We start from the raw sequence: 137,874 nt of genomic DNA on the forward strand, positions 1-137,874 counted from the left end.
TTGGTCTTATCTCGGTAAGTATGTCTCCTCCCCCCACAAAGGGAAGAGATTTTCTCGAGTGTTTTATATTCAAGATATTATCATAACCAATACGTCAGCTGTCCTACCTGGAAAACGCTGAACACCAATGAGAGAAGTGAATACCATGTGTACCTTTCGTCCTGAGCACTGTGCTATGCACTTGCTATTTCTCATTGCTTTTTCATCTTTGTGACATTCCCAGGAGGCAAGTATTGGTATCCTCATCTTACAGATGAAGTAATTCGTTGCGAAGATAAGTAAGTGGCCCAATCCCACAGCAGATTAGTGGGGCAGGACCGGATTTGAACCCTGGTCTCTCTGGCTCTGGATCTCAGGCTCGTTGCTCAGCTCCCTTGTCATTATAAAATGACACCATCAAAGGATATGGTAACCTTCTTGTGGAGGGGCCCCTTCGAGCTCATACAAACACTGAAATCCCACTGGATCTCCCTGTTTTCACTTTCAGGTGACAGAGGGGGATGCACTTGTAAAGCCAAGTTCAAATAGGTGACCGTGGCTCTTTTCATGCCCAGCCCAGTCCGCTGCTCTTCAGCATCCATAGCCCTGGTCCCAGGTCATGCCCTGGATGACAAAGTGAAATGACAAGGTATCCAGTGCAGGTAGACCTAAACTGGGCTCCTTGCCCCAAGCTGCCCAGGTCATGGAAGTTCAGAGGGCCTCATTAGTCACACACAGCCCACTCTGCTGTGACGGTAGCAGCCCCCTCCAGGTCAATACCAGGGTCTCCTTTGAAAAATCCACCCTTGGCCATCCCCCACCCTTCCTTTCTTCCCTCTGTCTTCCCCACCCCTCTCTCATCACCCTCATGCATGTCTGCACCTTGTTGCCCTAATAAGTGTGTGGGAATGTATGAATGAATGGCCCAACTCCCTGCTCATCGACAAGCTCACCAACAAGCTCATCGAAGACAAGCTGACCATTTGCCCCTCTTCATTATCCCACAGAGAGCAGAGCCTTGCCTTGGGGTGGGTCCTCAGGAAACTTGGGGCAAAAAGTCATGGCAGAGAGGTCAAGTTCCAAGACAGAGCAGTCATGTGACCTCAGCCAGTCAGTCAATCACTTCTCTTTCTGCTCTTGTTGTTCAATGACACGATGGTCCTCCCCTTGTTCTGACAGCCTCCAGCTACTAGGGGTAAATGGGAGAACGTCCAGTAACAGCAACACCACTTGGATGGGCAAGGAAGCAAGGACTACTATCAAACCCAAGGCCAACTACAGCCACCCTCCAAGGGCAGACCCCTAGATGCTGATAACAATAGCTGCCATTTACTGAGTCCCATAATGTGCCAGGGACCATCCTAAGTGCTTACATACTACATCTGGTTTCATCCTCCCTACAATCCAGGAGGAAACTGAGACTCAGAGACATTATGTCCTTTGCCAAGGACACACAGCTAACAAGTGGAGGTGCCAGGATTCAAACCTGGAGCTGGGCTGACTCAAGACAGCACACCTTACTGCTTATGCATGTTCATCTACTGGTGAGCTATTCATTCATTGGCACCTTGCCCACCTTCGAAGTGCCAGGCATCATGTTGGAAGGTGACAAAGATCCAGCATGCAAGTACAATGTCCCGCATGAAAGGTGAGGGACACAGGAGTCAGAGGCAGCTCCAGGCTCAGCCATCAGGCAAGGTGTCCTGAGCAAGGCTTGGCCTGGTGGGGCCTGGGCCACAGAGCAAGGGCAGGGAGAGTGCATATGGCTGAAGAGGAATTGGGAATACATATTTTAAACAAAGATCCATTTCTTAACTGCAGAACTTAGAGCTTTTGACAGGCCCTGCATCTCTAAAAAAGAGGAAGTGGAAAGCAGGGTTTCTGTGACTTATTTGCCCACAAAACTGTCTTTTCAAGACATGCCAATCAATGTCTGGGGAACACCAAGGCTTGGAAACATTGCTCAGGTGTTAGACTCTTGTTCTGAAATATAATTCATGGGTTATCAAATCTGGAACACCCTCAGAGATAACCTAGTCTGCCCCTCATTTTATGGATGGGGAAACTGAGGCTGGGCAGGGTAGAGGTGGCCAGGGCAACAAAGGGCCTCCACAGCCCAGCCCTCAGGGTCCCCATTTCCCACACAGCCCTGGAGGCCCTCAGCTGTGCCAAGGATCTGGGTATCCGTGTAGGCCTCTCCCCTCAAACTCTGAGCTCCTATGCTCCAAACAGAGAGGAGATTCCCGAAAGTTCAGCTCAGAGTGAGAGATTCAGGGCAGATGCCAGGAAGGGCTTTCTAGCAGCAGGGTCTGGATGACAGGAACAAGCAGTCTCCTTCTCGAAGGTCTTCTGAGAAGAAGCAGAGGCCAGGGGCCCTGGGGCTGCACTAGGCACTGGCCCAGCTTCCTTGTGGCCACAGAGGGTGGGGTGGGGCAGGGAAGGAAGACTCAGGTCCCAGGAGCTGCCTTCCTGATTTGGGTCGGGACCCTCAGCTTGGACCAGAAACAGGGGTGAGCGAGAGCCTCTGTGGGGATAAGCCCTGGAATGCTGCTGTCCTTGGTCCCCTGCAAGTGCTCAGGCCCTCCGCCTCTGGGAAGCCAGTCCTGCTTGTGCCAGCCACACCTATTTTTTCCTCCTTGGAACCCTGATGTTGACTCAACTCAGAAAAGATTCCCTGAGGTCAGATGGTCCCTGGGGGGAGGGGGAGGAGGCAATACCAGGAAGGCAGGCATGACTCCATCCTTAGGGGTCTCCAAGTGGGAAGTAGAGACTGGCCTGGACACCAGGCTGTGTGAGGAATGGGGCAGGGGGTGGGGGCAGGTACAAGGCCATGTCCCCCTCCACCAGAAAGCAACAGAGAAAGATAATTCCATCTGAGGATGTGCCCAGGAGTGCACCCCTGAAGAGAGGGCCTCTGAACTGGGCTATGAGTAGTGGTGGGGAGCACAGAGAAAGTGCAAAGCCTTGCAGGGTGGGTGGAGGAAGGGACTGGCCACCGCTTGCACCTGGGGTCTAGTGGGGGGCATGCTGAGTGGTCAGAGGAGGGGCTTGGGAGGTAAACTGTGGGTGTCAGTGCATTCCCACCTATCACTAGCTGGCTGAACTCAGGCCTGTCACTGAACCCCCTGTGCCTCAGTTTTCTTCCTAGAAGGACACTAGTAATAGCACCCATTATTGCTGAGAGGACAGAAACTCTCAGAGCTGGGCTGACCCATGGAAGGCTCTGGCAGTGTGGGCTTTTGCTGTAGAGGGGGTACAGTCGGGGTAGGGGTAGGCCCAGCCCTGAGGAGCTTATCCCGCACCACCTGGTCTGCTGCTGGGATTTGACAGGCATCTTATAAACTCCTGAAGGCAAGTCCTCAGTGGCCACTCAGTAAACACTTGTGCACTTGAGCTGATGTGAGCACTGTCCCCACCTCCTAGCTATATACTACATACCAAACTACATACCAAACATGATACTACATACCAAACATGATACTACATACCAAACACTGAGCTAGGTACTTGTGTGTGTGTGTGTGTGTGTGTGTGTATTCTTAATTAATTCTCCCATCCACTTGAGGATGTAGTGATATATAATATATTATCAGCATTTTACACATGCAAAAACCAAGTCACAAAAAAAAAAAAACAAGTCCTAAGAAGTTAACAGCGTAAATTGCCCAAGGCCACGTGGATGCTAATGGCAGGACTTTCTGACTCCAAGTCCAGTGCTCTTTCTACCGCCCTCCAAACCACAGCCTGTCCAAAGGCAGGGGGAGCCTAGAAAATGTTCAAGGCAACTCTCACACTCCCCATACACTCACCCAGACTAAGCTTCTGTCCCTGTCACTAACATACCCGTGACCCCTGACCTGTGCCCTGAGCCCTCCCTCAGCCCAATGCACAGCCCCTCCCCTGCCACATCCCCCGACTCTCCACACACCCCAGTGTGACTGCAATTCTGGCCTCCAGCTCTGGGGTCCAGAGCGATGGCCCCTGCCCTCTCCCCAGGGATTCAGGGCTCTGCAGGGGGACATCACAGCCTCAGGGCTCCCAACACCCAGTGAGGAAAAGCAAGGCCCAGAGAGCTCAGAAAGTAAACACTTCTGGATCCTCACCCCTGCTTCAGAATCAGCCAGTCTCTGGTGCGATCCAGGCTTCAGTTTTTTGTTTTTTTTTAAACTTCACACATGATTCTAAAGTTCAGCAAGAATTAGAACCAATCCTCTAGATACCTGCTTAGTTGCTGGTGAGAAAGGCAGACTCGCAGGCCCCATCCCTGCGAAGAATGGGAACCAGTGCTCTGCATACCTTTATGCTGAAAAGTGCAGCCCCACCAACCCCAGCACATACCAGCAGGTAGCGATGACGCCCCCAGGGCCCTGGAGGTGGAGAGTGAGTGTCTGAAGCACTGAGAGAAGGCCCCAGGCCTGAGGAAATGGGGGAGTGACAGCTTAGAGCAGGCAGGTGCCTCCAGGTAGTAAAGCGCTTACCCAGTGTCCCCTCATCTGGTCCCCAGTCAGGGAGAGAATCTCATGCCCACCTGGGGAAACTGAGGCTGGGACAGAGGCTCAACTTGACCAGCACCACCCCTCACCCTTGCACAGTCCCTGCTCCACAGAAGAGCAGATTTCCCCATCTCAGCTCCGTGTGTTCTGGGAGACAGGCAGGGAGGCACGGGGGTCACTGCCCAGGTGACAGATAAGCGACTGAGACCCAGGGCAGGGAACCAAGGGCGGAGCCCTCCACAAAGCAGACCCAGTGCCCCAGGAGGAAGACTGGGGGAGCTAAGGGGTTAAGGGTCACTGCTGACAGAAGCAGCTCTGCCAGTTGGGGTCCTCAGTGGGCTTTACATCTGACTGCCAGGGGCCGTCATTCCCTGTCAGGGCCACCTGAGCAGTAAGGCCCCCAGCACAACGGACCCCAAGGCGGGGGCGGGGGGGTCCCAGGAAAAGCCTGCAGCTCCTGAAAGGCTCCCCTAAGCAAGGAAGCCTGGCTCTCTACCCTCACACTCCCACCGTGGGCCCCTCTCTGCTGGGAAGAGAGGGCAGGCCACGGAGTCCACAGGCTGCCACACCTCAGTGAGGGTGGGCAGACTGGATGGGGGTGTGGCTGTTCTGCCAAGGGCAGAGGCCAGGGTGTCTTCATCCAGCACCCCTCCCCCCAAACTCCCAGCTCTCCAGGGATGGCTGGGGCCTTTGCCCTCTCTGCTGGAGGAAGCTGGGGCCCCCAGGGCCTGAGATGGGATGGAAAGGATCACATTGGCCAGCTTGGGGGTGGTCGCAGCAAAGGTCCCCCCTTCTCCCCTCCCTGTGCCCACAGCTCTAGGCATCTGGCAGCCCTTCCCCACACCCCTGAAGGCTGACCTGCCTCATCCAGCACCTCTCAGCAGAAAGCCCAAGCCCAGCACTGAGGAAACAGGAGGAGAGAGAGACAGAGGGAGGAGAAGAGAGAGGCCCCCCCACTCTGTCCAGCGTAGCTTCTCTGCAGACCGAGAGTGCCCACTGCCACCCCCACCCCCATCCTGGCACAGCTGGGCCAAGGAGGGTGAGGGAGAAGGCGGGGAGCCGGAGAGGGGCGCTGTGGGACCCCACGCCCAGGCTTCTTACCCTGGGCCCTTTCCCTCCACAGCCACCCCTCCCGCCCCAGGGGGTCTCAGGCCAAATCACAGACACCACGGGGAGCAGGGAAGTCCTTCCCTCGAAGAGGAGGAACCAAGGGATGGAAGGACAAGTGGGGACCCACCGGGATCGAGAGATGCCAGGCAGGCAGACAGCGGGCAGGCAGCAGCGAGTGTCGGAGACTGCTGCAGGCAGCTGGACGCGACCGGCTGGATGCGCGTCCCTCCGTCCCTCTGTCCATCCAGGGCGGCTCCTCTCTGGGCGGTTCTGAGGCCGGGCGGGCGCTGTTAAAAAGCTTTTTATGTGTGTGTGTGTTAATCACATGATTGCCGTTCACCTGTATTTCGAACAAAGACAGCTCACTGTTTCAAGGCCCCGAACAAGAGTCTGGGCACAGGGAAGAGAAGGGAGGCGGGGGGAGGAGGGTTGGCAGCGCCGGGGGTGGCGTCGAGGAAAACTGGGGGGAGATTGTCCAAGGCCGGCAAGCGAGAGAAAGAGAAAACCCTTATCAAACTCCTAATTCACTGGGCTCCGAGGCCCCAGACACACTGGCCCGATTGTCTGGCTGGTTGTGTGTGCGAGCATGTGTGTGTGTGTGTGTTCCAATGTCCGCTCCCCCCACCCCCAACATGCCTCTGCCTCGTGTGACTACCTCATTGTGTCCCATTACCCACCCCCTCCACCCCCTTGGCCTTTCCCAAGCACGAGGCCTTTCCTAGACCCCTTCTGCAGCCCCACTCCAGACAGACTCCCTTGGGGTGGGCCTAGGGCCTTGCCCGGCTCAGAAGTGTATGTGGTCATCAGCGTGGCCCAGGCTCCATCTGCCCCTCGGTGCCCAGCCGCACCTCTGCCTCCACACCCACCCTCTGAGAGGAGAGAGGGGCGATGACCTCTGGGGAGAGACTTGGGAAAGGGGAGAGGAAACAGAGCCTTGGGTGACTGGCAGGAGAGAAAAAGGAGAGAGGTCAGCCCACTGGGGAGATGGCTGAGGACAGGAGTGGGCAGAAAGGAGGGAGTGGGAGGCAGGGAGTTGCCTACCCTTTCGAGGTAGGGGAGTGCGGGACATCGTGCAACCTGGACTGAGACCCCCCCACACCAAGAGAGCATAAGCCCAGTGCAGAGGGAGTTGGGGCCCCTACTTGAAGGGACCCCCAGCCCAGCCCCATGGCCAGCCTCCTAGGAACTTCAATCCTGCCTCTCTACCTTGAGCCAGCCCAGCCCTCATTTGTGCTCCGTGTCTGAGAAGGGCCCAGGTGTGGAGCTGGGGCCTCTGCCCTGGGTGGGGGCTATCCAGCTGCCTCTGCCTCACCAGGTATGGACCTGAGTGCTCTCTCTCTGGCCATATGAGCTGAGCGGAGGGCAGCCTGCATTGGGGTGGGAGGCAGGTGAGGCAGGCTGAGCAGCAGCAGCCTCCCTCTGGCCACAGTAGGCACTCCCTCCATAAGAGGTCTTAAACCAGCAACGCAGGCCAGCCGCCCTTAGATGGCCAGGGAACCTTCACTGGTGTTCTCCTCATCCAGCCCCAATTCTTTGCCACCTGCCCATCCCACCGGCTTGAGGCACAGGCTGGGGGTCCCAGTTGGGCCCAATTTCCCTCTAAGCAACAGGTTCTGAGCTTGCCCACCTGCACCCGTTGGCCTTCCTGGCCCAAGCACCCCCACTCCTACACCTCCCTTACCAAGCCCAGGCCCCAGGAGGGGCCTGGGACAGCAGCACCCAGAGCTGGGGTGGGGGGGCCTGGCGGAGGAGCCCTGAGTGTTGGGGATGAAGGACAGCGCTGGAGGCTCCACCTTCTGCCCTTCCCTCCCTCCCTCCCCTCCCCCTCTCCCCCTCCTTCCTTCCCAGCCTTCGGCGGCAGCTCAGTGCTCAGTCAGTCTCGGGCTGTCCGGCCAGGGTGGCTGGTGGTGAGGATTCAGGCTCCGTCCCGGCGAGGCCGTGGCCTGAGGCTCTGGGCCCCCCAGCCCCTCCCTCCCAGCCCCCCGGCGTCACCCCCCAGCCCCGAGCTGGACCGCACACCTTGGGACACGGTTTTCCACTTCCTAAGGACGAGCCCCAGACTGGAGGAGCGGTCCGAGGAGGTGAGTGCGCAGCCCGCTCCTCCGCTCCTGCCTTCCTGGGGCCGGGCCTGGGACCCTGCGGTGGGGCGTGGGTGGAGAGAGACCCCTGCCTCTGCCCCCCACCCAGCTCCTCCACACTCCATCAGGGGCAGGCAGAAGGGAAGACGGAAAGGTGAGAGAAAAGGTGGGAAATCCCAGGAGCCAGGATTAGAGCAAAATAAAGAGTCCGTTTTTCTTCCTTTCCATCAACAAACCTCCACCCAAAAAGAGGTTTAAAAAAACCCAAACCCACCCACACCAAGAGACGGTTGGGACCAGGTGGTGGGAAGACAGCGGAGGCGGGCGCTAGGAGGCCGAGCCCCGGTCTGGCATGTGCGCGGGCCCCAGGGGCTCTGGCGAGTTCGGGGGGAGCCGGGCGGGCGTCACCTGGGGCCGTGCCCGCGTCGCGTCCCGGGCTGCCGTCGGGGCTGCGCGCACGGCCGCTCCACCGCGCCCTCCTTCCCGTCCAGGTGGGCGTTGGACTCTTCGCCAGGACCCCGGCGGCGGGCCCCGGGGAGGCGGCCGAGGCGGCGGCGGCCGGGGGCGACATGGCAGAGGAGCAGGACCTCTCCGAGGTGGAGCTGAGCCCCGTGGGCTCCGAGGAGCCCCGCTGCCTGTCCCCAGGGAGCGCGCCCTCGCTGGGGCCCGACGGCGGCGGCGGCGGCGGATCGGGCCTGCGAGCCAGCCCGGGGCCAGGCGAGCTGGGCAAGGTCAAGAAGGAGCAGCAGGACGGCGAGGCGGACGATGACAAGTTCCCCGTGTGCATCCGCGAGGCCGTCAGCCAGGTGCTGAGCGGCTACGACTGGACGCTGGTGCCCATGCCCGTGCGCGTCAACGGCGCCAGCAAGAGCAAGCCGCACGTCAAGCGGCCCATGAACGCCTTCATGGTGTGGGCGCAGGCGGCGCGCAGGAAGCTGGCCGACCAGTACCCGCACCTGCACAACGCGGAGCTCAGCAAGACGCTGGGCAAGCTCTGGAGGTGAGCGCCCCCAACGCGCCCCCGGGAGCTCCCGCGGGCCCCCTAGCTGCGGGGGGACTCAGGCGAGACGGGCCTCTCTCGCGCGGGCGGCCACCGCTCTGATGGGCCTGGAAGACCAGGGGTGGGCATCCGGCCCGCCCTTCCCCCACGAGTACCCCCTTGAGGTTGCGCTGGCTTAGAGCTCCGGCGGCCTAGGCGAGGCTCCCCACCCGGGGCAGCGGGCCGGAGGGCGCCCCCTCGTGGTTGGAATTCTGTCGGTGGCAGGCGAAGGGCCTGAGCTTCTTCCTGGGGGAGTGAAGGCGGGCGGGCAAGAGGGAGGGGAGGTCTTCACTGATGGCACAGGGAAGTGGCACATTCACGGGTGCCACTGCCACCAGTTCCAGTGGTCAGGGGGATGCCCCAGAAATGCTCGGGAAAGAACTGAAGGCCTAGCCGGAGAGGCAGGGAAACTGAGGCAGCCGGCTGGAGAAGGGGCGGGAGGGGGGGCAGTTTGAGGAAAACAAGGAATTCAGACAGGAGTCTTTGAAAGATTGAGGGATGGAGAACCGCCAAAGACAAATCTCTGACTGCAGGATCCTGTCCTGTCCCAGCTACCTTCTTGGTGCCTTCCTTATCCTCCCCTCCTTCGAGGAGTTGGAGGGGGGCCTCTTCATTCTCTAGGGAAGGGGACACCCAGAAAGAAGTCTCCCCTCCCACCCTGTCCCAGAGCGGCCAGGCCTGCCTCTCTCGCCCTCCCTGCTCCAGTCCCAGCGCCATCTTCTTTTCCAGGGCCCCACCCAGCGTTGAGCAACCTCCTGCCCCACCAGCCCAAGAGCTGGAGCAGAGAGCCCTGGCCAGGAGGAAACCTTGGCCCCTTCCAACCCAGGACGCCTCAGAGTCCCTGGTTCCCTGGGTCCAGCCCAAACTTCTGGGGAAAAACATGCCGGCCAAGCAGGAAGTCTGCACCCCTCAGCTCAGGTGTGGGGTTCAGCCTGGCCCCTTGAGATATGTTGAACAGGGCAACAGCCCCCTACCTCAGGGGTCTTGGGCAGCTCAGCAAAAGAACGGGGGCTCCAGGAGATACGAGCCTGCAGAGGCCACCTGATTCCCCACTAGACTGTCCAAGAGACAAGCCCAGAAAGGTACAGGGACTGTAAAGGCCACGTCACAGCTGATGGCAGAGTGGGGCCAGAACCTGGGTCTCCTGACTCTTCGTCTAGTAGTCTTCCCCCACACTGTCCTTGATGACAGGTACGGATCACCCCTTTGTTCTAAGGTGCAGTCAGGAGGTTGGGAGGTCAGAGAAGGAGAGAGCAGAAGTGAGGTACACCTCAGTTTCAGAAAGTCAGGTTTTCTCAGAGGAGCCTGGCCTCCTCCTGCTGCCGCTCTGCCCTTGCCTGCCCCAGCATAATGGAGATTGGGTCTAGAAGGCCAAAGGCTTAGGGTAGTAAGAAAAGCAGGAAGGCCCCCCAAGAGTCCAAGTGGAATTCACATTCAGCCCCATGGCCCCATCCTTGGCCATGTGTTTGCTGACAGCCTGGTGCCCCTTCACCTTCCCATCTCAGGGCTCAGCGCTCTGCTCATCCTGGGCAAGCAGGCCCTGGGCTTAGTGGCCAGCCTGCTGTGTAGACTCAGAGGCTCCAGCTCTGCTCAAGAGCAGGGGTCAAAGCTAGCTCCTCTGTTCAAGGTCCACCTGCCCCGGGGTAGGGCTCAGCCCAGGCCAGTACTCTTGGTGCTGTGGTATGGAAGAGAGCAAATGAGAGACAGACAACCAGGGTGGAGACAGGCAGATGGAACAGGCCCTGGGGGTCATGAACAGACCACAGCACCAGCTCAGTGACAGCATCAAAGCAAGGACGGACCTCCACTTCTCCCTCACCCCATTGTGAAGGATTTAAGACTGGACCCTCCAGTGTCCCTGTCCCTGTTCCCCCAGGCCAGAACCCTGGGCTCCCTCAGGAGGACTTGTTTCTGGCTACCACTGATTGGCCCCAAGGGCCCATCTATTGTAGGATTGGAAAGCAGGCACTGCTTGCTGAGGACCCAACCCCAGGAATAGGAGGGCAGCAGGACAATGACAACTATTAAAGGCTATGCCCATAGTGGGTGGGATCCTGGAACCCTGGATCCTGGGTAGGGGCCCTTCGAGTCCTCTGGATATGGGCTGGGCTGGCCAGTCTCTCCAGGGACTCCTGAAATCCCTTCCAGGCCACCAGGAAGGGGGGTGCATTAGACAGGCAGAACTAGAAAACAGGGCCCAAAAAACCCAAAAAGAGAAAGACATGCAGACAGACTGCTTGGGGTGCTGTAAGTAGGTTAGGGTCAGACACACCTGCGTCCGGGTCCTGGCCCCCCAAGTGTGTGGGCTCTGATGGTCAGGCTAACCTTTGGGGCCTGCCTGGGAAAGGACTGTTACATGCTGGTCACATGCTGACGGTTGTATACTGGTGGACCTGCCTGGAGAGAGTAATTGGAGCCCAGAGACTAGAAAGGGGGTCACCAACTGGGGTCTCTCCTGACCCCCCAGTCCACAGGCCCCTTCCCCAACAGGAAGAGCAGTGGTGCCCCACCTTGGGAGACCCCCTAGGTGGGGTTTCCAGTTTGCAGGGGGAACCAGTACTTTCTCCCGGACCTCATTCCAAAGCTTAGAGACCTAGAAGCCAGAGGCCAGGTGGAGTACAAATAAGGAGCAGGTTTGCAGTTAGAGCCCCGGGTGACGTGGGGTGGGGGGCTGTAGGGGGTGCAATGCTGAGTGAGGCTGGTGCTGGGATCAAGATTAGATGTGAGATGATTTATTACGTGATGGGGCAGGATGGGTCTGGGATTAGGAGAGAGTGAACAGAGCTGAGGTTAGAGTGATGTTGGGATCAGCTTGGAGGCTCGTTAGCCAGCTGTTAGCCACTGAGAGACAGTTGAAGCACTGGGCTGGGGTGGAGGGTGGGAGGGCCTGGAGTCAGAATTCTGTCCAGGTTAGGGTACTGCAGGGAACTAGCCTGGGAGGTGACAGTGGGTGCTGTGTTGGAGTCTTCCCTATGTTCTGGCCTGTGCCCCCATTCTGAGGCTCCCCTCCCCCCCGCCCCCCCCCCCCCCCCCGTTTTCTTGCTGATTCATGCCCAGTTGCCAGTGGGACAGAAGGCACCAGGAAGGTTTGGGTAGGAGAGGAAGCCCAGTGTCCCCAGCTATTCCAGAGCCTCTGTGCTGGGGCCCTTGGCTGCGGGCTGAGCCTGCTCTGGGCTCTCTGGCACCTCTCTCCCTGCCCCCAACACACACACACAAACACACACACACACACACCTTCAGGGCCTGCCCTGCCCACTCCGCCTCCCTGAGGCCTGGCTGGGGGGAGTTGGGGTGCAATGGCTGGGGGAGGAAGGCTGCAGCCCACTCCCTGACCCCAGAGGCGCTGGTCTGGGATCTTCATCCCATCACTCAGCTAGAGGGACCCTTGGAGAGACCTTCGTTGGGGCTGGGTTCTGGCAGCCTGGGGGGAGGGGGCAGCCGGGGGAGGCTAAGCTGCATAAGAATGCCACTGCCGGCTAGGAGGTGCCTGGTATGACCACCCCCTCCCATCCTGGGCAGGAGGGCTAGGCCTTCTGCTGACTGGGGGGGGGGAAGAGGGCACCCACTGGGGAGGGGTGGGCAGCTGGAGAGAGAGGCCCTTTGGGCAGAGGGACAGAGCCACGCCCACAGAGTCCCTTCCATCTAGGATTCTATGAGTCTGTTCTTTGCCCTCAGAACCTCTGCAAGGTACCCCATCCTGCCCCCCCAACCCTGGGGCAGCCAAACTTTAACCATCACCCCCCTCCACCATCCTTCAGCCTTGGCCCGAGGCTGGAGTTTGGTGGGCAGGGGCACTGCCTTCAGGGCTGTCCTCCATGGCTGGTCTCAGACTGGGGAGAGGGTCTGGGAAGAAAGTCTAGCTTCTTTTACTCTCTGTCACGTCTTGGACGAGGAGATAGGATCTCCCCCAGGAGATGCCATGACCCACATAAAGAAGGGGACTCCTATCCAGCCCCTTCGGCCACATCACCCTGGAATTCACAAAATGAGCATTCCAGAGTTGAGAGGGCCCATCCCAGGTGCTCCTGTTCAAGCCCCCTAGCAGTATTAGAACAGTACCTGTTTCTCAAGGTGCCCACCCTCCATCCCCAGGCCCCATGCAAAGTGCTTCACACACAGCACCTTGGCCAATCCCACACCCAGTGAAGTAAGCATTATCATCCTCATTTGATAAGCAAAGAAACTAAGGCTCATAGAAGTGATTTGCCCATAGTCACACAACTAGCCAGTAGCAGGGACTAGGCTCTTCCCCCTCACTACTCTGTTTCTTGATTTGCATACCTCCAGCCCCAAGGAGCTCACCCCCTAAGGAGGCAGCCAGCTCTACCTGCAGACAGCTTTGATGATGAAAAAGTTTTTTCTTTCCTTGAACTGAAGCTCTGTGTCCCTCAAAAGCTCTATTGCTGGGGTGCCTGCTGGCTCAGTTGGTTAAGCATCTGACCCTTGGTTTTGGCTCAGGTTGTGAGCTTCTCACGGCTCCTGGAGTTAAGCCTCACCCATGGGCTCCTCACTCAGGGCAGTCTGCTCGTCCTTCCCCACCCCCACCTCACTTTCATGTTTTCTCTTTCTCCGATAAATGAATAAATCTTAAAACAAACAAACAAACAAACAAAAAACACAGAAGCTCTATCCCTACTTCTAACTCCATCATCAGGGCTGCCAGGAATATTAGGCTGATCCCTCTCACACTCAGCCCCTGAGAGTTTAGGGACAGAGATCCCAGTCTTCTGAGCCTGTAGTTCCTTGGGCCTCAAGTCTTTTAGTTTGTAAATCAAAGAGCAAGCCTCTGCCCTGGTCCCCGCCTGCCCTCTGGGCTCCCCATCCTGGGACCTCATTTGTTTGAGGGCAGATACTCACAGCAGCCCTTCTGCTGTCTCCCCCCAACTGTGCCACCCCAGGCTGCTGAATGAGAGTGACAAGCGCCCCTTCATTGAGGAGGCTGAGCGGCTCCGGATGCAGCACAAGAAGGACCACCCGGACTACAAGTACCAGCCCCGGAGGCGGAAGAATGGGAAGGCGGCCCAGGGGGAGTCAGAGTGTCCTGGAGGGGAGGCCGAGCAGGGCGGGGCTGCCGCCATCCAGGCCCACTACAAGAGCGCCCACCTGGACCACCGGCATCCCGGCGAAGGCTCCCCCATGTCAGACGGGAACCCTGAGCACCCCTCAGGTGAGCGAGCACTGGGCTGATGACCAGCTGTGGTGGGGAGAGCCTGGGCACTGAGGAAAGGCAAGGGCTGGCTGCCATGAGTCTCGTACCCACAACCTCCCTGGGCAAGGTGCTAGAGAGGCTCACCAGGCTGCGCCGGGGGCCCCAGCTGGGGTGCTGCGGCCCAGAGGGAGCTCAGTGGGGACTCAAGCACCAAAGGAAGTGGCTGGGCAAGATGGCTCTGGCTGATGGAAGAGAGCACTGCTGCTGAGTGAAGAGGCCAGTTAGAGAGGCCGTGGGGGCCAAGGGGTGTGAGGCAACAGGAAAAGCAGAGACAGGATGATTTTGAGAAATGGGAGATGAGATGGAGGAGAGATCATTGCCTCTTTCCGGCCTCCCAGTCTGATGGGGTAGGCACAGCATGTGATGTTGAGCACGTGCCATGGAGGGGCCAGACTTAGGGCATCTTGTTGCATTTTCATTAATGAAAATAGCAGCTAACATTAATTGAGCACCTACTGTGCACCAGGTGCCCTGCTAATTGCCTTATGTATATTAACTCATTCAATCACTCTGAATGAAGAAGCAGCCACCCTGCCTGGGCTCAGACTTTAGCTGTGTGGCAGATGAGAAAATGGACACAGCTGAGTCGGAGCCCAGGCAGCCGGACTCTGGGGCCTCACTTGTTTGTACAAAGCACTAAATGCCATAGAGAAAGAAAAAAAAAGGGAGAGAGAGAAAAAAGAAAAAAGAAATAAATGCCATAAAGAGGGCCAGGCACACAGGAAGTCTCTATAAGCACAGCTCTGCCCTCCAAAGACACACCCCAAGTCCTCCTTTGTGCCAGACCTGGGAGCAGATACCAAGGGCAGCAATAAGAGAAGCTCCCTGGTCCTGGGAGTCCACCATCTAGTGGGAGGAGCAGAGATGAAAACAAGTGAATGCAGAAGAAACATCAGTGAAAAAAAAAAAAAAAAGAAGAAACATGAGTGCATGAAGCCTGCACCTTCCAGAAGGAGGCCATGTCTGAGCCGCTTGGTATCATCTCTGTTCTGGTAATAATGAAACAGGTTAGAGAAGACAGGCATGTTCCCAGAATCACACAGGAAGTGACAGAGCCAGGAATCAAATCCAAGAGAGTCTGTGCAAACCTGAAGCACTTGGCCAGTGCAGGACCTGGCATTGCTTCTGCTCTGATGGGGGAGATATAGGCTGGCCCCCAAGGAGCCTCGGGTCTCATAGGCCATGGACACGTTGTCTCCGATGGGGTCCCTAGTCCAGCCATCTCTCCCATACACATGTAGGCCTTACCTTGAGAGATTCGCAGACACACGCACATGACCCTGGACCACATTCCACACAGCCACCTCAGGATATAACTGTGGGCATGGACTTTTTCTCAGCCTTCAATGCCCAGCTCAGTGACCCCTCTTCAGTAAGAACCTGGAGCAGGGTGGGTGGCTTCCTTCTCCAGCCTCCTGAGCCTTCTGCGCATCCTGTCACTTCTGACACTGCCCTCCAGTCCTGTGTGCATCTCTGGATCCTCCCTTGAGCCTCTGAGCTTGTAAGGATAGGATCTACTTTATTTATGCTTGTAGGCCTTGCACCTGGCACAGTGCCCCCTAAGCATTTGCTGCATGAATACGTGAATGAGAAAAGAGAGGAACAGGGGTGGAGCAAGTCAGCTATCTAGGTGTCCTGATCAAGCAAGGAAAGGCAGCTGGAGGGATGAGGGGCAGCACAGCTAAGCATGTGGCCAGTGGGGCGGAGCCAGAGGAAAGGCCTCCTGGAGTGAGGGGCACTTGAGCCGCCTTTGGGAGGACTGATGGGGCTGGAGGGGACACATGGCTGTGTGGGGGCCAGAGGTGGGGGTGGAGGGAGGAGGCACAGACAAGCTAGCAAAAGTGAAGCAGTCAGTGGTGGTGAGGGCTGGTGAGGTCAGCAGCAAGAGCAACTGGCAGCAACTTCGTAAGCTAAAGAGGCGAGCGAAGACCTGTGGGCTAGACCTGTCAGGGAAGATAGCTAAGAGACAGTGGGAGCAGGTGGGGGAAGCCGACTGCAGCTGATATGAGGACCAACTTCCCAGGGAAGCTTTTCCAAAATGCAGCAAGCCCCTCCCAGAGGTGGGTGACAGAGGGAGTCCTGCTCTGAGTGGGCAGTAGGATACACACCTCAGAATGGGAAATTTCAAAAAAAATAATAATAATGGGAAATTTCAGAAACAACTGGAGACCAGCCCTAGCCCATTACAGAAGGAGGTGCCAACTTGGGCTGCCCAAACCCGTAAAACTTACAAGGTCACGCAGTGATCCGTCGCCAGCCTCCTGGAGGCATATTTTCTGACGGAGAACCATCAGAATCCAGGAGTCTCTGACCTTGCTTCCCACTTTCTTTCTGTCTCCCTTGCACCCAGGCCAGAGCCATGGCCCACCTACCCCTCCGACCACCCCAAAGACAGAGCTGCAGTCTGGCAAGGCAGACCCCAAGCGGGATGGGCGCTCCCTGGGGGAGGGCGGGAAACCTCACATCGACTTCGGCAACGTGGACATCGGTGAGATCAGCCACGAGGTAATGTCCAACATGGAGACCTTTGATGTGGCCGAGTTGGACCAGTACCTGCCACCCAATGGGCACCCGGGCCACGTGGGCAGCTACTCGGCAGCTGGCTATGGGCTGGGCAGCGCCCTGGCCGTGGCCAGTGGACACTCCGCCTGGATCTCCAAGCCACCAGGTGTGGCTCTGTCCACGGTCTCACCACCCGGCGTGGATGCCAAAGCCCAGGTGAAGACGGAGACCGCAGGGCCCCAGGGCCCCCCACACTACACCGACCAGCCCTCCACCTCGCAGATCGCCTACACCTCCCTCAGCCTGCCCCACTACGGCTCCGCCTTTCCCTCCATCTCCCGCCCCCAGTTTGACTACTCTGACCATCAGCCCTCAGGACCCTATTATGGCCATTCAGGCCAGGCCTCTGGCCTCTATTCGGCCTTCTCCTACATGGGGCCCTCGCAGCGGCCGCTCTACACGGCCATCTCTGACCCTAGCCCCTCAGGGCCCCAGTCCCACAGCCCCACACACTGGGAGCAGCCAGTATATACGACGCTGTCCCGGCCTTAAAGGGGGCCCTGTCATCACCAGCCTGCCCGGCCCCTCTGGGTAGCACGCCCCTTCCCCCAGCCCTTGCGCCCTGTTCCTCACCCATCTCAGGCCTGGTGGTGGCTGTGGAGGAGGCTGCAGAGGCTGAGGGAAGGCTGTCTGTCTGGCTCACTGCCTTTGATGACTCCCCCCGTCCTATCCAGGCTCCAACCCAGGCCAAGCCCTGGGCTACTAGGCTGGGCAGAGGAGAAGGAGGTTGATTGTCGCCCCTAGAACTGAACGATGAGGGGCTGCACCTTCCCCCCAGGAATGACCCTCATCCCAGGACCTGAAAAAGACCCACTCACCCTCCTCGGAGAGTGGGGGAGGCATCCAGGGTCGGATGGGAATCGGAGGCCCTGCCACACCGTGTGCCCATGTTTGCTCTCTCATGGAGAATGAGGGGTCTAATGTAACCCGTGCCACTTGTGCCACGTGCCTAAGATCAAAGCCAGTCAGAGACCTGCGTCAGTGCCTACAGTGCGCTCTGTCCACCCCTCAGGGGCCGAGGACAGCTCTGAATAGCCCAGGGTGGGGTGGTCTCAGAGGGAGGTCTCCTCATCCCCACAGGGCCCCCTCCCCTTCTGAACACAGGGAAGAATTGGCACAGAGGCGTCCAGATCCAATTCTGTGCCAAGAACCTCATTCTTTGTCTAACGGAGAAAGAGTGCCCTGGTCCTACTTCACTACAACCTCCCAGACCTTGAGGCACATCCCGGATGAGGAGGCAGGGGCTCCAGGAAAGGATTCAGAGACAATTCACAGAGCCTTCCTCCCAGGCTCCTTGCCAACTCCCTCTCCCCTCGCCAGGCTCTGTAGTCCCTGCTCTGTCAGCCCCAACTCCTTGGGCTTCCCAGAGCATGACAGCTGCTCAGGCCCCAGCCCTCAGCTCCAGGAGGTGGCCCAGGGCCTGGCACCCAGGTTGCTGGCAGCAGGCTGAAGACACTGAACTCCTGACATGTACATTCTGCCCTGGCCTTTTGCCCTTTGCCTCCCAGTGGTATTTGAATAAAGTATGTAGCTCTATCTGCCCCTATTTTCCTGTTCTGCAGCCCCACAGTCTACATGTAACTCATTACTGCCCCCTGTTATTTATCTCAGTAGATCCCCCTCCCCTCTCTCCCCTCCTAGGTATTCCAGCCCCTATTAACTCTGCATTAAGCATTCCACATAATAAAGTTAAAGGTTCCGGTTACCTGCTTGGTGGGCCTGACCTGGCCTGTCTCTTGGTCTCTTATCCCTCTACTTGTGCTTCCTCAAATGCTTTCTGGAAGTAGCTAGGACTGGAATGCAAAGGACAGCTAACCCAAAGGTCTCCTGTCTCCCCTGAGAAGCTGGGGGCCGTGCAGTGTGCTGGGAAAACTGGCATCCCAGTGAGGTCAGTGGGTACTCAAGGCTGAGGCCTCAGCTGGGAGCTCTGTCCCAGCCCAGCTGGGCCCATTCTGCTGGCAGGCCATGTGCTGTTCTAGCTGGAGCTCAGCAAAAGCACCTTCCAAGGAGCTCCTTTCATTTGCCCAACAGAGAGGTGGGGCTTGAAAGCATTCAAGGGACAGGTATTTGAAAGAGGTGGGTCAAGCCTGACATCTGGCTATCTGCAGCCAGCAGGCCTGTCCTCGAGGATGTGTCGATGGGCATTCTCTCGCAGTGCCCCCTCCCCCACCAACACACACACACACACACACACACACACACACACACACACACCGTGGTCTGCTCCAGGATCTAGCCAAGTCTTCATGGCAGCTGCCTGTGTCTGGGTGTAAACCCAGGATAGCAGACATGCAACCTAATCCTTCAGTGCTCATTCCCAAAGAGTTCTCCCCTCAGCAGAATTCCAACCTGTGCTTGGGGACAGGAGCCACTCCTCAGAGACAAGGGAAACTTCTTCACCACCATGTTCCACTGATGGGTGGGCTCTGGTGGTTTCGTCTTCCTTAGACCCGGCTCCTAACAACAGTAACAGCTCCCATGCACGGAGTGCTCCCTGACTAAATGCTCTGCCAAGCATTTTAGGTCATTTAGGCCTAGAAGAGAGTAGGGCCACTCGTTATCCCTATTTTCCAAACGGGCAGCTGAGACTTTGAGAGGTTAATGCTGAGAAGTGCTGGTGCCAGAATCTGAAGCCAGCTGACTCCAAAGCTTGTGCTCTTAACCACCATCTCTTTCACCCTGCCCATGGCTTACAGGCCCCACTTCTGCTTGTCATTGGGAGTGATGCTTCTTTCGCTACTCCAGGCCAGCATCCCCAGCAACCTTATCCATTTTTTCCATATGGGGGCTCCAGTCCCTCAACTCCCAGTAAGGATGTGGAGTGAGGCAGTGAGTGCCAAGAACTAGCCCCGTCCCCCAGGCTGGCCACACTCCCATCTGAAAGGTGTGTCATGTGGGCTCTTCTGGCAACTTCAGCCACAACCACTGGTTCCCATGACGCTCAGTGGTAACTACAAAACCCTGCTCTTGCAGACATATCTGCTGCTGAGTCAGATCACCCCAAACTATATACAAGCTGTTTTCTGGTGTTTTCTTTCATTGTGTTGTGGATAAAGGCAGGATTTTACAGATTTGCATCTTGTTGGATTTGAGCATTTACCCACCTAAATTCAGTCTTGGAATTCTGAATCCAACTTATTATTATTAGCACTCCTTCTGAGCTTTATATACCTGCAAATTTGAGTATCTTCATTTAAATCACTAATAAAAAAAAAAAAAGGCTGCAGAGACAGTCCTGTATCTACCACTAAATACTTCTCCATCATCAATTCTATTATCCACACTCTTAGGGAAAGACTGTCCAATCAATTCTGAATCTAACTATCACAAGTACAAACTTCCCCATCAAAGCTGTATGGAAAAAGACTCCCTGATGACTTGCTAAGATCAAGATTTGCTGTATCTGTGGCATTCCTCCATCCCCCAGACCAGTAACCTTTCAGAAAAGGTAATTTGGTTCATGTAGCAATATTCTTAGGAACTCTGCTAACTCCTGGATTTATCACCTATGTGTTCTCAAATATGCATCAACCTATTCTAGAATTTTGTTAGGGATCCATGGGTGCTCATAACTTTTACAACCCACCCTTTCCCTCCTATTGAAAAGCAGGCTGTTTGTTTATCCATTTTCAGGTGTTCACCGCTTCTGTTCTCAGCAGGGCTGTGGACACAGGGCCAGCAGGGCAGAAGGGAGGGGCAACATTGAGATGAAACCACCACCTCCAGGACCCTGCCTCTCAAGAGATAAAGATGGACTAGGAAGTCACTGGGGATATGGAGGAGGAGGAGGCAAAATGGCCCCAGAGGACGAATGACCTTGGAGAAGTCGGAAGACCTGGCTTGTGTTCACCCTTAGACCTAAGGTTCTGGATGTGCTTGGGCCTCAGTAAGGCAGTGGCTCCATGTGCGGAGGGATGGGGCGGGATGTTTCTGGAGAGAACTGAAGAGGTTATGCCCAGGCCTGGCCAGCTGAGCAGCAAGGGACCAACTCCATGAAAGAGAAGGAGGAGACAGGAGAAAAGCCACCCTTTTTCCCATCTCCCCTACACCCTATCCCCTAAGGGTTAACCCCCTACTCCCTCTCTCAGCCCCTTCTCTCTTCCCCCGCCCAAACCCCATCTCCCTTTAATCACATCTGATACTGAGCGGCCCAGCAGGAACAAAGAGACCATTTAGAGAATCGGGGCCGAGAAAGTGACCCCGCACTCCGGGGCGGCCGCCTGGACGCCAGCACAAAGGCGGCATTTCAGAGCTGGAATTTCAGCACCCTACTTGATTAAAGGACTCCACAGGCTTGGAGGAGGGAGGAAGGGGGTGCAGAGTCCACTGCTCCCTGGATTAACCCTTCTCCAGAGAGACATACACTCCTGGGGGCGCTCGTCACTCCCACTCTCCACAGTGCACCCACCCCGGAGGCCCTGCCTCTTGCAGAGATCAGGCAAGCCCACTCCTCTTCTTCTTGGAAGGGGAACCGGCAGCAGAATGGAGGTCAAGACTAGAATATTCAGGGAGCCAGCTTCCCCTCTATCTCTGTCGGTGTCAGTATACACCCAATCTCTATCCCCTCAAGGGAGGAAGGAAGCAATGGGATTGGTCTTACTGCAGGTTGGGTAAGGCAAGGTGAAGACAGCAGGACCCAGAACCTAGGGCAGAGGAAGGCAAGCACCAGTCTCAACTTCATGTCACACCTGGAATCTAGGAGCCTTGCTTCCCTGCCTGCCATCATCCCAGTCAAGGCCTTGGAGGAACACGGGCCCTACACAGAAGGGAAAGGACATCTTGCAGAGGTGGAGGAAGGGCAGGGGATGGGCGTGGCAGACCAGAAGGCCATGTAGGAAAGCGGCCTGAGGAGTGGACAGAGTGGGGACCAGGGTGGGCAGGTGTTCAGTCCTTGCTCCAGCGGCTGCCTTGCCCAGCAGGGCTCTGCCTGGGGAGGGCGGGAGATCACTGCATCCCCAAGCTTCCTGCTGGGGCACTAGCTCCTGAAAGGGGATCCGAGCCCACGATAAGAGGCTCGAGGCAGGTCCTCAGGAAACAATGGGTGGCTTGATGAGACCTGCTCTGTGATACTCCTGAGAAGGGAGAAGCCCCTGCAGCCAGTCCCCACTGGAAAGGAAATTGGGGGTTTCCGTGGCAACCAGCTCCCTGGGCACAAAGGCTTGTCTGTCTGCTAGGAAGGCAGCTGAGGTGTCTCCCTGCAGCAGCCTTTGCACTGGTGAACAGGGAGATGGAGGGAGGGATGCGGGGGATCCACAAGGAGTAAGGCCCCTAGTGCTCCCTAGCGCTCACAGTCATAGGACCACAGGAATGGGTGCACCTGCCAGGCAGCAGGGCAGTAACCAGGAAAGAGCAAGTGGGCATCACAGAGAGGTGGAGGCAAAGTGGGGTGAAAGGTTGAACAGTTTATTATTTACAAGTATAAAGAATGTGAAAATAGAAACTAGGATGAGGCACAGTCAGGAAGATGATTCCAGCTCAGTCGGTGATGATGAGCTCGTCTACCCCCCAGTCTTCATAGCTCCCATCTGGCAGGTAGCGACGAATGATGATGGGGATCTTTCGGGCCCTGTGGCAGGGAGAAGTCACAAGTATATGAGGGTTGGTGACCACAGCTCTACAGCAGACAGGACAGACTGTGTGCAGAATGCAAGGAAAGAGAAGTCTAAGCAGCATCCTTTGGGACTATGAGTGTACTTTGTAGAAGAGAAATTACAATAAAAAAGAAAGTTCCTGAGTGGCTCAATGAGTTAAGCGTCTGTCTTTGGCTCAGGTTATGATCCCAGGGTCCTAGGATTGAGCCCCACGTAGGGCTCCCTGCTCAGTGGAGAGTCTGCTCCTCCCTCTCCCTCTCCATGCTCTCTCTCCTTCTAATAAACAAACAAACAAATAAATAAATAGGGAGGAAGGGTGGGAAGAAAGGAAGGGAGGGAGGGAGAAAGGGAGGGAGGGAGGGAGGGAAGAACGGAAGTTCCTGCATCCCTGAGTGTGGGAAAATGGGTCTGGAAAGGCTCTGCCATCCTATGGCTGAAGGGAGAAAGAGGAAGCATGAAAGGATACTGGTAAAGCCAAGTGCAGCAGGAAGAGGGAGATTTTCACAGGAGAGGATCATGTCTCATTAAAGCCTGTCCCTCTTTGCCTGTCCCCTCCTGCCCCTCTTTGCCTGTCCCCTCCTGCCCCTCTTCCTCATGGGCTGATTCCTGAACTAAGGACCTACAGGAACAAGAATCACATCTTCCCAGCCAGGGATGTGCAGGTGGGGATGTGCAGCAGAGAACCCAAGGGATGCCTCCCAGGGCTGTGAAGCAGTGAACCATAGTCAGGGCGACTTACTTGAGCTCTTTCATGGCGATGAGCAAGGGATCTGTCTCCCCCTCCAGCTCCACCATCACAGGGGCACACATCCTGTAGGTACAGGGACACATGTTGGGAAAGAATGGCCCAGCAGGAAGGCAGGGGGCTCACTTCACAAACAGGATCAGATCAGCACCCCAGCCCTTGGAGAAAGGTCACCTTAGAGGTGGGCAGGCCAGTGTGGGGGTGGGAAGGGGCTCAAAGGCATTGCCACAGTGACTACAACCAGGCGGGGGCCAGGAGACTGGATTTAAATTCTGCCTCCAGAGACCCTGAATTTCTCTCCCAATCTCAGTATCCTCACTCAAAGATGGGAAACAAAAAGCACTGACTTGCATACAATGACACTAAAACACTACTGGCTAACTTAGTACCATATGCTGTTCTCAACTCTTTACATAGATGATCTCATTTGAGGTAATTGCTCTAATTTTCATTACAGGAAACTAAGGTAGAGAGACATCAGTGATTTGCCCAAGCTCACACAGCCAGTAAGCAGCAGAGCCAAGATTGGAATCCCACATGCTCCTACCCACTATGCTGGAACATTTCCCATTAGTAAGCTAAAGATCCATAAACTTAAGAAAGGTTCTGTGGGGCAGCCCGGGTGGCTCAGCGGTTTAGCTCCGCCTTCAGCCCAGGGCCTGATCCTGGAGTCCTCGTATCGAGTCCCATGTCAGGCTCCCTGCATGGAGCCTGCTTCTCCCTCCGCCTGTGTCTCTGCCTGCCTCTCTCTCTCTCTCCCTCTCTGTGTCATGAATAAATCAATAAAATCTTAAAAAAAAAAAAAAGAAAAGAAAAGAAAAAGAAAGAAAGGTTCTGTGAACAGGACACGTAGGCTTTCATCACTGGCCCATATGACATTCTTCTCGTCAGCTCCCTTGCCAAGGGCCTTCCAGACTCCCGAGCGGCACCCACAGCAGAGTATTCCAGCACAAAGGAACAGCCATGCAAAGGCTAGCTCAAACCCAACTCCTCAGGCCTGCCTCAGGGCCCAGGCAGCTCATTTTCCTTCTTTATCCAGGCAACACCCCTCAGGGTCCCGCTCTTCCAGCCTCCACACAGGCCCTGCCAATAGGTGCTCACCTCCTTACAGCCCCTCCATGACACCCCACAACCATCAGACAGAACCCAGTCTGCTCACCTTTCTAGTAGCTACTTGCTTGTACTTATCCCACTTTTCCGCCATACCAAACTCCCATGGTTCCCTGGACACACCCTGCTGGCTCCCCTCTGCATCCTCTTATAAACTCTTCCTCACTCTACAAACCTGGGAGAGGCTCAAATTTCCCTACTCTGGCAATTATCTGCTCTGGAAATCCCTGGCAATGCTCAGCATGCTGATGTAGTTCACATAAGCTACTCAATCCCACTGTACTGTAGCTGCTTATTTGAAGTCTTCTGCTTTAGACCATGAGCATCTGGTGACCTGGGACCACATGCCCAAACATAACGCTCAGCCCACAGCAGAGGCTCTCAAAATTAACGGGAGAAACACCAATTCTAGGCCAACCTCCTCTAGGAAGCCACCATTCATGACTTCAGCACAAGTTCACATTAATGGATCCCAAAACCAACAATCATCAGAATTACCAGGGAACCATGCTAAAAATATAGGCTCTCAGGTCCTGCTCCAGACCCTCAGAATAGAAATTCTAGTGAAGAAGCCTGATAACCTGCATTTGCAAAGCTTACCAGGTGATTCTAATCATAGCTAGTCTGAGAGCCACCAGATCACCCAATATAATTAACTAATTTTATTATTTTGATTTGTTACTCCTAAAAGCCTGAAAATTTCCCAGAGGCAGAGACCAAATGTTTAACTTTCCCTATATCCCCTCTCAAGTATTTAAATTTTCCCCAAATTAAAAGCTTTACAGAATGTAGGGAAATGTTTTTCCTGATCTGAATACACCTTTCTTTCGAGACAACACATTTCTTTTTACACATTTCTTTCAAGACAACAAAAATTCGAGTTCATCCATCCAGCCTTGTGCATATAATGTGTGAATTATGAGTGTGCCCTTAGGTATTTTGTTTTGCACCAGGGACCCCCCCCCCCAAACTTGGCCGTGATCCTCAGGAAATGGCTGTGGTAAACATCTGCCGCCAGGTGGTGCTAAATGAACCAGAGTGAGATTTCAAAAAAATCCAAAAAATGTCTGTTCAGTCTGGTATTTGGTGACAAGATACATCCCTGGCTTACAGCAAGCGGGGAACTACCAGACAGCACCCTGACCCTTAACTGGAAGGAGCACAATAGCCCCAACTAAGTTGAACCAAGCTTTTCTCCCAAAGCAAAGGACGCTGGGACTTGGTAGTGTACTGAATGTCTGCCTCCCAACTTTTAAGTGTCCCACAAGGTCCACCAAATACATGCTGATCTTCTGAAGTTGTCACTCAAGGCACTGGTGACATCTTTCCAGCCTTGTGCCCGCAGCTACTTCCATTCCCCTACCACAATCCATGCTTGCCTACCTTTCCTTGAACTGTCTCTGGCACCTGAGATACCCTCAAAATCACCTGGGGCTCTCTGGGTGGCTCAGCGGTTTGGCGCCTGCCTTCAGCCCAGGGCGTGATCCTGGAGACCCGGGATCGAGTCCCACATCGGGCTCCCTGCATGGAGCCTGCTTCTCCCTCTGCCTGTGTCTCTGCCTCTGTGTGTGTGTGTGTGTGTGTGTGTGTGTGTGTGTGTGTGTCTCATGAATAAATAAATAAAATCTTTAAAAATAAATCTTAAAAAAAAAAACAAAAAACACCTGCCTTTCCTCATCTTCTCTTGAGGCTCTTCCAGTCACCCCTATAATGACTCCATTCTCTCCTTCCTTGTGCCTTTCGTAAAGCACGGTGCCCATCTGCCATGGGTTCTGGTTATTTGTGAGACCCCAGCAGATGGCAAACACCTGGACGCCTGGGGCCATCTGTAATCAGCTTCACCTCCCCAACAGGTGCAAGCACAGTACCTCACTCAATGCTAAAAGACTTTAAGCTTGCATACAATCATTCTACTTGTTTGAAAAATAATTTGTAAGTTATTCTTTCTGCTGGATCACTTTTAGCCTGGACAAGAGCTGCTCACTGGAATGTTCTGCGATAATGGAAATGTCCTCTATCTGCACTCTCCGTTATGGAGTCCCTAGCCACATGTGACTACTGAGCACCTGAAATGTGGCTATTAGGCTGAAAAACTGAACTTTTAGTTTCATTTAATTTTAATTAAATGGCCACATGTAGCTACTGGCTACCATAATTGATGGTACAGATCCAGAGGATCCTGACTCAGTGATTATCAGAATTATCATAGTGAGTGCAGCTCTAATTCTATCCAGACCAGCCAGGAGTACAAATCAGGCTAGAGAGAGGTCTACTACTTTGAAGGTGAGAAACAGCGTTGCCAACCCATAAAACCCTGTTCAAAGTGGATACAGTGGTCATCTTTAACCCTCTAGGACTAGAGGGGATAAAGCCCAATGCTGTTTGAAAACACAGAAGGGAACACAGATTAGAAACTCCTCCGGCATGCAGGACTCCACAAAGCTGACCCCAGCTTTTCTTTCTAGCCAATTTTCCACTATTCCCTACTTGAAGCACCCATCCCTCCAGACACCCACTATTTCCCACACTAGCTTATAAGATGTTTGGGTTGGAGGTTCAGGTTCATTTCCTCAGCCTATGTTTCCCTGGGGAAGACATTCTATTAGAGTAACCAGTAACACATCTGCCCTCTCTCTGTCCCCTGACTCACTCCTCCTTAGGAAGGAGGAATAACTCCCAAGAGGGAAGTCTGGGAGAAAAAGCAGCTATCTATAATCCAGTGTTCAAAGTCCCTGCTTTCCCAAAGCCACCTGCCTACAAGAGAGGGTGTTTTCAGGTCTGTTCAACCCACAACCTTGGCAGGCAGGCTTGCCCCTGCAGACACAGCCTCTGGATGCCTGCACTGCCTATGGTGACAGGATGAATACACAACCATCGGATATTTTGATCTCCACCTGTCTACTGGCTAGTTCCTGAATCTCATTATTGTTTACCTGGCTCCAACTTGTAAGAGAAGAAAGGCTGCTCTGTTCCTTCGCATATCTAGCCTGGCCTCTGCATGGAGGGCCCCCCCACAGTCCACCTGGGGTCAAGAACCACCTTAAGCCAGACAGCTGATGCCACAGCACCCCAGATTAACCAGTCCACAAGGATCTACAGTTCCATCAATTCACACTTTTTTTTTCTTTGTTTTGTTTCACTAACCTGACAGGCACTCAAGTTCTGTATTTTTATGTTTCTACTATACTGTTACTTGGCTTCTCACATGCAAGTTCTATTTCTCCCATTGGCTCACAAACTCCCTGAGGGCAGGACTCTAGTATAGTGCCAGATACACAGACACAGCCAACAGCCTAGTTTAGCATATGTGAGCAGGGATAGTGTTTTCAGGTGCCCACTGCATCAACAGCTCGGAAGCTCCCTATGGCCTGACCGATGGAAAAGATCATGAAGGGGCATACACTCACGCGATCTGAAGGGCACGGGTGCCGAGTACGCGGGCTCGCTCATACTTGGTCATATATGGTGTGGTGATTCGCTTCTGGTTGGCCTGTGGTCGCTCTCCAGAGGGAAGGATCTCAACGTTCTCCTGGCCCTCCTGGGCACCAAGACAGAAAAAAAGGAAAGCTTCAGGGAGTATATTCTGGGTTGAGCGGGGGGAGGATGATAATGACAATGATGACAATCACTGCTAACATTATCACTTATTATGTGCCAGGGCTTGTGCCACTGCAGTTAGTGTTGCCTCCTTGGTTAGTCTTCATTACCAATAACATTATGTGGTAGGGGTTACAGTGCCTATTTTAGACGCTCAGAGGTGAGCTAACTTGGCCAAAGTCTCAGACTTTGAGTCTAGTGAAAGAGAAGAAACACGATTGGGATTCCAGAGCCAGCTGCCTCATCCAGAAGAGAGAAGCAGTCTGTAGATGTGGTCCCAGAACATTAGCTGTGTGCAAAGAAGTCCTTGAGCACAGATAAAAAAAATCTCTCTAAACAGGAGGCAAGGAGTAAGCACTCTAAAAGTACTTACTCCTTGCCTTTCAGACAGGGAAACTGAATTAATAGGTCAAGTAGCTAAAAAGTCAAAGTAAAGGCAGGAATACAAATATTCACATGCATTCAACAATTACTTGTTAAGCATCTGTCATGTGTCAAAAATCATCATAACGGGTAATAAGATAGCAAGCTAACTATTTCTGTTCTCAAAGAATTCAGTCGGGAAAGGAGACAAGAGTAAACAAAACAGCAGATATAGATATCTCTGTGTGTCTCTCATGAATAAATAAATAAAATCTTTAAAAAATAATAATAATAATAGTAATAGATAGATAGATAGATAGATTAGATAGATAGATAAATAGATAGATGATAGGATGGTCATGGAAGCCTCACTGAGGGGACACTTGGACAAAGGCCTGAAGGAAGTGAGCATTAGGTCATGTGTGTATCTGCAGGAAAAGTATTCCTGTAAGAGGGAACAGGGTGATTACAGATCCTGAGCAGGAATCGACCTGGTATGACAGGGACAGCAAGAAGAGATGAGGTCACAGAGAAAGCAGGTGGCCAGAGCTTGGAGGACCTTGTACTGCTTACTTTTTGGCATTTACTGTGTATGAGATGGGAAGCCACTTGGATGAGGGTTCTGAATAGAAGAGAGATACAATTTGACTTAAGTTTTAAACGTATCCTTACGTATGCTCTGTTGAGAATATTCTGCAGGGGGCAAGGGCAGAAAGCAGACCCTGAAGGAAGATCAGTAGTAATCAATCAGGTAGGCAGGTAAGACAGACAACTCTGGCAGCAGAATGGCAAGTCAAGCAGAGTGGTGGGAGATTGAAGGCAGGAAAACAAGTAACACATTTCGGTAACAAAGTGAGTGAAAAGCGGTGAAGACCTAAACCAGGCTGAAGCACTAAGAATGGAGAAACAGGGCTGGACCATGTATAGGAGGCAGAATCAACAGAAGAGGGGTAGACCAGGAGGATGGGGAGGGGGTTTCTGACTAGTGAATAGGTACCTGAGTGTGCCATGCAGAAAGAGAAAATCCAAAGGGGGGTTTTGGCTTCCAAGCTTAAAAAAATTGAGGAATCACTCCCTTTCTGGGAGCCATAAAGCACTTCTTTCTCCATCAGTCACAGGATAAAAAGCCTTACATCATGCATGAAGTTAGCAACCCATCCACCTGATTACACAAGCTGGAAACCTGGGGGTTGCCTATGTCATCTCCCACTTTCTTAGCTCCACACCGAATCCACCAAAATATCTCTTTCATTCATCTTCTCATCACCTACATTACCAGCACCCAAGTCCAAACCACAAGTCTCTCGCCTGGATGGAGAGACCCTAAGGGTCTCTATCTTTTACTCCTGCTCCTCCCCAACTCACTCATCACTCTGGGGCCAGAATGCCCTTTCTAAAGTATAAACTGGATTGTGCCACTCCCTGCCTCAACACTTGTTGGTGGCTTCCAGTTGCCTTTAGGATAGAAAATCCTGCTTGATGTGGGCTCTTACCTCTCCAGCTTTATCACAGGTCACACTCCCCCTGGCTCCTTACATTTACCCTGTCCAGAGGGCACCCAGTACATAATAAACATTCAATACATGCTTGCTGAATGAATAGTGCTATGTCCCCCATCAGGAAACCAATTGCCCCAAGAGCCACAGGCTATGGCCTACCCTGTAGGACTTTTCCACTATCCAGGACAGGAACACTGCTCACTCTAACTGGGGGCGCTTGCGGCAGGGGCCCTGACCAAGCAGGAGGCAGATACATTCAGGCAATTATCACCACTGGATTACCTGGCAGCTTGGGGTGCAAAGGAGGGAGCCCACAGCTAAATACTGACCTCTTCAGCATTCTCCAAGTCACCTAGCCCTTCATCCTCCTCCACATCATCAAAGTCATCACCATCAAAACTGTACAAGAAGAAGAGATCAGTTAGCTGAAGCATCACTTACTAGACTCAAAGAAAGCAGAGATCTATGTCTCATCCAATATGGAGAAAGGGCTCAATAAATAACTACTCAATGAGTGAATCAAACTTCTGTTCCATTTTACTCCTTCATCCTTACCCCATTAGCCCCCAAATTTTGCTAGGACTCATTCGTTCATCATCACTGTTTCCCTCTCACTGGATCACTCCCATCAATGTACAAACATGTACTTATTTCCCCGTCTTAAAAAACAAAATTTACTTCTCTTTTACCTCCCACAGAGCCCTAGTTCCATGCTCCTCTCGGGAGCAAAATTCATGAGAGCTGCCCATCTTCCCTATCTCTGATTCCTCGCTTCCCATTCTGTCATAATCTCACTCCAGGAAGACCATCACCTCCACAGTTCCAGCAAAACCACCCTTCTCAAGTTCGTTAGTGACTGCGATGTTGCTAAATCCAGTGGACAATTCTTGTTCTCATTTAATTTGATCAGTTGGCACCCTTGACCAGTCCCCCACCCGGCCGCTCAATACACTCTCCTCACGTGCCTGCAAGGCCGCCTTTTTATTGGGGCTCCTCCACCTCCCTGGCTGTTCCATCTTGGTCTCCTCTCCTGGTTTCCCCTCTTTTCTCTCAAGTGCTCAAAGCGGGGATGCTCTAACACTCGGTCCCCAGCCATCTCTTCCCTACAGACATTTCCCTGGTGATCTCACCGGATTCTTAGTTTTGACTAATATACTTATGCTGATGACTCCATTATTTTTATCTTCAAAAGTGATTCTCCTTGGGCAGCCCTGGTGGCTCAGCGGTTTAGCGCCACCTGCAGCCCAGGGCGTGATCCTGGAGACCCGCGATCAAGTCCCACGTCAGGCTTCCGGTGTGAAGCCTGCTTCTCCCTCTGCCTGTGTCTCTGCCCCTCTCTCCCTCTGTCTCTATGAATAAATAAAATCTTTTTTTAAAAAAAGTGATTCTCCTCTGACCCCACACATTAGCTTCGAAACCAATCCAGAATTCAAAACCACCTGTTACTCGTCTACTAGTGTCGCCCCAGTCCAAGCCACTAGGTTCTCTCACCGGGATTACAGCATCGCCTCCAGACCTTTACCATCTCCAGGTCTCGCTAGACTGTCCCCTAGGTTACTCCTATCGCCTACTCTCACACGACCCTGTACTATCTGCTCTGGGCTTGTCCCCTCCTCTAGAAAGGGCGCCCCGGTGAGCAGGGGCTATACCTAATTCACCTCATACTCCCATTACGAGACACAGAGCGGCTCGCTGGAAGTCTGCTGAGCACTGCTCCTCTCTGGACCGCCGCTGGGCCTTGGCTCCGGGCTCCCCGCCCTTCCCCCCCGTCCAGCCCCGCGGGCCCCTCAGACACTGCCCCTCGAGCCCGGCTCCGCAGCCTCCGCCGACGCAGGCTCCCGCTTCACCCGGCCCTCCCGCAGCTCGCGCACTCACTTGTCCTCGTTGTCTGACATGACGCCCACACCGACACGACCGGCACCTGCACCCAACACCCGCGCGGAGACCCGCAAACAGCTCACCGGCGCCCCGCGCGGCGCCCCGCGTATTCTGCGCCTGCGCCGTGACCCAGAGGCAAGCACTTCCGGGGGACCGGCCGGAGCCGTCACTGTGCGCACGCGCCGAGGGGTGTGTGCCAGTTACCATGGTAGCCAGAGCCGCGGGTGGCAGCTCTGCTAGCGGAGGTCCGCGAGTTTGTGCCGGGCCCAGGCGCCGGGCCGCGGCGGAGCCGTGGTTACAGTCCCCCGAGCCTGGCCGCTCTCTGTGGCGGGGGCACCAGCTGGGGGCTTTCTTCACGGTGAGGTCTCAATTTTGGCGTATCCCTCAACGGGCACTGACCGGACCGCGGCTATCCCGACGCCCCCTTCCTCCAGAGAGGGCTTCCCTGCCGCAGGCGCCGGGCCAGGATGAAGTCTCCGTTCGTGGCGGGGCGGGGGCGGGGGGTCCGCCTGTGTATCTGTTCGGGGTGGAAGGATCAGGCACTGCCGCGACATTGACGGCGACGTCACACTCTCCTGTGGCTCCACCCCCGCTCCAGACTGGGGGGCGTTCGGGGGCGGGGCGATGCGGGAGCGGAGATTAGACCTGGGAGACAAGGGGTTGCGCCCTTGCGTTATTCCCTCTCCAGAGCCCTCCCATGGCTTCCCAGGAAAGGATAGAGGCAGTGACCAAAGGAGCAGGGTTCTGGCGCTGCCCCAAGCCGGCCACTTACACCCCAGGGACCTGCGAGCTGCTCAGAGGTCAGTGTGTCGAGAGTGGTAGTGACAGTTACCCCCTGTAGGCCGGTTCTCCCCTACAGGACCTGTGGCTTAGCAACGGCTATCGTCCTTTTACAGAGAAGAGGCGTGGGGTTCACAAAGGTTCAGGGATCCTACAACTTGCAAGTGGCCCAAAGTCAAAGAAATTAGAATTTTAAAGTGATGGACTCCTGTGCCTTCCTTAGATCACACTTTCAATTTCCCCAGGGACGCTCTATCTCCTCCCCACCTGCCACCACCAGGGTCGAACCAAGGGTTCCACACTTTCACACCACCACATACCTTTTCCTTCAATGCACAACACAACCTGTACTCAGACATTTAGTTGTCTCTCGTTGGATTAATCTTCCTCAACCCCTCTAGATCATGAACTCCACCAGGGCAGGAATTGTGCCTGTCTGGGTTCACAACTGTAGCTCCAGCCCCTGCCACATGCTTAATAAATGCTTAGTAAATGCTTAATAAATGAATGAATGGAGAGTATTCATTCATTCACTCAACAACGAAAGTTTTAAACCTACGTAATGTGCTTTAGACATTGTTCTAAGTGCTGGGGATATAACAGTTTTTAAAAACGGGGAAACAGCAAAAATTCCTGCCATCTCATGGAGCTAACTAATATTCTGGTAGAAAGGGGACAATAAATAAGCAAAATATATAAAATGTTGATAGTAGTAAGTGCTCCAGAAAAAAACAGTGAAGCAGGAAAGGGAGAGAAGGAGTACTCAGGTACATAATGGGGCTATGAGGTGATACAGTTTTACACTGGAATAGGGTGAGATGAAGGGCTCTGCCTGCTGCCCAGGAGGCCTCATAAAGGTACTTTATCTTTGCAGTGATGATGAAGGAATCCAAACTGACTAACTTCCAACAGCGCCACATCATGGACACCATGAAAAGTAAGAGGTGGTTCACAGAGGCTTCCTGGGCTGAGGGACTCAGGACCCTACTTTTTTTTTTTTAAGATTTGTATTTATTTATTCATGAGAGACACAGAGAGGCAGAGACATAGGCAGAGGGAGAAGCAGGTTCCCTGTGGGGAGCCCGATGCAGGACTTGATCCCAGGACCCTGGAATCACAACCTGAGCCCAAGGCAGACATTCAACCACTGAGCTACCCAGGTGCCCCAGAACCACACTTTTAATGCTCTTCCATGTTAAGGGGTAGACGACCTAATTTTTAAAAACCAAAGAAGGGGTGCTTGGGGTGGCTCAGTTGGCTGAGCATCCGACTCTTGGTTTCAGCTCAGGTCATGATCTTATGGGCTGTGAGATCAAGCCCATGAGAGCTCGTGCTCAACAGGGAGTCAGCTTAAAAGATTCTCTCCCCCCTACCCCTTCTTCTGTGTGTGTGGGCTCTCTCATTCTCTCTCTCTAGAAATAAATAAATCTTTTTTAAAAATTAAAAGGCAAAAAAAAATTGAATAGCATTTCTCACCCTTGCTCCTGGAGAATTGACCTTTTAGGCCTTTTGCTTCTTCCCATGGCATGGGTCCTAGCACAACAACAAGTCTCTTACAGTCTGTCTCTGGCCAACCTTCCAAGAGATCACAGCCTGATTGAGAGATCCTGCCCAGCCAAAATAGTCTCCATGTGGTCATGTCTGCAATCTGTCCCTCCCTGTTACACGCATACCACGTGAGCTCTCCAGGGGAAAAGACTCTGTATGTGTGTGGGTCTTGCTCATAGTTTTATTGTCACAGTTTAGCTAGCAGAAGCAAGACAATTGGCAGAATTCCAGCACAGGAAGATTTTGCAGATGCTTTCCAGCTCACCCTGACCACCCACTATATTAGTTATTTTGAAGGAAAACCAAAAAGTAGAAGTTCATGGGCACAATAGCAAGGTGCTAAGATCTTGAAAACTACCATGCTCCCTGAGATTTAACTGAGTTGGTATCTAATGGATCATAACAGAGACCTGTGAAACGGCCTTGGAGAGAGAGAATGTCAGAATCTTCTCTAGTGAGTCCACCACAAGTGATTGCCTTATTTGCAGAAGGATGTATTAGAGAGGGCACCTGAGCAGCCACAGAAGCAAAGAGAAGGGAGAGCCAAAGAGGCAAATATCAGCATGGCATGTCCAGCAGTGGCCAGGGGCAGGCTGGGCCATCCCAGTAGGGAGTCAGATCTTCCTCACTGCAGACAAGGACAACTCAGCTGTCAGAGCCTGGCGCCTTAGCACATCCAAATCCCATCACTCCATTTTTGCACTCTGCAACCCATAGTGCCCCCTGCAGCATGACTACAAAAAGAAGGTGCTAGAAATTCCACTTAAATTTCTGGAGACCAAGGATTATGTCTGCCATGTTCACCACAGTAGCCCCAGTGCCCAGTGCTGGATATTTACTGAAGGACTGATTTCATTAGTGGAGAAGCCAAGGTAAGTAACTGGTTTGGCTGACAGTTTTATTCTCCTGAGTGTTCTTTTGATTGATTGATTGATTGATTGATTGATTTTTAAAGATTTATTTTAGAGAGAATGAGGGTGGGCAGAGGGAGAGGGAGAGAATCTCAAGCAGACTCCAAGCTCAGCACAGAGCCTGACATGGGGCTCAAACCACGATCCTGAGATCACAACCTAAGCCAAAACCAAGAGTCAGATGCTTAACCAATTGTGCCAACCCAGGCCTCCACTTCATCATCTTTTTTAAAAAACTTGCCTCCAAGTGTTGGTGTTGAGTCAGCTTTCTTCTATAACCCCCTCCTTTTCTCCTCTTAACCAAATTTACTTTTTGTTTTGAGGCATCATTCGAATTCTGTTGCAAGCCACAAATGCCTCTCCATCTGAACTCCTGGAATTACTTGGGCCCTAATCATCTGCCAAGGATGGGCCATAGAGGGAGGTAGCACTCGGCACTGGACAGGCAGAAACAGAGAGTAGAGGGAGCAGGAGGGACATTCTAGGAGGCACAGCATCTCTTCAGGGAAGAATAGGAAAGCCTTGGTGTGGCTCTAGGTAGAGGCTGTGGGAAGGGGAGGGTTAGTGGGAAGTAATGGCAAGCAGCCAAAGGATCATGTAACTTCCCTGCTCAAAATCCTCTGATGGCTTCCCACCTCAAAGGAAAAGCCAGTCTTTCCAAAGGCCTACAAGGCTGTCTACTTCTCTTGCTGTGCCTGACCTCTGACCTCTACACACACTATACCCCTGCGTTGTTCAGTCCATTGCTGGCACCCTAGCTTCCTGGCTGTTGCTCAGACACCCCAGGCACATTATCACCTCATAACCTTTGCTCTAGCTGTTCCTTCTGCCTGGAATGCTCTTCCCCAAAGTCTCTGCACCACCATTTTTGGTGAGGTCCTTCCCTGCCTACCCTATTTAAAATTGTAAATCCTGCTCTGACATACTCCATTCCATCCCTGTACTGTCACAATCTAACTATGTAATTTACTTAATCATCATCCACACCCCTCCAACCCCAAATGTAAGTGCAACGAGGGCAGGACTTTGTATTACTTACCACTTTACCCCCAGTGTCCTGGGCCTGGCACAGAGCAGATGCTCAGTATGTATTTGCTGGGTGGATGACAGAAGGTTGGACACACAGAACAGATACATGGGAGCCAGATCAAAACAACAGGTGGGGCCTGCTCTGAGATGGGCTTTGGGGCAAATGAGAGGAGGGATCAGCCAACCAGATAGGAGGAGCTGGTCTGGAGGAGGAGCCCCAGATCCAGGCCAAGCTGGTCTGGAGGAGGAGCCCCAGATCCAGGCCAAGACAGTGGGCGTGGTTGGTAGGCAGGACTGGTGTATACCATCCAAACCATCCCTTCCCACCTATGTACCAAGCAGGTTTTAGGAATCCATCTATAGAAATAAAAGCACCAGTATAGAGGCTTGATGCACAAGAATGTTTATTGCAGCATTGTTTGAAGTAGTAAAAAAGGGAAGGGGAAAAAAGGCTGAATTTCTGAAATTAGGAGACTAGTTGAATAAAATAAATAATGTATCCATTCTAAGAACTAGTATATAGCTTTAAAAAATAAGTTATATATAAATGGAGTGATCTGGAAGGTTGTCCATGATAAATTGTTAAGAGTCTATTACTGAATATAATAGAGTATGATCCAGTGTTTGAAACACGAATGTCATATACACCCATGTATCTTTGTACATGTTTGTATTAACATTAAAAACTATGGAACAAGACCACCAAATCCTAACAATTGCTCATTGTGAGTGGGGGTGGGGGATGGGAGGAGAGAAGGGAAGACTCTATACTGTTTGACTTGTTTTAACAGGCAGGTATCACTCTTATAAATTAAAAAAAAAAAAAAAACAGGTAGGTGCCCCTCACCCAAACCTTCCTTCCCTAGGAGGAGACACTCTGCCCCTACAGTGCAGCCCGACATCCAGCCAGAGGGTCTTGCCTTCCAAACAGACAGCCTCAACCATCTACCTGCCTCCCATCCTGGCGGCCCGGCCCCACCTCCGGCCTGCCAGCATGTGCCAAGCCAATGGGGCCTACAGCCGGGAGCCATTCAAGCCTCAAGCCCCCCGTAAGTGAGAGGGCCTAGAGAGCCCCTCTTCCACCTCCTTCCCCAAGGGGCCAGGGGTGGGGCAAGCAGCCCACAGGGCAGGTGAGCAGGTGTCTAATCAAATTCTCATGCTGTTTATACTAATGTGCTTGAACCTTGGCACTTGCTAGCTTGGGGGTGTTCAGGTTGCAGGAAAAAACAGGTGATCCTTTTGTATTTTTTTAGAACTCTCAAATGATTAACTGGAGTCAACCAGTCCCTGATGAATGTTTGGCTGTCAGGTCTCACAGCCACTACTCTCTTAAGGTCACAAGCCCCCCCAGTCCAGAGCTCCTCTGCATGCCAGGCTACTTCACGGAGCCTCTGTCCCCCTTCCTACTTGGCGTCCGATAGAACTCTTGGCACAGACCTGCCGACAGCCCCATGCAGCCTCTATACCCAGAGGCAAGCAGTTTTCTTAGCCTCACTCTGTACCAGAGCAGTGTGTGGGTTCTGGCATTCGTTCTTCTAGCCCTTCCCCTTCCTGTCTTGACACAAGCTCGGAGGCTCCTAGGGCCAGAAGTGCCCGGTTTGCAGAAGCCCCCTCCGGGTTGCCCAGGGACCCTGGTGCAAGCATGCCCAAATAAGAACTCAGACCATGAATGGGGTGCCCTGCCTGCCTTCATTAGGTCATTTCTGGGCCCTACAGGAGATCTGGAGAAAGAGAAACGAAGACTCCAAAATATTTTTGCCACTGGGAAGGACTTAGAGGAACGGAAAAGGAAGCCCCCTCCTGTACAACAGAAGGACCCAGCCCCAGAGCTGGACCGCTTTGAAGAATGTAAGCCACTGATAGGCCACTCCTGCTGGAATAGGGGGTGTGGAGGGGTCCATAACCCGCGGCCAGAATGAGAAACACTGTCTGACCACAGAACTGCTTCCTCTCCCCCACCCCTCCCAGGTACCTGCTGGCCCCCCACTGCCCTGTACACTGATGGCCCTTCTCCCCCTGTCTAGTGGTAAAGGAAATCCAGGAGAGGAAGGAATTCCTGGCTGGCATGGAGGCACTGGGACAGGGCAGACAGTACCGAGGGATCATCCTTGCGGAGATCTCCCAGGTAGGAGAAGCAGCCAGGAAGGGGTGGGGGTGGGTCCACCATACGTGCGCAGCAGCAAATGTGAGTGGACAGGGCAGCTGCAGCCCAGGTCTGGCCCAGGTCTGGGAGTCCTCTCACATCAGCAGTGGCTCCTCAAGTTCCCACCCTGCTAGCCAGTTTCCCTGATGCCTTTTGCAGAAACTACGGGAAATGGAAGACATTGACCACAAGAGGAATGAGGACCTTAGAAGGCTCTTGCTACCCCCTGATCTGTCTCCAGAGACAGGGGCAGAGTAGCCCATCCTAGATCACTGGAGCCCACCCCCTGGCCAGCCCACCTACCCTGGCCTTCAGCCACATCAAATGGCCGTGAAACACTGCCCTGGCCTAGGGGCCCCTGGGCACACACAGCACCCTAGGAAATGGACCGATCCCAGAGAATGAGCTGGTTCTCCTCAAGACTCTGCCCAGGGAGCCTGGGTGAGTTGAGCTGCTGAGACCCACAATCACTGACATACGTGCACACGCGCGCACACACACACACACACACACACACACACACACTAATGGTCTTTTCTCAGGGAAAGAGTCCATACACAGTGAAGGCAAGGCCCATGTCTGAGAGCATCCACTGGGCCTCTTCCCCCCACTCCCTACCCCACACCCACTGGATGTCCCACACATTTAGTTTGCAGAACTTCAGAATGAATGATTCCTTTCTTCCTACCTGCCTTAGGACCTACTTATTTGACTTCTTACAGCCTTAGGCAAATGTTTAACCACTGTGATTAATTGGCCAGTAAGACACATTTAACGTAGGTCATAATATACACCGTTTTGTTTTCAGAAGGATAGGCTTATTTGTTCAAGGAGTTAGAATTTTCAAGCACAGATGCTTTTCAACTGTTTGCATATCTCAAGTGGAAGTGAGAACCAACACTTCTTTAACACCCCTTGGCCAGGCACTGTGTCAGGTGCTGAATTTCACTCGGTTCATTCTCTCAATAAAACCCTGCGAACACGGTTTGCTATTCCTGTGTGAAATCTAAGGCTCCCCAAGACACTGTAACCAAGGTCATTCAACTGGCAAATAGCCCATTCAGGGTTAGGAGTTAGTTCTCGGGCTTTCCACTAAACCCACAGCCCACAGAAACACAAGGGTGGGAGAAAGCTGGACCAAAGGAGCCAGGCTTGAGCTCTGATCCCAGCCTGTGCTCTGTGAGCCTGATCAGCTCCAAACCTCAGCTCTGACTGCTCATCAGTGAGGCTCCGCCTCACAGGGCTATGGAGGAGGCCTCTGACCACAAGAGCAGCCCCCAGGCCTGGCGCACAATACGTCGTCGTCTCCATGTCTTCTGACAACCACAAGCTCTCCACTCTCCAGTACTCTGTCAATTTCCTGTCCCCATACCTCAAAATATTTTGGGAAATTCAACCAACACTCCTACTTGGAGGGATTCATATAACCCCACAGGCCACATGACCCAAGTTTTGAGCTGTAGAACAAATGTGGCCCAATAGCCTCAAACTTACCCATCTGATAAGTAGAAGGGGCCAGATAAAGGCTGGCTCATGAACATTCCCACAGGAAGCCCCCAGGACCCGAGGGCAGAGTGTGTAACATGGTAAGGACAGCTATCAAGTCCATGTCAAAGGCTCCCTCACGTAGCTCCGAGGCAACAGACTAGAGAACCCCAGGACAAATGTGGTCCATCTGTGACAACACAGCCTACCCTTGATTTAAAGTCAGATTAGTTGCCAACATTTACAAATCACACAGGCACACAATGTGGATTTCTAGCTTCTTTTGAAAAATGGAAAAGTGTGGCAACACTAGGCCCGCATCCCCACAGGCTACAGTTGACTTTAAGTAAGGAAGAACTTCCCCCTTTGGTTGGGGCATAGACACCCCAGTCCCCACTACCTGAGTCTCTAGACACCAAGACAGCCTGCCAGAGCCACCCTCAGGTTACACACAGCCTGGTCAGGTATGTGACCAGCCCAACCCCCGAAAGCCTTTGGAGTTCGTGACCAGCAACAGTCAAGAGGCATGTTTGGGAGGAGACTGCCAGGGGCTGCGCAGCTGTGGGAGCTGCATCTCCCTGCAGAGGAAGGGCCAACGCCCTTGGCAGTGGACAGCCCCACGTGCCCCTCCCCGGGGACCAGAGATGCCCGGCCATGGGGCATGGTGGAGGCAGGAAAGAAGGCCGACCTGGCTGAGGGCAAAGCGCCCCAGGCTCTGGGGCACTGGCAACTGAGGTTGTCTCCATTTATTGTTGGGGAGGAAAATCCTCACAAGTTAATACAGTGCGTACTTTCCCCAGAGGTGAGCTGAGGGAGGGGGCCTTAGAGCACCCCAGAGATAGCTTATAGCAACAGTGCTTTGACTGAGGGCTGCTAGATGCATTCCCTGGGGGAAAGGCAGTTGTCCCCATCGGCTCTTCCTCTCCCATGGCCATCACAGTGGGACAAGTGGCCATCAGTCCTTCGGGAGAACAAGTCAGGAGAGAACGGACAACAGTCAAGTGTGAGACGACAGACTGGTGACAACCACGCTCAGGACCGGGCCCGCTACCCCCCAGCCCTGGGGTGGCGGGGGAAAGTCAAGACTACAATGTGTTAAGGAACCAGGATTAGCACCTCTGTGAAGCACAGCTCCCTTGGCTGATGACCGGGCACTAGAACTGCCACTGGGCCTGTCTCCCAGAGGCCCTCTCCAGGGACTTGGCTCTAGGGTACCCCTGGCCACCCAGCATGGCCCCCAGCCCCAAGTCCTAGGAGGTGAGTTCTCTGAGGGAACAGGGGGAGATAACAGAAGCACCTCCTAAAACTTGGAGGGACAGAGGGAGAAGGGCTTTGTCCATTGGGCCCATTCATGTCTGAGGACACAGTGATAAGCTCAAACCTAATTAGACTTTCATAAATAGAGCTCCTGAGTGAGGAGAAACAGATTGAGGGCCACCTGCACTGGAAAGGAAGATGGGGGCTCAGAGCCAGGGCTGGGGCAGGAACATGCCAGTGCAGCCAAGCCCTGCTTGCCAGCTGGCTAAGCCCTGGAGGCAGGAGACCCAGGCCAGAGATCCACCATGGGCAGACCATGTGGATGGAAGGACCTTCAGGCCACAACTCTGACAGCTAAGAATCCCATCTGGACACAGTACAGAAGGGAAGAGGGACCGAGGGGCTGCCTGTCACTGCAGGTGCTGGGGTGCGCCAGGCAGCTGCGCTCAGCCACTGCCACTCCCCGGACCTAGGACCCTGCTTGCTCCTCAGGTCAGTCCTGGCATCTGGAATCATCAGAACCAGACGAGGGCAGGGCGGAGCCACAGCTGCCTGTGGTACAGAGAAGAGGGAAGAAAACTCTTTGGCCCAGACCAGCCAGAGGGCTCCTGAGGAGGGAGAGGCTGTCACGCAGAGGCCCCCTCCCCTGACATCGTCGTTCCCTAGGACTGATCCTGATGGGAAGTAGGGTGTCCTCCCCGCAGAGCACAGCGCAGGGGCCGCATGCGCCAGGATAGGTGGAAGTCCCACTGGCCACCCCGGCGGTTAGCTCTTGTCCCCCGGGGGCTTGCTCTTGGTATCCCGCTTGTGTGCTAGCAGCTTCAGCACCTTCATGGTCTTGAACTTCCCCTTCTTCCTGCCCTCGGGTTCAGCCTCCTTCTGGAACTCTGCATAAGGGAAAGCGAAGTATGTTGGGACGGGACGGGCTGGGGGCAGCGATGAAGGCCCAGCTCTGCTCCTCCAGCCCATGTGGAGTCCTGGGCACATCACTTCACCTTAGCGAGCCCACCAGATGGGGACCGTGCCCCTGTCCCAGTGTTCTGGCAAGGATCCAGAAATAAACAAACGTGAAGGCAATCTGGAACTCTGAAGCCTAGCACAGGTTTATCATGAAAAGGCCCAGCTCTCCCCTAGGCTGGTGCGCTCAGCTCTGAGGGCTACAACACAAACACTGCCAGAGCTAGAAGGACGTCAAAAATCATCTGCCTCACATCCTCAGTTTTATAGACGAGGAAGATGGGGGCCTCTGAAATGGACTAACACCAACTGAGCTCTCTGCAGGTGCTGGCCCCGGGCTAAGCACCTTCTGTGCTCTCCAAGCTGCAGGCAAGGAAGGTGAAGCCTGCAGGGCTGAAATGGCTGAAATCACTGGCTCCAAGTCACCCAGTTAGTAAGTTCCAGAGCTGGGACTGGAACCCAAGCAGCCTGACTAGAGTCCAGACCTAACCACAACGCCACAAAGTGAGTCACTGGTGGAACCAAGATTAAACCCAGGTCTCCTCTCAGGCCAGTGCTCTTTTAACTGTTTCAGGTACCATCTTATCTCTCTACAGGGACTATTATTGTTTGAGCCCACGAACCTCTCTCTCTTTTTTTTTAAGATGTATTTATTTATTTGAGAGAGACTACACAGGTGCAAGTCCTCGAGTGGAGGGAGGACAGAGGGAGAGAATCCCCAAGTAGACTCCTTGCTGAGCACAGAGCCAGCCAGACACAGGGCTTAATGACCCTGAGATCACAACCAGAGCTGAAACCAAGGGTCAGAGCCCCCTAGGCACCCCTAGCCCATAAATTTCTCCAAGATCAGCCGTAGATGTCAAGAAGGAACTCCGGGCTTCATGCAGCCACCCTGGGAAAGTGCTCTTTGCCCACTGCAGCCCTCACTGCAGCCCACCCTCTGAGTCCAGGCCACAAGCCTCCTGCTCTAGGCTGGCCTGCCTCGCCACACATGGCCCTCCCGGCAAGAGAGAGGCTAAGAGTTTGCACACATGATCCCTGTAGCGCCCGCTCTGACCCTCTATTCAACCTGCCCCCTGCCCTCTGGTCTGGATGGACCAGAGCCCTGGAAGGGGCCTCACCTTTCCTCCTGATCATGGCTTCCAACATCTTGTCTTCCTCCTCCTCCCTGAAATGAGAAAGGGAAGCCGAGTGTCCTTCCAGCCTGAGCCCCTCCAAGTTGAGGGAGGGTGTGCTGGGATTGCTGGCAGTGAGGGCAGGGCTGGCCTGGCCTGCTCTGGGCCCCTCCTGCAGAGAATAACCCCCCACTCCAAGGGGGAGCCCCTCCCCAGCCCCATCACCTCTGCCGGTCCTCATCCAGGCAGTTGACGATGGCGTTGCGCTGCTCGATAAGGGTCACGAGCTCCTGCATCAGCACCTTCTCTCGGCCCCGGTCCTCCTCTGTCCAGTCCTTTTCTGTCCGGGGAGAAAAGTTGGGGAACTGAATGGTGGGAAACCCTCCTGCCTTCCCAGGAAGCCAGGACCTAAGTGCTGAAAAGTCGGGGAACTGAATGGTGGGAAACCCTCCTGCCTTCCCAGGAAGCCAGGACCTAAGTGCTGAGATGGCTGTGACCACCCCCATGCTGGATCCTGTTAGGACAGGAAGGAGGGGCCTACCCGGTAGGGATTATAAGTTTTGGGGGGAAATGAAGATTGTTAAGGAAGAGACCAAGGGGGATCCCTGGGTAGCTCAGCGGTTTAGCGCCTGCCTTTGGCCCAGGGCGTGATCCTGGAGTCCTGGGATCCAGTCCCACATCAGGCTTCCTGCATGGAACCTGCTTCTCCTTCTTGTGTCTCTGCTTCTCTCTCTCTCTCTCTCTCTCTCTCTCTCTATCTCTCATGAATAAATAAAGTCTTTTTAAAAAAAAAAAAAAAAAGGAAGAGACCAAGGCTACTGGGCTGCCTACCAAAAAAACCTTGAGGCTCCGGGAGGGTGAGTACAACACATGCTCTGAGAACAGAGACCAGCTCTTGCCAAAGGGTCTCCTGCTTCTTTTTTTTTTTTTTAAAGATTTTATTTATTTATTCATGAGAGACACAGAGAGAGAGGCAGAGACATAGGCAGAGGGAGAAGCAGGCTCCATGCAGGAAGCCCGATGTGGGACTCAATCCTGGGACTCCAGGATCATGCCCTGGGCCAAAGGCAAGCGCTTAACTGCTGAGCCAGCCAGGCGTCCCGGGTCTCCTGCTTCTGATCATTCATTCACTCAACAAATGTTCACTAGGTGGTTTCTGCGAGGAGGCAGGATTCAGGCTGGGCCTACTGAGAGCTCCAAAGGTGGGCTGAACAGAGTGGGGCAGGGCTGGGGAGGCAACAGGAGACTCCAGGGGTCCTATGCAGTAGAAACAATGCAACCCAAGTGGCATATTGGGATCTTAATATAATGCCATGCAGGAGGGCAGATTAGAGGGGACAGAACCCCTGGGGGTGGTGAGCCCAGCCAGGAGGTCCCTGTGGCATCATATACCTTCTGCCCCACCAGCCTCCTCTCGAGAACTCAAGCTACCCCACAGGACCACCCAGGAGGGCCCACCTGCCCCTTAGTTTCCCTCTCATCCAGCCCGCAGGTTCCCAGGGGAAGGATGCCCATACGTAGCCTTCCCTCTACAACATCTGCCACCACAGGCCTCCCTGTCTTGAAATAAACATCCTGAGGCCCCCCCACCCCAGTCATGTTCCAATGTCCTTACACCTCACCTTGCCAATGCTCAGGAGCAGGTGGTTCAGCATAGTTCTGGGGACAGCATGGGAGTCACCATCCCAATTCAAATCCCTCTGCTACTTCCCAAATGTGGGGCCTGGGGAGGTCATGTCCCTAAACTACATGTGGGGAAACGGAGGCTCAGGGAAGCTAGGTCCTTGACCAGGGTCACACAGCAAGGGCAGAGCCAGTATTTGAAGCTGGGTAGCCTGACGTCCCCAAGCTACAGCCCTTATGGTATTGTATGGGTCCCTAACCGACCTGGGGCCTTATAAATCAGTCTCATACTGCAAAAGCAACATCCAGGACAGGATGGCAAGCCCAGGACATGCTGCCATCGCATAGAAGCCTGGAGAAGCAACCCAATCAGCCCAGGGCCAGGCTGGCCACGGTGCACAGGACTGCACCCGCTCCAGCCACAGGGCGTCGCTGTGGCTCCCTCTGTGTGGGGCCGGGCCCCAGCCTCCAGGAGATGTGAGAATGACTCATAGATGGCAGTAGAGTGGCTTCTAGACACTTCTGCCTCTGGGTCTTACCCAGCCTCCCAAGTTCCCTAGTCAGTGGAGAGTCAGGGCCACTGTCCCAGCAGCAGGAGGGGCTGTGTGCACAGGGCCAGGCCAAGTCGGAGACAGGGATTAGCAGCCCAGCTCCACCACCAATGGGCAAGACTCAACCTCTGGTTTTCCATTTCCTCATCGGTGAAATGGGAACGAGAAGCCCACTGCCTGGGACATAGGAAGTGGTCAAGAGCCCTGGCTCCTGTGGTCTCAACTACATGTCAGAGCCACAGGCCCCAACCCAACCACATATAACCATCAACCATCAGCCCCTCGAGGGGCACAGCGTGTTTCCACATCCACTCTTTCCTGTCCCAGGAACACCCTACAAGGTAGGTACCCTCATCTTGTCTTATACTTGAAGCCACTAACACTCAGGGAGGCTAAGAAACCTGCTTAGCCTCCCTCCCCGCCCCATCCCCTGCCTCCAGCATGTTAGCAATGGAACACAGCACAACACAGGACTATGTGACTCCACACCCAATCCCTCCTGCTGCCCCTCTGGCCATTCTGGGCCCATTGTGCCCCCCACCGCCAGAGTCCTTCTGGGCCACAGTGTGCAGGGGATCCTCCCACCTCCCCTCCCACCATGGCTGTCACCACTCATGGCCATGAGCCCAGAGGTGCCTCTGGACAGGCATGTGCTGTCATCTCCTCATCTGGGTCAGCCCTGGGCCCTGGAGCCTGAAGGATCTCCCCAGCAGGCACCTGTCTATCCACAAGTTCCAGAAGAGGGAGCAGCCAAAATAGGCCAGTCTGCTCCTGTGCTGGGGCTCTCTGAAAGCCTATCATCCCTGATGCCAAATGAGCCCACACCGGCCATGCTGTCCCTTCTCCTGCCATCACTCGAGCCTATTTATCACCTATGACCCAGAGAGCACCTCCTGGCCCTCTCCTCCTCTGGCCCTGTTCCCAGAGGCTACTGTGTATCCCCATCAGGGCTCTGTCTACGCCCCAGCCTGGAGGGTAAGAACTGGGCCCACTCGGCAATGTCACCAGGCCCCTAGGCAGGTGCCAGAGGACTACGTGTGGCTACACTCACCTGGCTTGTTGAGAAGGCACCGGAGCTCGTACTCTACATCTGCCTGGCGCTGCTCCAGGTTCTGCTGCTTGAAACTAGAGGGTGGGAAGAGGCAACTATGAACCCTGCCCCTCATGTAGCTGCCCTGCCCTGTGCTGTCAGTGATGCAGGAAGACAGGGAAGATTCTCCATTCCAAACACTATGGATTCTGGGAAGGAGGGGGCCGAGGGGGTGAGGACTCACACATAGATGAGCTCAGACTCCCGCCGCACCAGCAGATGTTTCTCATGGATGAGCTTGAACCAGTCCACCAACATGTCATCCTCACGGCCCTCTGGAAGCCAGATGCCTATTGAGGCCAGGGCTGACAGCACTCCTGGCCCTCAGCGGAGACACCAAGACTCATCCCCAGGGAGGGAGGCTCCCACCACCCCTCAGTCCCACCCACCAGGCCCCACAGCAGTTCCCGCACCATTCACTCCGCCGCGAAGCTTCTCTTCCAGCAGGACCCCGCGGTGTTCCAGGGCATCCAGCTGGCGCTCAATAGTGTCCATCTCTCCGTGGATGTCCTCCTCGGGGATGTACTGGTCAGCCTGGACCTGCCCGGCAATGCCCCAGTCACCCGAAGGACAGTCCACCCGTATCTCTAGCCAGCACTGGCCCCACAGACCCAGGGCCTGGGCTCTGTCTCACACCCCAGTGTGGCCATAGGACTGTGAGGAAGGGTCACCGTGGACAGGGCCACAACCCTTCAATGCCCCTGGCTCTGGCACCAAAAGGCACCCTCCCCCCACCCCAGGGAGGCTCAACCTCCCGCCTCTCTGCCGCTGCAGAAACTATATCACAATGTTAAGAGGGTGACTGTAGTGGAGAGATAAACTTGAGAACACTCTGTTTAACTAGAAGTGTATCATGTGAGTGCTTTGATCCTTGAACTATTATTAGTAACAAGTTAAATGCACCACCCGTTGTGCCTGCTTGGGAACAGCTGGTCTGCTTAAAATCTCCCTGGCTGCAAGTTAAACCTTCCAGTTGGGCCACCCAAATGCCCCTCTCCACATCCCCGAAGGCAGCTGCCCAGACAGCCAATCTTCTCAAAAGTCCCACGGATGCCTGAGTCCCATGGGATGGGATGCCTGAGGCGGCCAAGGGAGGGGGCCTGAGTGGCCGGGAGCTGCCAACCAGTACCTTGCGCTTGATGAGCGGGAAGCCGTGTCCTGGGGCGGGTGGCCTGGCTGGCTTGGATCCCTTGGTGGCCTTCTTTGTGATCGGGGATGCTGTGGGTGATGCCTTCCGGTTAAAAGGATTCTCCTTGCAGGAAGACTAAAGGCAGGGAGAATGGCAGAGGGTAAGTCTGGGGAAGGGGGCAGTAAGACCCGCCCTGGCAGCCTGACAACGTGGGACTGAGGCCTGGAGGCCAGGAGGAAATGGCCCAGGCAGAGAGAGAAGCCCAGTCCCACTGGGGCATTCAACAAACACTTCCATTTGCAAGCACTTCCCACATACGGTTGCTGCACTGGATACCTTTATACTCTTGTTCTCTCTGCCTCTCTGCAAAACAGGTATTGTAATGCTCATTTTATCGCTGAGTACACTCAAGTGCAGGGAGCTTAACTGGCTCAGGTCATGCACTTCCCAAGGGCCCAAGCTAGGGCCAGGGCAGCCATCTAGCACCGGGAGCAACAGTCAGGACGTGGAGTTGAGGGCCAGATGGCTTCGCTTGTTCACTCAGGTCTCACAACCGTGCCTTTCTAGCAGGGACTCGGGCCCAGAGAGGGAAATGAAACTCCTTGCCCAGCGTCACCCAGCCAGGACATGTGCAAGCAGGAATCCTACCCTCCATCTGGAAGGAAGAAAAGAGTAGCTTCCTACCTCCCAGTCCAGGAAAGACCCCTACCCCTGCTGCACCCCCCTGCATGCACCCACAGCCCTGGGTCTGTCTGACTCTCTGCAGAGACCCCTGCCCCCCTGAGGCCAGCACAGCCAGAAGCCCCAGCACTGGGACAGGGCCTCGCCTGCCACGTAGGCAATGCCAGTGTCTTCCAACTGTTCTCCCTAGTGCATTGGACACAGAGGCATCATGATGGGCCCATGGAAAGCTCTCACTTGAGGCCTGTAGTGCTCCCAGGAACATTTACCCAACTTTCTCCCCGCAGCCAAGGGAGACTAGAAGGAGCCTGCTCACCCCGCCCGCACCAGGCTGTGGAGAGATTCTTTCACGGGGGGAGTCACCCTGGGATTTCTGAAGCAGGAAAAGTACCAGGGCTTGAGTCCAGGCATGGCAGGGTGACAGCATTTGATTCTCACAGAGCAGCACCCCAGGGGGCCCAGCTGGGTCAAACAACGCAAGGCCCCCAAGTCTCCCAAGAGTTCCCAGCCTTTCGGCACAGGCTTAGCCAAGCCAAACTGTCACACATGAAGATGTTTAAATGGAGCTGCCTGAAGGCAGGGGTGGGTTTGGGGGGAGGGGAGTGTCCAAAATTGACGTCAGGGATGCCTGGCTGGCTCAGCAGTTGAGTGTCTGGCCTCAGTTCAGGGTGTAATCCCGGGATCCTGGGATTGAGTCCTGTATCGGGCTCCCTGCATGGAGTCTGCTTCTTCCTCTGCCTGTGTCTGCCTGTCTCTGTGTCTCTTGTGAATAAGTAAATAAATCTTAAAAATAAAAAAAAAAAGTTGACCTCATCCCCCACCTGCCACCACCAGGGAACCCTGAGCCTCCTCAGGGCAGTCTGAGGCCTACAGAAGGGGCAAGGCCTTTGCAAGGTCACACAGCCGGCGGGTAGTAGAGCTGGACAGGAGGCTGCTGCCCAGGCCAGGGCAGATGAAGCGTCTGAAAGGTACACAGGTAGGAGCTGGGCCAATAGCTCAGCCCTCTCCCCAGACTTATCCTCTGTCAGGTCCATCAGGCCATGACCACAGCCTCCCCACCTGAGCCATCCTGCCACCCTCCACCTGGAACTGCGTGAACCTTGGGCCCTCAGACGGCTGCGGAGTGTGCGCAGGGGTGAACAATCAGAACCTGGTGCCCCAAAAGGACTGTGGCTACAAGAGAGGCGCCCTCAGGAACCAGATACCCGGAGGAACGTGCTGACCCCTGCCAACCCCCAATTCCCAGCATGGGACTGAGAAACAGTTACACAAATAGTCACAAAGGTCACCTGGAGAACGAGCTCCCTGAGATGGGTGCCCCATGTCTCCTCTGCCCCCAAGAGGAGACGGAGTGCAAGGCGGGCCTGGGAGGAGGCCCCTAGCATAAACACGGCCTCATGAACAGGAAGGTGGAGAGAAGGATGTGGAGATGGATGGTAGCTGGGGGAGTGGGTCCCGGGTGGGCAGGTACACGGGCGAGGCAAGAAGACAGGTGCCCAGACGCATCACTATATGAAGGCGAATAGATGGATGGGAGGATGGACAGATGAACCTGTGCCACCATGGATGGAGTCGTGCACGGGCAGACGGACACAGCCACATCAGTAAAGAAGTCAGAGGCCAGCCCACCTGCACGTCCCTGTCCAGAGACCAGAACCCACCCTTCCCACTAGACAGGACAGCAGCTCCTAGCAAGCGGGAAGACTCACCTTCACTTGGAGCTGCGGGGATGAGGTTCCAGGGGAAGGCGCGGGGCTCTTGTCTCCAACCAGTAAGAGAGGGGTGGGGGCAGCGCTGCCACAGGGCTTGGGGGGCTGGGGGCCGGGGCTGCCCCTCGAACCCGGGGCGAGGCCGGGGCCAGCCTGAGGTATCTGGTCTGTGCCGGGCTGCACCAGCTCCCCAGATGAGGACAGGGAGGAGTTGGCGGAGAGGCTGGCAGAGGTCCCAGGAGTGCCGGGGGCGTGGACCGTGGGCTCCGAGGAGCTCTTGGGCACCGCCGGGGGTTCCAGAAGCTCCCCGGAGGGGGTCTGGCTGGAGCTCTCAGACGACAGGCTCTCCACACTGAGGGCCGGCGACGGGGTTGCAGAGGGTGGCTCCGAGTGTGACAGGCGTGAGGCATGCAGAGCTGGGCAAACGAACAAGCACGTGAGCGCCACGCGAGAGGCATAGCCTCACCTAACACCCTTCACTCACCACAGGGCAGCGGGTGGCCCTGGAACCCCGCGTGCTTCCACGTCAGCATAAGGCCAGGGCCCAGAGGCCAGCAAAAGCCCAGCAGGACCAATCTCTGCCCTCATCCCGCACGGGTTGACACATCCCCCGCAGGGCACATCTGTAATCCGGGGCCCTCTGCCTCTCACTTCCTCCCACAGTGGCCACTGCCTCCACCTCCCCTCCCATGTCTGCTCTGACCCCAAGCGAGGCCCAGGGGGGAGGCGAGTCCGCCAGGGGAGGGAAAGGGAGGGAAGGGCCGACAGAGTCAAGGCCGGCCTCTCTCCCCGGCAGCCCTTGCAGTGGCCGGCCCTGGGCCACTTCAGTTCTCGTGTGGGTGCTGGATACTATGCTTCGAAGTGTCACCAGCTGTGTTTTCCAGATGAGGCAGCGGATTCCGAGGGAAGGCACTTGCCAGGCAAGGGCTGGGGCTGACACAGCTGCGTGTGACCCGGTACTCAGTGTCCCCCAGCTGCCCACCACCTGGAGCTAGAGGCTCCCAGGGTCCTGGCAGGGGCCGGAGTGGGAAGCCCAGGCCACCTGAGCACCTGCCCCCAGGCATCGCTCATGTGCCCTCAGCCTCCCTATCCGAGGGGCTCCCGCTGAGGTCTTGGAGGGGGCCGTTCCCCAGTCACGATGGAAGGTGACCACGCCTGAGGCCTGAGAAACCCGCGAGATGGTGACAGACAAAAACCACAATGAGGGGCTCAGTCAGTCGAGCATCTGACCTTTGATTTCAGCTCAGGTCATGATCTCAGGGGTCATGAGTCTGCTTGAGATTCTCTTTCCTGCTCTCCACTCCTCCTCTCACCTCACTTTCTGTCTCTCTCTGTCTCACTCTCTCAAATAGGTAAAACAATCTTAAAAAAGAAAAACAGGGACGTCTGAGTGGCTCAGTGGTTGAGTGTCTGCCTTTGGCTCAGGTCATGATCCCGGGGTCCTGGGAATGAGTCCCATATCGGGCCCCCTGCATGGAGCCTGCTTCTCCTTCTGCCTATGTCTCTGCCTCTCTCTCTGTCTCTCATGAATAAATAAATACAAATAAAAAAAAGAAAGACAGACAACAGCAACTACAATGAGCCTGGATGAGAGGGTGTGGCGGGCAGAGGAAGGCCCAGCGCCCAGAGACTGGCCTGCACTGCCATCTTCCAGATGGGGACACTGAACACAGATGCAGTGAAGGAGCTGCTCAAGGTCACACGCAGCCAGGTCAGAGCCCAAGGCGCCCGGCGATGGGAGGGGAGTAACAAGACGGGCAGGACTCAAGCTAACCCTGGCCACACGCTCTCCATGAGCTGGGGGTGCCCCTCCGTGGGGCACACATTTAATCTTCACAACACCTTACCATGAGGCGGGTTACCGCGAGTTAGGAGTATAGAGTATGGAGCCTCGGGCCTCCAGCCTCCTGTCTATCAACTCCTGCCTCTACTGCTTAAGCGCTATGAGGCCTTGGGCAAATCACGTACCCTCTCTGTGCCTGTTTCCTCACATCTGTAAGGTGATGCCCACCCCACTGATACACTCTGCAATTAGATGAGAGGACACGCATGGCCCCTAGCCTGGCGGGGATCCCACTGCACCACACTCCCTTCCCCAGCCCTGCACCAACCCCAGCACCCGAGCCCAGAGTTCTGTCAGGAGAGCTCCCAGAGACGGCACTCACCCAGTGGGGACGCACTGGGTGCTCGGGGGGCAGGACGCTTCTTTGTCTTGGGGCTGCTGGTGGGGGTGATCCCATACCAGGGGTGCAGGGACTTGGGTGTGGATTCCACGGAGGGGACCAGGGCAGGGCCAGTGGCCAGGCTGGGTGCAGCTGGGGGCTCCTCTTCCTCCTCCTCCTCGAAAGGGTTGTAGGGCTTGGGCTCCAGGCCAGCTGGCACCTGGCTCTGCTGGCCCACCTCCTCCGTGCCTCCATTCTCCACCCGCCTGCTGTCCCGGCTCGGAGGTCCCGGGCTGCTGCTCGGGGGGAGGGGGGCTGGCTTCTTCTTTGGCTCTGCCTGCACCAGTGTGATCCATGGGGGGTCTTTCCTGGGGGCTGGCGTCCTGGAGGGAGGTGGGAAGAGGCAGAAACCACTGGTGGCAAGGGGGGCAACATCGTCCTCCCTCTGGGCAGTTTTAAGTCCATTTCAAAGGGAATGGATGAGAAACTGCACCCATCCTCCCCAGCCCAGCGGGGTCAGCCCGGGCCAAAGGCTGAAATAGACTGTTGTAGTCACACCCCTGGCTGGGCCCCTCAGGGCCAGGGACAGTGAACCTCCACATCACACAGCCTCTATGAGCCCAGCCCGGCAGAAGATGCACAGGGACTCTCTGTGTGAGGCCAAGAAAGTCACCCAGCCCCTCTTGAGAGCCCAGTCACCCACCTATGACCAGGGACAACAATCTGCACTTCACAAGGGCATTCTAAGGAACCAGTGAGCAGAGCACCTTCCATACAGCAAATATTCATTGAGTGTTAACTACTACTGCAGCTGGGGCCCACTCTCCCCCTCACAGACCACAGACGGGGAGCACAGCTTCAAAGAAGAGCTAGAAATAGATGTCCTCATGTAGGACACAGAGTCCCAGGGCGGCATGTCCGAGACGGGTACACAGCTGAGCTTTTCTCGGTCTTTCTAGACTCAGCTGCCAATTCTCACAACAGCTCTGTGAGTGAGGCGTGGGTCTCCCCCGTCACAGAGCAGCAGAGGCATGGAGAAGTCAAGGAGCTCCAGAGTCACTGTCTCCACCAGGACCACCACCCATGGGAGTGGGGACCCCAGGGGAGCCTCGGGAAGGAGATGCGGGCACAGCGCTCACCTTCAGTGTCACCCACCCAAAATAAGCTTTGCGTGTCTTTGGGAGGGTCTGCTGGTGAGTCAACTGCCCACAGGAAGCCTTGTGTCCCAGACCCCAAGAGGACCCCCATTCCCAGCACCAGGGCCTCCAACGTGGGAAAGCCTCCCTGAGCCAGCATACCTTTCTGACAGCTTGGGTGTCCCTCTCGGCTTGGGGACAGGGGGTTCGTGCAGCCTTCCTAGATGAAAAAGGAGAGTGAGACCAGCCTTCTTCATGGGCGGCCGTCGGCTGGGCAGCAGAGCCAGGTGCTGAGGAGCTAAGGAAGTATGCCCTCCCTTTCTACCTGGCAGATCTAGGACTCCAGGTGGGCATGGCAACCCTACCTATAACCTGGCACCTCCCAGCACTCCGGGAGATAAGCACCAAAGGTGACAGGTGAAGAATGGTCATAGGGGCCAGGCCAGGAAACCTGGAAGCTCCATCTACATTTCAGCCCCAAAGGGGGAACCCAAGTGTCCCTTGGACACTTCCCCAACATGGAAACACTGCCTCAACTCAGCCCCAGTGTCACTCCTCCTTGAAGCCTCCCCTGACCCCCAAGTGTCCTCCACAAAACCCACAATAACCTCTGCTATCCCTGACTTAACAGATTTCCACATTCTGTGGAAGCCCCTATGTCTGTGCTTGTCTCCACAGCACCCCCCAACACTGCCATGAGACTCACAGAGTAGCTCGAAGGCACAAATAGGTCTGAACAGATCTGTCTCCGGGGCCCAGCTCAGGCCTCCATGCGTGTGGAACCAAACAAGGCACAGAACACGAACCCCCAGATACTCACAGTGCACATGCACATGTAAACACCAGACACACCCCAGCCAGTGCCCAGCCGCACTGGGCCCTTGCTCACCATTTACTAGGCCACTGCCGCCACCCTGCTCTGCCAAGTTCTCGTGCTGCAGACTGGACCGGGGCCGGGGCGTGGGAGGTGTCGGGGCTGGGCTCTCAGGGGCCCTCCTTGGGGCAGGTGTGGGGCGGCCGGCCGGGTAGCCACCCAGCTCCTGTGGTTTGTTTGGAAGCCGGGGCTTGGTGGTGATCTGGGGCCGGGCCACGGGGCTGGCCTGGGACCCCTCCGCCTCAGCCCCTGCGGGTGCAGTACGGCCAGGGCCACCTCCGTCAACATCCTTGACTTCTTCTCCAAGTTGCTGCTGCTTTGGCTGCAGAGGGGGCCCGGGCCTGGTCCCTGACCGCCCACCCGGGCCCAGCCTGGCACAGTGCTCCGCACACACGAAGGTGCCTTCTTCAGGCCCACTTCTGTAAGCTCCAGGGAGCAGGGTGCTAGAGCACTGCCGACACCTGTCAGGGAGAAGGTGGGGTGGGGGCTTCAACTCAGCCCGGCACCCAGCCCAGGACACCGGCTCCCCCTCTCTCCTCCCATTGACCAGCCTGGACCCTGTGCCCTAGACTTCCCAGAAAAGGAAAATAGTAACTGTCAGAAGCACAGAACAGGGCAGCCCCAGTGGCGCAGCGGTTTAGCGCTGCCTGCAGCCTGGGGCGTGATCCTGGAGACCCGGGATCGAGTCCCACATCGGGCTCCCTGCGTGGAGCCCGCTTCTCCCTCTGCCTGTGTCTCTGCCTCCGTCTCTCTCTCTCTGTCTGTCTCTCTCTGTGTCTCTATGAATAAATAAAATCTTTAAAAAAAAAAAAAAAAGCACAGAACAATAAAATCACATGAAATCAAGCAACATAAATTGTGAAACATGCCTTAAGTTTGTGCTGCAAGAGGAAGCAAAGGTTTGCCCCCACACAGAGGTACCAGCCCCGGTAGGTCATGAGTGGCTCAGGAAATCAACTGAGTAGGTTTCAACCAAGCCAGGCTTTTGGGTTATATTTTTTATGAAACAGAATAAAATACAACATATCAGAATGTATCACACAAGAATATAGTTTTAGGAAACTATAACTCCAGTTGTGCATCTGTTTGTTCAGTTTTTTTTTTAAGATTTTTTATTTATTTATGAGAGACAGAGAGAAAGAGAGAGGCAGAGACACAGGCAGAGGGAGAAGCAGGCTCCATGCAGGGAGCCCAATGCAAGACTCTATCCCAGGACCCCAGGATCATGACCTGAGCCAAAGGCAGATGCTCAACCAGTGAGCCAGCCAGGTGGCCCAGTTGTACATCTGTTTACATGGGGTTTTATTCAGGCATGTATTCACAACTGGTCGCAGGGTCAAATGTATTTTTTACTGGGGGGGGGGGGGTGATCATTGGAAAAAGTCTTTAAAATGCTGTTCTCCTGGCCAGATGTGAATGTGTTAGTATAATGTTGCCCCTGCTTGAGACCTTTCCCTCATGACACCTGAGTTCTGCAGTCAGGCCCCTGGGATTCCAGGCCTGGCCACCACACACCCACACTCACACCCACAGACACAGACATACCCCACAGACGCAGACACATGCTAACCCACACCAACAGAAACACAGACACCCACCCACAGACATACACTAACCCACGCCCATAGACACACATACACCCACAGATATACACAGACACACACTCAAATACAGACACACAACTAACCCACATTCGAATGCGTGTTGGAACTTAGTCTCTGGCTTCCCCTATTTTCTTATTGCTTTTTTTGCAACATATAAAATGTTTTCATACATTTTCTAAGTTTTTTGTCTTTTCCTTGGCTCTGATTCCATTTTCTTTACTTAGCTTCCACTGGGAGCTACACACTGAAAGTGAGTTGTTATTGTAATTTTTTTTTAAATCCTTCCTTTTTTTCAAGGACTTCTATAGCAGTCCCTTCATGGTCATCAGGTAGTTAGCCTCAGGGAGCTCCGGAGGGGGAGGTCAAACCCCTGAGCTCCGAGGCTTTTCCCCTTACTAAGCTTCAGTTTGCTCATCGGAAAAATGGAGATAAGCAAGATGCTCTGCATGCAGGGCCCCGAGGTGTGCCTGTGATACTGAATCCATAGAAGCTCCGTTCCTTGGAAACGGGGTGCTGGAGGGGCTCACCACCCCACCCCCACCCCTGCTCCTCTGGCTACTCACCGGAAGCAGTGCCGGTGGTACAGCTTGCCCTCGGCCAGGTAACGCTGGACCAGGTGCACATGCTGCTGGCAGGCTGCGCACGTGCTGCTGGGGGTCCGCTGGGTGCCCGGTTCCGACAAGCTGCCCGAGGACAGCTCCTCGCCCTGCAGAGAACAAGGTGGGCGGAAGGGCGTGGGGCTGCAGTGGCCAGCCACCCTGTTCTAGAACAGCCCCCTTCCCCGCAGATAGCCGCTGCCCTCAAGTGCACACGAGCTTCCCGATGGTAACGTACTTCACCGAAGCCCCAGAGGAGCAGAGGAAGAGAGACTGTAGCCCTTCTGTAGATGAGGAAACTGAAGCCCAGAGCGGCAGGGGGTAGGGGGAGACTTGCTCAAGGTCACTGAGTCAGAATTGAAACAAAAGTCCTGACTTCCAGTTTCTGGGGCCCTTGCTGCCAGGAAGATGGCTCCTGGCTGTATAACCCCCTTCCCTTGGCTACCCTTGACTCACTCCCATCCCTGCAGGCTGGCCCCGGGGCGGGTGACCATTGTCTTAGCCCACCTCACTGGCCTCCTCTGCCTCCCCTCCTCAAGCTGCAGCAGATTTGAATCCCAGTTTCTCCACTTGCAAACACTGACCCCGAGCAAGCTGCTCACATCTCTGGGCCTTGGGCTCACCTACCAGTGGAATCCTCTACCTCCTGCCTGTCTCAGCCCCCACCTCCCTGGGCACCCACACTGAGCCAGGCTCCCCATCCCTCAGGAGCTCATCTGGCCAAGACATGTGGGGAGCATGTGGGAACAGCCCTCTGCGCACCATGAAGTGCTATCCAGGTGTGAAGGGCTGGTGTCACTCCGATGAGCATCTCAGAGCCTGGGGGGGGGGGGGGGGGGGCGGCCTGACCTCAGACAAATGACCAAACCTCTCTGAGCCTCCATGTTCTCATCTGTGTATCAGCACAAACTACTGACCTCCCAGGGTTGGTGAGAGGACAAAATGGAATCATGCTAGAAAACAGCTCTGGGTCAACAGGAATCAAGGTGAGTATTTGCTACATTACATGTTAAATCCTGCCAGTGCCAGAATGGCAGAGTCAGTGTTACAGACTTGCTGACTGCCCCCTTCCCAGGCCTGGTATCTCCTGATCCTACCCCAAGCCCTGGAGAAAGAATGGACTGGAATCTGGCCCATTGCCGCCTCCACCACCCTGGTCTCAGTGGCTCTACTTCCAAGGCCAATGGATAAAGGACCAAGAATGAACATGGCAACAGTCCCCACTCAGCCCACTCACCCCAGGCATCTGCCTACCTGAGCCCTGTCTCCTGGTTCTGCTGGAGTAGATGCTTCGGATGGCGGGGAGGAGGGTGTCTGGGCCTTTCTAGGTGATGAGACACCAGCTGCCAAGAGACAGGAAAGAGACCCTGAGGAAGGTGGAGACCCTGGAGCCCAAGAGGCCTCCGACCTACAACTGGAGCTGCACAGCTATCACCTTTGGGCAGGTCACCCAACACAGGTGGAACAGGGCAGGCTCCCACTTCACACAGGTCAGGAGACCCCTTCTCTTCCAAGCCAAGTGCCAAGGTCAAGTTGCTTAGCCTCCCTGAGTAGGACAGTGATTCCAACCACATAGAGGCAGTGTAAACGCTAACGCCACACAACAATCACCGAATTAGCAGTGCCCAGCATGAGACGGAACCAGGAGCTTCTTTCCCACCAGGGTAAGGGGATGGGAGGGAAGGAAAAGAGAGGAACCATGTGGTGCCAGCTGGAAGACTCAGGAAAATGGGCTGGTGTGGCTGTACTCCCTCAGGAAAGAAACCTACCCACCCCAGCCCACCAGCCCCCTCTGAGACTCCACTCTTTTATTACTTCAGCAAATATTCACTGACCACCTACTCAGTACCCAGTGATTAAAATGAGAAAACTAAGGAATGCCTGGGTGGCTCAGTGGTTGAGCATCCGCCTTCAGCTCAGGGCCTGATCTCAGGGTCCCAAGATGGAATCCTGCAGGGGCTCCCCGCAGGGAGTCTGCTTCTCCCTCTGCCTGTGTCTCTGCCTCTCATGAATAAATAAAATAAATAAAAATAAAAAAAAAATAAAAATAAAAAAAATAAAATTCAGAAAACCACGTGCCCAAAAATATCAATTTTACTGTTTGGTAATTTTAAGAATAAAATCCAATTTCCTTATTGTTGTCTAAAATATCACTTATCAAACTAGATCACAATCCATTAACAGACCCTGAAACCAATTTAGTGGTTACAACCAACACATTTAAAAAGTGAAAGAGAAAATATCTTCATGCATCACATGTTGTTGTGTTGATCTTTTTTTTTAAGATTTTATTTATTTATTCATGAGAGATAGAGAGAGGCAGAGACATAGGCAGAGGGAGAAACAGGTGGGGAGCCCAATGCAGGACTCGATCCCCAGGACCCCAGGATCACAACCTGGCCAAAGGCAGACACTCAACCACTGAGCCACCCAGGTGTCCCCAGGTTTTTTTGTTTTGTTTTTTTGTTTTTTTGTTTTTTAAGTAAGCTCTACACCCAACATGGGGCTTGAACTCAGGACACCAAGAGCTGCATGCTCTACCTACTGAGCCAGCTGGGCACCCCTGCATGTATCACATGTTGTAAGGGGAAGAATCGTTTCCTGAAACTTGTTTCAGTTAACACATGTGTGCATGAACTGGGACTGTAATGGGAATGTGCATGATGAGTCAAAGGCAGAAATTTTGGAAGCCTGCAGCCTAATCGAATACCACTCTCAACATCCCTCTGTCCTCATTCCCTCCTTCCTGCTCAGTCTCCTGAAGCACACAGGCCCCCCCTGCTGCCCCTGGCCTGGAACATTCCTTCCCAGATCTTCTAACAGTCTCCTTCTCGTCCTTGTTCAAGGTTTTGCTCAAATGTCACCTCCTCAGAAAGGTCCTCCGTCACTATTCATCTAGCATAGCCACTTCATCCTCCCATGGCTTTTGATCCCACTATCTTGTTTTGCCCCCTTCATTGGATTCCCTTGAAATTATACTACCTCTTCATTTGTGCATTCTCCCTTTCCCTCCCATTCTCAGCTCTCTCCCCAGCACCTAGCACAGTTCCTGGCACACAGTAAGGGCTCAATAAATATTTGTTAAATCAATGAGTAAGCACCAGGTGCTGCGGCTACATCTAGACACAGATGGTCTGCAGGGGAAGAGGGAGGAGTAATCCAAATATTATGACCAGAGTCTTATGTGTTCACCAGACGGCAGGGGGCTCACAAGAGCACCTGGGGTAAATCAGGGCAGGCTGCTCAGAAGAGGCAAAATGTGCAGATTAGGGGATGGGTAGGAAAGAATGTTGGAGATGGAACAGAAAATGGAATTTGGGGCTGGAGGATCACCAGAAGGCAAGGCTGAGCACAAAAGGAATGTCATGTATTCGAAACACAAAAAAAATCAGACTACTACTGGGGCAATGAGCGGCTCAAGCTAAGTGGGGAGAGACCCTCAAGGGCCCCCCTAAGAAGTTGGACTGGGGCACCTGGGTGGCTCGGTCTGTTGAGTGTCCTACTCCTCATTTCAGCTCAGGTATCGATCTCAGGGTCATGGGTTCAGGCTCCACGTTGGGCTCCACGCTGGGCATGGAGCCTGCTTTAAAAAGAAAAAGAAGCTGGACTTTATCCAGAGGACACTTACCCCTGTCACCTGTGGTTGTCAATTTCACACAGCCGCTGGGCTTCCTTCACTCACGCTCTGGTTCCAGAGCAAGTGTGGCTCCTGGAGGGCCAGGGCCAGCTGACGTGCCCAGGGTCACTGGCACGTAGAACACTCAGCACAGTGCTGTGTCTTAGCCAGGGCTAGGTTCCAGAGCCACCCAGGCCAGTGAAAGTCAAGTCTAGTCAAAATCACCCTTGCAATCCTTCTACTCGCCCAGAAAGTATAGTACAGGACCATCTGGGGAGTCTAACAGCCAGCTCTGCCTCCAGAGTGGGAACACATTGCTGTCATTTCCTTTGGTTGAGCAGCAGGTAGGATAAAAACATTCGCATTCAGAGGCCAAGTTGTATGAAAAGCACAAACTGTATCTTTACCAGTAAGAACCCCCACAAGCCCAGGGGGTGCCCCCTCCCAGGCACAGCGAAGGGAGCTGGGCCCACCAGGTCTGCCCTCACCCCGGGGTGCAGAGTAAGGACCCAGAAACAGAGCAGGCACTGCCAACAGAATAGAGAGCCCTTCCCCACCCCTCCCACCTCACAGGTCCCAGAAGGGTGGCCCCCCAGAAAAGAGCCTAAAAGAAAGAGATTAGCGTTTGGAGACAGGGAACTCTCTAGAAGGTAAGACTGAATTGCGAGCCTAGGTAAGCAAGCTAAACTCTAACCAATGAAATAAAGAAGTCATAATCATATTAACTTTGAGTCCTAAATAGGGCCAGACACAGGTTCACATTTCCTCACTTCTCACATCAACCCTAAGAGATGGGCACTATTCTTATTTGCATTGCAAAGGAGAAACTGAGGCAGACAGGTGACAATGGTGGCCCATTGTCATCCAGATATTCTTTTTTTTTAAGGGTTTATTTATTTATGAGAGACACACACAGAGAGGCAGAGATACAGGCAGAGGGAGAAGCAGGCTCCCTGTGGGGACCCAGATGTGGGACTCAATCCCAGGACCCCGGGATCACGCCCTGAGCCAAAGGCAGATGCTCAATCACTGAGGCACCCAGGCACCTGCCATCCAGATATCCAATGGCAAAGAGAAAGTTCTAAACCCATGCTCTTAATTTCCACCCTACTGCCTCTCACCAAAGACTCAGTGATCGGGAAATACTTTCATTTTGATATCTACTAAAACACCCATAATGTTATTTGTTCAATTATAATATTGAGCTCTATCACTGGGGGGGACGTGCAGATTATTTTAATTTTTATGCTCTTTGTAGACATCCATTTCTGTTAGGAAGGACACTGGGTTTGAGGAGAATAACTACCATGATTTCAAGTGCTTTGATGAAACCTCAGATGCAAGGCCTTCTGGCCGTCTGCGATTTCATATTGTTGGAGCCTTCGCTGTATCCCTGGGGGTTGCAGCTTTCTATAAGTTTGCTGTGGCTGAACCAAGAAAGAAGGCATATGCAGATTTCTACAGAAAGTATGATTCCATGAAAGATTTTGAGGAGATGAAGAAGGCTGCTATCTTTCAGAGTGCAAAGTGAATTTGGAATATAAAGACTGAAAAACTCCCATTGTAAGTCTAGTGGTGAGGAACTCCTGATCTTTAGCTTTTATCTAGAAATGTCTTAATTTCTTTGTCATTTTTGAAGAATTTCTTTGGGTTGCGTTCCATTGAAGTTTATCACTGACTGTCCTGTGTTCCTGAGCTATGGAATATGAACACTGGGTTACGGAATAGGTTCTCTTGTTAATAAACAACTAAAAAAATAAAAATAATTTTTATGCTCTTTGCTCCGTTCTAAATTTTTTTTTCTTTTTTCTTTTTTTAGGATTTTATGTATTTATTCATGAGAGACACGGAGAGAGAGAAACAGAGACACAGGCAGAGGGAGAAGCAGGCCCCATGCAGGGAGCCTGATCTGGGACTCAATCCCAGTACTCCAAGATCATGCACTGAGCCGAAGGCAGACGCTCAACCTCTGAGCCACCCAGGCATCCCTGTTCTAAATTTTTTACCCCTGACTTCCTAGAACACTTTTTCTTAGAGACAAGTTGAGATTGTCCACAGGGAGAGCCAAGGCAAGAGGCGGGACCAAAATGGGACGGGGGACAGGGACCAGGGACAGGGATGTGGGGGAGGGGTGCCAGGGTCCCAGCACAGGTGTCAGAACACCTGGATTCTTATCCAGCCATCCAGCTCTCCTGTTGTGTGACCTTGACCTCTTTGGTTCCCCCTCTGGGCCCATTTCTTCTCTGCAGGAGGAGAGGCCCAGCTGTCCCCAAGAGAGGTTTCTGCAGGAGGATGCCCCAGGCAGGAGGCTCGGGAGCCACCTGGTGACCTGACTCAGTGTCAAGGAAGCACCCTGCAGCCCCCTCAACCCCCACCCCAGATCCCAGCCTCTCCGTTCTCAGACCCTGAAGGTCATTCCTGGGGAGGACGCTGCACCAGAGCTGCACAGAGGCACAGGGCCACTTGCTCTCTCTGGAGGGAAAGCCCCAGGGAAGTGTCTGCAAACAGGAAGTGAGGGAGGGGGGTGAACTCACAGCCAGCCAATGAACTCGCCCTGCTTTGTCTCTCTACCTTTATTTTGTTCCGTGATTGGTCTAGGGTTTGTCACCCTGAGACTGTGGGCCCAGCACGGTGCTGTCTTACTCAACACCTCTTTCAGCCATGGAAGGAATGGTCCCTAGAATAAATGATGCCCTGCTCTCCCCCCGTGCCCCCCAGGGCTGGGGAGCTCAGAAAACAGACCCCGCCCCACCCCCAGGGCCAGCCTCCCTGAAGGGCTGGCCCCCTCTCACCTTGGCCAGGGCTGACGAAGTGGTTGTAATACTGGGACACGTAGGTCATGATGCTGAGGCAGTCGGGGACACTCATGGAGACCATGTCATTGGGGTCCAGGAGAGCAGGGATCCCCAGCTCCTTCTCGGCCACTTCAAAGGCCTGGTGTGAGGGTAGGTGCAGGGGGTAGGGTGGGGGGGGGCAGGGGGGCCAGAGTGGGGGATGCAAGGGTAGGAGTGGGGGATGGTGGGGGGGGTAGAGGCAGGAGTAGGGAATGGGTGGGGGTGGGTGCAGGGGTGGGGAAGGTGTACGGGTGGGTGCAAAAGCAGCCACAACAAGAAGAGGAGGAGGAGGAGGCAGGGTTAGTGGGTGCCCCTCAGCCTAGACCCAGCTTCCCTCAGTGGGATGAAGGGCCCAGGACGATGGGCTCCACTCAGCTCTGGGCCCACATGATGAGCAGGAGAAGGGTGAGGCTGGTGCTCCAGGCAAAAGCGGGCCAGAAGGAAGAAGGGGGTAGGGAGAGGCGCAGCCCAGGCCCCCCAGTGCAAAGCAGCTTCTCAGTCTAGGAGCCCCTCGCCTCAGCTCCTGCCCTGCAGAACCCCTGCCCACCCTGTATCCCCTCCACACGCTCACAGCCTCTAAGGCCTCCATCTGTTTAGGGACTCACCAAACGATTATTCTCGAAGACATTGTCCTTGGAAAGCGAATCAAAATCTCTGCAAGAGGTAAAGGGGAGGAGGAGCATTGAGGAGGTGACTGGGGCAGGGGTGTGGAATCCGGAAGGATTGGAGGTGACCTCATCCCAGCCAGCATGGGCCTCTGCAGGGTTGGGGGAGAGGGTCTGTGGAGGGTCAAGGAAGAAACTGAGGCAACAAGCACGTGCTAACAGAGCCGGGTCAGCCAGGTGGGGCAGAGGATGAGCTCATGGTCCCCTGAGGCATCCAAGCAGAGGCTGGAAATCACTCTGAAGGGGTGGGGCTCAAGCCCAAGCTTTCAAGTTTAAGATCTCTTCTCTCCTTGTGCCAGAAAGCCCTGCCTGAGTCAGTGGCAACGAAAAGACACGACCAGGACTCATGTTTGTAATGACGGGGACAGCCATGGATTGCTGGCATCACGCAGGGCACTGTGCTGAGCTCCTGTCGGGAGCTTACTTTCATAGCAACTCTCCTGGCAGGTACTGACCCCGTTTTACGGATGAGGACACTGAGACCCAGACAGGGAAAGCCACCCGGCCCTGAGAGGCCACATTTCCAGATCTTCACTGGATGTCACAAACCCAGAGGAGCCATACCTACTTGCTGAATTCCCAACCCAGCCCAGAGATTAATGTTTTTTAATGGGGCCAGGAAGAGAAGAACAGGTTTGAATCAGACTGGAAATCGTACGTGCTCCAGAGCTACTGACACTAAATGTCTCTCTCGCTCCCCGGCCCGGGGCCGCCTCTGGGGACACCCTCTCTTGGGGAAGCGGCACAGGGCCTTCCAGTTTGTAAGCTGGGACAGGTGAGAGGCAGCAGGGCCTGCCCTGGGGACCCTGGTGGTAAACAGCTGGCTGGCTGGCCGGCTCTATCCATCCCCTTCCTCCCACTCAGTGCTCCAGGCTGCTCGAGTGGCTGAAACTCAGCCTTCTAGCTCAGCAGCCTCCTGGGTGCACCGGCCCCGAGCCTTGCCCTTCTATGGCTGAAAACTGCAGCCCTGCCTCGCCCACATGGTGGGCCCAGAGGCCGGAGCAGACGGCACCACCTCCCAAGTCAGCGTCCCGGGCTCTGCTCTTCCAGGCCTGGCTGTGCAACCTTGGGCAGGTCGGCCGTCTTCCTGACCTTCATTTTCTTCCTGACCTTCATCTGTAAGTTGGGGGAAGCTCCAGTACCCCCTCCCAGGTTGGTGGGGAGGGCTGGTTGAGTCTGGGCTTGGTGAGGGGCACGCCCCCCTCCTCCTGCCCCCAAACTTCTCCAGGCAGAGTCCAGGTATGATGACCAGTGGGAGAGGCAGGAAAGGGTAGCCTGAGAACCCCAGGGGGAGGTGCCCCAAGGCTGGATGGACTAGGTCAGGGGAGCTGACTAAGTATGAACCTCAGCCATTTGCCACCTCTGGCCAGGCTGCTTCCTTTTCTCCCGCCCTTCCCCCCCAAAGCTGAGTCCCTAAGCCCTTTTGCTTTGCCACTGCCTAAGAGTGTGACCAAAAGCAAGTTATCTAACATCTCTAAAGCTTGGCCTCCTGATCTGTGACACTGTGAACAGGTGAGGGGTCACCAGCCCAGCCCCAACAAAGGCTTGTTCGGAGACCAAATGAGACCAAAACAATTTGTCTTGACAGCTAATTTCAGTCTCCCCAGCAGTGTTTCTAGAAGGCTGGGGTCACGTTTTGTTCACCCTGTGCTCCCAACACCCTCTGTAGTGCCTGATATTTAGTAAGTGCTCAACAAATGTTTATTGAATGAATAAATAAACAGTGTGAAGACTGTAAAGGCCCCAGAGATACTAATTTCTCCTCCAGCTTCTTCCCCACCCCCATCTCTGTCCCAATTCAACATCTGGGCTTTGGTAACACAGATATTTTCTGAGAGTTTTCAAAAGCCGGGGAAGTTCTATTTGGCTCCAAGGGAGATGAAGTACACAAAAATGAAACCCACATGGTCTCTGTCCTCAAGGGAGCTTAAAGATGTCTGGATTGGTGAGGGGAGGCAAACAATGAACCAGGCCCCCCAGGATGGCAAATCCCACACCCTAGCAGAGGAAGGGCCACAGCTCCAAGCTTGAACATCTTCTGATGATTCTTGCCCTCAGCCCCTACCCTACCCTTACTCTCATGAAGATCCTCCCTATGCCTCCTATGGCAGCTGGGCCTCAGTTTTTCTTCTGTATAATGGGCCAGTAGCCAAGGCATTGGCCTGCTCCACAAATGAATGTCTATACATGATCCTGCTGCCCTCCCCTGCTTAAAACCCACGAAGCTCCACGTGGCTCCATCCACCCTCCTTAGCCAGCAAGGAGCCCTGGTGCTCCGGGCCAGCTGCATCTCCTGATCCTCCCTGCCATGTGCTAAGGGCCCCAGCAGCACTCCCCTCTCAGGGCCTCTGCTCTGGTGGCCCCCTCCAGCCGCCAGAACGCCCTTCCCTCAGCAGGCACCTGGCTCCTGCTATCTCCATTACCACGCAGGGCCCAGCACAGAGTAGTAACTATAAATACTGCTGAAAGAATGATGAATTACACACACTCATCACACCCCATAGTCTAATATATTAACTAATGTTAATTAAATGCTCGTTACCTCCTGTAATCCTCACAATTCTGTAACAGAGACCCTATCATCAACCCCACCGTTGACGCCCAGGCTGTCACACGCCCCACAGCAGGCAGAAGCAGCCCACCTCAACTCCTTAGCTTCTGCAGCCACTTCCCCCCAAATCCTCCCCTCCACATCCCAACACAGGGCCCGACCTGGCACCCAGACATTGTACCACAAGGTACAGAGTAGGCCAAATGCATCTGTACCAGCAGATCCTTGAGGCCATCCTCTCCTCCCTTCTCGCCTCCACCAGGGCCCTCCCAGGGAGCACAGGTCTGCAGCAGGACACCCCAAGTCTGCAGACCCTGCCAGGCCCGGGGAGCCTTGTCGGGGGAACTGTTGGCAAGAGAGGCCCTGAAGAACCAGGTCTCTGGGTCTCAAGTTGCAGATGAGACAGGAAGCGCAAGGAACCCTGTGCCTCAGCTTAATGTTCACTCAGCGTTTGATGAATGAGTGAATACATGGAGAGGTTCCAGGGTCCAACACACAGAGAGCTGAGATAGAAGCCCCAAGTCAACGGCTCTGGGGGTCTGAATAAGTTTTTCCATGAGAACCTCACTGGGCAGCTGGGGGGGGTGGGGGCAAGAAGGAGCCATCTCACACCCCGGGCAGCCCAGGCGGTGGCTGGTGTCAGGCAGACCTCAGGAGTCTGCACCCAGCCTCCCTGCCCCAGTGAGGACGGCAGGCCTGTGGGCACACACCTGGGAGGCAGATCTGCGCCCTACCTGGGGTGGGAGACGGGGTGTATATCATCCAAGCACTGCTGACCTAGGGTCTCGTCCCTGGAGCCAAGATGGCAAGGGGGAAGGAGACAAGCGAGCAGGGCCCCCTCACGGGCCGACGGGCCTCACTGCGGCGCGGGGAGCGGCGCAGGGTCCCCAAGGAGGGCCAGGTGTCCCTTTGGCGGAAATCAGTGCCCTGTGGGCGCGGCCGGGGCCGGGCCGGGGCCCCTGGGGCGGGGGCCAGCGGGGAGGCGCAGGCTGCGGGGCCGCGGGGCCCCGGGGCGGGGGCGGGGGCGGGGCCTCGGGGGGAGGGGCCCCGGGGACGAGCGCTCGGGACCCGCGAGCCGTTGGGGGCCCAGCGCCCCGGTCGGCGTCGCGGGCCCCGGGGGGCGGCGCCTGCCACCGCCCGGCTCCGCGTCACTGAGGGGGGCGGGGGTCCCCGGCTCGGGCCCGCGCCCCCGCGCCCCCGCCCGCCCGCCCCATCCCGGGCACTCACAGCAGGTCGGGCCGGTGCCGGTGCAGGATGGCGCAGAAGGCCAGGCCGTCCCGGAAGGAGCTGCTCAGGTCGCGGACGTCCACGCCGCGGTAGCCCTCGCACTGGCGGCGGCACCAGGCCAGCAGCGCGCCCCGCGGCCCCGCCATGAGCCGCGCGGGGCTCGGGCCCGCCTCCGGGCGCCGCCGGGACCAGGCTTCAGCCCCCGGCCCGGCTCCGGCCGGCTTCCGGCGGCGGCTCCGGCGGCGGCTCCAGCGCCGACTGCCGCGCCGCTCCGAGCTGCGGGCGCCGACCCGCGGGCGGCGGGCGCAGGGCGGGGAGGAGGCGGGGCCGCGGCCGCGGGGTCCGCGCTCGGGCTGGGCTGGGGCTCGGGGTCCCGGCTGCGCTCGCTGCCGCCCGCCCCGCCCCGCCCTGCCCGGACCTGCCCGAGCAGCCGCCGCCCGCGTGGCCCGGCCCGGCCGCCCGCTCGCCGCCGCCGCCCCCTCGCTGTGGGCCGGCCGCGGGCGCCCCGCTGGCCCGGGTCCCCGCCCGCCGCCGCCGCCGCCGCCGCCGCCGCCGCCGCCGGGAGTGGGGGCCTGGCGCCCCACCCAGCCGCGGCTCCGCCCCCCGACGCGCCCCCGCCCGCGGGCCCGACCCCGCGCAGCCCCTCTGCTCCGCGAGCCGGGTCGCCGCTCCTCCTCGGGAGCCCCCGAGAACTCCCGGACGGCCCCCGGAGCCCCGTGACCCGCTGCGACCTCGCCGGCCGCGAGGGACTTCTTCCCCCCACGACCCTCACCACGGTGCCCACCTGGAATCCTTTCTCCGCTCCTGCCCTCTTCCCGCTCCTTGGCCTAAGGACCTGCAGACCCCCCACACCGACTTTCCCTAAACCCACTGAGCCCTCCTGCCTGAAACGTTGGGCAGGCAGTGCCCCTGCTGAGCCCAAAGCACCCCAGATGGCCACCAGCTTCCCTGACCCCGTCTCACCCCTCCAAAACACCCCTGACCTCCGCAGTCCGTCACCCTCCCCTCCCCCCATCGCCTGCCAGACTTCAGCTCCCACCCCCATCAGTCCAGGTGTGCACTCAGTGGTGTCTTGAGCCTGACAACTGGTCCTTCGGAGTGCGCTCCCCCTGTGTTGGCTCGGGCATCTCCTCCTCCCGCCCCAAGAAGTGGTGGGGGGTGGGGCCCCGTGGACAGAACCCATAGGAAGCAGGCCCTTGTCTGGTGGGGCTCTGGGCCTCAGGGCTTTGGAACCCCCAAGCCTCCTGCTCCCCTCTCCAAGACCTGGGTCAGCGGCTCCTCCCCCCAGAAGTCCCTCCTGACCTCAGATGAATCAGCTTTCCACTCAGCTGCCATGGTGGTGACGTCACTTTGACCAATATAATAGCTGGGATGGGTCTGTCGCTCCACCCCCAAGGGAAGGAGCAGGGTCTTAGTCACCGCTGTCACCCCTTAGCTGTTGGAGGCTGGGAAGAGCAGGGTTCTGGGAGTCCTATCCACCCAGGCTGGAATCCTGGCTTTCCCCAGTCCCTTGGCAGTATGATCTTGTGCTCCCTCGAACCTGTTTCCATAGCTTAAAAATAGGGATAATTCCTGAGTCAGGTATAGAATTGTTGAATCAGTATATTGTACCCCTGGAACTAATGGAACAATGCATGTTAATTATTCTCAAGTAAAGAAAATAGAAATGATTCTAGCTTTACAAAGTGGCTGAGAGGATTCAGATATAACACACCCGACCTTTCAATCACTTGTAAATTGTAATTATTGTTACCTGGTAACCTGGTAAATGTGTGACAAAATGGATTGAAAACATTTTATACCTGGCTTCTCACCTGGGGCCTATTGTGGAGGAGAAAAGCCCCCTTGGGGATTCCCACCTCCTCAAACACCCATTAAGCCCCAGCCTAGAGTGCCATTATGACCCCAGCCAGGACCAGCCTCACATCTTAGATCTGTTCAAGGTTGGACGACGTGTTCTTGGTCCAGAATGTGGACTCTCTCTGGGGCCACCTAGGAAGTGGCTGCTGTGGGCCAGGCTGCCCAGTGATTCCCCTTGGACGCTTGGTCCACACCAGCCTGTGCTTGCCACCTCCTACCCTGCCCCCTGTGGGAAAGCAACTCCAGGAATGTTCCTTTCACTAAATCAGAGACTTGGCCTCAGGACCCACCCTGGCCTTCAAAGACCACCAGGACTCTTTCTTTAAAATCCAGGAAGGGGGGCAGCCCAGGTGGCTCAACGGTTTAGCGCCGCCTTCAGCCCAGGGCCTGATCCTGGAGACCAGGGATGGAGTCCCATGTCGGGCTCCGTGCATAGAGCCTGCTTCTCCCTCTGCCTGTGTCTCTGGCCTCTCTCTGTGTGTCTCTCATGAATAAATACATAAAATCTTTAAAAAATAATAAAATCCAGGAGGGCAGTGCCTGAGTGGCTCAGTGGTTGAGGGCCTGCCTTTGGCTCAGGATCCTAGGATCCTGGGATCAAGTCCCGCTTCAGGCTCCCCTGCAGGGAGCCTGCTTCTCCCTCTATGTCTCTGCCTCTCTCTGGGTGTCTCTCATGAATAAATAAATAAAATCTTTAAAAATAAATAAATAGATAAAACAAAACCCGGAAGAGATTCTATTCCTGTCCTCGACAGCCTAAGGGGCTCCCTGAAGACAGCTCCAGATCAGACTTTGATCCCGTTGCCGTAATAATAACTTATATGGCATAGCCCTCTGGGCCCCCATTAGCCCATTTGTGGGCCTTATAAACTCATTATCTGAGTCAGCTCACCATGAGAGGAAATAAGGACCTGCATGGACACAGCTGTGTGACTGCAGGCCAGACAACTAACCGCTATGAACCCCAATTTCCTACCCTAAAACATGGGGATAATAATCTGCCTTGCCTCTGTCCCAGGGGTGTGGATAATCTGCTGAGACGATGGATAAAAAACTTGTACACAGGACACCTAAATGGCTCAGTTGGTAGAGCACTTGACTCTTGATCTTCAAGTTTGCACGTTCAAGCCCCACGTTGGGCATAGAACTTGCTTTGGAAAAAAAAAAAGAAGAAGAAGAAGGAAGAAGAAGAAGAAGAAGAAGAAGAAGAAGAAGAAGAAAGAAGAAGAAGAAGAAGAAGAAGAGAAAGGAAAAGTGCCATGCAGACCGTAAATCCAGGGTTTAGGTGGGAGTTGGAACTGTGTTTACAGGTGAGGTCAGAAGCCACAGACGGCTAGGCAAGTCAAGTTGCTGGCCCCAAACCAACCATAATTTCAGGATTAGGCCTGAGGGATCTGGGCCCTTAATTCAGTGTTTTTCTTTATTTTTTAACTACCAATTAAGTGATCACAGTCTCCTCCTCAAAAATTGAAAAATTTTTGGGTGGCTCAGCAGCTGAGCATCTGCCTTTGGCTCGGGGTGTGATTCAGGGGTCCTAGGATCGAGTCCCACATTGGGCCCCCTGCAGGGAGCCTACTTCTTCTGCCTGTGTCTCTGTGTCTCTCATGAATAAATAAATAAAATCTTTTAAAATATTGAAAAATAAAAGCTAAAGTTCCAAGTTGTCTCATCAATCCCAATCCCCTTCTAAGAAATAGCCACAGTTGTCAGCTTGAAACTTTTCCTTTCAGACCTAGTACATGAGTTTGAATTCATGCGTGGATTCAACAAATATTTCCTGAGCACCAGCTTCCCAGCATGGGTGTTCTGGGGGAGATAGGAGTAAACAAGACAGGGAATTCCCTCATGGAATTAACTTTCTAGCAGGGATGACAGGCAGGGAACAAGAAAATGAAGGAAAATAATTTCAGATGATGAGCGGTGCTGGGGAGAAAAAAAAAATAGAGCAAGATGCTGTGCTAGAGCCATGGAGACAACCAGGGCAGCCAGGGAAGGGACCTTTGAGATGGGGACCTTTGAGTTGAAAAACATCCATCCCCCAAGAAAGCAAATTCAATGTAAGCCAGTGAGAGATGCCACTGCAAGTAGAGTTTGAATCTTTTCTCATTTATCCCAGGGTAATAGCTGCAGGGGTCCCGGTGGCCGGGCAGGATCCTGGCAGGCAAGGGCTGGCTAGTCTGGTGAGTGAGACAAGCTACTGGGTGATCTTTGTCCAGCATGATAAAGGGCAAGGGAAATGAAAGTGTCCAGAGGAGCTCCTGGATTTCTTTGGGAAAGAGCGCCATGCTTTTCTACTGGCCATTCTTCCTGCCAACCTGTTTTGTAGGAGGGCTGTGGAGGAGGCAAAGGCAAAGACAGGATGAAAAAACAGAACCCACTGGCGTAGGGGAAGCTAACATAGAATGAACACTGGTGGGAATGAAAGAGTGAGGAGATGACCAGGAATTAAGGTTTATCTTTGCTCCCCACCACCACCACCCCCAACCCCACCCCCCCCCGCCTCTTCCCCTGCACAGATCTCAAGGTCAGTGTCAGAGAGATGAAAGGAAAGGGATTGGGGGGCGCCTGTGAAGGAAAGGGATTGGGGGGCGCCTGGCTGGCTCCGTCTGTAGAGCATGTGACTCTTGATCTCTGGCTGAGTTTGAGCTCCATGTTGAGTGTAGAAATTTTAAAAAAAGAGAGAAAGAGAAGGACTGCCCTGGAGGAAACCTGGAGAGGCTGTGGGGAGAAAGAATTTCATTATTGCCTCTGGGCACCTCTGGCTGTTGAGTTTCCCTGATTCTGCACCTGCTCAGAGGCCGGTAGACTGCTTCTCTCCCGGAGCCAGAGAGCGTTCCTGGGGGTGGGAGAGGATACCTGGTCGGCCCCATTTCACCCACCACCCTCTCCGTCAGGGACTTGCTGGAAGATTCTGGACAAAGATGTCATCTACCTAAGTTCAACGTCCACATCTATAAAAGGTGGAATATTCTGTCCTCCAAAATACTATCCCAGAGGCCCCGAGAGGCACACACAAATATGGTCTTTGTTTGCTAACAGCAAAGCACTGGAAACATCCTAAACATTCATTAGTAAGGGACTGGGTAATTACCTTTCAGGACAGCTACACGACAGAAAACCACACAACTGTTAAAAAGAATATCATGGAAACACATCCTCAAAAGTGAAAAAAGCAAGCTGCAGAATAATAAGTATAAAAGGATCCCATTTTGCAGAAGAAAATTTATATATATATAATAGATATGTAACATCATATATATTTATGTATCTCAACATTTACATGAACATACAGACGGAAGTTTTTTTTAAAGATTTTATTTATTTATGCATGAAAGACAGAGAGAGAGATGCAGAGACACAGGCAGAGGGAGAAACAGGCTTCATGCAGGGAGCCCGACACGGGACTCCATCCCGGAACCCCGGGATCACACCCTGGGCCAAAGGCAGGCACTAACCCGCTGAGTCACCCAGGCATCCTTACAGAGGGAATTTTTAAACATGTGGAAGAAAGGGTACCTGCCTAAATGCTGGGGGTGGTTAACTCTGGGAGTGAGACTGGGCGTATGGCAGACTCCCTTTTTATAAGTCGTAATGGTTTGATTTAATGACAACGGCAGGTATAGCTTTTTAAAATAACAGCTTTGAGATATAATTCACATACCATAAAATCCACTCCTTTCAAGTGTACAGTTCAGTGGTTTTTAACATATTTACAGAGCTGTGCAACCATCACCACTATTAAGAACATTTTCATCATTCCCTAAACTCTGTACCCACTGGCACTCCCTCCAAATTTTTCCCCTCCCCTTGCTCCCAGCCCCTGGCAACCACCATTTTACTTTCTGACCCTGTGTATTTTTCAAGATTTTTATTTATTTATTCATGAGAGACACAGAAAGAGAGACAGAGACACGGGCAGAGGGAGAAGCAGGCTCCATGCAGGGAGCCTGACATGGGACTCGATCTCCAGGATCAGGTCCTGGGCTGAAAGCGGTGCTAAACCACTGAACCACTGGGGCTGCCCTAGTTCATTTTTCAATTCTTGTTCTGGTCGCAGTATCAACCAATCACTTGGAAAAAAAATCACTTTAACTTTCTTGTGCCGACACAACATTGTTTGCAATGTCGTCCACACCGCTAGAAGAAAACAGGGCTCCGATTTAAAAACAAAACCGGCCCAAAGTGAGCAAGACGAAATCTGTCCACAGGGCCACAGGGGGGCAGATCACTGGAAAGATGAGAAATCTGGGCAGGTCAGGTGGAGCAAGTATAACTTTATAGCGAAAAAAACTAAAATAAGACAAGGGAGTGTGGCCATGGAACTGGGCCATCCCTCCCCAAGCCTGGAGCCTCAGCACCCATGGTGTTCTCATTCCAAGATTTCCTTCTTCTAAACTTCTCTGCCAGATTCTATGATCCTCCAAGTTCCCTGTAGGTCTGACTGCCTAGGCTGTGCCCCCAGAAATCAGGGCCCTGTCCAGACCCTTGGCTCTGAGCTGCTCCCTGGGGGGAGCCTGGCAGAGCTGTGGACAATGGAAGCATTGTGGGACCTCAGAGCTGGGGCCTGGGAGCAGAAGGAGGCGCGTGGGAGGCTCGGGTGGCAGACGTGTCGGCTGTTTCGCTGCTCTTTGGGCGTGCTGGGCCAAGAAGCATGCCCGGAGCATGCCAGGACAGCATCCTGAGCCCCAAGCCTTGACCCGGGCCTGCCAGGGTGAGCTCGGTCCCCTGGAATCCCAGCTATGTCTGGGGATAGGCAGCTATCCCAAACCTTTCTTCAAAGGCTATGCCTCTCCCCAGGCACAGACATTCAGGACAACGATCTGGGACTAGCCATGAGGGCTCGTATTCTTACCCTAAAACCAAACAACCTTCCAACTAAACTCTCCAGAACAGAGAAGACCACACGCTGCCTGTTATTTGGAGGGTGCTGAGTGCCGAAGTACTCCTACTTTGCTATCTGGGTCTGTCTCAGGAGGAGAGGCAGGTCAAAGAAGCCACTAAATATCCAAGCTGGCGAGGACCATTAGGGGTTAGCTAGCAAAGCCCCCTCATAATACTGACATGACAGGCTAGAGCCCAGGGAGGGGAGACGTTCGCTCAGGGTGATTGAGACACTTAGAATGGGGACTGAACTCCACCCCTGACCCTCCTCTCTGTGCTACAGGCTGCCACCCTGCCCCGCACCCCTTTCGGCCATCCCTGAAACGCCTATGGCTGCTGTTCTAAATCCTGCAGAGGCTTCAAGGCCCAGCTCAGACATCACCTTCTCCCTGAAGCCTTCCATGATAGGCCCTGGCAGGAGCCACAACTCCAGGCCTTCTCACAGAATTCCACCCTTACAATTAGATGGAACCTAGAGGGGATATCCCTTGCTGATTTCAGGAAGGAATTTCCCCATGCCTCCCCTGGAGGCAGACCAGTGTGGAAGACAGGTGTGTAAACAATTATAATAAACATTCACAGAAAGACAAGCAATGCAATGGAGAAATGAGGAAAGGGACAACAGGGCTTTCAGAAGGAGCCTCTCATCTCCTGCCTGGGAACTCAGGGTGCATCCCTGAGGGCTGCATGGAGGAGGTGGCATTTGAACAGTTGCTCACATTGTGTGGCATTTATTTGTGCATACACGTCTCCCCTTAATGGACTCTGAAATCCTTAACGTGTGTGTGTGTTGTTGTTGTTGTTAAAGGGCATTATCTCTTTGACTCCTCACAGCAACTCTTTGGGCTAGGGACTATCACGGGACCCCGTTACTGATAAGGTTTTGAGGGGTTAAAGCCTGTTGAAGCCATACTGTCTAGCTCTGACTTCACAAAGCACTTTCACCACAAAGGTATCACTGGTGTATTGAAGCCAGCAATGTGTCCAGTTCACCACTGCACACCTAGTTTGTACTACAAATTCACTCCTTTTTATCTACCTGTGAGCTTGGTGCCCAAGAACCCTCCCTGGAGCATCAGCTGGAGGCCAGCCCTGGACAGGGAGCCCCTGAAGCCTCCAGCCTTGGTGTTCTTGTGACTTTCTTTCTTTTTTTTTTTTTAATAAGTTGCTCTGGAATTTTTTTTTTTTAAATTTATGATAGTCACACAGAGAGAGAGAGAGGCAGAGACACAGGCAGAGGGAGAAGCAGGCTCCATGCACCGGGAGCCCAACGTGGGATTCAATCCCGGGTCTCCAGGATCCCGTCCTGGGCCAAAGGCAGGCGCTAAACCGCTGTGCCACCCAGGGATCCCAAATCTTTTTTTTTTTTTAAGATTTTATTTATTTATTCATAGAGACATAGAAAGAGAGAGAGAGAGAGAGAGGCAGAGAGAGAGAGAGAGAGAGAGGCAGAGACACAGGTAGAGGGAGAAGCAGGCCCCATGCAGGGAACCCGATGTGGGACTCAATCCCAGGTCTCCAGGATCACACCCCAGGCTGCAGGCGGCGCTAAACCGCTGCCCCACCAGGGCTGCCCTCTTGTGACTTTCCACCTCACTTCCAACTGTGATACACATGACTGGTACTGGGATTCTTCTAGCAGCGTCCGTGCCTGGGTGCTGATACAGTATTCAAGACCCTAAATGTCCACAGGAGGGGCTCGGGGCAGAAATTGGACAGGAAGGAGAAGGAGTAAGACTGGAAGGCCTCAGAGTCGAGTCTGCAGAGCCCGCCCTGCTTGCGCTTTGACTCCTCAGGGATGGCCAGGGGTTATGGTGGAGATCAGGAATGCTGGAGCCCTCCCAACAACACCTCTTTATATAAACTCCCTGGCCAGCTCTGCAGATGAAAAGCAGGCAGAGTGGAAAATGGTTTCAGAGCCTTTCTGACACCGGGAGGTCACCTCTCCTCTGAGGAAAAGCGACAAGGAAGGGGCTATCAGGCTGAAGAGATTTAGGTTAGCCACAGGCCAGACCACCCGACCAGACTGTCAGACACTAGAAAAGGACTACTTGTCTCCCATTTACCTATCTACATGGAACTGTGAGCAAGGCAGCTCTTCCTGTCTGAAACAGAAAGTGAGACTTTTCTGTGGAAGCTCTGAGAGGGAGCTGCTTCTTCCTCTAAATACAACAGAGGTTAGAGAGGGGATGCCTCACCTCCAGGTGACACAGCACAAGACGGATGTAACACTCTAGCACATACTGCAGCTTTGTATGGTAAGGCTAAGAGGGCCCGGGGCAGGGGGCAATTACTCTCTCCACTTGTCTGAGGAGGAAGCTGAGGCTCAGAGAAGTTCAACATCGTGCCAGAAACGTGCCCGCTTGCAAGAGGGCATGTCAGGCCTGGGGCCCAGGCTCCCTGCTGCTTCCTAACCAGAAGAGGAGCCCACCATCCCGGTCACTGGCCTCAGGGAAACACAGGGTAGTGGGGGTGAGGGCAGAAGGGAGGTACCTTGATCTTGATGAGCGGCTGGGACAGGGTGGGGCCAGAAATAAAGAAAGCTGGGATTTTTAGCTACCGGCTTGACAGGAATGTGGAGCCACAGGAAGCAAGGATGATTTGCAGCTTCCCAGAGCCTCTGCACTCCCGGAAAACATCAGGAAATTGCTGGTCAGGCTTTGGAGCTTCAGGGTGCCCCTCCCCTGCAGCCTCTTCCTGATGCCCTACCCCCTACACCTGACACAGAGCAAAGGCTCAGTCCAACCCATCTCCATGCTGCAGGGCGGGGCCGGGGGTAGGGACTAATGGCCACTGGTAGGAGCCGGCAGTCACAGCCACCGCTTGCACAGGCTGAAGCTTGCAGGATAGTGCAGACATTCATCATTTATTCATTTTACGCCTCTCCGTTCTAAAAAAGATTTAAGGCACACTCTATCACTTATTCATACATTTATATTCATTCAATCCTTTCACTCCCTCAGGCACTCATCATTCATTCAGCTCAATTTTTAAAGATTTTATTTATTTATTTGAGAGGGGAGGGGAGAGGGAGCAGGAGCAGAGGGAGGGGCAGAGACCTTGCTAAGCAGGATGCCTGACTGGGACCACATCCCAGGACGCCCAGGGTTAATGACCTGAGCCACCCAGGCACCCTTCAGCTAATTCTCTTTATTGCAAAGGCCACTGCTCCTAAGTGCCACCTCTTTCCTCTAGTGTTCATGGGACTCCCGGCCCATGTGAATCCTAGGAGGTTACCCAGGATGCTGCACCCTTGGAGCAGCTGGTCTCACTACCTCATTTTGCAGATGAGGAGCTGATCAGTAGCCACCCAAGGTCAAAGCCAGACTCAGGGGAGAAGCCCCATCTTGGGTTTGCAACGGACCCAGTGTATGAAAAAGCCAGAGAGACACCGTGCAAAGGAAGCCAAGGCCACCAGAGGCTGGTCTATGTACCGAGGAACCAGCTCCAGCCTCGGGGTCTGAAGATCAAGCTTCCAGCCCCAGTTGTGTATTGCCTCTGCCCAAATTCTTACATCCTGGGCATCTCCACCTGGGTGCCCCACAGGACCCTTGATCTCATGTCCAAACCCAGTTCTCTACCCATCTGCACACGCCTCCTGTCCCAAACCTGCTCCACCTACCCCCATATGAGAGTCTACTATCTCCCCAGCTGCAAAAGCCAGAGGACTCGGCATCTGTCACCCCTCCACCTCTCCCTCCCCCTACTACCAAGTCCTGTACTCTATGACCTTCCCAAACCTCTCTTGAATTATCCCACTTGCCCCCATGCCACTGCTTCCACTGCAGAGACCCAGCTCCTCTGTGGCCAGGCTATTCCAGACAAGTGCCTTAGCCTTCCCGTGAACTGGTCTTCAGTGTCTCCACACAGACCTGCCTTTGGGGCACCAAGGAACAGGTTGTGGAGAAAGCCCCTGGCTGAATCTGAATGCTCGAAGTCCCTGTTCCTCCTTGAACTAGCCATGCTGATCTTTTTTTTAAGACTTTATTTATTCATGAGAGGCAGAGAGAGAGAGAGAGAGAAAGAGAGAGAGAGAGAGAGAGGCAGAGACACAGGCAGAGGGAGAAGCAGGCTCCATGCAGGGAGCCTGATGTAGGACTTGACCCTGGGTCTCCAGGATCACACCCTGGGCCAAAGGTGGGCACTAAACCACTGGGCCACCGGGGTTGCCTTAGCCATGCTGATCTACACAGGACCTTTCTGCCTGTGTAGTGCCATCTAGTACTTTGACTTCCAAGGTCACGGCTAGCTAATAATGGCCTTCGTTCCCTAAACAAACTATGGCCAGGTGCTAAGTACTTCATACAATTTCATCAACAGGGCAGTCCTGAGGCAGGTGCGTGAGACGGTGAGAAGCTAAATAATTTGGCTGCGATTCTACAGCTCATATATGGAGTTGGGACTCAAACCCAGATCTGACTGAGCCCAAGCCCACACACTTGGCTGTGCCGCTTTGTCAGTGCAGCACTTTGGTAACGGGTACCACCCCATGCTCCCCATTCCCTAACAAAACTTGCACTGCCTGTATGTATGGGAGGATTATAACCCTGTCGCTTCCATTCTGGGCAAGCTGGGATAAAACCCCTGCAAGTTGGCTGCAGCTGCTGAATGCCCTGCATTCCTCGAGCGGTACCAGGCAGAGTTCAGCTGTGCCTGCCCCCTCCTGAGGGCTGCTGGCTGCCCGGCGCTGCTGCTGGGCCTGGACTGAGCTGCTGGGAAGTGGCCCCAAGCCAGGCGCTCACACACTGGGTCTGTGTGACCTTGAGCTGAAATGGCCTGTCTCCTGGCACAGTAAGAAGAGTGCTGAGAGGCTGTGTCAGACACAACACACCTTGACCTGGCATAGTTTTAATGATGGAGACAAGAGACTGTCATGAGCTATGAGACTCTGGAGCTGAATTCCGACAAGCTAACTCCAGGTGGCTGCTCAGGTGGGTCTGAATTCCTGAGCCATCCTAGTCGAACTTGAGGACTCACAGGGGGAACAGCAGAAGAGACGGTGCTGGATAAGCCGTTCTTTAGGAGGCCAGGGAACCACAGACAGGTGCCACATGGGTAAGGTCTGGTTGGCACTGGTCTGGCAATCAAAATGCGTGGCAGGATCCTGACTCTGCCACTTGTCAGGATCCAGCAAGGTAACAGATGAATAAGTGTTTGGAAAGCTACCAAAAGCTCTGTGAATGTTCGGATTTATTACATATTAATGGAGACTGCTTTTGTTTTTTTCCCTTTGGAGAGTGAAGCAAAACTGCAGGATGGTTATCTCAGAGGCAGCAGACTGTAAAACTGGGCTGACCTGGGTTCAAATCCTGACTCCACTCTAGCTCTTGGCCAAGTTCTGTAACCTGCCTGGTGAAAACCTATCTCACTCAGACTTAGTCACAGAACTTGCAGCCTATAAATGACTGGGAGTTTCACTCCACATCTGGCCTCTCCCTCTCTCGTACCCTAGCTCACTCGGCTCCCACTGGCCATTTCCCTACATTCTCTCAACACACAAAACATGCTCTGGCCTCATGACCTGTGCACCTGCAATTTCCTCTTCCTGGAACACTTCTCCCGGGTAGCTCAACGTCTGCCTCCTTGCCTCCTTCAGGTCTCTGCCCAAATGACACCTATCAGTGTGGTCTCTCCTAACTATCCTATTCAAAATGCTAACTCCTACCCTTGACTTGCAAGGAGGGCCTTCTACCCTGAGAGCTGCACTGGTGCCCACCTTGGGGTGGTAGGTCTAGGGCTACCACCCAGATTAAGGAGGAAGCCATTCAGCCCAGCTCCAGGAAATGCCTCCCATCAAAGTCCCCATGATAGCGCCTGTAGCAGGCCCAGCTCTGCTGGGGAGCAGGCATTAAGACCTCGCAAGGACACTGTGCATCAGTGGGTAACAGGGCACTTCCACATCCACCCCACCTCACATCCTGAGGAGGGACCTTCATTTTCAGACAAGGCTACCAGCTCAGAGGGGCCACATGGTGTATTAATGACACGATTCAGACTCTAATACAGGTGTCAGTGGCTCTTTCCATTTTTTTAGATTATTTATTTATTCATGAGAGACACAGGGAGGGAGGGAGAGAGAGAGAGAAAAAGAGAGGGGCAGAGACACAGGCAGAGGGAGAAGCAGGTTCCATGCAGTGAGCCCAACGTGGGACTTGATCCCGGGTCTCCAGGATCAGGCCCTGGGCTGAAGGCTGCACTAAATTGCTGAGCCACCTGGGCTGCCCTCTTTCCACATTCTTAAGTTCACTCATAATCCAAAAACTCAAAAAGAAGCAATCATACATCAGGTGAGCCAAAGTCTAGCTCAAGAATTCCTAGCAACCCTGTCACAAGGACACACCAAGCCGCCTCACCAGCCATGTCCTGCAAAGTTCCAGAAAACACACCTTCACTTTAAGGCTTATAGACCACACAGATTTTTATGGGCTTATTGCCACTTCGCCTCTTCCTGCCAGTCTTAGGGTAGGACTTTCTAAAGCAAAAGGAGGTTTTCACTACCTACTACCTTGATCTTGGACAAACTATGTGATTACCCCAAGCCTCAATTTCCTCATCAATAAAATCAGGATACCAAGTCTACCTGGCTCCAGAATAAATGAGACAATGCATAACCTTAATGAGACCTCCCTGAGGACTTACTCCTAATACAAAATTTCTGTAGTAACAAGAACATTTGACCATCAATGAATAGGTCCAGTGAGATGCCTGAGGCAATCAGCTTCAGTGAAGTTTTCAACAATCATACATCTGTGTTGTCTGTGCTTTGTTAGAAGATTAGAAATTGGCTCTGAAGTAAATAGTGTAGGCTGCTAGGTTTTGAAGTGGCTCTTCCCACGGAAGTCCCCAAGATGCCACCCCTTGGGGATGGCATCCCACCCCAGTGGGATGGCAGTCCCACTATGCATTTAAGGAAGGAATGGCAGGAGTGAGAAAAACAGACACAACTCAGTTGTGACTGGCCATGAAGGTGCTGAGAAGCAGCTGTATCAAACTCACTGAGGGTGGGAGAGGCTACACGTAACATAAGTCATGGTTTCCAGCATGAAGTATTAAAGACATAGGCAGAAGACAGTAGAAAAAAGTGGTCGTTGGGAGCCAAGTCTTGGCTTTTTGAGAACCACAGGACATCGACCAAGTCACTTTACAACCTGAGTGCACTTCCTCATCTGTGAAGTGAGGATTCTACTGCCACTCCTGCACTGTGAGGAGTCAGCAGCGTACCCGGCTTCCTCTTAGCACAGTTCATGGCAGCAGGAGGTGGTCCAAGCTTTTGCCCAAGACCCAGCACTTCTGTTAACACGCATGCAAATCATGGTAGGTCACTTACTGCCTACGGGTTTCTTGTGAGGTGCAAATAAGATACTGAAGGTGAGAATGTCCTGCAAACTGCAAATTCAATCGAAATACCAACAACTGAAGATCAGGAGAAAAGTGTTAGAGGAAATCACATATTGTCACCCTCAACCAGATTCCCCCCAACAATGATGAGATGACAAATCTGGCTCCAAAGAAGATCTTTTACTGAGACTTATTTAAAATACTTCAGTCCTTAATCCAAATAAACTTCAACTCAGCTGAATTGCTGATGGCTGATCTAGGCAAAGGCTTCACGGAGACAAAAACAGGCCCCACCTACAAAGACCTTAAAATGAGTTCCTAACAAAGAGTGTGAATGTCCTCAGGGTCTCTGTCCCATCTTCTTCAGAGTTCGATTGAGCTAAAAGAAAGAGAAAAGCAAAGTTAGATATAGTAGTTATTTCACCAACCCTTTCCCTCTAGTGTGCATGATCACCAACCAGGACAGACCCCTGGGCTGACCCCCTGAAGTCAGGGAGGGGTGTCTGATACAGGTATGGGTGTCTGATACAGGTATGGGTGTCCACTTTGTGTGCATAAAACCCCAATTAGGTGCTCCACTCCTGATACTCCTATGGCCCTGCACAATTCATGCATACTGTTCTCCTACCTGCCCTTCACACGCCACACACACACACACACACACACACACACACACACACACAGACACACACCCTATATTGCTCTGGCCATTTTATAGACACAGGGCTCAGAGTGGCTAAACTTGCCAGGACTGCATCATCCTGCAGGAAGAGCCTCATGGCATGGACCAGAAGAGCATAGTAGTGACCTCTGCTGGAGAACTCAAGACACCAGGATAAAGTGGCTCCAGCTATGGCCACAAAGAGATTAGCACGCACACACCCTGCATCCTTGTAGTGTCTGGCCTGACCAACAAGACCTCTCCTAGGGCAAGAAGTGAAATGTACCAAGTCTGTCAAAACACAGCTTCCTGTCCTCTGCCTTCAGGAACTGGCCAGACCTGTCTCAAGTCAGAGAGTAACTGCCAAATGGGGAGGGATGGGTAAGAGCAGGCAGTGAATCCACCCATATTAGGAAATACCAAGGAGGGAGGGAAGAACTGGCCACCCGCAGAGAGAGATCTTGGAAAGAGATGCTCTAGAGAAGGCTGACACAGCAACTGCTACAACAGGCCCAACCCCATTCCCCAAACCCCAAGCAGCAGCCAGTCTCAGAAACTTTAAAGGGCCAACTTGGGGCCTTCTAGAAATGAAAAATAAAAAATTTCAAAACTCCCCACCTAGTTCCTAACCTCTGCCTCCAGCCCACAAACACTGTGACTGCTCACCTCCTCAAATTTGTGAATCTGCCGGATGAAGAAATCCCCATAGCGCCTGGCGACCTTGGTGTCTGCAATGTGGATCATGTCCTGTGGGAAGAGCAGAGTCAGAGAGGAGCAGTGAGGTACAGCCACTTAAAGGACTTTCAAGTAACCATGCTGCTAAGTGCTAGATAAACCCCTACAGTGGTTTACAAAAGCAAACAGGAAAAAAACTCAATGGAAGAGCATTACCAGTTGATAGCAGCTCTTTCTAGATGGTTGATTTTAATTTTGTTAATTCATTTATTTTTATTTGCAAGTCTTTTTTAATGAACAGGAAGCTTTCAGCAATAAACACATTCTTCAAGACAGCATTTTAATCTCATACAATATTTTATGAGTGTAAGGTTGTGAGTCCAGATTCTAAATTTTGTTTTTAGCCCAAATGTGGTTGAATACCATTTTACTTGTAAATTCCTATGTAATCTAAGTTAAGACCCAAGAACTTTCTGAATCTATTTGATGGGATTTTTTTCAAGTCAAGGATAAAAAAAGAAAAGCCAGAAAGACTGAAAGCAGGGATGCCTGACTGGCTCAGTCAACAGAGCGTGTGACATGGTCTCGTTCTCAGGGTCGCGAGTTCAACTGGGGAGGGGATGCAGGGGGGGCAGAACATACTTAAAAAAATAAAATATTTATTTATTTTTAAAGATTTTATTGATTTATTCATGAGAGACACACACAGAGAGAGGCAGAGACACAGGCAGAGGGAGAAGCAGGCTCCATGCAGGAAGCCTGACGTGGGACTCGATCCCAGGTCTCCAGGATCATGCCCTGGGCCAAAGGCAGATACTAAACCACTGAACCATCCAGGGATCCCCCAAGTTACTAATTCTTAGGAGAAGTGTTTTATTTATTTAGAAGTAAACTTTACACCCAACATGAAGCTTGAATTCACGACTCTAAGATCAAGAATCACATGTTCTACCAACGGCACCAGCCAGGCATCCCAGGAGAAGTATTTTAGTAAAGCCCATCCAGAAGCACCTGAGTCGGTTAAGCATCTCCCTTTGGCTCAGGTCATGATCCCGAGGGTCCTGGACTTGGTAGTGAGCCCACTTCTCCCTCTCCCTCTGTCCCAGCCCTGCTCATGCTCACTCTCAAAAATAAATAAAACTGGGGATCCCTGAGTGTCTCAGCAGTTTAGCACCTCCCTTCAGCCCGGGGTCGTGATCCTGGAGTCCCCGGATCGAGTTCTGCATCAAGCTCCCTGCATGGAGCCAGATTCTCCCTCTGCCTGCCTGCCTGCCTCCCTCCCTCCCTCCTTCTCTCATGAATAAATAAATAAAATCTTTAAAAATAAATAAATAAATGAAATCTTAAAAAAAAGAAAAAAAAGACAATCTATGGGACACCTTAGTGGTTCGGCAGTTGAGTATCTGCCTTTGGCTAAAGGTGTGATTCTGGAGTTCCAGGATCAGGTCCCACATGGGGCTCCCTGCATGGAGCCTGCTTCTCCCTCTGCCTGTGTCTCTGCCTCTCTCTCTCTCTGTGTCTCCGATGAGTAAATAAATTAAAAAAAAAAAAAAAAAAAGACCATCTAGATAATTGGGGCTAGTCCAGCTGGGTCACAAAGTGATGATAGCAGGAGGGAGCAGGTTACTGATACTGCCAAAGAATACATGTCAGGCACCAAGAATAAATTCGAAAAGGACTTTATTTATTTATTTATTTTTAATTTTTTATTTATTTATGATAGTCACAGAGAGAGAGAGAGAGAGAGGCAGAGACACAGGCGGAGGGAGAAGCAGGCTCCATGCACCGGGAGCCTGACGTGGGATTCGATCCCGGGTCTCCAGGATCGCGCCCTGGGCCAAAGGCAGGCGCCAAACCACTGCGCCACCCAGGGATCCCTTCTTTTTTTTTTTTTTTTTTTTTTTTTAATTTTCGAAAAGGACTTTAAATAGTTGATGTGAGGGATCCCTGGGTGGCGCAGCAGTCTGGCGTCTGCCTTTGGCCCAGGGCGCGATCCTGGAGACCCGGGATCGAGTCCCACGTCGGGCTCCCGGTGCATGGAGCCTGCTTCTCCCTCTGCCTATGTCTCTGCCTCTCTCTCTCTGTGTGACTATCATAAAAATAAATAAATAGATAGATAGATAGATAGTTGATGTGAGGGCGGGGGGACACCTGGGTGGCGCAGTGGTTGAGCGCCTGCCTTTGGGTCAGGGTGTGATCCCGGATTCCTGGGTTCGAGTCCCACATTGGGCTCCTTGCGTGGAGCCTGCTTCTCCCTCTGCCTGTGTCTCTCATGAATAAATAAATAAAATCTTAAAAATAAAAAAAAAGTTGATGTGATACAAGGGACAGATTTGATTTTTTTTCTTTTAAAGATTTTATTTATTTATTTATTCATGAGAGACACAGAGAGAGGCAGAGACACAGGCAGAGGAAGAAATAACTTCTGCATTCATAAGCATCTATAAAATTATCACACGCACAGAAAAACCCTTAAGTGGACCACTGACAGCCAGTCTCTAAAACCACATGTACTTTTTGTAATAACCTACACAAATGTCCATTAGCATTAAAATGGGAAAATCGCAGCCAACTACTGCAGCAGTGAGCACCTATGGACTGTTGTGCATGGCGATGCTCTCAAATGTAACACTGAGCAAAAAAAAAAAAAAAAAAAAATGTAACACTGAGCAAAAGAAGCCAGACACAAAGAAAGAGCACATGCTATGTCAGTCCATTACACCAAGTTCAAAACCAGGCAGCACTAATCTAGGTGCTAACTAATCTAGGGTGGGGACAAGTCAGGAGAATAACTCCGACTTGCTGAGTTACTTCCAAAAATATGTACCATCCTTTCCCGCTTTCTTCTCCAATCTTCTCTTTTGCCACAATACCCTCTCAGAGGCCACTGCAGCCACACTGAAGCTGTCCCTCAAAAATACTGGATTCACTCCTGCCCCAGGGCCTTTGCCTTTACCGCTCCCTCTCCTTGGAATGCTGCTCCCCCAGATACTTGTTTGGCTAATTTCTTCACCTCCTTCAAGTCTTAGCTACAATTTCACTTCCTGGACAAAGGCTACCGGAGCACCTTATGTAATAATGCAACCTCTACCTTGTAGCACCATTATCCTTAAATGCATAGCACTTGGCAATTTCTACCTATGAGAAAATAAAGGAAATTTTCAACTTTTCGCTGTGGGCCCTGCTCCTGGTAAAACATTTACCCAGGGTCAAAATGACTTGGCAAAACCTCAAAGCATGGGTTCTGTTCCTGTCCCAAGTACACACTGTACAGCTGCTTCATTAAAAAACCAAAACAAAAACAAAAACAAAAAAGCAGCATTCCAAATATAAAGAAAAAAAACCTTGCTGATTCCCATTAGACTCCAGTCTTACAGCCTTTCTGGAAAGTGTTTCATCACGACTTATAACTCTTTATGTAAAACAAAAACAAAAACGTATATACTCTTGTCCAACTGTTCCTTCCCTGGAGCACTCTCCTCTTTGTGAAGACTCTGTATTTCCAAGCAGCCATCTTAACTTGTGCCCAAATGAAACTTTTTTCTTTAAAAAATTTTAAAAAGGTTTGTTCATTTTGCATTGATACCTACCACACATGGTCTGCTTCACGATAATGCCTGTTTTTTAACATTAGAATATGGGTGCGAGGGCAGAAATCTTTGCTGATTTTGTTCACTGCTAAGTTCCAAATGCTCAGAATAGTAGGCACCTAGTAAACACTGCCTACTGAATGGATAGACAGAGGGCCCCAGAGGCTGAGGCCAGGGGGCAGCCATACCTTATCAATGTAGAAGTCAACTTCGGATGCCGACTGAAATTCACCATCAAGGGCAGAGATGCCACTGGTCCACACCAGGTTCTTCATCTTATGCTTGAAGACAAGGAGCTGGATCCTGAACTCCTGCTCTGTGAGGTCCAGGAAGCCGGCCAGCTTGGCCACAGGCATGGTAGTGTACAGCTTGAGGAAGCTACGGATGGTGGAGAGCTGGGCCTGCTGCTGCACTTCATCAGAAAACACCTTCAGCTGCTGCAGGAAGGGCTCCTTATGGTAGTTGGGGTGCACATTATCATAGTTGGGCACCACAGGTGACAGGAATTTGGGGCACGAGTAGCTGAAAAGTTCCTCATAGACCTGTGGGTCACCCTTCTGCATGCGTAGCATCTTATCCCCGTATTTCTCCCGCAGCTGCAGGTGAATGCTCTCATCAATTCGCATGGGGTACATGGTGAGGGCGATGGCCAGCAGTGCGTGCATCTGCTCATTTTGCTTGTTAATCTGGGGGTGCAAGAGAAATTGGTGCGGGGTCAAATGAGATAGACTTTCTGAGGTCCCACATCCAACGTGGCTCCACCACCCTCCCAAGTACACTATGCTCAGACCTCTGATTTCTCCCTGGTTCGCCTCGGTCAGTTAACTTTCCCAAAGTCTCTCCTAATCTGCCCTCTAGATCTACTGAACTTCTGGCCCACTTCCAGAGCCTCTGGAACTGGCTCCTAGATTCTTTTTTTTTTTTTCTTTTAAGATTTTGTTTATTTATTCATGAGACAGAGAGAGAGAGAGAGAGAGAGGCAGCGACACAGGCAGAGGGAGAAGCAGGCTCCATGCAGGGAGCCCCACATGGGATTCAATCCCGGGTCTCCAGGATCATGCCCTGGGCTGAAGATGGCGCTAAACCACTGAGCCACCCAGGCTACCCTGGCTCCTGGATTCTTTAGTAGAGCCTTCTCACTCTCCCTGGCCCACCACACTTCATTGGCACATCAATCCTCCCACATCATTACGACCAAGTCACCCAGAAACTCTGATGGCACCATAATGCCTATAAAGATTAAATACTTCAGCTGGGTAGTGAAGGTTACCCAGAACCAAAACCCCAATTTGACTAATCTACGGCCCTCCAACAAAGTAGTTCATTGTGCTGCTACATCACTGTACTACAAGTTTCAGCACCTTTGCTCTGCCTAGATACCCTCCAATTCTATGCATGTCTTGGACCCTCCCTCCTCCATGGCAAACTGCTTGAGGGTTGTACCCCAACTAACTCACTTTAAAACACCCACAACCCAGTGAACACTCAGCAAATTGTTGCTGAATAAATGTAGGCACTGCTGGGGGTCAAAAGTAAAACAAAAGATACTGTCCTTATCGTCAAGGAGTTCATGGTCTGAAATAATAGGCACAACAAAAGAAACTAAGAGTAGACCAGACATTAAGAAATCATCCTACTGAAAGGGCATATAAAAGGCAAAATTTTGGATAGCATTTACCAAAAACTGTTGGCATAGGTACCAAGACATCAAGCTGGTCAAAGGCTTCCTTACCATCTCATACTTGTATGTAGTCCTTTGGAACATGCTCTTGGTCCTTTGGATGTAGAGGAGGATATTGGCAAATACCCGGATGGCATCCTGGTACCGACGCATCATCAAATATGCAAAACCGACATAGTAGTATGTGGTGACCTGGCACTCAGGCACACGAGAATACATACTCTGTGGAAGGAGGCAGAAGCATCCGTAAGTCCCCAAATCAATACATCCCAGAGAGAGTCTGGAAGTTGGCAGGGTCCAGTGTCAGCTGAAGTGGAAGCCCCCTGTAGAAGCCCTGAACTACACAGGGGAAGCCCTGGCTCTGGAGTTAGAGGCTCTGAATACAGATTATACCATTTACTAAATCATATGACCTGAGAACTCCATCTTGTTAGATATAATAAAAAGGGACTGGATCAGGTGACCTTAACATTTCTTTCAGCTCCATATCCCTCCACATCTCAGTTATGTATTCTTCCTTGCTTTCTACTCCTTGATTTTCCAGGTAAACCCAATAAAGAAACAGATCAACAAGTAAGACTGAATGATACATACACACATGTCCAGAAAATACCAGTTTTTCTGTATTTTCTGTATTCAGCTAATCATCATTATACTATCCTAGAACTAAGTCTTTCACAAATTCCTTAAATAGTGAAACCAGAGTAATAAAAATCTGCGTTATCATTGTTTTGAAAATAGAAAGACCGCTGAACATTTCAAGTATTACTAAGCAACAAAGAAAAAGCACCTTGTCCACATGCAAGTCTCAATTTTCAAATGGCCTGGGGAAGAATCTTCTTTTTGCTCCCTGAAATTTGTCCTTATAGATTCTCTCAAAGCAGAGTCTCTGGCTCTGGGTAGCAGGGCAGGGGGAAACAAGTAATCACCTTCTTATTTAGTTCAATATTCTCCAGCACCTTGATGGCCTGGTAGTAATCCCCTAAAAGGGAGTGCAGACGCAGAAGCCCCACCAGGCTGAAATACCCCAGCATCTTGTAAAGGGAGTGCCGTCCATACTCGCCAGCCACACTCTCGGGGTCACCTGAGAGAAATAGACATGGTGAACATTTCAGCAGTGGCAGGTGAAGGAAGGGAAGCCTGAGCCTTGAATATTAATCAACTCTTCACCTACTACTGGCCTCTAAAGCTTCCTGCAACAGGGAATAACTGCCTTCAAAGGAATACCCAGAAGCAACATGCCTGACCTTAAACTAATCTTTTTAAAGTAATCTCTATACCTAATGTGGGGCTCAAACTCATGACCCCAAGATCAAGATCACATGCTCGGGCAGCCCCGGTGGCGCAGCGGTTTAGCACCACCTGCAGCCCAGGGCGTGATCCTGGAGCCCATGTCAGGCTCCCTGCATGGAGCCTGCTTCTCCCTCTGCCTGTGTCTCTGCCTCTCTCTCTCTCTGCATTTCTATGAATAAATAAATAAAATCTTAAAAAAAAAAAAAAATCACATGCTCTACTGACTGACTGGCCAGGTGTCCCTGGCCTTATACTAATCTTAAATTTACCAATAGGAGTTGCATGAGGGGAGTGGCTGTTGTGGTTTTGGTTATTTTCTTGGTCCCAAGACACCTGAGAATATTGAGATGGCCCCTTTTATCAGGAGCAGTTACTCATCAAGGCAACTACTTTCAATAAGCTCATGGGGTCAAAGCTATTTTCCTAGTAACACTAAGATCCTATTTGCTTTCTCACTAGAGTGAGATTTGCACTGATGGTGCAAAAACAACAGTGGGTACAAATGACTCACAACTTAGCATAAACCAGGCACTGGTACCAAACTGCATTAGCAATTACTGTATTCTTTCCCTCACGCAGTAAAAGAACCAGCCACTTTTTTTCACGAAAACCATTTTTACTTAAAAGAACGACTGACAAATTATAGTTACTTAGAGTATCTGGCAGACATTTTCTCATAAATGAATGAGGTGAGCCTGTTACATTTCAGTAAGAACTGACAGTGCCACTGCCAATGAAAATGTGAGCTTTTAAGCAAAAATCATAGTTTCCCATCCAAGTACTAACCAGGACCGACCCTGCTTAGTCAAAAATCATAGTTTTATTTTTTTTTATTTTTTTAAATATATATTTTTTATTTTTATTTATTTATGACAGTCACACACAGAGAGAAAGAGAGAGGCAGAGACATAGGCAGAGGGAGAAGCAGGCTCCATGCACTGGGAGCCCGATGTGGGATTCGATCCCGGGTCTCCAGGATCGTGCCCTGGGCCAAAGGCAGGCGCCAAACCGCTGCGCCACCCAGGGATCCCAAAAATCATAGTTTTAAAAACGTTTATCTGCTACCCTGAGTCCAATAGCTTCCAAATACAGATTTATCTGATGAGGCTGATGACCAAAGTATTTTTTTTTTTTTTAGGTTGTATAATAAAATATGTCAGCTAGGGCACGTGGGTGGCTCAGTGGTTGAGTGTCTGCCTTTGGCTCAGGTTGTGATCCCAGGGTGCTGGGATTGAGTTTTGCATCGAGCTCCCTGCAGGGAGCCTGCTTCACCCTCTGCCTAGGTTTCTGCCTCACTTTCTGTGACTCTCATGAATAAATAAAATCTTAAAAAAAAAAAAAGGCATTTAGAAAATCTTTATAACTCAATAAACCAGTATTTTACAAAATTGTGCAGCATAAAAAGATCCTTTCAAGCTGCAGGATAGACCAATACACCTTAACATAACAAAGTAAAAGTTCATTGCTAAGGTTCCAAATTCCTCACTGCAATTCACAAACACAAAACTCCCACTGTCAAGTTTGGATGTGGTAACAAAGAACATCAGAACCACTTGAAAAAGCTGTTAAGATACTCCTCGCTTTCCCAACTCCAGGTCTGAGTGACGCCAGATATCCCTCATATATTGTACCACATACTGTAATTTCTGAATACAGTAATTGCTGAATATGGAAGTACACTGAGAATCCAGCTTCTTTACAGAGCCAGGCACTAAAGAGATTTCCAAAAATGGCACTCTTCTCACAGGGAAAGTGAATATATATATATATATGTATGTATGTATGTATGTATATAGATATGTATGTATGTATGTATGTATATAGATAAATGCTGTGATTCTCACTCTTTAAAGACTGTACAGCAGTTCTGACACCAAAAAGCGTGAGAAGTGCTTGGCTACATAAAGGTCCTGGAGACACAGTAGAAGCGTCGGCAAATCAGACCACCTGAATGCTGGTCTGTCAACCCACAGAATGCCAAGCCCAACATTCCTCAACATCAACACTTGGCTACTGTTCACACCCAACACCAAAGAGAAGCAGCCCACAGCCTAAGCCATGGCGACTCCCCTGGGCTGCATGCAGCCTCTCTTCCACTGGACAGATGGCAAGCAGCACTCACCACCACTTGTGTACACCTCCAATTGCCGGTTAATGTTGGATTTGTCGACCAGGGAGTGGAGGACATTGAGGACACTGTGAACATTCCAGATTTTGGGATTGGAGCGAAGGAAGTCAATCTCTTCCTCTGACTTCTTGGCAGTCTTACAGCGGTACTGGCTGAATGACTGAAACTGTTGAGGAAGAAGGGAGAGAGGCAGCAGTGGTACACAACAGGAAGTGTGGGGTGGCACTAGGTGGCACACGCACTGCAACTCATGCTAAACTGGTCTGTACACTACTTGTTTCTGCAAAGTATCTCTGATTAAACTCAATTTGTGGGAAGCCTGAGTGGCTCAGTGGGTTAGGTGTCTGCCTTCGGCTTAGGTCATGATGGGGGGGGGGGGGGGGGCCTGGGATTGAGCCTACATCGGGCTCCCTCCTAAGGGGAGCCTGCTTCTCCCTCTCCTCCCCACTTAATGGTATCTTAATCTCTCTCTCTCTCAAATAAATAAAATCTTTAAAAAAAACTTAATTTTATTCAATACTGAATTCTGCCATTTCTCCACAGCTAAGTAAAAATCTCTAAGATGAAAGGTAGTCTGTGAAAAACATACTCAATTTGGGGTCAAGGGCACCTGGGTGGCTCAGTGGTTGAGCATCTGCCTTTGGCTGAGGTCATGATCCAAGGGTCCTGGGATGGAGTCCCACACTGGGCTCCCCATAGAGAGCCTGCTTCTTCCTCTGCCTGTATGTCTCTCTCTCTGTGTCTCTCATGAATAAATAAAATCTTAAAAAAAAAAAAAATTGGAGGTCCAACACAGCCTGGAGCCATGTAATGTCTCTAAGCTTCACAATGCAGTTAGCCTGGCTGTCAGAATGGAGTGGCTTATAACTCATCTTCCTCAGGATGCCTGGGTGGCTCAGCAGGTTGAGTGTCTGCCTTCAGCTCTGGGTGTGACCTCGCAGTCCCAGGATCGAGTCCCACACTGGGCTCTCTGCATGGAGCCTGCTTCTCCCTCTGCCTGTTTCTCTGCCTCTCTCTCTCTCTCTGTGTCTCTCATGGATAAGTAAAATATTTAAAAAATGAACAAAAAACCCCTGATCTTCCTCTACATGGCTGGGCTGTGCCTGAGTCAGGATTACGAATAATGACATGGTAGAGACAGGGTAGGTCTGTATGTGCATGTCTTGCCTACTGGAGTTGACCATCCATTCACTGGGGACAGGAACCCAGTCTGAGTTACCGCTGTACTAACCACAGAGCTTCGTCAAGTGGAAGGTACATCTCGGGCCCACATCACATGCATTTTTTAAGGCAGTGCTTCTCCATCAGTCACCCAGAGAACAGAGACCTATCCACTCAATCAGTGTTAGTTAGTTATAAAGATTTTATTTATTTATTCATGAGCAACACACAGAGAGAGGGAAAGACACAAGCAGAGGGAGAAGCAGGCTCCTTGTAGGTAGCCTGATGCAGGACTCGATCCTGGGTCTCCAGGATCATGCCCTGGGCCAAAGGCAGGCGCTAAACTGCTGAGCCACCCAGGGATCCCCATCTCAACCAGTTTTGTTTTTTTTTTTTTTAAAGGATTTTATTTATTTATTCATGAGACACAGAGAGAAAGAGAGGCAAAGACACAGGCAGAGGGAGCAGCAGATTCCATGCAGGGAGCCCGACGTAGAACTGGATCCCAGGTCTCCAGGATCACGCCCTGGCCTAAGATGGCACTAAACCGCTGAGTCACCTGGGCTGCCCTCAACCAGTTTTTAAAAGCTCTTGGGTAGGGGCACCCGGGTGGCTCAGTGGTTGAGCATCTGCCTTCAGCTCAGGGCATGATCTTGGAGTTCTGGGATTGAGTCCCGAATCAGGCTCCCCCGGGGGAGCCTGCTTCTCCCTCTATGTCTCTGCCTCTCTGTGTCTCTCAAGAATACATAAATAAAATCTTAAAGAAAAAAAAAGAGCTCCTGGGTCGATTCTGGTGTACACCAGGTTTATTTATTTATTATGTATTTATTTTTAAAGATTCTATTTATTTGTTCGTGAGAGACACACAAAGAGAGACAGAGATATAATATAGGCAGAGGGAGAAGCGAGCTCCTCGAAGGGAGCCCAATGTGGGACTCAATTCCCAGACCCGGGATCTGAGTCGAAGTCAATCGCTCAACCACTGAGCCACCCAGGCATCCCATACACCAGGTTTAGAAACCTAGAATATAGGTCTTAGATGACCCAGGAATGCTCTTCAACTCCAAATTACCACTTTCCTCTAAGAACACAAGAAAAGGTTTCCAAATTTATAACAGAAGAGTAACCAGGATATAGAACAAATTCTTAAAATTCATTAAGATAATCCAATAGAAAAATGGACAAAGGATCACTTCAAAGAAAACCAAGGTTGGTCAAATAACAGGGAAAATGCCTGATCTCTTACTGTTAGGAGGGAAATGCAAATTGAAATGAGATTACCATTTCTTTCCCAACAGACAAAAATTAGACCAATTACATCCACAGCAGAGAAAAATTCTCAAATGCTTCTGTTAGCTGTGTAATTTGATACAACCGTTAACAAGATACTACTATTTATTAAAATCCAAAGTGATTATGTTCTGTATGTTGACTATAGTGGTGTACATATTTGTTAAGTCTCATCAACAGTACATTTAAAACCGGTATTTCACTGTAATCAAGTTTGCTTTATTTTTTAAAGATTTTATTTATTCATGAGAGACACAGAGAGAGAGAGAGAGAGAGAGAGAGAGAGAGAGAGAGAGAGAGAGGGGCATAGACACAGGCAGAGGGAGAAGCAGGCTCCATGCAGGGAGCCCAACATGGGACTCGATCCCAGTTCTCCAGGATCACACCCTGGGCTGAAGGCAGCACTAAACTGCTGAGCCACCCGGACTGCCCTGTAATTAAGTTTTGACTCTAAAGCTGATTTTTAAAAACTTAAAAAGTAAGGCACCTGGGTGGCTCAGTCAGCTATGCATCTGACTCCTGATTTTGGCTTCAGGTCATCATCTCAGGGTTGTGAGACTGAGTCCTGCATTGGCTCTACGATGGGCATGGAGCCTGCTGGGATTCTCATTTTCCCTCTGCTCCTGCCTGTCTCCTCCCTTGGGCTTATGTGTGTGCGCGCTCGCTCGCTCTCTCAAAAACAAAAAAAACCTTAAAAGCAAAAATCCTTCAACCAACAATTCTACATTTGGTGATGTCAAGATAGACCTATGTGTGACACATACAAGAATATCACTATTTATAGTAGTGGAAACTGAACACCCTCACGTTCATCACAAAAAGGGTGGTATATCCATATCGTGTACATGGCAGAGAAGAACAAAGCCATCTCTATGCAGACATGTTAAGTGTTCCAAATCAAAACAAATTACACAATATACCATTTTTAAATGGTGTATTTTATATATACACATTTATATAAATGCCTAAAAAGTGTGAATGTGGTGCCTATCTTTTCAGACAGTAACCTATGCCTCTGAAAAGTCAAGGAAGACACTTACAGACAAAGTTTTCAAACAGTAATGACACATTCATGTTAATACCTGAACTGATAAAAATGCAAGCAGAGTGGTGGAGAAAGCCACTTAGCCCATGAGACAGCTACCTGGCCTGCACTGGCCCGGTCTTTGTTATGAGTGAGAGCATGTTAAGTCCCTTAACAAGAGAATACCAGCTAAACCCAAGGGATTATGATAATCTTATGAAGGATGAAGAATCTCAGCACAGATGATCCTCCTTTGACTTGCTGTGAGCCTGAGTCAACAGGAACTGCCAACCTTCTAAAATTATGCCAAAGAAGGGGCTGACACAAGCCTAGGAGCCAGAAGACAAAGGCCAGCATGGTTTGTGGTCTTTTCTGCACAAAGGGACTGAAGCCTTATCTTGAGCAGGAAGCCTCTCTCTCAAAGGGCCCTTGGAGGGCTCACCCAGTGTACCAATCACAACTTGCCTGTACTCTGTAAGCCTCTTTGGTCCCCACAACTCAAATAACAGCTTTATTAAGAAACTGATTTCTTCTGAAATACCCAGTGAGTTATATCATCCCCATAAAACTCATGGAAAACAAGTATTTTTCCAAATCCAATCATTCTTTTTTTTTTTTTTTTAAGATTTTATGTTTTTATTGGGGGAGGAAGGGGGAGCGGGAGGGAGGAGGGGGAGAGTACATGTGCACACACACCTGCACCTAAGAGGGGAGAGAGCAGCCTCCCCTCTGGGAAAGGAGTGGACATGGGCTCAATCTTGGGACCCCGAGATAAGGACCTGAGCCAAAATTAAGAGTCAGCTGCTCAACTGACTGAGAATCCAGGTGCCCCTCAGTTATTGTTTTTAAGTCTACATTCTATTTCTGAAGAATCAATCTGAGAGATGCCTGGGTTCTCTGTCGGTTGAGCCACCAAATCTTGATTTCAGCTTGATCCTTATCTTGGGGTCCCAGGATCAAGCTCTGTGTCTGCTCCACTCTGAGGGAAGTCTGCTCCCTCTCCCTCTCCCCCACTGCTCTCTCTCTCTCTCCCCCTCTAAAATAAATAAACCTTGGGATGCCTGGGTGGTTCAGCAGGTTGAGCATCTATCTACTTTCAGCTCAGGTCATGATCCCAGAGTCCTGGGATGGAGCCCCGAATTGGGCTCCGTTTGAATTGGGCTCCCTGTTCGGCAGGGAGCCAGCCTGCTTCTCCCTTTCCCTTGGCATGCTGCTCCCCTGCTTGTGCTCTCCAGTTCTGTCAAACAAATAAAATCTTAAAAAAGATTTTTTTTTTATTGAGCTAAAAGAAGGTGGTAAAGAATGATAATATTTATCAGCGTAAAAATAAGGCAATATTTCTTGATTATTCTATGGCAGGCACTGTACTAAGCACCTTTATCTTTTTACTCTATTTGTTTATTTTTTAGGTAGGCTCCACATCCAGTGTGGAGTCCAATGCAAAGCTTGAACTCATGATCCTGAGATTAAAATGTGAGCTAAGATCAAGAACTGGACACTTAACAGACTGAGCCATCCAGGCAGGCACTGCTGAACTAAGCAGTTTAGATGTCATTTCCAGTAACGTTCCCAATAATCCCTATATTAGAGAAACTGAGGCACAGTGTGGTTAAGTAATTTGCTCGAGGTCCCAGGTTAGTGAACAGCAAGACTTGAAAATTATATCCCTAGGCTACACAGCCACCTGTACTTTACATCCGACACAGTTCTTAGTAGAACCTCAACAACACATCCAAGGTAGCTAACATTTCTGTTTTGATTATAATAGTCTTCTTTATTCTGACCTAGTATATACTCAAGTAACAACTACAATCAAAATACAGAACATTTCTGTTTTGTAGGAGAGGAAAATATAAATTGGAGAGCTTAAATAACAAGCCAGTGTTACCAGTGGCAGCCCCCAAACTAGCACCAACTTGCTTCTACCTGACTCCACCTGACTAAGGCTTCTGAAGCCTTTATTTTTCCAATCAGATCAACTCTCAAGATCAGGTTAAGAGCTTAGTCAAAGTCAGTTCAACTCTGCTGGCTTCCAAGCTCACATCCAGAGGTCTTAAGCCTGACTCTTCAGAAAACCATGACATCAAAGACCACCACTATGGGATATTTCCCACAGTGAGGAGACATTTTTATCCCAAGTATGTTTTTAACAACGCAAACAATGTTAACAGCTGCTCCTTTGTTGGACTAGTTATTTCAAATTAGACCAAGCCTGGCCAGATACCTGATAGATGAACTCATCAATGATATCCCAAAGCCACTGGTTAGGTAGTTCAAGGGGAGCAGGACCATCAGCATCTATGTGGGAGATCACAGAAAAGTCAGAGTCAAAGCAATGACTATGCTCACTCAGTAAGCCTACAGAATGCATTTTGTCATTATTCTCTTAAGACAATTCTGAATCACAAGATATTCCCCTTCCCATTCCTATATTAAAATACTGCTAAAAAGAGCTGGAGGCCAACACTAGGCCTCATCATAGCCTCACATCCTTGGCCAAACGTCAGACTTACTAAGAATGGGGACGCCTGGGTGGCTCAGCAGTTTAGTGTCTGCCTTTGGCCCAGGGTGTGATCCTGGAGTTCCAGGATCGAGTACTACATCAGGCTTCCTGCATACAGCCTGCTTCTCCCTCTGCCTATGTCTCTGCCTCTGTGTCTTTCATGAATAAGTAAAATCTTTAAAAAAAGAAAAAAACTTACTAAGAATGTAGTTGAAGAGATTGCAGTAGTTGTAGTAGGATTCAAACCTCTGCTCCAAGGAGGGGCCCCCCTGTAAAGAGAACAGAAACATCAGGACGGATATTTAATTTAAATGTGTTTTACTCATGATCTGCCATGACAGCTGAACACACATGAGAACCAATGCCTACTCTTAGCTTCTTAGTATACAAAGAGCGCTCAAGTCAGAGGGAAGACTAAGTACTAGAGCATTTCAAAAGGACATTGAGTACCTGACCACAATGATCAGGCCTTATAACAACCTCAACTGACTATTTCAGAACAAGTACGCAGACTTGAAGCAAAAAGATGGAAGTACAGACAAAAGCAAAGAAGTAAAATCATGATGCTTAAAGGATAGTGAAGAAGAGCAAGTAATGCTACACTAGGCTACACTGGACTACAATAGAGGTCTTTCAGTCCCAAGAGGAATCAAGGCCAGGGAGGTTCGGCAAATCCACCTGTTTTGCTCAACTGGAATATAGCCATGTGTACTCAATGTTTATGGCTGCTACAAAGGCAAAGCTGAATAGATTCAACAGAGACCATTATGGCCTCAAAGCCAAAAAAACCATCTGGCCTTCACACAGAAGGCTGCTGATTGCCCAGAATCTAGACTTGATGTTGCTGGCAACTGAGAACCACTCCAGATTTCTGAGCTGGGGAACACAACACTATCTGTAATGAACTTAGAAAGAACACGGTCTTGGAATTTTAGTTCCAGTGCTTATTAACTGTGAGCTTCGGACAAGGTATTCCATTTCTCTGTAGCATGAGACTATGAAGTTAAAGTGCCCAATATAGTAAAGGCTCTTTCAATGAACTGCCCCCTCCCCGGGGTGGGGGGTGGGGTGTTTCAAAACTATGTTATATATCAGAGTACCCTGTCCAGTACCTGACAAAGAGAGACCACAGACTCAATAAACTTCTGCTGAATCTTCCAAAGAGAAGATCAGAGGTGGTAACACCAGCTGTATTATGGGTTCTGATGCCATGGCCTTCCCAAAGAAGCTGTTATACAGGTTAGCTAGATTCTCAACCTAGCCCACAAGGCACCTGAGCTAGAGTATCAATGATAGAAGGGAATCTTTACTTTCTATCAGATAAGGTAGTCAGAGATCTCACCAGGATGCCAGAAAATGTGGCCCCCTGCATTACTCCAACAACAGGAACTCCTCCAGCTACCACTAACAGTGGCTACTGTGGCAAGGTAGGAGCTCTAGCCAGGTCAAGTGGTCCTCAGGGGGATGAAAGCTGAGTAACTGTGAGAAAGTGGAAACACTCTAAGAAAAGATCATGATGCCGAGTTCCTTCATTTACACAGATACACTCATGCTCCAACAAGTAACCTGTCACTATCAAGAATTAGGCACCAGATTATAGCAGTGACAACATAAAGTCCATGCACTGGTAGAGTTTTACCCTTTAGTAAGGGTAGCAAACAAAAACCAAGTAAACAATACAATGTTAGCTAGTGACATGTGCTCTCTGAAACACCAGAGTATGGCCAGGAGCCCAAGAAAGGAGGGAAAGTTGCAGGAAATGAAACCGGCAAGGGAGTCAGGGGCCAGGTCAAGCAGGACTATGACTAAGACCTGGATTTTATTCTAAGTGTGAGATGGGAAGTCATGGTACGATGAGGGCGGTCGTGACTTGATGAAACTCCTTCAAAGGAATCATGTGGTTTTAGGCTAAGAATAAACTCAGAAGAGTGGAAACTGACCCCAGGTAAGCAGCTACACAGTTCAGGCAAGAGATGGTAACGCCTTAAACTAGTAGGGTAGTAATAGCGGTAGTGGTGAGAAGCGGGTAGTTTCAAGAAGTATGTTGAAGATAGAGCTAAACAAGATTTACTACAAGGTTGGAAGTCAAGTGAGAGAAAAGTCAAGAATGAGGCCAAGGTTTTTAGTCCAAGCCACTTGGCTGAATGGGGTGTTATTTATTGAGTTGGCTGACATGAAAAAAGTTTAAAAGGAAAATAAGACTTTAGTTTCAGGTATGTTAAACTTGAAATGGGGTGCCTGAGTGGCTCAGTCGGTTATGTCTGACTTTGGCTTAGCTCATGATCTGAGCGTCCTGGAATGGAACCCAACATTGGGCTCCCTCCTCAGTGGGGGAAGTCTATCTGTCCCTCTGTCCCTCTCCCTGCTCATTCTAAGAAATAAGTAAAATTTAAAAAAATAAAAAAGAGCTATACAGCTCTTTTATACAGCTAAGTGGAGATGTGGAGTAGGCAGCTGGATATACAAGTATGGATTTGGAGAGACGGGCTAAAGATAGAGATTTTCAGTCATTGTGTATATAAATAGTACAAATGGTTACTTTAAGAGAGTCAGGCATTCTAAAATTCAGAAATGACAGAAGAATCACACAAGATCCCAAAGTTGGGAGAGTATGATATAAAGAACACTGGCATCATAGCAACCCAGGCCTGGGTTCAAATAGTTTTGCCACTTACTCCTTACGTGAATTTAAGAAAAAGCAACCTCTTTGCAACTCAGTTTGCCTGCTTTGCAGGATTACTTTGAGGATTAGACTATAAATGGTTGCCAAGTGCCTAACATTATACCTGGCACGCAGCCATAGTTTCATGTGTGTTTCAGAGAGCAGAAGGCTGGTAGCATTGAAGGTAAAATGCAAGGGCATCACAAGCAGAGGCAACAGAAAGTGTTTGGGAACACACCATCAAGATGGAAGGAATCCTTTTTTTTTTTTTTTTTTTAAATATTTTATTTATTTATTCATGAGAGATACAGAGAGAGAGAGAGAGGCAGAGACACAGGCAGAGGGAGAAGCAGGCTCCATGCAGGGAGCCTGATGTGGGACTCAATCCCAGGTCTCCAGGATCACACCCTGGGCTGAAGGCGGCGCTAAACCGCTGAGCCACCTGGGCTTGCCCAAGATGGAAGGAATCCTGCAACCAAATCAATGTAATGAGTGCTGAGCCAGGAACTGCAGGGATGGAGAAAATTAAGGACAGACAAGCTCTGCCATGCTAGTTTGTTTAAGACAGACACCCAGCTTGCTGGATTCAATAATTCCCTCTGTCATTTCTTAAAAGAACCCTCAGAAAACATGCCAACCATTCTTGGACATTGAACCAATAGAACCTAATGATTGTGTTCTAAAGGCAAAAATGGCATGGAACCAACAACATTCAGATACTCACACTGACTTTGGCATATATGTGCCTGTAATATAATTCTTTGTACAAAATCAGGAAGACGGCATCTGAAAGAGATGGCAAAGAGCTGCTTTTAGTAATCCACAAAACGACTAGTCTTCAGGCAGTTTTAGCTCCCCCCCCCTTTTAAAAGATTTTATTTATTCATGATAGGCTCAGAGAGAAAAGCACAGATACAGAGGGAGAAGCAGGCTCCCAGCAAGGAGCCCGATGTGGGACCTGATCCTGACCCGAGGGTCACTCCCCGAGCCAAAGGCACATGCCCAACCGCTGAGCCACCCAGGCATCCCAAGCCCTTTGAAGGGAACAGAGGCACAAACATGATTTAAGAGACAAAATAACTTCTAAATTCTATACTTACACCCTAAGAATACATGCAAAAAGAAAACTCCTCTCTCATTTTATCTTTCAACCTCATCTTAATCTCATCCAGACCCATTTCCCTTCACCATTTAGAGATTTTTGTCATCCAGTTGCTTAATAAACACATAAATAAATAGTAATACCTTCAAAGACGGCAATGCAACATTATCCAAAGTGCAAATACATGGGTATTTTTGACTCAAATTCTACTTTAAAGAATTTTTCCTGGGATCCCTGGGTGGCACCGCGGTTTGGCGCCTGCCTTTGGCCCAGGGCGCGATCCTGGAGGCCCGGGATCGAATCCCACATCGGGCTCCCGGTGCATGGAGCCTGCTTCTCCCTCTGCCTATGTCTCTGCCCCTCTCTCTCTCTGTGTGACTATCATAAATAAAAAAATAAAAAAATAAAAAAATAAAAGAATTTTTCCTACTGATATGATACAACCACTAAAAAGGAGGAGGGTAGAAAAAGAAGTTCTTTGGGTATTTTGGGTACCATACAGAAAAGAATTAACAAAGGAGGTCTGAGACTTCTATCCTCTGGCTAGTAAAGTCGGTCCTTGGCTGGCATGTGGAAACCTGGATTTCAGGAGGGGCCCCAGCACACTGACAAGGGCAATCTGCTGAGGCTAAACTGTGCAACTCTATGGTTTATGCTGAACTCCTGCATTCCTTCTGGGAGTCTGGAATTTTGGCACCTGCCAGGCAGATGGTGTGCCCATATGACCAGCACCCAGTAAAATACTTGAGACACCAAGTGTGTTATAGGCTTCTCTGACAGACAAGTTTTCACACGTCACAATTCCTTGCATGAGGAATTAAGCACATCCCATGTAAAGTCACAGGAAAGGACGATTTGTAACATGTACCTGGTTTCCTTTGGATTCCACTGTGCGTGCCCTTTCCCTTTGCTGATTTTGCTTTGTATCCTTTTGCTGTAAACCCTCATACCTGTAGGTACAGCTATACCCAGAGTCCTGGGAGGTGTCCTAGCAAATCATCAAACCTGGGAGTGATCTTGGGAATCCTGAGATGAAGAATACTCTCCAAAAATATAATAAACTTTAAAAAGGGAAGAAAACAGGACAGCCCCGGTGGTGCAGCGGTTTAGCGCCGCCTGCAGCCCAGGGTGTGATCCTGGAGACCAGGGATCAAGTCCCACGTCGGGCTCCCGCATAGAGCCTGCTTCTCCCTCTGCCTGTGTCTCTGCCTCTCTCTCTCTGTGTCTCTCATGAATAAATAAATAAAATCTTTAAAAAAATAAATAAAAAAATAAAAATAAATTAAAAGGGAAGAAAACGGCATTTGGTCTATGCAAAAAAGAAATAAACAAGACGTACCAAGACCTGGGAAGACTAAACAGCAAGCAAAACAGCTTGTCTTGAGCTTCCTCAGGACCCCTCAGTTACAGAATCCCATCCAGCATACAGAACACAAGGAACTCATACCTACCGTTGCCAACCTGTGGAGCTATGGCTTCAGCCTCAGGCCAAGGTGTATTCTTGAAGAACCTTTCAGTCAACTTGGTCCAGCTGAAAACAAAGCCGAAAAACTCTAGAACTCCAAAACATGAAGGACCAGAGAAAAGGCAACCCACACATTTTACAGATAAGGACCCAGGCTCATAAAGAGGAAGACATCATAGAAACAAAGTCAGGGTCAGAGCCTTCAAGTCTACAACTTTCCTCAACTCAACTTTGCACCTCAACTCTTAATACAGTGAATACTCCTTTTTATCGACTAGACAACCACCGTGTTCTTCAGGATCATTTCCTGCCTCTGTATCATGAACTCTCCTCATACTTACCAGCCTGCTGTAACCTAATCTGGTAACCACTTTTTATTTTTATTTTTTTTAATTTTTATTTATTTATGATAGTCACAGAGAGAGAAAGAGAGAGAGAGAGAGAGACAGGCAGAGACATAGGGAGAGGGAGAAGCAGGCTCCATGCACCAGGAGCCCGACGTGGGATTCGATCCCGGGTCTCCAGGATCGCGCCCTAGGCCAAAGGCAGGTGCCAAACCGCTGTGCCACCCAGGGATCCCCTGGTAACCACTTTTTAGGTACTACCAACCTTCTCCCTTACCAATACTTTCCCTACTTTCCCAGAGCACTGTGCCTCCTCCTCCCCTGCCCAATCTTGGAAGAAATCAATCTGTTTGTTGCAGTCTGATGCTACAACAGACCCACACCATCCAACCCTAACACTGCTACCCAAGATACCTCACAGCCCTCTAGGAGGTCTCTGTTCAATTTCCCTCCTGATCCCCTCAAGAGTGACTTCAACTTTACCCCACTCTCCTTAAACACCATCTGTCTTCTCCAGATCTTTCAGTTCAGCACAGAAACATGCTCAAGTCCCCCCTTCAAGACATGTAGCAAAATACAAAGTATCTCGGGATGCCTGAGTGGCTCAGTGGTTGAGCATCTGCCTTCAGCTCAGGGTATGAACCTGGGGTCCTGGGATCGAGTCCCACATGGGACTCCCTGCGGAGAGCCTGCTTCTCCCTCTGTCTCTTCCTCTCTCTCTCTCTCTCTCTCATGAAGAAATAAATAAAATCCTTTATTTTTTAAAGATTTTATTCATTCATTCATGAGAAACAGAGAGAGAGAGAGAGAGGCAGAGGGATCCCTGGGTGGCGCAGCAGTTTGGCGCCTGCCTTTGGCCCAGGGCGCGATCCTGGAGACCCGGGATCGAGTCCCACGTCAGGCTCCCGGTGCATGGAGCCTGCTTCTCCCTCTGCCTCTGTCTCTGCCTCTCTCTCTCTCTCTTTGTATGACTATCATAAAAAAAAAAAAAAAAAAGAGAGAGAGAGAGGCAGAGACACACGCAGAGGGAGAAGCAGGCTCCATGCAGGGAACCCAATGCAGGACCTGATCCCAGGAGTCCAGGATCATGCCCCCAGTCAAAGGCAGATGCTCAACCACTGAGCCGCCCAGGGATCCCAAAATAGTAAAGTATTTAAAACACACACACACACACACACACACCTCAATAACACTGTATTTCCTTTTTCTTTTTAAGAGATTTTATTAATTTCTTCATGAGAGACACACAGAGAGAAGAAACAGAGGGAGAAGCAGGCTCCCTGTAGGGAGCCTGATGCAGTACTCGATCCCGGGACTGCAGGATCAGGACCTGAGCTGAAGGCAGACACCCAACCGCTGAGCCACCCAGGCATCCCCATATCACTGTATTTTCCAAGGCACCAGCCATTCTTCTCACCACACGTTCTCCTACGAAAAGATCTACCATGTACTTGCCTTCAACTCTGGTCCCTACCTGCCTGTACTGTCCAATACAGTAATCATTTGCCACATGTGATTATTCTGCCTGAAGAATCAAATTTCAAATTTTGGTTAATTTTAACAATCAATCAATCAATCAATTTAATTAAAAAACCAGTACTTAACTCAGTTACTGGAAAGCTTTCAAGTACATTTAGAATCACCTGAATCTGCTTTTTCTATCATAAATGTTATGAAATCTAAACAGAGATCACGTATTTCCAAAACACATGAATTGAGATGTCGTTTATTTATTTATTTAAAAGATTTTATTTATTTATTCATGAGAGACAGAGAGAGAGAGAAAGAGAGAGAGAGAGAGAGAGAGAGAGGCAGAGACACAGGCAGAGGAAAAACAGGCTCCCTGCAGGGAGCCCGACATGGGACTCGATCTGGGGTCTCCAGGATCACACCCCAGGCGGCAGGCATCACTAAACAACTGTGCCACCAGGGCTGCCCTGAGATGCGGTTTAAATACAAATGATGTGGTTTAAAAGACTTGATAAAAAAAAAAAGTAAACTCATTAACAGTCTGATACTAATTATGTGTGGTGTAACATTTAAGATGAAGTAAATCATTAAAATTAATTTTACCTGTTGCTTGTTAGTTGGCTTTTCTAAAAGATTTTATATATTTATGTATGTGACAGCGAGCGAGAGCATGTGCACACACAAGGAGGCAGAGTGGCAGGCAGAGGGAGAGGGAAAAGCAAGCTCTGAGTAGAGAGCCTAATGCAGGGCTCAATCCTGGGACCCTGGGATCATGGTCTGAGGCAAAGGCAGACGCTCAACTGACTGAACCACCCAGGTGCTGGGTTTTTTGTTTTGTTTTGTTTTTAAAGATTTTAAGTAATCTCTACACTCAAGTGTGGGGCTCGACCTCACCACCTTGAGATTAAGAGTCACACGCTCCACCAACTGAGCCAGACAAGCACCCCTCTTTTTACATTTTTTAGACGTAGTCATTAAAAAAATTACACATGTAGCTAGGATTACTTTTTTCTTTTTAAGATTTTATTTTATTTTTTTTTAAAAGATTTTATTTATTCATGAGAGGCAGAGACACAGGCAGAGGCAGAAGCAGGCTCCATGCAGGGAGCCCGACATGGGACCCGATCCCAGGTCTCCAGGATCAGGCCCTGGGCTGAAGGCAGCGCTAAACCGCTGAGCCATCCGGGCTGCCCAAGATTGTATTTATTTATTTGAGACAGAGAGAGTGTGAGAGCGAGCATGAATGGAGAGAAGAGCAGAAGCAAAGGGAGAAGCAGACTGCTGAGCAGGGACCCTGACTCGGGGCTCGATCCCAGAACCCTGGGATCCTGACTTGAGTTGGAGGCAGATGCTTAACCAACTGAGCCACTGAGGCTCAGTATTATTTCTATGGGACAGCACTGATCTATACATTTCTAACTAGAAAGACCTGAAGATGAAGGAAAAAACAGTTCAAGGATTAATTCTATTCAATGATCCAAACAGTCTTTGGCCATTCATTCTGTCCACTCTTCCTCCCAGAAAATTAATTAATTTTAACATTAAGTTTATTTTTAAATAATCTCTACAATGAACATCATGCTCAAACTCATGACCCGAAATCAAGAGTCACATGTTCTTCCAACTGAATCAGCCAGGCACCCCTCCCAGGAATTGTTTAAATTCTGTATCTTTGGTGAAATCTTTACTGACCATCTCAACCCTGACTATCCTGTTTCATCTCTAATGCCAATTACACAGGGCAATCCCCTCAAAACAGAAGCAACCACTCAAAGGTTGGCTCACCCTGCTATGCATTAAGTTGTACAGAATTTAAAAATTAGGCTCTAGGGGCACCTGGGTGGCTCAGTCACTTCAGTATCTGCCTTCAGCTCTGGTCATGATCCCAGAGTCCTAGGATCAAGCCCCACATCCAGCTCCCTGCTCAACAGAGAATCTGTTTATTTCCCTCTGCCCCTCTCCCTGCTCCTTCGCTCTCCTTCTCCCTCTCTCTCTCAAATAAATAGTATCTTGAAAAAACAAAGGGCTCTATGTCAGACTGTGCAGGTTCAAAATTCAACACACACTCAGCTAGCTATGTGACTTACACTTTCTATGCTTTGTTTCCCTCATCTGTAAGGTAAAGAAAACAATACTACCTACTTCATGGGGTTACTGTGAAGAGTAATGAGTAAATATGGGAAAAGCATTCTGAACATTGCCTAATCTATACTGATCAGACATACTAATACCTGCTATAATTACTGATAGTGATGTTATTATTTTAAGTCCTATAGAAGTTCTGGGAATACAGTCCAACAAAATAACATTTCTCCCTCAAGGAATCACAGAAACCCCTTCGGCACTCTCTTTACAGAGTAATGATTAAACAGCCCCTTTTAAGGGGCTGCATCAGTAAACCAGCCCCACCCAGGAAGAGGGCATTTCAGTCAGCACTCTGTACCTGTTCTCATAGATGTCCTGGATCTCATATACTTTCTGATCAATGACATCGCTGGACACACGACTAGCCTGCAGCTCGTACACCTTCTGGTCAATCAAATCCGAGACGGTTTTGTGAAAATACTGGATGAAGTTTTTGATCACTTCAGGGATCACCTGATAGGTCTGCTGTTCATACTGACGTTCATAAGCCAGATCCTGCTTTGGGTCTCCTAAAGGTCAGATAGAATACTTTAACAAGTGTTTTCAAACCCACATGTTACAAAACAAAAGAGTAAGACCATCCCCCAAAGTAAACTCAAGTCTATAAAATCAGGTATAATTCCCTTTTAAACACTCAGAGGTATATCTGTCCCCAACTCACTCTCAATTCCATTACCCTGTTTCTTCAGAACACTTACCACCATTTACAATTATTTATTTGCTTATTATCGGTTTCTTCCACTAGAACCTAAATCCTATGAGGGCAAGAACCTTTTCTGTCTCGTAGTCAGGTATACCCAACACCTAGAACAGTTGTACATATACTGTAAGAGAAGGGAAGACTGCGGGAAAGGGAAGTAAGTAGTAAACGCTTTATATAAACATATATTTTAAATATATGTGTAAATAGAAATATATTTTTAAAGGTTTTTTTTTTTAAGGATTTTATTTATTTATTCATTAGACAGAAAAAGAGAGAGAGAGAGAGAGGCAGAGACACAAGCAGAGGGAGAAGCAGGCTCCATGCAGAGAGCCCGACGTGGGACTCGATCCCGGGTCTCCAGGGTCATGCCCTGGGCCAAAGGCAGGTGCTTAACCCCTGAGCCACTCGGGCTGCCCTAGAAATATAGTTTTAAATAGACATGTATATACACACATACATATTTTTAAGTAGGCTCCACGCCCAGTGTAGAGAGCAGAACACAGGGCTTGAACTCAAGACCTGAGATCAAGTCAAGATCAAGTCGTTTAACAGGGAAACCACAGCTAGATGAGACTTTGACATGAACCATGAAAAAGGCCTAATTTATTAGGCTGTATCACCCTCCTTCTGAGAATAACTGACTCCAAACCGAGACCATAGAGAAGCAGTGTTTAACAGACGCCCCTTGGGGCTGTTCGGAGACATTCAACAAAGTGCCAAACCCTAGAAGTACCCAGCGCGCCAGACAAGCGCGTAGTCTCACCTGTGTGCATATCATAGTCGCCTGGGTAAGCATAGGGATCATAAGCAGCCTGTTAACGAAACATGGAAACAGTCACCAATTCGTGAATCCAAAGCGCTCGTTCGAGGATCTGTGTGCCAAGCAAGGTACTAAGGATACAAAAGTGGATAAAACACAGTCCCTGGCTCAGAGAAACTCACAGGATTGTGCAGGGGGGAGACGAAGCAGACAACGTTATGGGGCCATAACGTAGAGCAAAGCACCAGAGGCTGTGGGAACCCACGGGGTTTGACAAGAGTGAGCCAAGCCCACAGGAGCTCAGTTACGGAAACAAGCCCATAACCAGCCCGCGTCTCCGGTCTCGGAAAACTTGAGGACGAGGAGACCGGCCATGCGAAGTGGTTGGGCCGAGAAGGCCGGTGAGGAGCCGCCAGCCATGGGAACAGCGCGAGGGCCGAGCACGCCGGGAGGCAGACTGCAGCGGGCGCGGCCCGCGGGGGCCCCTAGAGAGACCCAGACCCCTTCTCACCGCGGAGCCCAGCATCCGAGGACACTGGCCCGGTCGCGGAGCCCAGAACACGCGCAGCGCCGGCTTACCTCGGACTCGTAATCATCAGCGGGGTAAGACATGGCTTCTGGGCTCACGAGCACCTCCGGAGAGAGCGAGAAGGGCGACCCGCGCCTGCGTCGTGAGGCCGGAAGTCCAGCCCCGCTCGGGCCTGCCGGGAAGCCGGAAGTCTACAGGAAGCCGCCAGCCATAGGAGACCGCCACGTCGAGAAGGGCGGAGACGACGAATACCTGACTTCTCCCTCCTTCTTCAATTAGAGGCTTTACGAGGAAGGGCGACTTCATAGTGCTTGTGCCAACTCAGAAATAAGGCTGAACCACTTCGGCATAACAAAGACGGGGCAAAGTTAAGAGACCCTAGAAACGAAGCCACACAAAAGATGGCTGACAGCCTCCTCGGGCATTTCTCGCGAGAAAGAAAATTCGGGTGTCGGGGCCCTGAGGCTGGGTTCAGGTCTAAGCAGTTTGCCTGCGGCAAGAAACTTCAAATGTTCGGCCTCAGAAGACTAAACGTACTGGTGTAAACGTTGAGACTTGGTCCCGTGCAGCGAGAGGTCATTGAAAAAAGGCGCCTGCCAACTTTGGACACTGAGGCTGGAGCAGGCAGCGTGAAGCCAGCTGTGGTTTGGGGCTGGCCCCTGCAGCATCCACTCTGGCTGAGGTCAGTTTCCAAAACGGACGTTGGGAGGTTTGTCCTCCGGGAGCAGGCCTCGAGCTAGGGATCGGGTTATAAAACCAGCCGACACCGGCAGGTGGGTTCCGGGGCTCAGTATGGTCATCTGCGCATCCGCAACGCCTAATAGAAATCTAGATTCCAGGGGATCCCTGGGTGGCTCAGCGGTTCGGCGCTTGCCTTCGGCCCAGGGCGTGGTCCTCGAGCCCCGGGATCGAGTCCCACGTCGGGCTCCCTGCGTGGAGCCTGCTTCACTGTGAGCCTGTGTCTCTGCCTCTCTCTCTCTCTCTCTCATGAATGAATAAATAAAATCTTAAAAAAAAAAAAAAAAAAGAAATCTATATTGCAGTCCCAGCTCTGCTGCTGAGTTGCTGTGTGACTTGAAGCATGGCTCTCTCACCTTAGGTGAGCCTCCTCTTGCTCTTGTCAAAACAGCTCTTCCTGTTTTTCCCTGTGAGGTACACTCCGACTTTGGTCTTTCGGATTCACATTTACCTGGTGTGGATTACAGAATGCAGTCTCCCAGGTATCTGCAAGGCCGGTTCTGTCACCCTCAATTCTCTGAGATCCTGTTTAGAATTGCGGTACCCTGCCCCGCCCCCCCCCGCCCCCGTGCCGCGTTTTTGCTTTGCTTTTTTACACCGGAAACTAATCTGACACCGTTAACTACTGAAATTTAAAATAAAATAAAAATAATAAGTAAGTAATGTTGATCTAACATGCTAGAGGAACGACTAAATTATTTTTTCATTATCATTATGGAAAATGATATGAAATTGTCCTCTAAAGAGGCGATCAAAGCATTATTCGGCCTAAAAAAAATATTATGGAGGTGTTGAAGAAACTTAACAAATATGTTTGTTTTCCAGATTTTATGATGCTTCTCTTGTCAGCTTTTGGAAGTTACAAATTGCAATTTGTGATGGGCTGATTTCTCCCACAATTTGTGTTGTGATTTCTTGTTCTAAATAAATATTCTCTCTCCTACCTGATTTTGTTTTTGCAATTTCTGATTCTTTTATTCTTCAGCTAAGTTTCAGTCAACAAAAACTTGGATCCCTTGTTTATAAGCACCTGAGTGTCTATATATATATGTATATATAATTTGTATATTCATGTACATATGTGTATTTGTTATTTTCTATCTCTTCCAGGATTTACACTCTTAACAGAGAATAGTTGGTAAAGGTTCTGAAAGGACCTTCCTCACTGGCTACTCTTGCTCATTTTCTTTTTTTTTTTTTTTATTTTTTTTTAAATTTTTATTTATTTATGATAGTCACACACAGAGAGAGAGAGAGAGGCAGAGACACAGGCAGAGGGAGAAGCAGGCTCCATGCACCAGGAGCCCGACATGGGACTCGATCCTGGGTCTCCAGGATCGTGCCCTGGGCCAAAGGCAGGCGCCAAACCGCTGCGCCACCCAGGGATCCCTCTTGCTCATTTTCTTTTGTTGATCCTCCTCAGCTCTCCAATCACACTCACTAGTGGACTGCCTCTTCTCCCTGGGCTTGGTCTCTTTCTCTGTCTTCACCCTCTTGGGTGGCTTGTCTGGTCCAGTAGGTTTAAATATCACTCATATGGGACGCCTGGGTGGCTCAGCAGGTTAAGTGTCTGCCTATGGCTCAGGTCATGATCCTGAAGTCCCAGGATCAAGTCCCACATTGGGCTCCCTGAGTGGAGCCTGCTTCTCTCTGCCTGTGTCTCTGCCTCTCTCTGTCTCTCTCTCTCTCTCTCTCTGTGTCTCTCATGAATGAACTAAAATCATAAATAAATAAATATCACTTATATGCTGTTGACTCCCCACATTTATATCTCCACTCCATCCCAGAAGTGGGCTCAGTGGCCCATGTAAATACCTGCATGTCTGAAGGCACCTCAGACTTAACACATCTCTATGGAGCTTCTGATTTTCTGTCTCATACTTGTTCCTTCCACAGTATTCCCCATCTTAATTAAGGGCAACTTCAACTTGTTCAGTTGAATTGAACCACCCTTGACTTGACTCTCATGCCACACATTTCAGTGTATCTGCATTTTGCTGGCTCCGCCTTCAAAATATTCCCTCTCAAATGTTACCACCTTGTTGCCATCATTCTTGTCCAAACCAATATCATCTCATTGGTAGTGTAATACTACCTCACCCTTCCTGCTTGCAATTCTCAATCCATATTTGGAGAACTGCATTTGAAATGAAATTTAGACCATTACTTGGCAGCATCTTAAGCCCACTAAGAAATGCAACTTTGAGGGGCGCCTGGCTGGCATCTGCCTTTGGCTCAAGGCCTGATCCCGTGGTCCTGGGATTGAGTCCAGCCTCGGGCTCCCCCCATGGAGCCTGCTTCGCCCTCTGCCTGTGTCTCTGCCTCTCTCTCTCCGTGTCTCTCATGAATAAATAAAATCTCTTAAAAAAGAGAGAAATGCAACTTTGAAAAAATAAAGGAATAAAGAATTGCAACCTGACCTGAAAGCAACCAGAACCCCATTACAGACTTTGAAATGTCTGATCACATGGTGTTTGATTTTGAAAGGCTCCCTTGTTAATGGAAAAGCAGTACCTCAAAGGCAAAGAAACTGGACAGACCAAAGCCCCTGGGATAATTCTAGCTGGGGGAGCCATCAAGAGGATTCAGCAGCTGAAAAGCCTTCCTACTTCTCTTGATCTTCTTTTGCCTGGGATCTGAGGCAGGAAATTCTGACTCAGAAAAGCCATTACTTATATTTTACCATCTGCCTGGTCTCTTCAGCTGGGTTCATTCCAAGCTCCACTTCCCAAGAACCCTGCGTCTCTCCATAGCTCACTTACTGTCCTGCTTATTTGAGTCTCTTGAGCATGGTCTCACAAACCCCTGCTACTCCCCATTTACTGCGGTGGGAGGTGGGCCTTGGGAGAGCGGGAGCTCAGTCTCTATAAGTCAGAAATAGAGGCTTCTTAAGGGATCATCTGGTACAAGGAGTCAACTAGACAAAAACAAAGAACGGGCGCCTGCCTTCAGCTCGGGTCACGATCCCAAGGTCCTGGGATCAAGTCCCGCATTGGGCTCCCTGCTCAGTCGGAAGTCTGCTTCTCCCTCTACTTCTGTATTCTCTCTCCCTCTCTCTCAAATATATAAATAAATCTAAAAAAAAATAAAAAATAAAAAAACAACAGTGAAGTAGCAGGCTGTTTCCTGACCTGCTAAATTCTATCTTCTCTTTCACCATGGACATCAAGACTATTGTTCTTGCCCACTGTTCACAACACACAAGTTGAACTAAGTAAATTTAAGGATCAAATTGGCTTTATTCAACAATTCATGTATGGAGCAGTAGCCCATCTAGCAATAGAAAAGAGCTCCACTCACCTGGGTGGCTCAGCAGTTGAGTGTCTGCCATTGGCTCAGGGCATGATCCTGGGGTCTGGTATCAAGCCCCGCATCAGGCTCCTTGTGGGGAGCCTGCTTCTGCCTGTCTCTGCCTCTCTCTGTGTCTCTCATGAATAAATAAATAAAATCTTAAAACAAGAGCTCCACTGAGCTGTAGGCAAGGAAAGGTTTTATTTTTATATTTTTTAAAGATTTTATTTATTCATGAGAGACAGAGAGGCAGAGACACAGGCAGAGGGAGAAGCAGGCTCCACGCAGGGAGCCCGACTCAGGACTCGATCCCAGGTGTCCAGGATTAGGCCCTGGACTGAAAGTGGCACTGACCACTGAGCCACCCGGGCTGCCCAAGGAAAGGTTTTAAAAGGCAGAAAGGATGGAGGGGGAGGTGATGCTTGGGTGGTTCAGATGGTTAAGCATCTGACTCTTGATTTCGGTTCAGGTCATTATCTTGGGGTCCTGGGATTGAGCCCTGCATTGGCTCCCCACTGGGGATTTTGCTTGAGGATTCTCTCTCTCCCTCTGCCCTTCCCCCAATTGTGCGTTTGCACATTCTCTCAAATCTTTTTTTAAAATCTGTTTAAAAAATAAAAGGCAGAAAGGGGGCAGAAAAAGGAAAGTATTTGCAAAGAATGTACACTTGCAGGCAAGATCTGCTTCCTAAGACGAATGGAAAGGCTCTATCTGGCAAATTATCTCACTAGTGCTGCCCATGTAACTCCATGGTGACCGGTTAAAGGCTACATTCCAGGTGGTGAGAGAGGTAGACCGGGTGGGTTTGAAGCTGCAATTAGGTTAGGTATTAAGTCGTGGGTTACAGCTGTGGGGCTTAGCACAAGTGACTCCCTTTGGGGCCTGCTGTCTCTATTTTATTGTTTTTTTTTTTAATATTTTTTAATTCACAGAGACACAGCTAGAGAGAGAGGCAGAGACACAGGCAGAGGGAGAAGCAGGCTCCATGCAGGGTGCCTGATGTGGGACTCAATCCCGGGTCTCCAGGACCACGCCCTGGGCTGCAGGCGGCGTTAAACCGCTGCGCCACCGGGGCTGCCCGCTGTCTCTATTTTAATACCACAAATAAATAATCACTTTTTTTTAAAAAGATTTTATTTATTTATTCATGAGACACACACACAAACACACACAGAGACGCACAGACACAGACAGTGGGAGAAGGAGGCTCCATGCAGGGAGCCAGACATGGGACTCGATTCCTGGTCTCAAGGATCACACCCTGGGCTGAAGGCGGCGCTAAACTGCTGAGCCACCCGGGCTGCCCTAAATAATCACTTTTTAAAAAGATTTATTTATTTATTTATTTATTTCAGAGAGAAAGAGCATGAGTGAGAGGGAGGGGCAGAGGGAGAGAGAATCCCCAAGCGGACTCTGACATGGGGCTTGATCCCAGGACCCTGAGATCACAACATGAACTGAAATCAAGAGTCAGACCTTTAACAAACTGAGCCACCCAGGTACCTCAATAATTATTTTCTTTTCTGAAAACACAGGGCCCTTTCTAGCCTAAAAGAGCAACTAATTGTTTAAAAAAAAAAAAATATATATATATATATAACATTGCATGTTCTCTATCTTGACTGGGGTGGTTGTTAACCTAAGTATATACATTTGTCAAAAATCATCAACCTTGTGCACTTCAAATGTGGGAATTTTACTATAGGTAATTCATATCTCAATAAATGTGATTTTTAAATTATAATTAACATTAATAACAAATAACCAAAACAATTTTGGAACTTACACAATGACAAAAGATTAATACCCTTAAGAAATTAAAGATACAATTCTCATACAATAAAGAGGAAGGTTATTTATTTGCTAATGAAGGAACCAACAATATGACAGAGCTGGTTTGGAAAGAATTTGAAGAGTTAAAGAATACACTTGGGTGGCTTAGTGGTTGAGTGCCTTTGGCTCAGGTAGTCATCCCGGGGTCCTGGGATTGAGTCCCACATCCGGCTCCCTAGGGGGAGCCTGCTTCTCCCTCTGCCTATGTGTCTGCCTCTGTGTGTCTCTCATGAATAAATAAATAACATCTTAAAAATATGTATATAAAAGGAATACTGAATTATAATTGCTGATCATACTTCATGCCCTATGGGATAATAAAACTATAATCTTTGGGATTATTTTCATTAGACGTGCAAAAATTATTGCATCTTATAAGTTTCCTACAAGCTAACTTCTAACTTTACAGAGTTGGAAAACGTCACTGGATGCTAATCAATTGCTGTCAAAGTTAGATTTCCCTAGAGAGTCAGATGGCTCTTATGTGGGTTTACAAGCAATTCTCTAGCATGCTATTAAAAAGGCATACATGCTTCTCCCTCTGCCTATGTCTCTGCCTCTCTCTCTCTCTCTCTGTGACTATCATAAATAAATAAAATTTAAAAAAATAATAAAAAGGCATGCAATCACCATATGACATATTTTCAGATACTAGATCATTTCCCTCCACATTCGTTGCTGTTATTCCACATTTAATGAAGACAAGAAATATATTAATTTCCTATTAGCTCTGCCTAAGAAAAACAACAGCACAAGTATGGCAATAAATGGCAACTGCCTATAGGGCTCAGGAGGGAGTGGTGGGGACTGTGGCAAACCACAATACCACATCCCATCTAAAGGGGAGAGTTGTCTGCAGGCACCCATGTGCCATGTGGGAGGGCTGGTCCTGTGTTGTCATATCTCCTGTTTTTAAAAGAATCTGAAGATTTGGGCAGCCCCAGTGGCCCAGGGCATGATCTTGGAGATCTGGGATCGAGTCCCATGTCAGGCTCCCTGCATGGAGCCTGCTTCTCTCTCTGCCTGTGTCTCTGCCTCTCTGTGTGTCTCTCACGAATAAATAAATAAAATCTTAAAAAAAGAAAAAGAAAAAGAATCTGGAGATTTTTTTAAATGTCCATAAAAGTTCTCCATTTTTAAATGTTGGCATTCAGTTCATATTGCTCTAAAATACTGTGAGGGCCAACATAATGAGAGAAAAATGAAAGGAAAGTCCTACTGAATCTGGAACTGAGCCAGTGTCAATATCTGACCTAGAATAATACCTTCCTACAGGAAGACAAGACTGAGGCCTAAAGAAAGGAAACACTTAACTCCAAATCAGGAGGTAAGTTTGGTCCAGACGGGACTTAGAGCCCAAGTCCTGGATTCCCAGGTGGAAGCTTTTCCCACAAGGCAAGCATTATAGGCATTTTCTTTGTCTCCCACCAAGTACTCCATATTTTATTTGCTGATTAGCTGAATAAAAATGACTAGTATGAATGATTGTCAAGTTTAAGGTCAAGTTCATAGGTCATAGGTCAAGTTCAAGCCAGTGTGTTGGGCCTAGTGTTGCATAGGATCTGCATGGGCCATAGCTTGCATCCTACCCTTATTTATTATAATAATGGCAATAGTTACCATTTTTTGAGCACTAACTCTGGGCCAAGCTCTGTGCTTTACTCACATCATATCATTTAGTCTTATGATAACCACATGATATAGGTCCTACTAATACCTCCACTGAGGCTCAGAAAGGTAAAGTCATTGCTTGAAGCCATAGCCCCACATTCTTAAGCCTCCAAAGTTGATGGTTTTAACCCCTGGGGTATACTATCCTTTCTCATTCAGGCAGTCAATGGGTCAGTCAGTCAAATAGTTACAATGCAGAATGTGGTGGTGCCCATTGCTGAGCCAGGCATTATGGGGGAATACAGCTCAAGTTCCAGTCTAAAGCCTTTAGCATAACTCGATTCACATTCAACACACATCCCATTCTTCTAATCCAAAATAACAAGTGGTTCCTGAAACACACTGGAAGGTTGGGCTATATAATTAATACGCCAACAAAGTTGATTTTTAAAATGGGAAGTAACAATTAACTCCAAATGTTTAGAGAGTCTGTTCAAATGAAAAGATTGTGACATGTACACATATTTAGTTGACCAGATTGCTCGAAGACTGGACCCACTAGTAGGCGGAAGACAACAGCTGACTGCTAGAATAACGGGTTTGCACTTTAACCTGGGTAGGCAGATCCTACAGACACAAAAAGAATTGTACCTTAGCCAGCATATGCACCTTGAATTCTACAAAGAGAGGCTGGAGGGATGAAGACAACTTTAGAGGTTATTACATGGAATGAATAATAAAGTTATTTCCAGATACATTCAGCAGGAGTAAGGTATAAACACCCAGATGTCCCTTAAACTTTCTGGAACTAGGTTCCCAGCAGGCTCTTCATTAAAGAAAACAGTATGGTGGAAAGAGAGGACTTTGAGGGGCTCAAATCCCAGTTCTTTCTAATCCTGTACATGGGTTCATATAACATCTCCAGACCTCAATTTCCTGATGAGCAAAGCGGATATAATAACATCTACCTGCTAAGGTTCTTGTGAGGGAGAGAGAAATCATATAAAATACATCAAGCAGTTGGTAAGCGATGCGTGTTCGGTGTTCATTTCTTTCCTCGGTTTCCTTGTAACCACAAGGGGAGTAGGCATACACGTACTACCGGTTATGGGGCAGAGATCAAATAAAACAGCGTTTTTCTCCATACAGTATCACGAGAAACCTCACGGTGGTGTTCCGAGAGCACCGCAAATTCTGAAGGTGTTTTTCAACTGTCAGGGGAAAGATGACATTTTTAGTGGGTTGAGGGAGAAGGAAGAACTTTCGCCTGGACACAGGCCCTGGTCCGGGGCGCGCGGCATCCACAGGCGAGTCCCTGGTGTCCGGCTTCCGCTCCTTCCGCTCCTCGTCCAGCGTACGGACGTCCTGCTGGGCGGCCGGGTGGTGAGAGGGGTCGCGGGGCCGGTCCGCCGCGCCGAGCCCCTGCGTGTCCCGTGGGCTGTGCGCATCACCGCGGGCGGCGGGGCTGAGCCTGCGCCCTGGACACGCGGTTCCTGGCTCGGTGACCGGCTCGCCGACTGCGGCGTCGCTGTGGGGCAGTCACGTTGAATTAAAATTCTTCGTAAGTCAGTGACGGGAACCCTCACCAAAGGGATCTTTCCGCTTCAGAAGCTATTACTCTCCCCTTGGCGGAAGAGCCGCAAACGTTGACACATCCTTACTTTCCTACACTACGCACTTGCAGCGGGAAGACCTCCCTCTTCCGTTCGCGATTTAAAAAGTTGCCGTGTTTATCCCTGGAGGGCGGCTTCTTCGCTTTCCTCAGTGATTGGCTGCAGCTCCCCTGAGGTGATTGGTTAAAGCATCTGCCCGTTATCTTTCGGGAAGTTGGTGAGAGCTAAAAAAAAAAAAAAGAGAGACCAGACAGAGAGAGAAAGTGTCCTAAACTCAGCTGTTTTATTGGCTCCGGTGGCGACGTACGGTGAGGGCGTGGGCGGTTAATATTTGCGATTGGTTGTTCTGTCCGTCAATTACGCCGCCGGAAACCAATTCTCGCGCCCGAACCACGCCCGATTGGCTGTGGGCGGCGGGAGCCCGCCCCCTCCCGGTTGCCGTGGTTGCGGGCCCGGCCCGCCCGCTCGCCCGCTGACAGCGAGGCTTAGGGCGGAGGAAGCGGGTCGGTTGGTCGGCCCGGAACGAGGCTTCGGCGGCCAGGCCCGCGCAGAGCCGTTGCCATGGCAGCCGCCGCCGGGGGCGCGGACGACGAGCCGCGCTCGGGCCGCTCGAGCTCGGACGGCGAGTGCGCCGTGGCGCCGGAGCCGCTGACGGGCCGCGAGGGCCTCTTCTCCTTCGCAGACTTCGGGTCGGCGCTGGGCGGCGGCGCGGGCCTCTCGGGCCGGGCGTCCGGAGGGGCGCAGTCCCCGCTGCGCTACCTCCACGTCCTGTGGCAGCAGGACGCGGAGCCCCGCGACGAGCTGCGCCGTAAGATCCCCGCCGGGCGGCTGAGGCGCGCCAGGCCCCACCGGCGGCTCGGGCCCACGGGCAAGGAGGTGCACGGTGAGCAGCGCGGCGGGACCGCGGCGGGACCCCGGGGGCCCCGACTGCCGCGGCCGCTCGCGACCGGGTCCGCGGACGGCTGAGCTCCGGGCCCGCGCCGACCGCGAGCCCCGAGGACCGCGAACCTGGAGGGGACGGCCTTTAAGCGCTCGGGGATTCCTGAACAGAAACTTTTCAGGACTCCAGGCGTTTCTTAGTAGATTAAAAAAAAGAAGGGGTGGGGGGTTCGGGCGAACGCTTTTAGCATGAAAGAGGGGAGGCCGGAGCCTGTGGCCAAGCTCTGGCAGCTCCTTTAAGTGCACGGACTGGCATTGGACCCCTCTACGTCGAAGCCTTAGGCAAACTATAGAAACTTCCAGCCTTAGTTTTTCCGTGTGTAAACGACTACAATGCTTGCTTTACGGGGATGTTGCCGGAGTTAAGTCGGGGTGAATCAGTACAGGGTATCCTGCTTTGGTGGTGTGCCGAACACTGTTGGGCCGGCGTGTGTTCATTTCCAGTCCTCACAGTAACTCAGTGAGATCCAGATACTGTTCCCATTATGTGGAAGAGGAAACAGGCTCGGAGAGTTTGCCTTGCTCCAACCCCCGTAGCTAGAAAGCGGCTGTGCTGGCATCAACCCACATCGGCCAGGTCAAACTCCTGCTCTGTGTGGGCTCTATTGTCTCTTACATTTGGGGATGACGTGGAAACCAATGCCTTGAAAGATTTAAGAATGGAAACGTTAGTGCCCCTTCTAGGACTATCTGTGATTCCACCCTTATCTAAGTCATGCTGTTAAGATTAAATGAAAATTTGAACGTGCTATGTAAAGCATAAAGGGCTATACAGAAGTAAGGAATCATTAAATGTATCTGCTTGCAATTTTGACCATCCCTCCGATGACAAAGGCATTGTTCTCTAATACAGAGGTAGCGTCCTTATAGGAGAAAAGCGTTTCTGCTTTGGAATTACCAAATTTAAGTCAGTTATTTGGGAATGGCCTCTTTTGGAGAATATAATTGCAACAACTTGGAGCTGTCAGGATAGGGCTCAACCTTTTTTTTTTTCCCCCAGATGATAAACCTGAGGCCCAGGAGGTTTAACTAACTTGCTCAAGGTCACCCAGCTACTATAAGTGCCAGAGCCAAGATCTGACTCCAAAGACCCTGAAGGATTTGCTACAGAAAGTGGCTTTTTGCACTGTGTAGCTGTGATACATTTCAAGGTTTTCTTGTTCCCAGGGTAGTGTCTCTTGTATCCTGGTGCCTTTCCTTCCCTTTAGATGTTCTTGTGGGTGAATGGTGGATCAACTAGGAAGCCATCCACTCTCTGCTTCATCATGACTTTTATTTATTTTTTTAGATTTTATTTATTGATGAGAGACACACAGAGAGAGAGGCAGGGACACAGGCAGAGGGAGAAGCAGGCTCCCTGCGGGGAGCTCCATATGGGACTCCATCCCAGGACCTGGGGATCACGTCCTGAGCTGAAGGAAGACACTCAACCACTGAGCCACCCAGGTACCCCTGTTTTATTTTGTTTTTAACTGGAGCTCTCTTGCTCTCTTCACAGCTCTGAAGAGGCTGAGGGACTCAGCCAATGCCAATGACGTGGAAACAGGTGAGTGTGCAAAGCAGGTCTGGCCCCACTGGCTGGTTAGGGAAAGAAAAATCCAGGCAACCAATTCCTGGGAAGACAGTGCTTGAATTCAGTATGCCAGCTCATACCCTGGACTAGGCTCACTATATATATCATGTAACTGTATTCATCTTACAAGAGATAAGTCTGGCTTATTTTTTTTTTTTAAGATTTATTTATTTATTCATGAGAGACACAGAGAGAGAGGCAGAGACATAGGCAGAGGGAGAAGCAGGCTCCTTGCAGGGAGCCCGATGGGGGACTTGATCCCTGATCCTGGGATCAGGCTCTGAGCCAAAGGCAGGCGCTAAACCCATTCGTCTTGCTCAGAGGCTCACTCTTTCCATGCTTCCCTGTCACTCTGAACTTCCTGATGTCATAGTGTTTTTCAGTCTGTGGGCTCCCTGATGTGGGGACCATGTCTGCTTTTGTATCTCTGGCACTGAGCAGCAGGGTAGGAGCTTTTTAGAAGTTTTGGTTAACGGGAACGAACAGTCAACTTTAACTGCCAGAAGAGCCACCACCTGAACAGAACCACCACCTTCAACTGCTCACTGAGGCTTTGCAGTAGTTGGGTCAATGGTTCTCAAACTTGTTTAGTTGACGGAACACCCAAATGGAATGAGAGGGGCTCCTAGCAGGACACCACCCTGGTTTTTTTTGTGTGCGTGGTTGTTGCTCTCCAGCGTCCATTGGCTGACGGGAGTAGCAGCATCAGAGGTACAAGGACAAGTCCTAGGGGAAAGCTTCTCATCATATCCATATATTAGTTTTCTATGTCTGCTGCAACAAATTACCACAAACATGCTGGTTTAAAACAACCCAAATTTCTTTTTGAAAAATTTGTATTATTTTTTTAATAGCAGATTTCTTAGCACATAATTTTGGAGGTCAGAAATCCAACACAGGTCTCACCACGCTGAACGTCAGGTGTCAGCCAGGCTGCATTTCTTTCTGGAAGCTCTAGGGGAGACTCTTGTTTCCCTGCCTTCTCTAGTTTCTAGGGGTCACCCACATTCCTTGGCTCATAGTCTTCTCCCTCCATCTTCAGAGTCAGCAACAGTGGACTGAGTCCCCACACCGCTGTCTCTCTGGCTCACACAGCAGGGAAAGGGACTCTGATTTAAGTGCTTATGCGATTAGTGTGATTATCCTGAATAATCCAGAATAATCTTCCTAGTTCAGGTGCCTAACCTTATTCATATCTGCAAAGTCTTCTTTGCTGCATAAGGTAACCTATTCAATAAACTGAGGATTAGGGCATGGACATCTTGGGGGCTGTGATCCTACCTGCATCATGTGGCCATCATTCTGTTTTGGTAGTGCTGTGCTGTGGTCAACAGAGAAGTTGTGAGCATCGCTTGAGGGCCATGGGATCAGAGAGCCCATTTACAGCCAGCACAGACAGGAAGTCTTTTACCTCAGGGGGCTGGGTGTTAAACTGTGGGCCTCGAGATGGTTCCCTTACCCCTGGTGTAGCATGGTGAGCAGGCCTGGCAGCTGGAGGGCTAACTTTTTTCACTTTGGTCTTTTTTCCATGAACTTTAACATTTTCGAATATTTGAGCAGCAACCTAGATAGCTTTTTTTTTTTCAAGGAAAAATGATAAGTGTTCTCTTTTTAATACCTCTTGTGTGTGGCCAGAGATTGTTTGAATTATACTTCCCTTGCACAGTAAGCCTAATTCATCTTGAATCAAGTACTCACATGGTGGTTTCAGTGTTTTGATAGAAATACTGTAATGTTCCAGTCAGAGTCTCTGACACACCCACATTCATATCTAAATGGCTGTCACATTGATCAGGCTTTTGCTGATGGTGACCTTGGCTGTAGGGTTAGCTTCTTTACTCCTTTTCTGTTATGGTTTGCATTTCCTTTTCCTTTGTTACACATTTGTTGGGGTTTTGGTGTGTTCAGCAATTATAGTGGACATAAAACTGATGTTTTGCTATTGTTAAATCATAATATATTTTCATATATATGAAAATCATACACACTTAAAATGTTTGGAAGATGAGAGAAATATGCAAGAAAAACATCCATAATCAGCAAAGGAACTAATCTCTGTATATATATATTGGTGACTATCCTTATCCTTTTTCCTATACAGAGAAATTTTCTTTATGGGCTTGCAAACTGTGCCGGATACACAATTTTGTAGCCCATATAACTTTTCATAGTCTTTGTAACCATTCGTTTTTTTTCAAAATGGAAACATCTTTTTTTCTTACTTACAGAATAAATACATGACTATATGACTTTTTGAAGCTTATAAGGTAAAAAGCAGAAATCACCTCATAATTCCATTCTCCAGTTATAATCACAATTTGTAATGGATGCCCACTGTCTTCAGAGGAACAAAGTGAGAGTTAGTCATATATTTGCAGAATGATTTTTCTTTTTGGGGTGGGGGAGGGACAGAAGAAGAGGGAGAGAGAGAGAATCTTAAGCAGGTTGCGTGCTCAGCACAGAGCCCAATACAAGACTCCATCTCAGGGACCTGAGATCATGACCTGAGCCGAAATCAAGAGTCAGACGCTTAACCCACTTAACCTGCTTCACCCACCGTGCCCAAGTTTTTCATTGTTAAAATAATTAACCAGGTGTATGGGGTTATCACATCAAAAGATATGCATATTTCGATGACTTCTGCCAGATGCTGCTTCTAGTGCTTTCCAATAAGACTGTAACTGTACACATCATAAAAGAGAACTGACTCTTAGTTTTATCTTATCTCTTTGGTACTGGTTGTCTTTTGATGAATGTCCTGAGCTGGCTGGAAGCTCTTCTTTCTCTTCGACTCTCATAAACCTTTTCCTACCACCTTCATTCATTTCTTCAATTAGTCAATAATGTTCATGGAGCTGAACAAATTCGATCATGGTCCTAGGTATTATTTTTTTTAAGATTTTATTTATTTATTCATGAGAGACAGAGAGAGAGAGAGAGAGAGAGAGAGAGGCAGAGACACAGGCAGAGGGAGAAGCAGGCTCCTCGCAGGGAGCCTGACGTGGGACTCGATCCTGGGACTCCAGGATCACACCCTGGGCTGAAGGCAGGCGCCAAACCGGTGAGCCACCCAGGTCCTAGGTATTAAGTAAGATAAAACCAAAAAATCTACAATATAATTGGAGAGAAAAAATTTAAAGTGATAGCATTTCTAAAACAAAACCTCCAGAGAAACCAAAGTTATGTATTTCTTGTAAGTTCTGGAGCCGGAGAAGCCAGAGAAGCCTGGGTTTACATCACAGCTTTGCCTCCTGGTAGCTGGGTGAGTGTACCACTCCACAGACCAGGACTCTTCTCCTGGTTTGCTAAATGAACACGATACCTGGCTGGGTCGTCGAGGGGCATAGCAGACAGGTGCCTGGTGCCAGGTAGCTGCTCGGCATACAGCTCCCATGCTTTAAAATGGCACAGCTTATTAAAGTAGAGTAGCAGGGTGAACAGGGCACTGAGGAGACGGATTGGTACCTGAGCCTGAGAAGAAAGAGGAGGGGATTCTGGGCTTTGTCTGGAGTCCTTGAGAGGTTTGCTGCCAAAGACAAAAATGTTGTTGCTCCAAAATGATATTTGGCATCAATTTCTACATTTCAGTTGGACATACACATGTGGCAGATAATGCCTCACAATTTATAATGGCTCCACATTTTGCAAAGAAGACATTTCACATCCATTATTCCCATCATAGCAGCTCTGGAGATTGGCAGGGCGATTATTCCCATTTGCTGGTGAATCGGGACCCAAATTCAGGCTTTCCTGCCCCCAACGCAGCTCTTTCCACTGCCCCATGCTGTGTGCAACATTCTCCTTTCTTCCTTACTCAGCTTAGCCTGGGACTTCGTGTGCATGGCCCCAGGCCACTAAAGGGCTGCCTCCCAGGAGCAAAGGCCTGACAGCTCAGGCCACCGTGTCCAACGAGAATGGGAGTGTATCCAAATGGATATAGGGCCAAAGTCAGCCAGGGATTTCTGTGATTCTAGAATTCCTGGCTCTGGGGGCCAAGATCCTTCTATGATCTATCCCTAGACACAGAGCCAGAGCAGCCAGATTTGGTGGTCCTCAGTTCTGCCCTCAGGAGGACAAGTCCCTTGTCTTGGCATCCCCTGTGAGGCCAGCACCCAGGCGTGACTCGGTCTCTCCTGCCTCATGGATGCCTTACCTGGAAGCTTGCCCAGAAGCACCCCGAGCATCTTTCTTTTCAGGTCCAGGGGCTGCCGCTTAGCTAACACTGTCTCTGTCCCCCTGTTCCCTGTGTCTTGGTGGTGTCAGTGCAGCAGCTTCTGGAAGATGGCGCGGATCCCTGTGCAGCTGACGACAAGGGCCGCACAGCTCTGCACTTTGCCTCCTGCAATGGCAATGACCAGATCGGTGAGTCCTGGTCAAGGGGGAGGGAGCTGGGCTGGCCAAGCAGCATCTGTCCAGAGGTGCAGGGGGAGACCTGCTGTCTGCACACCCAGGGTGGGGGGCCAGTCTTTCAAGACATTTAGGCAACATTTACTTAGTGCCAAGGGCAGCAGCAGGACAATCCCTTCTCTCCCTTTTTAAAGTCCTTTTTTGCATGTGGTATAATGTATAAACAGTGAGCTTTCTGTATGTGTGCACTGGTGTTATCACCATCCAGATCAAGTTAAAGAATATTTCCAGGGGCACCTGGCTGGCTCAGTTGGTAGAGCATGTGATTTGATCTCAGGGTCATGAGTTCAAGCCCATGTTGGGTGTAAGGCCTACTTTAAGAAAAAGAAATAGTTTCAGCATCCCAGCAGCCTACCTGATGCCCCATCCAGTCCTTAACCCTTTGTAGACCTTGTTCACCATAGATTTGTTTTCCTGGTTTTGAATTTCACATAAATGGAAGCATAGAGTATGTACTCTTTTGTACTGTCTTTCACTCAAACTTACATCCTTGAGATTCATCCCTGAATGTTGTTGTATCGGGAGCCTTCCCTTTCTTATTGCTGGTTGGTATTTCATCGGGTGATGTCCCACAGTTCATCCATTTTACTGTTGATGGATGTCTGTGTTGCTTGTAGGTTTGGGCTGTTATGGATAAAGCTGCTATGAACATTCTTGTACATGTGACTTGGTGGATATAAGCGTTGTAACTGTGTTAGATTAAAATGCAGAAGTGGGGTTGCTGACTTGCTAGGGTACACGTACACTTAGCTTTAGTATGTAGTTCCACACGATTTCCCACCATGTGGCCCAATATACACTCCCACAGCAGTGTAAGAGTTCCACGTTTTTCCACATCCTTGCTGATGCTTGGTATTCTTTTTTTAATTTTAGCCATTCTGGTGTGGTGGCGTCTCACTGTGGTCTGATTTGCATTTCTCTGGTGGCCAGTAATGTTGTGCACATGCTCATGTATATATTGGCCATTCTTGTATCCTCTTTTGTGTTCAGGTCTTTTGTCTGTGTTTTAAATCAAGCTGCCTGTTTTGTTTTGTTTTTTTTAATTTTTTTTTTAATTTTTATTTATTTATGATAGTCACAGAGAGATAGAGAGAGAGGCAGAGACACAGGCAGAGGGAGAAGCAGGCTCCATGCACCGGGAGCCCGACGTGGGACTCGATCCCGGGTCTCCAGGATCGCGCCCTGGGCCAAAGGCAGGCGCCAAACTGCTGCGCCACCCAGGGATCCCTGCCTGTTTTGTTTTTTTTTTCTTATTGATGTGTAGAAATTCTTTGTATATTCTGAATACAAATCATTTGTCAAATATAAATGACTTAACTTTTCTGATTTTATCTTTTGTTCTCTGAGTGGTATCTTTTGATGAATGTAAGTTCTTAATTTCAATGAATCCAATGTATCAATCTTTTCTTTTTTATGGTTAACATTTCTGTGACCTGTTTAAGATATCTTTGCCTATCCCGAGGTCATGAAGATGATGTCTCATTTTCTTCTATGAGCCTGACTTAGAGCTTTCACATTTAGGTCCATGATACCTCTCACATTAGTTTCTGTATATGGCGTGGGCCTTAGCCTGGGCTCGTCATATGCATTAGTCTGCTAATGATGGGCCCTGGCAATACCACAGCCCACCCTTGAGGTGGCACAGAGACTCTCAGGGAGGAAGGTGCTCAGCATCAGCTTTTGGCCTAATTCCCACTTTGGCACGTGGCTATGGAAAGAGCAGGAAGCCTCCTTGAAAGCCTTTACAAGCAGCCACCACTGTTGAAAGAGCTTTCTTTTTTTTGAAAGAGCTTTCTTTAACCCTTAAAATCCCAGTCCTTTTCAACCATAGGCCAGAAGGCTCTCCTAGAATCCTTGGTCCCTGTCCCTGGGACTCCTGCACGTGAACCCTGTGAGTGAGTAAGTGAACGAATAAATGAACAAATGAATGAACAAAACAATATAGAGAACTGTGTCTGCTTTCAGTGTCCCACACTTTGATTTGAGGAAGCCTCTTTAGTTAGGTTAGGGGTGAGGGCTTGGGTCCAGTCCTTTGGAGTCCTCCAACAACTCTTCGTGGGTTTTCCTGTTTCCAGTGCAGCTACTCCTGGACCATGGCGCTGATCCCAACCAGCGAGATGGGCTGGGGAACACGCCACTGCACCTGGGTGAGTGCCTGAGAAGCTGCCAGGACACCCTTCTCCGCAGCACAGACGGGCTCCTTGGATGTCGAGCCTAGGGTCCTGCAAGCTCCCAGCAGGATCTCCTATCAGCCAGGGAGAGCCCGAGCCCCCTGGGGCCTCACTCCCCTTGGTCTGTGTCCCCTGGAATTCTCCTTTGGTCAATCACGTGGCCGTGCCCTGAGCATAGCTGTTTTAGTAACCTAAACACCTCAGCAGAGCTTGTTCCTGCCTGTGGCTGACCCACACTGTGGCTCACAGTGAGGCAGGCCCCGTCTCCAAGCCTCAGTCTCCCTAGCTGTACAGGGAGGGAGTTGGATTGGACCTGCCCCATGGCTGCCTTGGTGATGCCATCTCTGGAAGTGTGACCTAGAGCGGGCACACTTGGGAGTCTCATTCCCCTCCCCCAGCAGGCACACAGGGCCAAGCCTTGGTGTCCTGGACTCTCAAGTCCCTATTCTTCTTCCTCAGCGGCCTGCACCAACCACGTCCCTGTCATCACTACACTGCTACGAGGAGGTATGTGCTCCCTTCCCCTGCGCCCCCCTCTCCTGCCCTCACCCTCCACAGTACTTACTCCACCTGCCCCCTCAGGGGCCCGTGTGGACGCCCTGGACCGAGCTGGCCGCACGCCCCTACATCTGGCCAAGTCGAAGCTGAACATCCTGCAGGAAGGCCACTCCCAGTGCCTGGAGGCTGTGCGGCTGGAGGTGAAGCAGGTGAGTGTCCCTCATGCTGAGCCCACAGCTGCAAACAAGCACAGGGCAGGTGCCGCCCTAGCCACAGACACACCTGCCTCCAGCACTAGGGCTCCTGGTTGCTTCCCGCCAACCCCGTTTGGCACTTGCTCCACCTCCAGCTCTCTCTGGGCCTCCTGGCTAGAACCCCCAGCAGCTGAGCCCAGCCCCTTGTTCCAGATCATCCAGATGCTGCGGGAATACCTGGAGCGCCTGGGGCGGCACGAGCAGCGGGAGCGGCTGGATGATCTCTGCACCCGCCTCCAGATGACAAGCACCAAAGAGCAGGTGAGCTGCAGCTGCAGGGCTAGGCCCAGGGCCTGGCAGGAGCCTCAGGCCAGTGCCTCTCTGCTGTGACACAGTCACTCCTAGTGGAGAGAGGCCGCAGCCGTGGGGTTATAGCGCACTGTAGACCTCAAAGCCTCTGTCTACTTCCTTTGAAGCTACTTGTGGCCTTCTCTGTGGGGCCGTCCGAGACCACCTGGAGTCAAGGATTATCTGTTGCGTAGTCCCCACAGTGAGGCCACCACGTGCCCTGGGAGGAGAGACAACCCTACCCTCCATGTCTCTGGCACTGGGGTGGAGATCTGGGGGCCGAGACCCCTGGGCCTGTTGTGGCACCTGTGACAGAGCCTTGGTTTGGTCCTACAGGTGGATGAAGTGACCGACCTCCTGGCCAGCTTCACGTCCCTCAGCTTGCAGATGCAGAACATGGAGAAGAGGTAGCAAGAGAGGCTCCCTGCCTTCCCTGCTCTGCCACTGCCCCACCCTTGCCCCCACTGCTCTCTCATTACAAAGAAAAAGCCCAATGCCTGGGACTTCAGACCCGCACTTCTCTGGTGAGGCCCTTGCCCCCAGATGCTGCCGGGGCAGAGATGCCCTCTCACCGACTTCAGAGCCACTCCCAGCCACAGCCTGTCTCATCTCCATGGGCTGGAACCACAGCTCCAGCATCCTCCTCTGCTCCCACAGCACCACAACCACATCTCAGCTCTGGCCAACATGCACTGTCCTAGCAGGCCTTACTTGTCTTATGGCCTCCTTGGCACCCTCGGCAGGCCCCAGACCTTTCTCTGTGTCTCTTCCTGGCCAGGGGCTCTTTACAGCCAGCAGGGTATGGGCTTCGGGCAGGCATCCTCGGGGGCTTCTTGGCTGGCCTTGCACCCCTCACCAGCACTTAGATTTAGACTTGTCACCTGATGTTCAAGGAGACATTGCAGTGAGTTTCTCTTGGTTGGAAAGGAGGGTCGGTGAGGCCTAGACCTTAGAAATACAAGGTTAGGAAGGATCTTGCGGAACCCAAAACAGAAAGGAACCGAAAGCCTTTCTCTCCCTGGAGCTAAAACACCTGGAGGACCTAGTGGTTCATTCTGCAGCCTAACTAGTAGGCTGAATAGTGCCCCCCCGCCCCCGATGTCCATGTTCTTATCCCATGAACCTGGGAACATTACTCTATCGGGTAAAGGGGACTTTGCAGATGTAATTACATTAATGATTTTTGGACAAGGTGACTCCTGGAATAACCCCGTGGGCTTCATGTAATCCTGGGGATTCCTTCCTTACGGGAGGAAGGCAGGAGGTCAGAGAGGAAGTAGGAGATATAGTGGGAAGGGGTCAGAGCTGTGGAATGCAGGCGGGCGCCCACAGAGGCTAGAAAAGGCAACAAATGGATTCTCCCTTCAGAGCTTCCTGAGGGAACCAGCCCTGCTGACACTTTGACTTTAGCCCAGATCTTAGAATTCTGACTGCCAGAACTGTAAGAGAATAAATACGTGTTGTTTTAAGCCGCTGAGTCTGTGGACATTTGTTGCAGCAGCGACAGGAAACTAACGGAGTCGTGGAGGCGCAGAACTCACTGTAAAGGACGCAGCCCACCACTGCCCCTGCAGGGGCAGACTCTTCCTTCCCTCCTTGTGGGCAGTGGACACACCAAAGGCAGGGCCCGTCCTGGCCGGGGTCAGGCCACAAGAGGGGAGCGGAGGACAGAGCACCGCCTGGCCTGGCCCTCTCCCAGGCGGTGACTACAGTGTACACACAGACTCTCCCCAGGTCACTGTCCAGTCCTCCCTGGATGCTGTCCAGTCCCACCACTGCCCTCTGAGTACACAGGAATCCTGGCTACTTTGCAAGGGGAGCTTGTCCCCCAAAGCCCAGCTTGATCAGATGGGAACTGAACCCATGGAGCCCAGCTGCTCCCCAGACCCTGAAGACAAAAGGGCCGCTGTGGGTCGGAGATACGGGGGTGGGGGGTGGGGGCTGCCTTTAGCACCCTGTGAAGGGAATAGCCCCACCAGGTCGCCAGGGTTGGCAGCAGGGTTGGGGGGGGGGGAGTGTGGTGCCAGCCCCAAGACTGGGGAGAAAGGGGGGCGGAGGAAGCAGTCAGGTTTCCACAGACCCAAGCTGCTGCTGCAGAGAAGTGACTGACTGTCTTGTCTACATGGTGGAATGGGGGTTGGAGCACCGTGGGGGAGGGAGGGACTCCTAGGGGGAAGGGTGCCACAAGGGGGTGGGGGGCGCTCTGGGGGAGGGGTTGGGGAGGGAGGTGCTCCTGTGAGGGAGGGGTAGACTGAGGGGGGACCCGTGAGGTAGGGGTGGGCTGAAGGGACGAGGTAGGGGTGGGCTGAAGGGACGGGTGCCATTAGGGCGGGCGGGGAGTGGGGGGGTGGGGGGAGGGGCGAGTCGGGGGAAGTACAGAGGTGGGGCGGCTTTTCTCACTCTGAGAAGCTGGAGCTTCCCTCAAGTCCAGGAGCACGTTTGAGTTTGCCCTCTCCAGGGGCTCTGCTGGGGCTGAGGCCTGGACAGGGCCCCTTGGCCCATGTCCTGGGGGCGAGGCTGCGCAGGGGAGAGTCACTGCAAAGGAGAGGCAGGGGTGGGAGGGAATGGACCTCAAAGTCAGTGGGCCTCTTCTCTTGGGACCTGCCTTCTCTGGGCCTCCCATAACCACACCCCTGGGGCTGATCACCCTAGAGAGAAGTGAAGAGTTTCTCAACCTCAGGTCTAAGGGGTTCAGTGAATGGGCCCTCAGAGAGGTTTGAATCCCCTGAAACCATCCACGACTGTGTGGAGAGTGTGCATGTGTTGCTAACAAAAGTGACCACAGCTTTCATTCTCAGCAGGGTCCACACAGAGAGTTAGGAACTCTTGCTATAGAACTTTGGGAGCTGATAGGGCAGGGGCCTGCCAAGGGCATCCTGGGGACTGCTTGGGGACTTCTGAGATCGGTTATCCCCTAGGGCAGGCTGCTTTGCACTGGCATAGCCAAGAGGGTGGGCAATGCTGGGACTTTGTGAAATGGCCCTTAGAGGACTTCAGGTGTTTCTAGAACAGTCTGACAGACACTCACTGGCTAACTCCTAACAAGTCCTTGGCCTGGAGCAAACCAGCCCCACCTGGAAAGCGGGTGGCATCCCTGCAGCATCCTTCGCCCCTGTGGTGCCCCATCCACCCACTTCTGGCCCTGTAACCACATAACCATGAGAATGGGCCATTGGGAACAGCGAAGGGACTATCGTCCACTCCCTCCCCAGCCATATAGGCCAGTCATCAAACACTTGCCAGACAGCCAGGCAGCCAGCCAATCGGCCTCACCCCATTTCCAGCCAGGAAATGTCGGCACCCCCAAATCTGTCTGAAAAGCCAGCCCATTAAAGTCTGCCCCAGACGCTGGAGTGAGTCAGAAAGCACACAAGTGGGCCGTAAGCTGGCTGAGTTGGGCAGGGAGCAGGAGAGAGCACTCATCAGAGGTTGCCTGCTTCGGAGTTAGTTCTGTTACTAGCCAGCCTGGGAGTTACTGGGGAGGGGGGGAGGGTAGAGGGAGCAGGAGAAAGGGCAGATGGGGGAAAAAATCCACCTCTACAGATTTCACTTTCTGGGTAGCAGCCTTTGCTTTATACCTCACATTTCATTCGGGTTAGAAATACTTATTGAACACTGGGCTACACTCTAGGTGGGAATACAGCAGCGAACGGGAGATCGAATCCCTGGCAAACAGTGGTAAGTGCTTAGGGAAAAATATTCACAGGTTCTCACAACCATCCTTCCAGATAACTAGCCTTGGGGTTGCTCTTGATACCGGAGAAAATGCAGGTTTGCGGAGGAGACCCAACTGGGCAACTGGGTGGGAACCACCCCCAAAGCTCATGCTGTTTCCACCATGCTCGAAATTAGAGCCTTCTCAGAAGCAGAGTTTTCTAAAACTAAGGGTGAGGACATTTGCTGAGTTCGCACTAGGTGCCAGCAGGCCCTCTATACACAAACCTTTGCTTTCGTGCTTGCAAAAAAATGTTAGGTAGGCAACATAGTGCAGCTGCTATCTTATAGATGCGGAAAACTGATGCTCAGCCAGAGGAAGTACATTGCTTGAGGTCAGATAGCCAGTGGGGCCCAGCCCAGGTCTAACATAATTTCTGCTAAGGGTTTCCAAAGTGCAACGTTCACCAGTGTCCCCTGGGTCACCATCGGAAGGAACTGACCTACTGAGTGAACATTTCTGTTTCCGTGACCAGTCTCAGGTGCTCAGTCTGACCGAGCACATGACATAGCACACTTGGTAGACGAAGCAGGTACCTGGTCACTAGGGGTCAGAGAAAGGACAGTACGAGGTGGAGAGGCGGGAGTGGCCCTTGCTGACCTTTGGTGGTTGCCTCAACTATTTCAAGCTCTGCGGGGTGGCTGGAGAGCTGGGAAGGTGGAGGGCACACCGTGAGCCAGGCCTGGAGGCTGGAGGACAGGCATGGGCTGGTTGTGGGACCAGGAGACTGGCGTGGAGAGTGCTAGGGCCAGGAGGGTGAGAGGTTGGCCAGAGAGGGAGGTGGGACGAGCCTGCAGAGGTCCTGAGGTCTGAAGATTTGCCCTCGTGGCAGAAACCAGGTGAGGCAGGCTGTCACCTCCATGCTGAGGTCATGTGCATTCTTACCCAAAGCAGGAACTGAGCTCCCAGGGGATCCCTGGGTGGCTCAGCGGTTTAGCGCCTGCCTTTGGGCTGGGGTGCGATCCTGCTGTCGGGCTCCCTGCATGGAGTCTGCTTCTCCCTCCTCCTGTGTCTCTGCCTCTCTCTCTCTCTCTCTGTGTCTATCATAAATGAATAAATACATCTTTAAAAAAAAAAAAAAAAGGAACTGAGTTCCCAGAAAAAGCCCCCCTGGGAGGAAGCCACTATCCCTGACAGTGCTGCCTGCTTCCCAGGCTGCTTCAGATGCTGAGCGCAAGGCAGGCTTAGGAAGTCGGGAAGCTGATCTGAGGCCTGGGCGATCCCAACAAAGTCCCTGGCTCCCCCCATCTTATGGGTCCCGAAGGGAATTACAGCTCCAACCCCCTGATGCTGGCTCTCAAATGAACACCAAGACTTTGGTGCATCAGGGAGATATGATCAACTCCCTTTACACATAAGGAAACAGGTTCAGGGAAGCAAGAGTCTTTCCCCCAAAGCCCCAGCCCTGGGATCAGAGTGTTCTCTTGTCCCTGGGGCTGGTCCCATGCAGCCTGGTGACTTTCTCCCACTTTGAAAGCCTGGGAGGACAGCGTGTGCCATGGACACATCCCCCACCATGGACGCCCAGAGGGGCAGAGGTGGTGAGTCACGCCTCTTCAGCTGGATTGTGAAGGGTTTGCTGGAGACCAGTCTCTGCCCCGGGGAAGCCCTGGCAACATCACACACAGGTGGCAGCAGCCAGTGAGCACCCAAGGTGGCCTGCCTCAACGGGACTCGGCTCTGACAGAGCAAGGGCATAGAGAGGCCAGGGGCATGAGGCACAGAGGCCAGGATTCAAACCCAACATGGGGGCCCAGAGTCCATGCCCTGGCCCCTGCACCACGCCACCTCTCTGAGTAGACCTGGCAGGTCTATCAGATGCTGAGGCCAGCACCCTCCCCAGGATCCCAGGTACCCTTAGCTGGCACCCTCGCCCCGCAAGCCCTCCTCACCACCCCTCCTCTGCTTTGGTATCACCCCTGCACTGAGCCTGAGCTACCGCTTGGCCCTGAGCAAATGCTTCGATAAATCAGAGTCTGGTTCTCTTACACCAGAAGCAATCCCACCCCTGCACGGCTTTTTCCTCTGGCTTCGTGCCTTCTTAGATCCAGCCGGCAGCTCACAAATGAGCCCTGCGTCAGAGCTGAGGAACTGGTGTTCATTAACACGAAGTGTCAGGTGGTTAATTGGGATTTATGTCCCCAGACACACACCTCGTAGTTGATGGATGACGCGGGTCCTGGCAGCCTGAAGCAGGGGGAGGGGTTGAGCAGCTGTGCCAGTGTCCTCACCCCAGTCACCTTGCCCAGGACAGAGCTTGAGCTCCGGCTACAGCTGTTACACAGGGTGGGGTGGGGGGTGGGGGTCACCTTTGCACATGCCAGTTCCTCCCTCCATGCTTCAACCACTCCTTCCTGCCCCTTCTCCCTAAAGACCATGGAACTGAAATCAGACAGACCCGAGCGGGGCTGTTTGGGGCCAGCTCTGTGATCTTGGGCAAGTGGCACAATCTCTCTGAGCCTCAGTTTTTCCATCTCCAAACTCTAAAGCAGATGAGTCATGTTCCAGGGCCAAGCACAAGGCTTGAGTGCAGCAGGTGCTCCATGGAAACCCCCAGAGAGCCCCCGGGCCCCTCAGTCTCAGCGTGTCCCCCCCAAACCTGTGCCATTATCCCCTCTGCCACCCCCAGTAGCCCCAGCCAGAAGTCTGGGATGTCATCTGGGACACCCCCTAAACATGTAGTCACCAAGTCCCGACGACTGTACCTTGTAAGTGGTTGTCCCAGCGGTCCACACATCCCCACCTGCTATCACCGTCTAGACACTTTCATGTCTCCTAACTGGTCTCCCTACCCCACCCCATCTCATTCTGCCCTCCTCCCCAGGAAACCTGCCTTGCAGCCAAAAAGTTCCCTGTAGAGTGAATCTGGCAAGTTTCCTCTTTTGTTTACAACCTTTCCGTGGCTCCCTCTTGCCCTCAGGACAAAGTCCAGCATCAGTTTCAGAGAGGACCTACAGAATCCTTTGTGACCCCCCCCACCGCCCCGCTCCCACCTCACTTCCTGCTGCGGCTCCCCAGTACCCTGTTGCAGGTCCTCAGCCCACCATGCTGCCCGACTCCAGGTGGCCCATGCCCATGTTATTCCATCTTTCCCTTCCCCATCTGCCCTGATTAACTCCCACTTTAGGACTTGGCGTGGGCACCAGCTCCTCTGGGAAGTCTTCCCTGCCTGCCCAGGGTTAAGGCCTTCTGGGCTCCCCCAACCCCGCATGCTTCTGCCTTTTCTTCCTGCAGAAGAACTCTGTACCTAGTAAGCGCCTAGGCGTGAACACTGCAGGCCTATCCCTAAGAGGTCTGCACAAATAGGAGGATGAGAGGCCTGCAGGATTCAAACCTCCTTCCACCTAAACTCCTGCCAGGACCCCCCAGGCTGCCCCCAGGCCCACCCAGAGACCCTGCAAGGGGGCTCAGGTTGAGTGGATTCTCCTGGGCCTCAGAAAATGGCCAGGGCTCCCTCAGCCTCTCCTCCAGCCCCCAGTGGCTGCCTGTGGCCCTACAGGACTCATAGCTCTCTCTGAACCAAAGTACTATGACCATCTGCTCTTCCAAGCATTTCATTAGCCCCTGAGCAGGCCCAGGAGCCTCTGAGGCCAAGCCCAAGCCCAGCAGCAGGCCATCAATCTTCCTGCCAAATCCAAGGCAAAATAGTTTCCCAGTCCTAGGCCAGGCCCTTGGGGGCAGCTTTCCTGGCCAAAGGCTTGGGGGATGCCTGGGTGGCTCAGCAGTTGGGCATCTGCTTTGGCTCAGGGCATGATCCTGGAGTCCTGGGATCGAGTCCCACATCAGCTCCCTACATGGAGCCTGCTTCTCCCTTTGCCTGTGTCTCTGCCTCTCTCTCTCTCCAATCCCTCCATCTCCCATGAATAAATAAATAAAATCTTTAAAAAACAAAAGAAAACAAAGGCTCACAGATCAGCCTTCAGGTTGGGCTGCTCACTGCCACCCTGGCACCTCCAACCCAGCCTCCACATGGCAATGCTGGGGGCTTTCTAACCACACGTTTGATGGGGCCCATCCTTCAGTGGCATCACCGCCCACCTGAAGGAGGAAGTCCCCACTCCCTGACTGGCCCAGGAGGCTGCCTGATCTCACTGCACTCACCATCCCGGGCTTCCCAGGCCACCATCACCCCCCTTCCTCCAGCTTGCTTCAACTGCATAAGCCCACAGTTGCTCCTGCCTGAACCCTGCCTTGGAACAGGCTGTTGCTCTACTTGGCAGACCCTTTGCACCTTTTTTTCAGGAAAAGGCATGGCAAATGTCACCTCTTCTGGAACTCCTGCTTGGACTTCCCAGGAAGGCAGAGGTTAGCTCCCCTATTCCCTTTCAGGACCGGGTGCTCTCCCGTTATGACCCACCACACGGCGCTGTCTTTTCATCTTTTGGTGTGTGGCTCTGCAGCTAGACAGAGCTCCTGGAAGGAGCTCACAGCAAAGCTTGAGGCAGGCACTCACATGGCTGGGGAGTAAAGGAAAGAAGGAAGGGAAGGGTCATTTCCGTTTTCATGCATCAAATACCTGCTGTGTGCCTACTGTGGTCCAGAGGCTCCATTAGCCGGAGCCTCTGGCTTTGTTTACCTGGCCCCAGTGGGCCCGACGACTCGCTTCAGAAGCAGGCCCTGGAGTCCAGGCAGGGGCTTGAGCTGTACAACTGTCGCCTGCCAGGTAAGCAGAGCCCCAGGCCACCGTGGAGGACCCCCCCCGGACCCACCGCCCCTTCCCCAGGCCTGGGGTCTCACGCAGGTTCAAACTGGCCCTGCCACTCCCTGGCCAGGTGATCTGACCTCTCTCCTGTCCCAGACGGAGGCTGTGGTGGGTCAGCCGCTTGTCCACACTCACAGGGCTGACCGCAGGAGCAGCAGCCCCGCTTGTTGGCCGGACCAAGCACAGCATAAGCACACCCGGAAAGATGTTCCCCATTCGGCTTTGAAGGCACTCACCTGTGTCGTGTGGTGAACTTTGTCAGATGGTCTAACATGTTTCCCTGGGCTGCTGGGCCTGCCACGGGAGCCGTCGGTCGGGCCCAGTTAGGATCCCAACTCTGCCGCGAATTTGCCACTTGGCTTTGGTCAAGCTACCTGTTTCTACTGAAAATGGAGGTCTCCTGTCTCCGAGGCACAGAGCAGCCAGCGGAGGTGTGAGTGGTGGCAACAGGGAGGTAGAGGCTGTGCTGGGTGCTGTAGAAGCAGGCAGCATCACGCCCCTGCCATCTGAGAAACACTCCCACCGTTGCAGCCTGAGCCAGCCATGGGAACCTTGGCAGACACGTGGTAGAAAGAGCGCCGGACCTGCTGTCAGGCCCTTGTGCTGGGCCCCCCTGTGTAGGGTGACTGACACTCTGACCCCCAGGGTCTATGGCAGGTGGCAGGCAGTGAGAAGGACTCGGCAGCTGCCTACTGTCAGGGAGGGGCCTTCCCAGGGTGCCTAGCAGCCGGGAGGTGTGCCAAGGAGACAAGGAGGCCGAAAGGTCTCAGGCCTCTGCCTGAAGCTAATAAATATTATTGATGTGTGCGGAGGGGAGAGAGGGAGGGAAGTGGGTAGCTCTGCAACCATCGGGACTGATTTATTGGTTAATTAGGAGGTTTCCAGAGCCACAGACTACCCTGCTGTGTGCATGGACAGGGAGAGAGAGGGCCACAGGGCAGCCAGGGCTGCCAGCTGGGACCCGAGTGTGGCTCAGTGTCTCACCTGAGCCAGGAGCACCAAGTGGCTGAAGGAATAATGCAAGGGGTTTGGGTCAGGCGACGGACCTAGGACTGTGCGGCTGGGGGGGAAGCCCACAGGACTTGCTGGCCTGAGTACCTGAACAGAACAATCCTAAGGAAAGGGACTGGGAGCCCTCTGAGGTTTCCACGGCATCCAGTCAAGTCTGGCGAGCTGCCTGTTTAGGGAAGAGTGCTGATGCAGAACCAGAAAGAGCAGAGTAAAGCCTTGGAAACGATGCAAACCGACAGCAGAGGCCCCAAAGGTGGAGAAGATGGTTCCATTGAGCAGGAAAAGCGAAATTGCAGTGGATCTGAATCCAACTTCTGCTAGACACTAGCTATGTGACCTTGGGCAAATCATTAAACCTTTTTTTTTTTTTTAAAGATTTTATTTTTGAATAATCTCTACACTCAGGGGGCTGGAACCCACAACCCCTAGATCAAAAGTCATATGCGCCACCTACTAAGCCAGCCAGGCGCTCCCAATCATTAACCTTTTCTGATCCTTGATTTCTACGTCTGTAGAAAGGGAACTAATTGTATCTACCTTGCAAAGCTGCTTTGATGCTTAGGTTGAAGAACGTAGCACCGCAGAAAATCCACAGTAAATGCTTCATAACTATGCTGCTAGACGCCGTCTGGAAGGGAGAAGGGGCCTGGTGAAAGGTAGCGGAGGAAGCCGCGCCTAGAAGGTGCTGACCAAGCTGGAGGCGTGGGCAGAGGCCTGCTCTCAGGCCGGCTGGCTGTGGCCAGACTCCAGACCCGGGGGGCTGTCTGGGGGGGCTGCGCTTAGCTGGGGTGACCCAGTGTCACCATCCAGGGGTGTCCGCCGGGCTGGAGCCCCAGCTCGGCCAGGGCGCCTGGGGGGACTGCCGCCCGGGGTTGGCGCCATCCGCCCCGTGGGGTCGTGCCCGGGGTCACCGGCACAGAGGAGGCGCACGAGGCTCAGTCGGGGCCCAGGGCGGACGGGGCTCGGCCAGCCCCTGCGGCGCGCGCGGCCTCTCCCCCGGGGGCCCCGCCGCGGCCGCCGCCCGCCGCCAGCCTCCCTCGAGGCCGGGCGTCCCCGGGGCGGCCGGCGGGGCCCGCGGTGGCGGTGGCGGGGCGGACGCGGCGGCGGGCGCGGTGGCGGCGGTGGCGGCGGCCGCAGGGCCACAGGCGGCGGAAGCGCGCGCGGAAGTGCCGCGAGGCGAGCGCGTAGACGAGCGGGTTGAGGCAGGAGTTGGCGTAGGCGAGGCAGTGCGAGGCCAGGCGGCAGGCGTAGGTGGCCGGGCTGAAGGCGAAGCGGCCGAACCAGAAGCAGAGGATGAGCGCGTGGTGCGGGCCCCAGCAGAGGGCGTAGAGCGCGGCCACCGCCAGCATGGCGCGCCCCGCGCGGCCCGTGGCCCGTCTCCGGGCCTCCGCCGCCGCGCCCGCGGGGCCCACGGCCGCCCACAGGAAGCGCAGCGTGCG

General features: G+C 51.7%; 7 protein-coding genes across 11 annotated transcripts in view; 3 read left to right on the forward strand and 4 right to left on the reverse strand.

The window, feature by feature from the left end:
* The first annotated feature begins 7,460 nt into the window (after positions 1 to 7,460).
* Positions 7,461 to 18,175, forward strand: SOX10 (SRY-box transcription factor 10). Its single transcript, XM_041754438.1, has 4 exons — positions 7,461 to 7,663; positions 8,152 to 8,660; positions 13,598 to 13,866; positions 16,259 to 18,175. Exons 2-4 carry the CDS (start codon positions 8,230 to 8,232, stop codon positions 16,960 to 16,962), a joined length of 1,404 nt encoding a protein of 467 aa, XP_041610372.1. The 5' UTR covers positions 7,461 to 7,663; positions 8,152 to 8,229; the 3' UTR covers positions 16,963 to 18,175.
* A 3,677-nt stretch (positions 18,176 to 21,852) lies between these two features.
* Positions 21,853 to 31,405, reverse strand: POLR2F (RNA polymerase II, I and III subunit F). The gene is made up of 5 exons (XM_041754440.1): positions 31,251 to 31,405; positions 29,705 to 29,774; positions 27,324 to 27,454; positions 22,801 to 22,872; positions 21,853 to 22,036 (listed from the first exon to the last, which is right to left on the reverse strand). The coding sequence occupies exons 1-5, from the start codon at positions 31,268 to 31,270 to the stop codon at positions 21,946 to 21,948; spliced, it is 384 nt and encodes a 127-aa protein (XP_041610374.1). The 5' UTR covers positions 31,271 to 31,405; the 3' UTR covers positions 21,853 to 21,945.
* On the forward strand, positions 31,404 to 38,649 carry C5H22orf23 (chromosome 5 C22orf23 homolog). Its single transcript, XM_041754439.1, has 7 exons — positions 31,404 to 31,611; positions 31,942 to 32,053; positions 32,908 to 32,970; positions 36,388 to 36,570; positions 37,238 to 37,369; positions 37,546 to 37,646; positions 37,824 to 38,649. Exons 1-7 carry the CDS (start codon positions 31,459 to 31,461, stop codon positions 37,920 to 37,922), a joined length of 843 nt encoding a protein of 280 aa, XP_041610373.1. The 5' UTR covers positions 31,404 to 31,458; the 3' UTR covers positions 37,923 to 38,649.
* A 766-nt stretch (positions 38,650 to 39,415) lies between these two features.
* Positions 39,416 to 66,848, reverse strand: MICALL1 (MICAL like 1). 2 transcript variants are annotated; one of them, XM_041754436.1, is made up of 16 exons: positions 66,527 to 66,848; positions 62,689 to 62,737; positions 62,042 to 62,183; positions 56,888 to 56,976; positions 55,601 to 55,743; positions 53,449 to 53,894; positions 52,722 to 52,779; positions 51,427 to 51,806; positions 49,262 to 49,677; positions 46,872 to 47,006; positions 46,156 to 46,282; positions 45,927 to 46,017; positions 45,704 to 45,777; positions 42,704 to 42,818; positions 42,485 to 42,531; positions 39,416 to 41,293 (listed from the first exon to the last, which is right to left on the reverse strand). In XM_041754436.1, the coding sequence occupies exons 1-16, from the start codon at positions 66,670 to 66,672 to the stop codon at positions 41,172 to 41,174; spliced, it is 2,580 nt and encodes an 859-aa protein (XP_041610370.1). In that variant the 5' UTR covers positions 66,673 to 66,848; the 3' UTR covers positions 39,416 to 41,171. The 2 variants fall into 2 exon arrangements, with proteins under 2 accessions (XP_041610370.1, XP_041610371.1); XM_041754437.1 differs by lacking the exon at positions 66,527 to 66,848 and adding an exon at positions 66,034 to 66,213.
* Positions 66,849 to 80,770: 13,922 nt separating this feature from the next.
* Positions 80,771 to 107,955, reverse strand: EIF3L (eukaryotic translation initiation factor 3 subunit L). The gene is made up of 13 exons (XM_041756435.1): positions 107,842 to 107,955; positions 107,266 to 107,314; positions 106,098 to 106,308; positions 101,827 to 101,906; positions 99,998 to 100,059; positions 96,811 to 96,880; positions 96,333 to 96,406; positions 90,628 to 90,799; positions 88,142 to 88,296; positions 87,264 to 87,434; positions 85,720 to 86,217; positions 81,933 to 82,013; positions 80,771 to 80,984 (listed from the first exon to the last, which is right to left on the reverse strand). The coding sequence occupies exons 1-13, from the start codon at positions 107,872 to 107,874 to the stop codon at positions 80,946 to 80,948; spliced, it is 1,695 nt and encodes a 564-aa protein (XP_041612369.1). The 5' UTR covers positions 107,875 to 107,955; the 3' UTR covers positions 80,771 to 80,945.
* Positions 107,956 to 117,335: 9,380 nt separating this feature from the next.
* On the forward strand, positions 117,336 to 128,476 carry ANKRD54 (ankyrin repeat domain 54). 3 transcript variants are annotated; one of them, XM_041757233.1, is made up of 8 exons: positions 117,336 to 117,760; positions 119,315 to 119,362; positions 123,653 to 123,751; positions 125,872 to 125,943; positions 126,427 to 126,474; positions 126,550 to 126,674; positions 126,873 to 126,980; positions 127,344 to 128,476. In XM_041757233.1, exons 1-8 carry the CDS (start codon positions 117,439 to 117,441, stop codon positions 127,416 to 127,418), a joined length of 897 nt encoding a protein of 298 aa, XP_041613167.1. In that variant the 5' UTR covers positions 117,336 to 117,438; the 3' UTR covers positions 127,419 to 128,476. The 3 variants fall into 3 exon arrangements, with proteins under 3 accessions (XP_041613167.1, XP_041613168.1, XP_041613169.1); XM_041757235.1 differs by having other exon boundaries at positions 117,622 to 117,760; positions 123,658 to 123,751; XM_041757234.1 differs by lacking the exon at positions 123,653 to 123,751.
* An 8,460-nt stretch (positions 128,477 to 136,936) lies between these two features.
* The window catches only part of GALR3 (galanin receptor 3), a 3,277-nt gene continuing 2,339 nt past the window's right edge, over positions 136,937 to 137,874 (reverse strand). For both annotated transcript variants that reach the window (XM_041754387.1, XM_041754388.1), the window contains exon 3: positions 136,937 to 137,874. This exon is cut by the window's right edge and continues 256 nt beyond it. In XM_041754387.1, coding sequence (XP_041610321.1) covers positions 137,371 to 137,874 — 504 coding nt within the window. In that variant the 3' untranslated portion in view covers positions 136,937 to 137,370.

Source organism: Vulpes lagopus, chromosome 5 (genome assembly GCF_018345385.1).
Source record: "Vulpes lagopus strain Blue_001 chromosome 5, ASM1834538v1, whole genome shotgun sequence".
Taxonomy (NCBI): Eukaryota; Metazoa; Chordata; class Mammalia; order Carnivora; family Canidae; genus Vulpes; species Vulpes lagopus.

What these genes read in the sequence shown, in the direction of transcription:
- SOX10 (XM_041754438.1), top strand. Translation starts at nt 8,230, where the DNA reads ATGGCAGAGGAGCAGGACCTCTCCGAGGTGGAGCTGAGCCCCGTGGGC. An exon ending in ACGCTGGGCAAGCTCTGGAG is followed by an intron (nt 8,661 to 13,597) that starts GTGAGCGCCCCC and finishes GTGCCACCCCAG; the next exon opens with GCTGCTGAATGAGAGTGACA. An exon ending in GAACCCTGAGCACCCCTCAG is followed by an intron (nt 13,867 to 16,258) that starts GTGAGCGAGCAC and finishes CCTTGCACCCAG; the next exon opens with GCCAGAGCCATGGCCCACCT.
- POLR2F (XM_041754440.1), bottom strand. Translation starts at nt 31,270, where the DNA reads ATGTCAGACAACGAGGACAA. An exon ending in ATGTCAGACAACGAGGACAA is followed by an intron (nt 29,775 to 31,250) that starts GTGAGTGCGCGA and finishes CTTCTTGTACAG; the next exon opens with TTTTGATGGTGATGACTTTG. An exon ending in ACCCGTGCCCTTCAGATCGC is followed by an intron (nt 22,873 to 27,323) that starts GTGAGTGTATGC and finishes CTGTACCTACAG; the next exon opens with GATGTGTGCCCCTGTGATGG.
- C5H22orf23 (XM_041754439.1), top strand. Translation starts at nt 31,459, where the DNA reads ATGGTAGCCAGAGCCGCGGGTGGCAGCTCTGCTAGCGGAGGTCCGCGA. An exon ending in AGCTGGGGGCTTTCTTCACG is followed by an intron (nt 31,612 to 31,941) that starts GTGAGGTCTCAA and finishes TTCCCTCTCCAG; the next exon opens with AGCCCTCCCATGGCTTCCCA. An exon ending in GCTGGACCGCTTTGAAGAAT is followed by an intron (nt 37,370 to 37,545) that starts GTAAGCCACTGA and finishes CCCCCTGTCTAG; the next exon opens with TGGTAAAGGAAATCCAGGAG.
- MICALL1 (XM_041754436.1), bottom strand. Translation starts at nt 66,672, where the DNA reads ATGGCGGGGCCGCGGGGCGCGCTGCTGGCCTGGTGCCGCCGCCAGTGC. An exon ending in TCTTCGAGAATAATCGTTTG is followed by an intron (nt 62,184 to 62,688) that starts GTGAGTCCCTAA and finishes CCCTCACACCAG; the next exon opens with GCCTTTGAAGTGGCCGAGAA. An exon ending in AGCCATGATCAGGAGGAAAG is followed by an intron (nt 41,294 to 42,484) that starts GTGAGGCCCCTT and finishes TCCCTTATGCAG; the next exon opens with AGTTCCAGAAGGAGGCTGAA.
- EIF3L (XM_041756435.1), bottom strand. Translation starts at nt 107,874, where the DNA reads ATGTCTTACCCCGCTGATGATTACGAGTCCGAG. An exon ending in CAGGACATCTATGAGAACAG is followed by an intron (nt 101,907 to 106,097) that starts GTACAGAGTGCT and finishes CTTTGTTTTCAG; the next exon opens with CTGGACCAAGTTGACTGAAA. An exon ending in AGCTCCACAGGTTGGCAACG is followed by an intron (nt 100,060 to 101,826) that starts GTAGGTATGAGT and finishes CATCTCTTTCAG; the next exon opens with ATGCCGTCTTCCTGATTTTG.
- ANKRD54 (XM_041757233.1), top strand. Translation starts at nt 117,439, where the DNA reads ATGGCAGCCGCCGCCGGGGGCGCGGACGACGAGCCGCGCTCGGGCCGC. An exon ending in CAATGGCAATGACCAGATCG is followed by an intron (nt 123,752 to 125,871) that starts GTGAGTCCTGGT and finishes TCCTGTTTCCAG; the next exon opens with TGCAGCTACTCCTGGACCAT. An exon ending in TGACAAGCACCAAAGAGCAG is followed by an intron (nt 126,981 to 127,343) that starts GTGAGCTGCAGC and finishes TTGGTCCTACAG; the next exon opens with GTGGATGAAGTGACCGACCT.